This window comes from Pimephales promelas, chromosome 14, assembly GCF_988280905.1.
Source record: "Pimephales promelas chromosome 14, fPimPro1.hap1.1, whole genome shotgun sequence".
Taxonomy (NCBI): Eukaryota; Metazoa; Chordata; class Actinopteri; order Cypriniformes; family Leuciscidae; genus Pimephales; species Pimephales promelas.
In genome coordinates this window covers 35,938,418-36,050,917 of record NC_142782.1, presented here as the reverse complement: position 1 = coordinate 36,050,917, position 112,500 = coordinate 35,938,418, and the positions used below count along the sequence as shown (strand labels likewise).

General features: G+C 43.8%; 9 protein-coding genes across 15 annotated transcripts in view; 2 read left to right on the top strand and 7 right to left on the bottom strand.

The window, feature by feature from the left end:
* Window positions 1–11,584: 11,584 nt before the first annotated feature.
* On the bottom strand, window positions 11,585–13,982 carry LOC148973764 (uncharacterized). The gene is made up of 3 exons (XM_089119192.1): window positions 13,827–13,982; window positions 13,269–13,730; window positions 11,585–13,141 (listed from the first exon to the last, which is right to left on the bottom strand). Exon 2 carries the CDS (start codon window positions 13,678–13,680, stop codon window positions 13,369–13,371), a length of 312 nt encoding a protein of 103 aa, XP_088975318.1. The 5' UTR covers window positions 13,681–13,730; window positions 13,827–13,982; the 3' UTR covers window positions 11,585–13,141; window positions 13,269–13,368.
* Window positions 13,983–32,485: 18,503 nt separating this feature from the next.
* spats2 (spermatogenesis associated serine rich 2) lies at window positions 32,486–48,328 on the bottom strand. Of its 3 annotated transcripts, none has more exons than XM_039666237.2 (13): window positions 48,193–48,328; window positions 46,736–46,787; window positions 42,097–42,176; window positions 41,792–41,900; window positions 41,239–41,288; window positions 40,064–40,298; window positions 39,821–39,994; window positions 38,418–38,553; window positions 37,535–37,593; window positions 33,433–33,542; window positions 33,235–33,337; window positions 33,003–33,148; window positions 32,486–32,918 (listed from the first exon to the last, which is right to left on the bottom strand). In XM_039666237.2, the coding sequence occupies exons 2-13, from the start codon at window positions 46,758–46,760 to the stop codon at window positions 32,628–32,630; spliced, it is 1,518 nt and encodes a 505-aa protein (XP_039522171.2). In that variant the 5' UTR covers window positions 46,761–46,787; window positions 48,193–48,328; the 3' UTR covers window positions 32,486–32,627. The 3 variants fall into 3 exon arrangements, with proteins under 3 accessions (XP_039522171.2, XP_039522174.2, XP_039522173.2); XM_039666240.2 differs by lacking the exon at window positions 48,193–48,328 and adding an exon at window positions 47,471–47,603; XM_039666239.2 differs by lacking the exon at window positions 48,193–48,328 and adding an exon at window positions 47,243–47,367.
* A 1,568-nt stretch (window positions 48,329–49,896) lies between these two features.
* Window positions 49,897–51,684, top strand: pym1 (PYM homolog 1, exon junction complex associated factor). Its single transcript, XM_039666242.2, has 3 exons — window positions 49,897–50,002; window positions 50,573–50,666; window positions 50,769–51,684. The coding sequence occupies exons 1-3, from the start codon at window positions 49,972–49,974 to the stop codon at window positions 51,214–51,216; spliced, it is 573 nt and encodes a 190-aa protein (XP_039522176.2). The 5' UTR covers window positions 49,897–49,971; the 3' UTR covers window positions 51,217–51,684.
* A 2,278-nt stretch (window positions 51,685–53,962) lies between these two features.
* LOC120475519 (matrix metalloproteinase-19) lies at window positions 53,963–57,478 on the top strand. Its single transcript, XM_039666236.2, has 9 exons — window positions 53,963–54,106; window positions 54,192–54,280; window positions 54,635–54,759; window positions 55,595–55,807; window positions 55,957–56,202; window positions 56,275–56,352; window positions 56,435–56,599; window positions 56,775–56,899; window positions 56,976–57,478. The coding sequence occupies exons 1-9, from the start codon at window positions 54,029–54,031 to the stop codon at window positions 57,210–57,212; spliced, it is 1,356 nt and encodes a 451-aa protein (XP_039522170.2). The 5' UTR covers window positions 53,963–54,028; the 3' UTR covers window positions 57,213–57,478.
* A 3,606-nt stretch (window positions 57,479–61,084) lies between these two features.
* trim36 (tripartite motif containing 36) lies at window positions 61,085–80,697 on the bottom strand. 4 transcript variants are annotated; one of them, XM_089119952.1, is made up of 11 exons: window positions 80,503–80,681; window positions 79,344–79,584; window positions 78,474–78,503; window positions 73,927–74,270; window positions 72,535–72,681; window positions 71,635–71,730; window positions 71,183–71,436; window positions 70,037–70,158; window positions 65,467–65,769; window positions 64,344–64,641; window positions 61,085–62,931 (listed from the first exon to the last, which is right to left on the bottom strand). In XM_089119952.1, exons 1-11 carry the CDS (start codon window positions 80,560–80,562, stop codon window positions 62,589–62,591), a joined length of 2,238 nt encoding a protein of 745 aa, XP_088976078.1. In that variant the 5' UTR covers window positions 80,563–80,681; the 3' UTR covers window positions 61,085–62,588. The 4 variants fall into 4 exon arrangements, with proteins under 4 accessions (XP_088976078.1, XP_088976080.1, XP_088976079.1 ...); XM_089119954.1 differs by lacking the exon at window positions 80,503–80,681 and adding an exon at window positions 79,971–80,137; XM_089119953.1 differs by lacking the exon at window positions 78,474–78,503 and having other exon boundaries at window positions 80,503–80,697.
* Window positions 80,698–81,673: 976 nt separating this feature from the next.
* On the bottom strand, window positions 81,674–89,533 carry pggt1b (protein geranylgeranyltransferase type I, beta subunit). Its single transcript, XM_039666235.2, has 9 exons — window positions 89,399–89,533; window positions 87,944–88,062; window positions 87,769–87,836; window positions 87,335–87,486; window positions 86,620–86,752; window positions 86,180–86,225; window positions 84,804–84,988; window positions 84,414–84,522; window positions 81,674–82,330 (listed from the first exon to the last, which is right to left on the bottom strand). Exons 1-9 carry the CDS (start codon window positions 89,515–89,517, stop codon window positions 82,170–82,172), a joined length of 1,092 nt encoding a protein of 363 aa, XP_039522169.1. The 5' UTR covers window positions 89,518–89,533; the 3' UTR covers window positions 81,674–82,169.
* Window positions 89,534–89,639: 106 nt separating this feature from the next.
* On the bottom strand, window positions 89,640–97,705 carry ccdc112 (coiled-coil domain containing 112). 2 transcript variants are annotated; one of them, XM_039666233.2, is made up of 10 exons: window positions 97,507–97,705; window positions 97,326–97,432; window positions 95,654–95,743; window positions 95,039–95,114; window positions 94,764–94,910; window positions 93,836–94,070; window positions 91,642–92,052; window positions 91,387–91,482; window positions 90,667–90,785; window positions 89,640–89,755 (listed from the first exon to the last, which is right to left on the bottom strand). In XM_039666233.2, exons 1-10 carry the CDS (start codon window positions 97,551–97,553, stop codon window positions 89,725–89,727), a joined length of 1,359 nt encoding a protein of 452 aa, XP_039522167.2. In that variant the 5' UTR covers window positions 97,554–97,705; the 3' UTR covers window positions 89,640–89,724. The 2 variants fall into 2 exon arrangements, with proteins under 2 accessions (XP_039522167.2, XP_039522168.2); XM_039666234.2 differs by having other exon boundaries at window positions 93,836–94,067.
* A 3,530-nt stretch (window positions 97,706–101,235) lies between these two features.
* Window positions 101,236–108,559, bottom strand: fem1c (fem-1 homolog c). Its single transcript, XM_039666227.2, has 4 exons — window positions 107,969–108,559; window positions 105,773–106,337; window positions 103,556–104,529; window positions 101,236–102,542 (listed from the first exon to the last, which is right to left on the bottom strand). Exons 2-4 carry the CDS (start codon window positions 106,314–106,316, stop codon window positions 102,216–102,218), a joined length of 1,845 nt encoding a protein of 614 aa, XP_039522161.1. The 5' UTR covers window positions 106,317–106,337; window positions 107,969–108,559; the 3' UTR covers window positions 101,236–102,215.
* A 475-nt stretch (window positions 108,560–109,034) lies between these two features.
* Window positions 109,035–112,500, bottom strand: part of tmed7 (transmembrane p24 trafficking protein 7) — a 4,973-nt gene continuing 1,507 nt past the window's right edge. Inside the window, exon 4 of the mRNA XM_039666228.2 lies at window positions 109,035–109,615. Coding sequence (XP_039522162.2) covers window positions 109,379–109,615 — 237 coding nt within the window. The 3' untranslated portion in view covers window positions 109,035–109,378. The remainder of the gene's footprint in view (window positions 109,616–112,500) is intronic.

Below are 112,500 nucleotides of genomic sequence, written 5' to 3'. Positions count from 1 at the left end.
CATTTATTAACAATAAAAACAATGCTTTAAAAATAAAGAACACAATTCAACCCAGAACAAAATTCAAACAGGCTGAATGAAATAGCAGCATTGGGTACAAATAAAAATGAGCACAAGAACATAGAGATGAATCAAAGCAGAAAAAGGGCGTATAAGACAGCCACTAATGCTAACATACAGAAGACAGTCAGAATATAAACAGGTACATACATTTACAAAATACAGAAGGCAGTGAGATTATAAACAGGTACATACATTTACAAAATACACACAGTAAAGGCAAACCTTTTATAAAGTACATTTAAATACAAAATAAAACTGTTTCAGAAAAATAGGAATGGGCATAAAACAGCACAATGGCTTACAAGACAAGGAGCATAAATTAAAGATATACAGAAAACATTCAATCATAAAAGCCAATAAAACTAAAATAGGCTTATGGAAAATGCAAAGATGGGAAGAATGCACAAATACAAAAAGGGCCATTGAGACCACGATAAGGACATAAGTGCAGAGACAAAACTAAATTTGTAATACCCTTTATGCCTTAATGCTCCTTTAATCAAACACCACAATGTATAAATATGTAAAAAATCATCACTACAACAGGGCACTAAAAAGGGACTTAACTGGCAGAGGCATAAAAGGCAAACAGCAGAAATACAAACACTAAAGGGGAATATAGAAATGCAAAGGAAGAATAATCTGAGACGTGCAGCTTTTATGCTTGAGAACTTTATTTTGTTCTGTCTTAGAATAGGTTAGACAACACCATAAAGGGCACAGAACAAAAGCGAAAAAGACAGACCGATTGAAATATAGAGGGCATAAAAAATATCCTTTAAAAAAAAACTAAAATGAACTGAAAAAAAATAAAATAGAAAAACAAGGTTAAACAATACAAAGTAGCAAAAATAAGTCAAGTGGACAAAGCTGCTTTTAAATAAAAAGCATTAAAGCAGTTAAGCATGGCAGAGCAAAAAGTTGTCAATTGAATTTCATGTGTGACATTAACACGATTCAATCAACAGCATAAATACAAAATCATGCTCCTTTGAAACTTTTGTATAGATGTTAATGATGTTAAAAGTAAACTTAAACAGGAATACAAAACTGTACAAAGTGAAACCACAAAAAAAGTTGAAAGTATTATGAACAAAAAGGCAAAGGAGGATGTAGAGCCAAAACAAAATCGATAAAAGGATAGGGGGGACCTTTGGTGAATGAGCCAGTTACAACTCGGTGGACAACCAACTCAGATGGAGCCATTAGAGATGGGGACCTGGGCAGAGACAAGACCACTGCACTGCAGGGCAATAACTGCCCATGGAGGACCTGATAGAGCATTAACCTAACTTTCACTCTGTCAACCTGTCTTTGTGCCAAGCCCCAGACTTATGGCGGAGCTGGTAATCTGAGGCCAAAGGTGGACTCAAGGTGCAAAGGGTAAAATGAAGGATGAACCAAAGGGAGTAGCCAACAAAGTAGCCAACAAACACAGGCCACATTAACTAGATGAAATGGGTAGAGGAGGGGGGGCAGGAGCAGCATCAATGAGAGGCTGAGTGTGAAGCAGAGTATGTGAGCGGAGTGGAGTGGGAGCGGAGCGAGGAGTGGAGCGGCATGATTTTGAACTACCGCTCTATCACGAGGACAATTCATGCCAACGGCTCATTATAGAACTGCATTTTTAGTAAGGATTCACGTGTTAAACACATTACGCTAGCATGATACAGATGGATCACTCAAATCAGAAAAAAATGTGAGGGTTATGATGACGCCGATGGACATGAGTGGCTGCGGGAGGTTATAGTTATCAAGCCTGTACTGAATATGAGCGGGCACCACGATCTCATGAAAGTGCGAATCTATAGCACACATTTTATTTCTCGTGCCTATTATTATATGCCAAAAAATTGTTTGTGCGCGCAAATGACGCACACTAAACCCCTTGGTTAGGATGGGTGTGAAGTGCGTTCTTGCCATTAAGTGCGTATCGTAGGCTATGCCCACGAGAAATAAAATATACACTCATCGGCCACTTTATTAGGTACACCTGTCCAACTGCTCGTTAACACTTAATTTCTAAGCAGCCAATCACATGGCGGCAACTCAGTGCATTTAGGCATGTAGACATGGTCAAGACAATCTCCTGCAGTTCAAACCGAGCATCAGTATGGGGAAGAAAGGTGATTTGAGTGACTTTGAACGTGGCATGATTGTTGGTGCCAGAAGGGCTGGTCTGAGTATTTCAGAAACTGCTAATCTACTGGGATTTTCACGCACAACCATCTCTAGGGTTTACAGAGAATGGTCCGAAAAAGAAAAAACATCCAGTGAACGGCAGTTCTGTGGGCGGAAATGCCTTGTTGATGCCAGAGGTCAGAGGAGAATGGCCAGACTGGTTCGAGCTGATAGAAGGGAAACAGTGACTCAAATAACCACCCGTTACAACCAAGGTGGGCAGAAGAGCATCTCTGAACGCACAGTACGTCGAACTTTGAGGCAGGTGGGCTACAGCAGCAGAAGACCACACCGGGTGCCACTCCTTTCAGCTAAGAACAGGAAACTGAGGCTACAATTTGCACAAGCTCATCGAAATTGGACAATAGAAGATTGGAAAAACGTTGCCTGGTCTGATGAGTCTCGATTTCTGCTGCAACATTTGGATGGTAGGGTCAGAATTTGGCGTCTACAACATGAAAGCATGGATCCATCCTGCCTTGTATCAACGGTTCAGGCTGGTGGTTCAGTACCTTTTCAAAAAGTACCTTTTCAAAAAGTACCTTTTCAAAAAGTACCTTTTCAAAAAGTACATGAAAGCATGGATCCATCCTGCCATGTATCAACGGTTCAGGCTGGTGGTTCAGTAACTTTTCAAAAAGTAACTTTTCAAAAAGTAACTTTTCAAAAAGTAACTTTTCAAAAAGTAACTTTTCAAAAAGTAACTTTTCAAAAAGTAACTTTTCAAAAAGTAACTTTTCAAAAAGTAACTTTTCAAAAAGTAACTTTTCAAAAAGTAACTTTTCAAAAAGTAACTTTTCAAAAAGTAACTTTTCAAAAAGTAACTTTTCAAAAAGTAACTTTTCAAAAAGTAACTTTTCAAAAAGTAACTTTTCAAAAAGTAACTTTTCAAAAAGTAACTTTTCAAAAAGTAACTTTTCAAAAAGTAACTTTTCAAAAAGTAACTTTTCAAAAAGTAACTTTTCAAAAAGTAACTTTTCAAAAAGTAACTTTTCAAAAAGTAACTTTTCAAAAAGTAACTTTTCAAAAAGTAACTTTTCAAAAAGTAACTTTTCAAAAAGTAACTTTTCAAAAAGTAACTTTTCAAAAAGTAACTTTTCAAAAAGTAACTTTTCAAAAAGTAACTTTTCAAAAAGTAACTTTTCAAAAAGTAACTTTTCAAAAAGTAACTTTTCAAAAAGTAACTTTTCAAAAAGTAACTTTTCAAAAAGTAACTTTTCAAAAAGTAACTTTTCAAAAAGTAACTTTTCAAAAAGTAACTTTTCAAAAAGTAACTTTTCAAAAAGTAACTTTTCAAAAAGTAACTTTTCAAAAAGTAACTTTTCAAAAAGTAACTTTTCAAAAAGTAACTTTTCAAAAAGTAACTTTTCAAAAAGTAACTTTTCAAAAAGTAACTTTCCAAAAAGTAACTTTTCAAAAAGTAACTTTTCAAAAAGTAACTTTTCAAAAAGTAACTTTCCAAAAAGTAACTTTCCAAAAAGTAACTTTCCAAAAAGTAACTTTCCAAAAAGTAACTTTCCAAAAAGTAACTTTCCAAAAAGTAACTTTCCAAAAAGTAACTTTCCAAAAAGTAACTTTTCAAAAAGTAACTTTTCAAAAAGTAACTTTTCAAAAAGTAACTTTTCAAAAAGTAACTTTTCAAAAAGTAACTTTTCAAAAAGTAACTTTTCAAAAAGTAACTTTTCAAAAAGTAACTTTTCAAAAAGTAACTTTTCAAAAAGTAACTTTTCAAAAAGTAACTTTTCAAAAAGTAACTTTTCAAAAAGTAACTTTTCAAAAAGTAACTTTTCAAAAAGTAACTTTTCAAAAAGTAACTTTTCAAAAAGTAACTTTCCAAAAAGTAACTTTCCAAAAAGTAACTTTCCAAAAAGTAACTTTCCAAAAAGTAACTTTCCAAAAAGTAACTTTCCAAAAAGTAACTTTCCAAAAAGTAACTTTCCAAAAAGTAACTTTCCAAAAAGTAACTTTCCTAAAAAAAATACATTAAAAGTCAAATCAAAAGCATAAATACAAAATAAAATATAAAATAAACGCATTAAGTCAATCAACAGCATAAAAATAAAAAAGGAGCATTTAGTTACAACTAAACTTACAAAGGAAATAGAAATATACAAAGGAAACAGAAATATACAACAGTACTAGAAGAAATCAAAAGAAATTGAAACAGTATTAAATAAGAGACAGAGGATGATTGACATTTTGATATGGAGCTTGAGAGAGCTGTGACCAAGGGAGGTGCTGACAGAGGGAACCACCACAGAGGAGATAATGGAGGGAATAGGGAGGCAGAACATGGCAGGAAGCCCCAACAAGGTCACCAGGATGTAGGGCCGTAGCAGAGTCAATAAAAGGATAGGTGGACCTTTGGTAAATGGACCAAGCAGAACCCGGTGGACAACAAAATGAGATGGAGCCATTAGAGATGAGGATTTAGGCAGAGCTGAAGACCCAAGACAAACCACTGCACTGCAGGGCAGAGGCAGAACCACAGAGGTTGAAGGAATAAGGCAAGACCCCCGATACAGCTTGAGGGATAACTGCCCATGGTGGAACGGATAGGTCGACAGAGTGAAAGTTAAGTCCGGGGCTTGGCACAAAGACAGAGGATCAACACCTATGCGGAGCTGGTAATCTGGAATACAAAGGTTGACCCAAGGTGCAATGAAGGATGAGGCAAAAGGCTGCAAGGAGCCAGCAGACACAGGCCCCATTAAATAGAGAACATGGGTAGAGGAGGCGGGAGGAGCATCAATGAGAGGCTTCATGCTGAGTGAGAAGGACATCAGACTGGACTGTTTAAACAGCTGGAGGGACCGGCCAACACAGGATAATGGTTTACAAAAAAGTTAACCAGACAAGTACTTATTAGTTTTTAAAAATTTTCTAAATTACTTTAATGTAAACAAACAAAACAAAGTGCAACAAAATACAAGACAAGTTTACAACTTGCATACAAAGCCTTACAATATAAGAAGGGGCAAACAATGGCATAAAAGGTAACAGATAATGTAAGAAACAAGTTAAAACGTATTTATTAACAATAAAAACAATGCTTTAAAAATAAAGAACACCATTCAGCCTGTTTGAATTTTGTTCTGGGTTGAAATAAATAGCAGCATTGGGTACAAATAAAAATGAGCACAAGAACATAGAGATGAATCAAAGCAGAAAAAGGGCATATAAGACAGCCACTAATGCCAACATACAGAAGACAGTCAGAATATGAACGGGTACATACATTTACAAAATACAGAAGGCAGTGAGATTATAAACAGGTACATACATTTACAAAATACACACAGTAAAGGCAAACCTTTTATAAAGTAAATTTAAATACAAAATAAAACCGTTTCAGAAAAATAGGAATGGGCATAAAACAGCACAATGGCTTACAAGACAAGGAGCATAAATTAAAGATATATGGAAAACATTCAATCATAAAAGCCAATAAAACTAAAATAGGCTTAGGGAAAATGCAAAGACAAGAGCAGTGATCAATACAAATGCAAAGATGGGAAAAATGCACAAATACAAAAAGGGCCATTGAGACCACGATAAGGACATAAGTGCAGAGACAAAATTTAAGGAGCATTAAGGCATAAAGGGTATTACAAATTTAATCAAACGCCACAAGGAACAAATATGTAAAAATCATCACTACAACAGGGCACTAAAAAGGGACTTAACTGGCAGAGGCATAAAAGGCAAACAGCAGAAATACAAACACTAAAGGGGAATAGGAACGCAAAGGAAGAATAATCTGAGACGTGCAGCTTTTATGCTTGAGAACTTTATTTTGTTCTGTCTTGGAATAGGTTAGACAAGACCATAAAGGGCACAGAACAAAAAGTTTAAATAGAAGTTAATAAATAAAATACTGTACAAAAGCGAAAAAGACAGACCGATTGAAATATAGAGGGCATAAAAAAATCCTTTAAAAAAAACCTAAAATGAACTGAAAAAAAAAACGAATTGAAAAACAAGGTTAAACAATACAAAGTAGCAAAAAGTCAAGTGGACAAAGCTGCTTTTAAATAAAAAGCATTAAAGCGGTTAAGCATGGCAGAGCAAAAAATTGTCAATTGAATTTCATGTGTGACATTAATACAAGTCAATCAACAGCATAAATACAAAATTATGCTCCTTTTTTGACACTTTTGTATAGACGTTCATGTAAAAGTAAACTTACAGGAATACAAAATGTACAAAGTGAAACCACAAAAAAAAGTTGAAAGTATTATGAACAAAGAGGCAAAGGAGGATGTAGAGCCAAAATACAATCGATAAAAGGATAGGGGGGACCTTTGGTGAATGAGCCAGTTACAACTCGGTGGACAACCAACTCAGATGGAGCCATTAGAGATGGGGACCTGGGCAGAGACAAGACCACTGCACTGCAGGGCAATAACTGCCCATGGAGGACCTGATAGAGCATCAACCTAACTTTCACTCTGTCGACCTGTCTTTGGCCTCAGATTACCAGCTCCGCCATAAGTCTGGGGCTTGGCACAAAGGTGGACTCAAGGTGTAAAGGGTAAAATGAAGGATGAACCAAAGGGCTGAAAGTAGCCAACAAACACAGGCCACATTAACTAGATGACACTAGAGGAGGGGGGGGGGAGGAGCAGCATCAATGAGAGGCTGAGTGTGAAGGACATCAGACTGAATTGACTATCCTGTGTTGGACGGTCCCTCCAGCTGTTTTATGAGAACACAAAATAAACCAAAACAGATTATGAACCTCACAAAAACTGAAAGTAATATTGAAAATGCAAAAAAAAAAAAAAGGTTAGGATTCACAAATGGGGTGTTCCAAATTACACAATATGGGCAAAAGTAAAGTCATAAATGAGTAGAAACACGTGTTATGGTCCATATTTGTTTCCATGTTCTGTTTTTTTAAAGCCTTTTGTTAACCTAAGTAAAAAAAAAGAAATTAAAATGAAACAAACAAAGTCAAGTGCAACAAAATGCAAAAAAGTAAGTTTACAACTTCAATACAAAGCTTTACAATATAAGAAAGGCAAACAATAGCATAAAAAGCAGACAGAAAATGTTAAAAAACCAGTGAAAGATATATAATTTTAAAAAATGCATTTACGGTATATTTAGGTTTATTTTAATTTTTTTTGTAATGTTTAAGACAAAGACAGACAAAAGGGTCATAAAATAGAAAGGGATAATAAAAGAACAAAATTTATCTTAAATGGAACAAGAGGCAAAACCATAAATACAAATATTACATTTAGTACAATATAAATAAAAACAAAAAAAAAATGAAAAAAGAAATTGTCTTTGTGAGTGGGATACACCCCTATATATGTTTTAGCTCAAGTAACTTTGATTTGCACCTGCAGTTGATTGATGAGGTGAAGGGTTGAAATCAACCCTGGACAAGTCAGTCTAACACAAGTCAGGGTTGGGGTTAGGGTTAGTCCTTTGACGAGTCCCTTGTCTTTACAAGTCCCACCCACCCAATTCCAACGGTTGAACACTTAAAAAGAAAATTCATTTTCATTAACTTCTGTTAATGTGGAGAACCAAGTACCCCATGAACCCGATAGCCATACCATCAGGGGAAGAACAAAATTCAAACAGGCTGAATGAAAACGCAGCATGAAATACAAGTGACCACAACAACAGAGATGAACCAAAGCAGAAAATGGCCATGATAAGACCGCCACTAATGCTAACATACAAAAGACAGTAAGAGAATAAAAACAAGTGCATAATTATGCAAAAAGTACAGACAAACCATTTGACGCAGTTCCTTTCAATACAAAATAGAACAGGGTAAAGCTTTTTTTATGCCCATTCCCATTTTTCTAAAAGCGTTCAATGTCCCTGTCCCATTGACCAAGACCAGGAGCATTAATAAAAGATGGAAGACATTAAATCAAACAAAAAAAAATAGGCTTAGGAAAAAAGGGAAAGACAAGAAAAAGGAATGAAATTAATACAAAAGATGGGAAAAATGCACAAATACAAAAAGTGCCATTGTGACAATAAAAAAAATCTTAAATACATGAGGTGAAGGCATAAATACAACAGCAGGAGTTTCAGGACTGTGTTGTTTTATAAAGCTGTACAAGTAATTTGCTTTATACAAGTATAAATAATAAAAGGCATTAATGTAGTGAAGATTTGCAGTGACTGTACGTACAAGAATGCCATGTTCCTTCTCAGAAAGCCCACAGTCTCTCTCTGAACAGTAACATTTAAGAAGTTGGAGATTTAATTTCAGACCATAAAAATGCAAGACCTAAAACTACAATGCATTAAAATGACAGTACAGTTAATGCATATCTTTTTGTTTGTTTCAAACATTTATGTATAGAAGAAAATGACTGCCTGTTGTATTCCCTTACATTTGTCAATGTAATACATTCAATCAACAGCATAAATACAAAACATTAACATTTCTACAAAAGGGAAAAATATAGGGACTTTTTACAAAAGTGCAAAAATACAAAATTGTAAAGACTATCAAAAAAAACAAGAAATAATGAACAAAGGCCATCATTTGACAATCAAACTTAAATGAGGGATTCAAAGAGGATACTAGGACAAATCAATATAAATGATGAAAAGGAACACATAAGCTAAAATTAAGTGGCATAAAGACACTTTTAAACTATTTTGAGAAGCACTATACAGCTAAAATTGACTAAAACAAATAGGACAAGAGCATATTTACAAGTAGTTTAAAGGGAAAGGTAACAGAGGTATGGAAGTATTAAAAGATTAAATGAATGCAAAGAATAGCAAACCAAAAGCACAATATCATCAGTGCAAATAGACCAGACAAAAAAGGGTCAAAACACAAAATGAGTATTAAGAAGGGGGAAAGGGGCTTAAAAATGGTAGTGTCCAAGCCATGAATACAAAAGCAAATGTTGTCAAATCAATTTCATGACATTAATAAATTCTCTTTTTTTTTTATTCTCCTGTGCTACAGAGACAATAATAGAAGGCATTATCCACAAAAGTCAAGACCCACACAAGTGAAACACAAGTCAAGACCCACACAAGTCAAGATCCACTCAAGTCAAACACAAGTCAATACCCACACAACTCAAGATCAACACAAGTCAACACAAGTCAAACAAGTCAAGACCCACACAAGTCAAGATCAACACAATTCAAACACAAGTCAGGATCCACACAAGTGAAACACAAGTCAAGATCCACTCAAGTCAAACAAGTAAAGACCCACAAGTCAAGATCAACACAAGTCAAACACAAGTCAGGATCCACACAAGTGAAACACAAGTCAAGACCCACACAAGTCAAACAAGTCAAAATCCACTCAAGTCAAACACAAGTAAAGACCCACAAGTCAAGATCCACTCAAGTCAAACACAAGTCAAGACCCACAAGTCAAGATCAACACAAGTCAAACACAAGTCAAACACAAGTCAGGATCCACACAAGTCAAACACAAGTCAAGTCAAGATCCACTCAAGTCAAACACAACTCAAGATCAACACAAGTCAAACACAAGTCAGGATCCACAAGTCAAGATCCACACAAGTCAAACACAAGTCAAGATCCACACAAGTCAACGCAAGTCAGGATCCACACGTCAAGATCCACACAAGTCAAGACACACAAATTCAGGATCCACACAAGTCAAACACAAGTCAGGATCCACACAAGTCAAGACACACAAGTCAGGATCCACACAAGTCAAGACACACAAGTCAGGATCCACACAAGTCAAACACAAGTCAAGACACACAAGTCAGGATCCACACAAGTCAAACACAAGTCAGGATCCACACAAGTCAACACAAGTCAGGATCCACACAAGTCAAGACACACAAGTTCAGGATCCACACAAGTCAACACAAGTCAGGATCCACACAAGTCAAACACAAGTCAGGATCCACACAAGTCAAGACACACAAGTCAGGATCCACACAAGTCAAGACACACAAGTCAGGATCCACAAGTCAAGATCCACACAAGTCAAAAACAAGTCAGGATCCACACAAGTCAACACAAGTCAGGATCCACACAAGTCAAGACACACAAGTTCAGGATCCACACAAGTCAAGACACACAAGTCAGGATCCACAAGTCAAGACCCACACAAGTCAAACACAAGTCAGGATCCACACAAGTCAAGACACACAAGTTCAGGATCCACACAAGTCAAGACACACAAGTCAGGATCCACACAAGTCAAACACAAGTCAGGATCCACATAAGTCAAACAAGTCAAGATGCACACAAGTCAAACCCCATCAGCATAAAATAGTCAATTGGACAGGAACATAGAACAGCATAATTACTAACAATTAGAACAGCATAAATGAAAGACATTTAATCATAAACAAAAAACAACGGGCTTAGAAAAACAATTGGCTTAGAAAAAAAAATGCAAAGACGAGAGAACGAAATAAAATAAATGCAAACGATAGGAAAATGCACAAATATAAAATTGTAAATTTTGAAAAAGTACATGTCACAGGGTGACAAAATCCAACTTTGTCCCTAACAAAGCGGAACTAATGTTCGCCGTGATTGCCTCCCGCCGGACCCAAAAAAAGGAACACCGGGCTAGTTCCAGGGTAGTGCAAAAATCCCCGAAAATGGGGTGATGAGCCAAACGTCGCTGGCAGCTGTGCATGGGGAGTAAAACTTCGCAATTGGGACACGTTGCGATTAGAGGAGTATAAAAGGAGGAAGTACAGACCAAACGGGGCATTGTTTTGGGAGAAGTGCTCTCAGAGAAAGTGTGAGCCGTGGTGAAGAGGAAGTGGGGCCGGCGAACGGGCACGGTGCTGTGAGTTGGGAGAAAGAGCAGGCTGATTCAATGAGAAGGAGGTAACCATGGGACAGAAGATCATTTGTGAGAGATCATGAGTAGTCCAAATCAATTTCCATCCTCCTCTCGTGTCTGTGGGACCTCTTGATGTGAATGCCAGTTCAGAAGAAGGGCGACGGCCATATATATATATATATATATATATATATACACAGTATATGAGTATTTCCCACTGAGTGCTGAATTGTTGAGATGAAGGGATGTGATGCACTGTTTGCTGTGTGAAGCGTGAACCTAAACCCCTGGATGTCCACTTCTTACCGGAGTTTTCCATCACATTCTGACTGCATAAGAAGAGGCTAACATTGCTGTACTTCACAGACCATTGAGTGTATTCATCTGGCAGCCCACTGTGAAGAGAGAGACACATAGTGAACGCTTAACTGACTGCTTTGCAGTGAAACCTCCAGCCGCAAGTTCTCTGTGTGTCACTTAAAGAAGAGGATTACGTACCTGTCTGCTTTGCAGTGAAGCTCCCCCACTGTAAGCTCTGTGTCTGTTGGCCCTGCAAGTGAATTCAAGTTTGTTTGAATAGTCCTTTCACAATACTTGTTTCAAAGCAGCTTTACAGAAAGTGCATTACAGAAAAGTACATGGAAAATTACATTTAGATAATCATGTTATATTAAGGGCATAACATATTGCCAGCATTGAGTCGTCTCTCCACAGGCGTCGAGTCATCTTTCACAGGTGTTGAGTCGTCTCTTCATAGGCATTTAGTCTTCTCATCGCAGGTGTTGGGGCATCTGAAGTCTCCATGAGAGGCTGGATACAAACTGGAGCTGACGAACGCCATTTTTCTCGGGACAAGCGTCACAAACAGATCGGAAATAATTAGCATAGCTGATGTTCATAATGATTTCCATTACACAGGAGTAGATGTTAAAAAACACTCACAAACTCTCCACAACCCAACCATACGCGCCAACCCGTTTGACTAAGGCTATCGAGCCCCACTGTGGCAGTAATGCGTTTCATTGGCAACGGTTCCGTATGGCATACCACCTACCGCAATAACACAATATCTGCCCAACCACCCATCATTCACGCAATACACACAGGAAAAGTAATGACTGTAAATACTATGCAACCTATACAAGTAACCTACAGACTCTTCAAGTTTTAAAGTATTAAAAGCATTCGATCTGATTCAACAGAGGAATAAAAGGTAAGCAGTATGTGAATGCTTGGCTAAAGAGATGCGTCTTTAGTCTAGTTTTAAACTTTGACAGCGAGTCAGAGCGTCAAACCATATCAGGAAGGATATTCCAGAGTTTGAGCGTAAATAATTTAAGTTTGAGCCTAACTTTTATTTGTGGAATATTTACATTAATAAATAACTAATGTTAATTACAAGCAATTGTCTAGCAGTGTCGTTAATAATCCTTAAGCAAGAACTGACCACAGAGAAGTCATCTGAACAAATTGTAAGTACCATTCGAATGCTTATGATTTAGGGCAGATTTGACTTAGTCGACCTAACCTGAGGATAAAAAATAATAATGTTAAAGGTGTTAAAATTAAAGCGCGCACACATCATAAAACATGGCACCCAACGTGGGGCTTTAACTGTTCAATTCTGGCCAGTAATTGAGCAGTTAAGTGCCTTCTAAATAGCATGTGCGTGGATATGCATAAGGATTAAATTTTTTTCTTTTTTTGGAAATAAAAAGAAAAAGATACATCACCAAATAGAAGACGACTAGACCAACTTAGTCGAAAAAAAGATACTAATCTAGAAAAGATTATTGAACACCCAAAACGGGTTAGATGTGCACATAAGAAATAAGTTGAAGGGTGATTGAAAGTCTAATAAGTCTATTCCAAAGAGGCTAAGCTATGGCAGCAAAAGCCCAGGAAAAATCCAGCATGACTTTTATACAACCATATACATGGGGTGATTCTCGTATATTAGGATGGCAAAAGATGGCCTTACAGACAGAGACATCAGTCCAAGAGATGGAACCAGGAGAAACATTCCTTTCAAAGGAGCGACTTTGACTTACTAGTCATTAGGTGTGTAACGTCTTGGAGATGTTGTCCGACAGAACAGCCGCTCCGATTCTGCTGGGGTGAAGCATAATAGAGCCTAGGTCTCTCCCAGAACAGATTCCAATTATTTACAAAGAGCAGTTTCTGTTTATTACACAATGACATTAATAATTCAATTAGTGCAAATAATCTACTGAACCTTTCCTGTCCTTGTCTGTAAGAGGGAAGCGGTTCAGACACGATGATCGTTGCGTTAGGCGATGTGTTGCGTACAGTCTCGATCAGGCTCCTGTAGTCCTTCAGAACCTCAGCCTGATGTCGTTCGCTACCACGTTCAGCACAACAGCTCCGACGCACTCATCACCGTTCAGGATCTCAGGAACCTGTGCAGCGACATCAAGAACATGAGCACAAGGAAAGCAGTGAGTGCGCACCTTATCCTTACCTGAGGTAGCACGGACATGACGGATCATGGATGTGCCGATGATCACAGCGCCGTCACGTTCTGACTCACGAAGAGGGGAGAAGCGGTTCCGGGTCGAGATCTCGAAGAGAGGTTCAGAGAGGTTCTCGCTCTGGTCCTGGCTCGTGTCTTCCGGTGTGTGATCCATGGTGTTGTGTCGGTGTCGGAGTGAATGAAGCCAGAGATGATCGCTTCCTCCTGGGCAGAGAAACGCATGGAGTAGATGAAGTCAGAGTCAAAGAGTAACTAACCACTGACTTGTAAGCATTGGTGTGTGATATTTCAAGCGCTGACCGCCGATCCAGCAGCTCACAGGCGTCGAGTCGTCTCTCCACAGGCGTCGAGTCGTCTCTCCACAGGCGTCGAGTCGTCTCTCCACAGGCGTCGAGTCGTCTCTCCACAGGCGTCGAGTCGTCTCTCCACAGGCGTCGAGTCGTCTCTCCACAGGCGTCGAGTCGTCTCTCCACAGGCGTCGAGTCGTCTCTCCACAGGCGTCGAGTCGTCTCTCCACAGGCGTCGAGTCGTCTCTCCACAGGCGTCGAGTCGTCTCTCCACAGCCGTCGAGTCGTCTCTCCACAGCCGTCGAGTCGTCTCTCCACAGCCGTCGAGTCGTCTCTCCACAGCCGTCGAGTCGTCTCTCCACAGCCGTCGAGTCGTCTCTCCACAGCCGTCGAGTCGTCTCTCCACAGCCGTCGAGTCGTCTCTCCACAGCCGTCGCTAAACGAGGAACAGACACAGTTTCAATATAATGTTCCACACTAAGCATATCAATTAAGTTTGGACAACAAAGACTGTGATTTGGACTTTGACTTACTATTTATTAGGTGTGTGCAAATAATCTACTGAACCTGAACGTGGGAAGCGGCCCAGACAATGATCGTTGCTTCAGGAAAATGTGCTGCATACCGTCTCGATCAGGCTCCTGTAGAACCTCTTCAGAACCTCAGCCTGATGTCGTTCACTCCCACGTGCAGTACAGCAGCTCCGACAAACTGAAGTTGACGAATGCCATTTTTCTCAGGACAAGCGTCCCGAGATAACGGCAGAAAACAGATGGGAAATAATTAGCATAGCTGATGTCCATAATGATTTCCCTTACACAGGAGTAGATTCCAGAGTTTGAGCATAAAGAATTTACGTTTGAGCCTAATTTTTATTTCTGGAATATTTACATTAATAAATAACTAATGCTTATTACAAGTAATCGTCTAGCAGTGTTGTTAATAAACTTTAAGCAAGAACTGACCACAGAGAAGTCATCTAAACAATTGTAAATACCATTCAAATGCTTATGATTTAGGGCAGATTTGACTTAATCGACCTAACCGGAGGATAATAAATAAGGTTAAAAGGTGTGAAGTTTAAAGCGCACACCGTAAAACATGGCGCCCAGCGTGGGGCTTTAACTGTTCAATTCAGGCCAGTAATTGAACAGTTAAGCGCCTACTAAATAGCATGTGCGTGAATATGCTTAAGGATTAGAAATATATTTTCTTTTTTAAAGATAAATCAATTAGAAGACGACTAGTGAAACTTAGTCGGAAAAAAAAATCTAGAAAAGATTATTTAAAGAAGACACAGAAAGGGTTAGATGTGCAAGGCTCGTTGCTTCAGGCGATGTGTTGCATACCGTCTCGATCAGGCTCCTGTAGTCCTTCTTCAGAACCTCAGCCTGATGTCGTTCGCTCCCACGTTCAGCACAACAGCTCTGACGCGCTCATCACTGTTCAGGATCTCGGGAACCTGTGCAGCAACATCAAGAACATGAGCACCAGGAAAGCAGTGAGTGCGCACCTTATCCTTACCTGAGGTAGCACAGACATGGTGGACCATGGACGTGCCCATGATCACGGTGGCGGTGGATCGGTGGATCTCCAAGACCGGGAGGGGCGGCGGAGAGGTTCTTACTCTGGTCCTGGCTTGTGTCTTCCGCTGTGTGATCCATGGTGTTGTCGGTGCCGGAGTGAATAAAGCCAGAGATGATCGCTTCCTCCTGGGCAGAGAAACACATGGAGTAGATGAAGTCAGAGTCAAAGAGTAACTAACCACTGACTTGTGAGCATCGGCATGTGATGTTTCAAGTGCTGACCGCTGATCCACCAGCTCACAGCCCACAGGCGTCAAATCATCTCTCCACAGGCGTCACTAAACGAGGAACAGACACAGTTTCAATATAATGTTCCACACTAAGCATATCAATTAAGTTTGGACAACAAAAACTGTTATTTGGACTTTGACTTACTAGTCATGTCTGTAAGTGGGAAGCAGTGCAGACATGATCGTTGCTTCAGGCGATGTGTTGCGTCTCGATCAGGCTCCTGTAGTCCTTCTTTAGAACCTCAGCCTGACGTCGTTCGCTCCCACGTTCAGCACAACAGCTACGACGCGCTCATCACCGTTCAGGATCTCGGGAACCTCTGCAGCGACATCAAGAACATGAGCACCAGGAAAGCAGTGAGTGCGCACCTTACCCTTACCTGAGGTAGCACGGACATGACGGACCATGGACGCGTCGATGATCACGGTGATGTCGCGTTCCGACTCGCGAAGAGGGGCGAAGCGGTTCCGGGTCAAGATCTCCAAGACCGGGAGGGGCGGCGGAGAGGTTTTAGCTCTGGTCCTGGCTCGTGTCTTCCGCTGTATGATCCATGATGTTGTGTCGGTGCCGGAGTGAATGAAGCCAGAGATGATTGCGTCCTCCTGGGCAGAGAAACGCATGGAGTAGATGAAGTCAGTCAAAGAGTAACTAACCACTGACTTACGAGCATCGGCGTGTGATGTTTCAAGTGCTGACCGCCGATCCAGCAGCTCACAGGCAGAGTCGTCTCTCCACAGGCGTCACTAAACGAGGAATAGACACAGTTTCAATATAATGTTCCACACTAAGCATATCAATTAAGTTTGGACAACAAAAACTGTGATTTGGACTGACTTACTAGTCATGTCTGTAAGTGGGAAGCAGTGCAGACATGATCGTTGCTTCAGGCTATGTGTTGCGTACCGTCTCGATCAGGCTCCTGTAGTCCTTCAGAACCTCAGCCTGATGTTGTTCCCTCCCACGTTCAGCACAACAGCTACGACGCACTCATCACCGTTCAGGATCTCAGGAACCTGTGCAGCGACATCAAGAACATGAGCACCAAGATAGCAGTGAGTGCGCACCTTATCCTTACCTGAGGTAGCACAGACATGACGGACCATGGACGTGCCCATGATCACGATGGCGTCGCGTTCCGACTCACGAAGAGGGGAGAAGCGGTTCCGGGTTGAGATCTCGAAGACCGGGAGGGGCGGCAGAGAGGTTCTAGCTCTGGTCCTGACTCGTGTCTTCCGCTGTGTGATCCATGGCGTTGTCCATGCCGGAGTGAATGAAGCCAGAGATGATCGCTTCCTCCTGGGCAGAGAAACGCATGGAGTAGACGAAGTCAGAGTTAAAGAGTAACTAACCACTGACTTGTAAGCATCGGCTTGTGATGTTTCAAGCGCTGACCGCCGATCCAGCAGCTCACAGGCAGAGTAGTCTCTCCACAGCCGTCGCTAAACGAGGAACAGACACAGTTTCAATATAATGTTCCACACTAAGCATATCAATTAAGTTTGGACAACAAAAACTGTGATTTGGACTGACTTACTAGTCATGTCTGTAAGTGGGAAGCAGTGCAGACATGATCGTTGCTTCAGGCTATGTGTTGCGTACCGTCTCGATCAGGCTCCTGTAGTCCTTCAGAACCTCAGCCTGATGTTGTTCCCTCCCACGTTCAGCACAACAGCTACGACGCACTCATCACCGTTCAGGATCTCAGGAACCTGTGCAGCGACATCAAGAACATGAGCACCAAGATAGCAGTGAGTGCGCACCTTATCCTTACCTGAGGTAGCACAGACATGACGGACCATGGACGTGCCCATGATCACGATGGCGTCGCGTTCCGACTCACGAAGAGGGGAGAAGCGGTTCCGGGTTGAGATCTCGAAGACCGGGAGGGGCGGCAGAGAGGTTCTAGCTCTGGTCCTGACTCGTGTCTTCCGCTGTGTGATCCATGGCGTTGTCCATGCCGGAGTGAATGAAGCCAGAGATGATCGCTTCCTCCTGGGCAGAGAAACGCATGGAGTAGACGAAGTCAGAGTTAAAGAGTAACTAACCACTGACTTGTAAGCATCGGCTTGTGATGTTTCAAGCGCTGACCGCCGATCCAGCAGCTCACAGGCAGAGTAGTCTCTCCACAGCCGTCGCTAAACGAGGAACAGACACAGTTTCAATATAATGTTCCACACTAAGCATATCAATTAAGTTTGGACAACAAAGACTGTGATTTGGACTTTGACTTACTATTTATTAGGTGTGTGCAAATAATCTACTGAACCTGAACGTGGGAAGCGGCCCAGACAATGATCGTTGCTTCAGGAAAATGTGCTGCATACCGTCTCGATCAGGCTCCTGTAGAACCTCTTCAGAACCTCAGCCTGATGTCGTTCACTCCCACGTGCAGTACAGCAGCTCCGACAAACTGAAGTTGACGAACGCCATTTTTCTCAGGACAAGCGTCCCGAGATAACGGCAGAAAACAGATGGGAAATAATTAGCATAGCTGATGTCCATAATGATTTCCCTTACACAGGAGTAGATTCCAGAGTTTTGGAGCATAAAGAATTTACGTTTGAGCCTAATTTTTATTTCTGGAATATTTACATTAATAAATAACTAATGCTTATTACAAGTAATCGTCTAGCAGTGTTGTTAATAAACTTTAAGCAAGTACTGACCACAGAGAAGTCATCTAAACAATTGTAAATACCATTCAAATGCTTATGATTTAGGGCAGATTTGACTTAATCGACCTAACCGGAGGATAATAAATAAGGTTAAAAGGTGTGAAGTTTAAAGCGCACACCGTAAAACATGGCGCCCAGCGTGGGGCTTTAACTGTTCAATTCTGGCCAGTAATTGAACAGTTAAGCGCCTACTAAATAGCATGTGCGTGAATATGCTTAGGATTAGAAATATATTTTCTTTTTTAAAGATAAATCAATTAGAAGACGACTAGTGAAACTTAGTCGGAAAAAAAAATCTAGAAAAGATTATTTAAAGAAGACACAGAAAGGGTTAGATGTGCAAGGCTCGTTGCTTCAGGCGATGTGTTGCGTACCGTCTCGATCAGGCTCCTGTAGTCCTTCTTCAGAACCTCAGCCTGATGTCGTTCGCTCCCACGTTCAGCACAACAGCTCTGACGCGCTCATCACTGTTCAGGATCTCGGGAACCTGTGCAGCAACATCAAGAACATGAGCACCAGGAAAGCAGTGAGTGCGCACCTTATCCTTACCTGAGGTAGCACAGACATGGTGGACCATGGACGTGCCCATGATCACGGTGGCGGTGGATCGGTGGATCTCCAAGACCGGGAGGGGCGGCGGAGAGGTTCTTACTCTGGTCCTGGCTTGTGTCTTCCGCTGTGTGATCCATGGTGTTGTCGGTGCCGGAGTGAATAAAGCCAGAGATGATCGCTTCCTCCTGGGCAGAGAAACACATGGAGTAGATGAAGTCAGAGTCAAAGAGTAACTAACCACTGACTTGTGAGCATCGGCATGTGATGTTTCAAGTGCTGACCGCTGATCCACCAGCTCACAGCCCACAGGCGTCAAATCATCTCTCCACAGGCGTCACTAAACGAGGAACAGACACAGTTTCAATATAATGTTCCACACTAAGCATATCAATTAAGTTTGGACAACAAAAACTGTTATTTGGACTTTGACTTACTAGTCATGTCTGTAAGTGGGAAGCAGTCCAGACATGATCGTTGCTTCAGGCGATGTGTTGCGTCTCGATCAGGCTCCTGTAGTCCTTCTTTAGAACCTCAGCCTGACGTCGTTCGCTCCCACGTTCAGCACAACAGCTACGACGCGCTCATCACCGTTCAGGATCTCGGGAACCTCTGCAGCGACATCAAAAACATGAGCACCAGGAAAGCAGTGAGTGCACACCTTATCCTTACCTGAGGTAGCACGGACATGACGGACCATGGACGCGTCGATGATCACGGTGATGTCGCGTTCCGACTCGCGAAGAGGGGAGAAGCGGTTCCGGGTCAAGATCTCCAAGACCGGGAGGGGCGGCGGAGAGGTTTTAGCTCTGGTCCTGGCTCGTGTCTTCCGCTGTATGATCCATGATGTTGTGTCGGTGCCGGAGTGAATGAAGCCAGAGATGATTGCGTCCTCCTGGGCAGAGAAACGCATGGAGTAGATGAAGTCAGAGTCAAAGAGTAACTAACCACTGACTTACGAGCATCGGCGTGTGATGTTTCAAGTGCTGACCGCCGATCCAGCAGCTCACAGGCAGAGTCGTCTCTCCACAGGCGTCACTAAACGAGGAATAGACACAGTTTCAATATAATGTTCCACACTAAGCATATCAATTAAGTTTGGACAACAAAAACTGTGATTTGGACTGACTTACTAGTCATGTCTGTAAGTGGGAAGCAGTGCAGACATGATCGTTGCTTCAGGCTATGTGTTGCGTACCGTCTCGATCAGGCTCCTGTAGTCCTTCAGAACCTCAGCCTGATGTTGTTCCCTCCCACGTTCAGCACAACAGCTACGACGCGCTCATCACCGTTCAGGATCTCAGGAACCTGTGCAGCGACATCAAGAACATGAGCACCAAGATAGCAGTGAGTGCGCACCTTATCCTTACCTGAGGTAGCACAGACATGACGGACCATGGACGTGCCCATGATCACGATGGCGTCGCGTTCCGACTCACGAAGAGGGGAGAAGCGGCTCCGGGTCGAGCTCTCGAAGACCGGGAGGGACGGCAGAGAGGTTCTAGCTCTGGTCCTGACTCTTGTCTTCCGCTGTGTGATCCATGGTGTTGTCCATGCCGGAGTGAATGAAGCCAGAGATGATCGCTTCCTCCTGGGCAGAGAAACGCATGGAGTAGACGAAGTCAGAGTCAAAGAGTAACTAACCACTGACTTGTAAGCATCGGCTTGTGATGTTTCAAGCGCTGACCGCCGATCCAGCAGCTCACAGGCAGAGTCGTCTCTCCACAGGCGTCACTAAACGAGGAATAGACACAGTTTCAATATAATGTTCCACACTAAGCATATCAATTAAGTTTGGACAACAAAGATTGTGATTTGGACTTTGACTTACTATTTATTAGGTGTGTGCAAATAATCTACTGAACCTTTCCTGTCCTTGTCTGTACGTGGGAAGCGGCCCAGACAATGATCGTTGCTTCAGGCGATGTTTTGCATACCGTCTCGATCAAGCTCCTGTAGAACTTCTTCAGAACCTCAGCCTGATGTTGTTCACTCCCACGTGCAGTACAGCAGCTCCGACAAACTGAAGTTGACGAACGCCATTTTTCTCAGGACAAGCGTCCCGAGATAACAGCAGAAAACAGATGGGAAATAATTAGCATTGCTGATGTCCATAATGATTTCCCTTACACAGGAGTAGATTCCAGAGTTTGAGCATAAAGAATTTAAGTTTGAGCATAACTTTTTCTGGAATATTTACATTAATAAATAACTAATGCTAATTACAAGTAATTGTCTAACAGTGTTAATAAACCTTAAGCAAGAACGGACACAGAAAAGTCATCGGAACAATTGCAAGTACCATTCGAATGCTTATGATTTAGGGCAGATTTGACTTACTCGACCTAACCTGAGGATAATAAATAATAAGTTTAAAGCTGTTAAGATTAAAGCACACACACACCGTAAAACATGGCACCCAACGTGGGGCTTTAACTGTTCAATTCTGGCCAGTAATTGAACAGGTAAGCGCCGGCTAAATAGCGTGTGCATGGATATGCTTAAGGATTAGGGTTAGATTTAAAAAAAAAAAAAGAAAAGATATCAATTAGAAGACGACTAGTGAAACTTAGTCTTTTCTAGATTTTTTTCCGACTATTTAAAGAAGACCCATAAAGGGTTAGATGTGCACATAACAAATAAGTTAAAGAGTGAAGGAAAGACTAATAAGTCTATACAAAAGAGGCTAAGCTATGGCAGCAAAAGCCCAGGAAAAAAAAAAAAAAAAAAAAAAAAAAAAGCAAGACTTTTATACAAGCATATAAATGGGGCGATTCTCGTGTATTAGGATGGCAAAAGATAATCTTACAGGCAGAGACATCAGTCCAAGAGATGGAACCAGGAGAAACACTCCTTTCAAAGTAGCGATTTTGACTTACTAGTCATCTGGTGTGTAACGTCTTGGAGATGTTGTGCGACAGAACAGCCGCTCCGATTCTGCTGGGGTGAAGGCCATCAGCACGATGGAGGATAGGTCTCTCCTAGAACAGATTCCAATTATTGACAAATAGCAGTTTCTGGTCATTACAGAATCACATTAACCATTCATTTAGAGCAAATAATCTACTGAACCTTTCCTGTCCTTGTCTGTACATGGGAAGCGGTCCAGACACGATGATCGTTGCTTCAGGTGATGTGTTGCGTACCGTCTCGATCAGGCTCCTTTAGTCCTTCAGAACCTCAGCCTGATGTTCGCTCCCGCGTGCAGCACAACAGCTCAGGAACAGGATCTCGGGAACCTGTGCAGAGACATCAAGAACATGAGCACCAGGAAAGCAGCGAGTACGCACCTTACCCTTACCTGAGGTAGCACGGAGGGGCAGCGATGATGTTCTAGCTCTGGTCCTGGCTCGCGTCTTCCGCTGTTTGATCCATGGTGTTTCAGTGCCGGAGTGAATGAAGCCAGACATGATCACGTCCTCCTGGGCAGAGAAACGCATGGAGTAGATGAAGCCAGTCAAAGAGTAACTAACCACTGACTTGTGAGCATCGGCGCGTGATGTTTCAAGCGCTGACCGCCGATCCAGCAGCTCACAGGCGTCGAGTCGTCTCTCCACAAGCGTCGCTAAACGAGGAATGCACAGTTTCAATATAAATGTTCCACACTAAGCATATCAATTAAGTTTGGACAACAAAGACTGTGATTTGGAATTTGACTTACTAGTAATCTGGTGTGTAAATTCTTGGAGATGTCAGCACAACAGCTCCGACGCGGTCATCACCATTCAAGATCTCAGGAACCTGTACAGCGACATAAAGAACACTAGCACCAGGAAAGCAGTGAGTACGCACCTTACCCTTACCTGAGGTAGCACGTACATGGACCATGGACGTGCCGATGATCACGGCGTCGGCGCGTTCTGACTCGCAAAGAGGGGAGAAGCGGTTCCGGGTCGAGATCTCGAAGACAGGGAGGGGTGGCGGTGGCGGAGAGGTTCTAGCTCTGGTCCTGGCTCGTGTCTTCCGCTGTTTGATCCATGGTGTCGTGTCTGTGCCAGAGTGAATGAAGCCAGAGATGATCACGTCCTCCTGGGCAGAGACATGCATGGAGTAGATGAAGTCAGTCAAAGAGTAATTAACCACTGACTTGTGAGCATCGGCACGTGATGCTTCAAGCGCTGACCGCCGATCCAGCAGCTCACAGGCATCGAGTCGTCTCTCCACAGGCGTCGCTAAACGAGGTATGGACAGTTTCAATATAAATGTTCCACACTAAGCATATCAATTAGGTTTGGACAACAAACTGTGATTTGGACTTTGACTTACTAGTCATTAGGTGTGTAATGGCTTGGAGAGGTCCAAGAGAACAGCTGCTCCGATTCTGCTGGGGTGAAGGCCCTCATCAGGTCTCTCCTAGAACAGATTCCAATTATTTACAAAGAGCAGTTTGTCCATTACACAATAACATAAACCATTTATTTAGTGCAGATGGTCTACTGAACCTTTCCTGTCCTTGTCGGCACGTGGGAAGCGGTCCAGACACGATGATCGGTGTGTCAGGCGATGTGCTGTGTACCGTCTCGATCAGGCTCCAGTAGTCCTTCAAAACCTCTGTCTGCTGCAGCCTGACGTCGTTCGCTCCCACGTGCAGTACAGCAGCTCCAACAAACTGGTGTTGACGAACGCCATTTCTCAGGACAAGCGCACCGAGAAAACAGCAGAAAACAGATGGGAAATAATTAGCATAGCTGATGTCCATAATGATTTCCATTACACAGGAGCAGATTCCAGAGTTTGAGCATAAAGAATTTAAGTTTGAGCCTAACTTTTTTTCTGGAATATTTACATTAATAAATAACTAATGCTAATTACAAGTAATTGTCTAGCAGTGTTAATAAACCTTAAGCAAGAACTGACCACAGAGAAGTCATCTGAACAAATTGTAAGTACCATTCGAATGCTTACGATTTAGGGCAGATTTGACTTAGTCGACCTAACATGAGGATAATAAATAATAAGGTTAAAGGTGTTAAGATTAAAGCACACCGTAAAACATGGCGCCCAACATGGGGCTTTAACTATTCAATTCTGGCCAGTAACTGAACAGTTAAACGCCTGCTAAATAGCGTGTGCTTGGATATGCTTAAGGATTAGAAATGTATTTTCTTTTTTTTTGGAAAAAAAAAAAAAAAGATAAATCACCAAATAGAAGACGACTAGAGAAACTTAGTCTTTCCTTCACTCTTTGACTTATTTCTTATGTGCACATCTAACCCTTTCTGGGTCTTCTTTAAACAATCTTTTCTAGATTATTTTTTTTGACCAAGTTTATACCAAAGAGGCTAAGCTATGGCAGCAAAAGCCCAGGAAAAATCCAGCATGACTTTTATACAAGCATATACATGGGGTGATTCTCATATATTAGGATGGTAAAAGATAGCCTTACAGGCAGAGACAGTCCAAGAGATGGAACCAGGAGAAACATTCCTTTCAAAGGAGCGACTTTGACTTACTAGTCATCTGGTGTGTAATGTCTTGGAGATGTCCAACAGTCTCGATCAGGCTCCTGTAGTCCTTCAGAACCTCAGCCTGATGTCGTTCGCTCCCGCGTGCAGCACAACAGCTCCGACGCGCTCGTCACCGTTCAGGATCTCGGGAACCTGTGCAGCGACATCAAGAACATGAGCACCAGGAAAGCAGTGAGGTAAAGAAGAAAAATCAAGGATAGATGAATCAATTTGACGGAGCTACAAACACAAAGATAAATATTAAAAAATAAAAAGCACCTACCCGAGAAGAAGATAACCACAGGACAGAAGACCAGAACAGATTTCAATTATTTACAAAGAGCAGTTTATGTTCATTATACTAAATGAATGGTTAATGTCATTGTGTAAATAACTACTGAACCTTTCCTGTCCTTGTCTGTACGTGGGAAGCGGTCCAGACACGTTGATCGTTGCTTCAGGCGATGTGTTGCATACCGTCTCGATCAGGCTCCTGTAGAACTTCTTCAGAACCTCCATCTGCGCAGCCTGATGTCGTTCGCTCCCGCGTGCAGCACAACAGCTCTGACGCGCTCTTCTCCGTTCAGGATCTCGGGAACCTGTGCAGCGACATCAAGAACCAGGAAAGCAGTGAGTGCGCACCTTACCCTTACCTGAGGTAGCACGGACATGACGGATCATGGACGTGCCGATGATCATGGCGTCGTCGCGTTCCGACTCGCGAAGAGGGGAAAAGCGGTTCCGGGTCTAGATCTCGAAGACTGGGAGGGGCGGCGGAGAGGTTCTAGCTCTGGTCCTGGCTCGTGTCTTCCACTGTGCGATCCATGGTGTTGTGTCGGTGCTGGAGTGAATGAAGCCAGAGATGATTGCGTCCTCCTGGGCAGAGAAACGCATGGAGTAGATGAGGTCGGAATTAAAGAGTAACTAACCACTAACTTGTGAGCATCAGTGCATGATGTTTCAAGCGCTGACCACCGATCCAGCAGCTCGGCTTGCTTCAGCAGACCACGGATCTGTTTCTCCACGTATTCCAGCTCCTCGAATGTGTCTTCACCTGCACTCAGAGGTAACGTTAGACACGCATCTGATGTGTTCGCCATTATAACAGATGAACAGTAAATTAGTAGTGATAATACAACTATTACTACTAATTTAGGACTGAAATGTCGGGTATAACCCGTATCCTTTCAGTGAAACGGGTATAAAATGAGACGGCCGAAAGGCAAGACGCCACGCGTAAAATGTTAGTAGCCGAGATTCGGAAAATTGGATGCAAGTAGCGATGTCAAAGCAATCCAATTGTTTTTTATGAGGAATAGTATTGAGGATAAGTTCACATGTTATAAAAATAGAAAGTGCTTGTTTATAAATGAGTGATAAAGAAGAAAATCAAGGAGCAACTTTGACTTACTAGTCATCTGGTGTGTAACGTCTTGGAGATGTTGTCCGACAGATCAGCCGCTCCGATTCTGCTGGGGTTAAGTCTATCAGCACGATACAGCCTAGATCTCTCCCAAATCAGATTCCAACTATTTACAAAGAGCAGTTTCTGTTCATTACACAAGAACATTAACCATTCATTTAGTGCAGATGGTCTACTGAACCTTTCCTGTCCTTGTCTGTACGTGGGAAGCGGTCCAGATACGATGATCGTTGCTTCAGGCGATGTGCTGCGTACCTTCTCGATCAGGCTCCTGTAGTCCTTCAGAACCGCCGTCTGCCACAGCCTGATGTCGTTCGCTCCCGCGTGCAGCACAACAGCTCTGACGTGCTAGTCACCGTTCAGGATCTCGGGAACCTGTGCAGCAACATCAAGAACACGAGCACCAGGAAAGCAGTGAGGTAAAGAAGAAAATCAAGGATTGATGAATCAATTTGACGGAGCTACAAACACAAAGATAAATATAAAAAATAAAAAGCACCTACCCGAGAAGAAAGTAACCACAGGACAGAAGATCATTTGTGAGAGATTGTGAGTAGTCCAGCCTCCTCTCTTGCGTCTGTGGGACCTCTTGATGTGAAAGCCAGTTCAGAAGATGGGCGACGGCCATATATGTGTATTTCCCACTGAGTGCTGAATTGTTGAGATGAAGTGATGTGATGCACTGTTTTCTGTTTGAACCTAAACCCGCTGGATGTCCATTTCTTACCCGAGTTGATCACATTCTGACTGCATAAGAAGAGGCTAACACTGTTGTACCCCACAGACCGTTGAGTGTATTTATCTGGCAGCCCACTGTGAAGAGACACGCAGTGAACGCTTAACTGACTGCTTTGCAGTGAAACCTCCAGCCGTAAGTTCTGTCTCTTAAAGAGGAGAATTACGTACCTGTACACTCACCTGTCTGCTTTGCAGTGAAACCTCCAGCTGTAAGTTCTCGGTCTGTCACTTGAAGAGGATTACGTACCTGTACACTCACCTGACTGGTTTGCAGTGAAGCTCCCCTGCTGTGAGCTCTGTGTCTGCTAGCCCTTCGAGAGAAGAGGACTCTGTGATTGTAAACTCACCTGAATGGTTTGCAGTGAAGACCCCCAGCCTGGAACTCACGCCACAAAAAAAAGAAAAAAGTTTAAAGACAGTATGAAAAACCCAACTTAAAGAACTAATATATATATATAAAATAATGCAAATGAACATAAGTGCTATAAAAAAAGACAATCATAAATTTAAACAAATGGCACATTGAAAATGACACAAGTAGCTACATAAATACAAAATGAAGAAAATGAGCACAAAGGCTAAAATAAGGTGGCATAAAGACGCGTTGAAACCATTTTGAGAAGTACAACTAAAATTGACTAAAACTTTAAAGGGGAAAGAGAAGAATTTTGGAAGTACTACTAGATTAAATTAAGGCAAATAATAGCAAACTTGCAGATTACAATCCACATTCACACATCATAGCCTACACATCGACAAAAACAAGAACGAACTTCAAGACCGATTTAAAAAATAAATTAAAAAAATAAAAGATTAACACAGAGCTGCCAAATTTCACATTGACAATGGACTCACAACTAACACTTTTCACACGCACTCACGCCCATGTTCTCACACAGAGAAAAATCGAAGCTAAGAGGACACCGAACAGACTGGATAGAGAAGATTACTTTTGATAAGGAACAAATTCTCAGCTCTCGGATTCTGTTAATTTTATTATGAAATTCGAACAATAAACATTGCGTTTTTAAATGCGTCCGATCACTGTAGCAGTTCAAGCGGCACGTGAACAGATCAAGTCGCTTTAAAATCCTAGTTAATAGTAAAACAGAAATGATCAATAGGTGCGTGTTGAAAGATACAGTAACTTACTGAAATCTATGACTCATACACACTGTAATGTCGACCAATCAGTGTTTTTCAACCGCGGAAAAAAGATCAATAACAGCCGGAGGGACTACAGTCACATTAACCTCAAGAAAGACATTTAATGACCATAGCACGCAAGTATACCTGCTCTCCAGTGGCGTAGCAAGTCAGTCCCGGGCCCATATGCAAAATAAAATTGGGGAATTCCAGCGTTATGGATGTGCCATTTGCAGTCACAACTTGAAATATAAATTCTAAAAAAAAAAGCATTTAAAACCAATATATGGAAAAATCCGTTTATTCATGCTACTCCTTTAAAGGAGTCCAGACATTAGAAAAACAACCTGCGTTTTTATATTTAATATTGAGGAAATAGACATGCATGACAAAAAAAAAAATAATTAACTTTGGAGGCAAAATATATATTTTTGTAATTCTGTGAATTACACTGCGCAAATCGAATGAGGAAGGGTTGGCTCTCCACAGAACATTCATTTTAATGAAAATATTCATCTCATTTTATTTTTCGTGTTCGCATTTATGAGGAAATAATTGTTACAGACGCGACAGTTCTCCGTTATTCGGACGTGAGCGCTCTGAAGCGGCACTAAAATACAGACTAAAAACTTCCACAGACCTCAAACAGAAAAGCAAAGCCTTTGTTTAAAGTGAATTTCGTTTTCCTTTTAATTTTATCTTGATTTTAATCAATGTTTCATCAACAAATTGCCTAGATTTAATAAATAAGCAAGTAAATTAATACACAAGTAAAAGAAAACAATTATAGGTAATCACTAGGCTACACGCAGGCGCCGGTGCAGAGCGCGTCTCATAGGCTAAATATAAACTCAGCGTATAAGTATATCCTACTCCACAGACCTGAAACGTTTATCTATATTGAAATGTCAACTTTTAAACAGAACAATTCAAAACGAAACTAAACCAAAAAGACTGCTCTCTGCTTATGAAATGAAATGTGCATTTCTCACTGGCGCATCCACCTATAGCCTACTGCGAAGATCGCGAGTCAGCAACGTCAACTTCATCTTTATTAATAAACAATTAATTTCTCCTTGCTTCATTTTATTCTAAATAGTTTTAATTTACTGTATTTTATTTTTATCATAATTTTTATTTTTCATTATTTCTTTTTTTTTTCTAAACGGTTTTAATTATTCTGATTTCTTTTGATTAGGCTATTTTAATTTCTTCTATGTAAAGCACTTTGAATTGCCATTGTGTATGAAATGTGCTATATAAATAAACTTGCCTTGCCTTGCTATATTTGACATAGGCCTATTCATAATCATTGCTTTTGCCGGTTCTTTGTGACAGCATAGGTGCTTTAATTATCGCCATTGTTACGAGAGTCACCACCGCATCAAAAACATGATTTTAATACCACCTAGCTTAACTGTTTTAAAAGAAAACACAGAACGAATAGCCAAATGCGCATACTCCATCTCGCGAATGTAGTAAATGCCATATTCACCCATTAGCCGCTTACATGGCCAGCGCGAGCACAGAGGCCGAAATAATGACCCACCGCACTCGTGTAAAAAGAAAACGCTATATAAATATATCATGACATGCATTCAAAAATATATTTATTGTGACTAAACTTTAAAAAATAATTACCTTGTTTTAATAAAAAAAAAACTCCCCTATATGCACGTGCATGCCCAGACGCCACTGCTGCTCTCAAACCCCTCCAAGGTTTAGTGAAGTAGGTAGAGGGAGGTGATGTCACTTTGTTCTTTGATCAAATCCAGGTCTACATTTGATCCAATCGTCATACTTGGCTCATTTTGGGATTGACCAAGTCAGGTTCGGGACTTTGAGACATCAGACAGCTGTAAAACAATGAGGTGTGAGAAAGTGCATTAACAAGACATTTAAAATAAATGGGTGCTCAAAAAAAATCCCTCAAGTGCCTGACCTGCATCCTTGCTCAGACCGCCTCCACACACAGGACTCAAAGGACCGGCTGAAACTTCAGAGGTAGAGAACAGACGAGGGAACTAGGAGACAGCATCTTTGTGAAAGCTCAGAGGATAAATAACTCATGTTAGCAGACCGGTGCGTAATCCACATTAAACCAGACAAAGTGTCTGAGGTGTGTTTAAATACTGTGGTGATGAGTGTGCTGATCAGGTGCAGGTGAGGAGGATGGATGGGTAATTAAGTGCAGGTGATGAGCAGGAGGAATTCTGGGAATTGCAGTTTTGAGTGATATGTAAACTTGTCTTGCCTTTATATGGCTGGACCATGGCTTTATTCTAAACCACATACTCATTGGGTAGGTACTTATTTCCAATTAACTTGACGAGTGCTAAAAGTGTAGGTACTTTATAGCCTGATCACATTAAGTATAAATGATATCTGGACATCTGCCATGCTGACGTTTTCCCAAGAGCAACAACTTAAAAAAGATATGAGCGACAGGTTTAATTCATGTATCTAAATATCTTGATATTGATGAAACTTGCTCATGTGAAACTTTGTGGTTTTGTTGAAGAATCAAGTGTCCTTTTATTTTGTGATTGTACCATAACCAATACATTTATGGTTATTTTAAGTTCTTATATTTTTAACCCTACTAATGTGACACAGTTTTATCTTTAAAGATTTAGAGACAAAACCCTTTCAAATAAATTAAAATAATTATATATATATATATATATATATATATATATATAGGAAATACCATTAATATAAAACTTTGCACATTGTGTTATATATAGCTCTTGTCTGTAGTTTTCCTCCCATAGAACGTTTATTATTAATTAACCCCTTGAGTTCTCCTTGTCCGGACTCTGTTGAGTTCCTCCACACTCCTCAGCGTTGGACATGGCGGAGCGTCTGGTGCTCGGCCTATCACTCGTCAGCAGTGTGGATCCTGTGTTAGGCTGGGTCTATATGTTGCGATCCCTACGGTGATCCCATATGTGTATTCTTCCACGGTACAGCTCCCTATGGCGAGCCTGTGTCTTTCGCTGTCATTCTGCCATCACTGTTCAGTGTTCCCAGTGTTATCCAAGTCTAACTGAGTGGGTCTTGTGGAACAGCAGTGAATTCCTGGCCTAAGACTCTTCTGCTAAAAATGTCAGGAGGATCACGAGGCTTTTGTCTAGGCACTGGAAGGTGGCAGCTTTAGTGGCATCTACGTCCGTATTTAAGATGCATATCTCGCACGCCAATGTACATGGGCTTGTTTTAAAATACTCAAAGACAAAAGGCTGCCTAACGTGATCCCATTCCAGTCGATGTCTACTACGTCCTCTGTTCCTTCCTTATCAAGGGATACGCATACGCAACCAGGACGTTACATATGCCTATTTAAGTACAAACAGCGACTTTCGCTGTGACTAAAACTGTCAAATATTAGCCGTATGTTTTGGTTTGATATTTCTGTTAGAATTTCCTGTATACATTTTATTTGAATATTCTGTCTTTAATAGGGTGACCATATTTTGATTACCAAAAACCAGGACACTCGGCCCAGCAAACAGATGGGCCTACTCAAAGATACCTTATTAATTTCAAAACATTTCAAGTAGGTTATGCCTCCTCTGTATGGATAGAAAATTGTTAGATTGTTATAAGAAAACAGGACAGTTGGTCTCCCTAGTGTTTAAAGATTTTCTCATGAAAATACTGTGTAAAAAAAAGAGACGCTTGAAGTTACTTCAAAGATTCATGGCACAACCCGAACCCAGCATGGCTGTGGAAACCAGTTCAAACCATACAATATCAGCGTAAACATCAAGCAAGTGGTTTAATTTACACAAACCGCAGTGATCTTAATCATGAGTACTGGGAAAACAGAGTCTGCAAACAGTTTAAGCATTTGCTACCAATCCTTCTTTATTTAGAATAAAGGAAAAGCAAGTAGGTCAATTAGCCAGAAAGATGACGAGTGTTCGCTAGTGCAGTCGCACGACAGGAGCATCTGATGTCTTTGGTCCGAACCGGAGCAGAAGGAACGGGATGGTGAAAGCGAATGACTGAAGGCACTTGATCACAGCGGTCTCAGATCATTTGGAAAAACAAAAACGAGTCTCTTTCTCTATACATGAGGAAGAACAGAAGTTGCTTGAGAACAGAGTCCAATCAGAGAACTAATAAATCCCACTACATACATGGCCGGAGGCTACAAAATCATTATACATATAGTTTACATATATACAGGATTGAGCTGAAAAGATGCAGATCATCATCAAGCAACCAAAGAAAAGAGAGACAGATCTGAATTCACATGAGCAAAACTATCCAGATCTCCTGACAGACAGAACAGAACTTCTCTACATCCTGAACACACACACACACACACGTGTGAATCTGATATCCCACAATTCAAAGCAAGCGCAGATTCTTTCCAACAAGAGTCTTTCAGGAAGAGAAAAGGAAGCGGACATTGCGAGTGGAAGAAGAGCATGTGAGTGTGTGTGTGTGTGTGTGAGAGGAGGAGGAGCAGATGTGTGTGTGTGTGTGTGTGTGTGTGTGTGTGTGTGTGTGTGTGAGAGGAGGAGGAGCAGATGTGTGTGTGTGAGAGGAGGAGGAGCAGATGTTTGTGTGTGTGTGTGCGCGTGTGTGTGTGTGCGTGTGTGCGTGTGTGTGTGAGGTGTATCGTGAGAGCGTCATTGTGGACTAACATCTCTAACTCTAACTGGCCCAATCTACGCTCAGCCCACTAAACGAGCTTCGGGACAAACTCAGCCTGCCATCTTAGTGTTGATCATCTGGTGTGTGAATAACAAACGTGCCGAAAACTCTTTCCTCGACACGGACGACATGAACGAGGAAGCCCACGAGAAACACTCACAGGAACTACTGAGACGAACACGGACTCGAGTGTGAGCAGCTCAGACAGACAGGAGGAGAAGAGGAGCGAGAGAAGCATGAAGAGCAGGAGTCGGCCGCAGCTCAACTCAGATGTAAACTTGATATTTCTCTTCATCAGACCGATGTGTGTGTGTGTGTGTGTGTGTGTGTGTGTGTGTGTGTGTGCGCGCATCATGGGCAGGGCGTCCGCGGTTGCCTCTGTGGTAGCCCGTTGTGGGCGGGGCGATCAGAGCGATAGCCTGAGGAGTGGGCGGAGCCTCGCACACTATTGGCTGGCTGGGATCTGAGGTCACTCTGGGGTCTCGCCCTATTGGCCGGCTGGGATGTGATGTCACTCTGGTAACTGCGCTCTCCCTGGTTACGGTAGTTGCTTCGGCCAGGGTTTCGCTCAGGATGGGTGTTTCCATTATAACGCTGGTTTCCCTGGTAACCGTGAATGTAGCGCCTGTTGCCCTGGAAAATCTGCACAGCAGAGAGAGAGAGACATGTGCCAGATCAGAAAGAGCACATGACAGCGGGAATAAATGAGCATGTGCGGCGCCTCACCTGTTTGTGGGGTCCACCGGGGCGGCCCGTGTACGAGGGGGCCTGAGGCTCAGAGGGGGGCGGAGCTTGGACAGGAACTGAGCTTGTGACGGAAGAGGAGGAGCTACAGCGAGAACGGCTGGAGTAGCTCGTCTGAGGATGATACACTGCACAAACATCAACACACGTCAACACACGCCAACTCTTCACATGTTCATTTATATGGAGAACACAGTCCCGTTCCCGCCCGCACCTGATCCGAACGCCATGATGCTGCACTTCAGAGGCTCCAGATCATGGGAAAATTTCACAGCTTTCCCAAGATCCTCGTCATACTTGCGCTCACTGACAAAGTGCTGGAGAGAGAGAGAGAGAGAGAGAGAGACTTGAGGCAAGTGCTAAGAAAAGAGATGTTTGTAATGTTTTAAACTTTAACAGTGTGTGTGTTGACCTTAATGTCAGCTCGTAGTTCAGTCAACTGTTCTTCAGTCAGTGATGCTGATTGGTCAGCCAGTCTCTTCAGCGCCTCTGCTCTCTTCTGACGCCCGTCCAGAATCGCCACTGTCACACACACACACACACACACACGTGATCATCCTCACTGAACACACAGGGATCTCGCACAAACACTGCTGCTGACTCAAACTACGGGAACATCGAGAACACGCGTGTGTGTTTGAGCCAATCGCAGGATTGTGTTCTTGTGATCAATTAAAGTCAACGGGTCTTTGAGCATTTCGGTGTTAGAAATAAAATGCATTATTATTATTATAATCCCTAACTGACATCACATTTCAATGCTATATATGAAGAGTTTGGTTCCAAAACACGATAAACACCATTTTTAAAAAAAATTTAGTTACTCCAAAAATCTGTATAGTATCTGGTCAGTATTGAAAAGTCAATGTTTAATTTTACATAAAATGCGATATCCATCCTGTTATTATGTTATATTTTCTCCCTTTCTTTACAAACCGCGACAAACGCCAGTCTACCTTCTTTGCAAAATGCGATACATCCGCTCAAAGAATCACAACGCACCGTTCCACGCAAAGTAAACAGTAACGGCAGCGCTTTAAATCCACCCGGCTTCCTACGTTTTCTTATCTGTTTTGTATTTTTAGTAGGGGTGTAACAATATTTGAACTGAACCAAAAAACCGCGATACTGAACTCACGATTCGAATCGTAATAATGTCATTGCGAACCGAACACGCCCCGCCCCGCCCCGCCCCTTGCTACCCCGGCCTCGCCCAGCCCGGCTCAATGGACCTCATGTCTTACTGTAGGTGTACAGTACACAACAAATTCAGTTTTGTAGCCCAACCACCATTAACACCAAATAACAAGCTCCGTGTTTTGTTACTTTCAATAATAAGCAAGGTGTAAGCGTTCCAATTCTATTTGATCACGAAATTAAAACAATAAACGGCGTTTTGGCGCTCTTTGATGTGGCGTGACGGATCGCTGTAAGCCTATAGGCTCCTCATGTCAAGCGGCAGCGCGGCGCGCGCGATCATCTCTTCCTCAGTCACAGAATGGACACCTGAAGGCGTGTGGAAAGATACAGTATACTCACTGAAAGACTTCATAACTCGTATAATCGCTCAGTGTTTCAGCAGCGGAAAGACGTCAATAAAACCGCATAGCTTTAGCTTGTCACTAGCATTATATTTACCTCAGTCAGCAGCCAAGTGATTCAATGTCCACAACTTTGGTTCCTATAATGAACTCTTGCACTAAATAAATGCACTATGTTAGCCTATATATTATACTTTAACCTGTTAATGATATCTAATGATTATTTAATGTAGGCCCTATGTTTAAAATATCTTTCATGAAAATGAAAACTGTGTAAATTATTATATTTCAATAACATATTAGAGTAAAAACAAGTTAATGCAAAAACTGCCTTATGTTCAGTTTACATGTTTTCATACAATGTGTTGATTATTACATCTAAAAAATAAATAGCATCTGAATTTAGGTTAAAAGTCTAGGCTACAACCTTTAATGTCATAGTAATGTGCGGCTCCCTACATAGTTTACAGCATTAGCAGATTTTTTTTTTATCCTTGTGAAACATTTTATTGTAATTGAATTAATTTAAAGACAGAGACATTTTTTTTCATTAAACCACTATAAAAATAAAAATAAAAAAAATTTAGCTTTCTAAACCGAACTGAACCGAGACGTCAAAACTGTGGGAAAACCGAAACGTTGTGTATCGTTACAACCCCAATTTTTAGATCAACAAACAAACAAAAAAAAGAATAATTTTGACGGCATTGATGAACCTGCGATGGTTCCTGTGGCGGGTAAGAAACGCAAGGCATCGAAATCGAATCATTTACGTGAGGAGATTAAGAAGACGAGGCACTCGGGAGGAGGAGGATAAATGCCGGCTGTTGCTTGTTCTCACACGACAGCACCACACTTCCGTCACGCTGACCCCAGGGGATCTTTTGAAAAACTTTCAATTGTTTTATTCAAAGTCAACGAACCGAGCAGGACCAAGCCATTTTACAGCTGATCGCCGTCAAAAAAGTTCAGCCGCGAGTCGGCCACGTCCCAAGACAACAGATATGCAGATGTAAAGATCATGCGTAAATCATAATTCATGATGATGTACTCATCTTAGTTAATGTTTTAATTAAGGTGTTCATCCATGAAGTCATGAATGAAAAACGTTGAACGTGTGTTAGTTCCTCATGATTCATGAGATATTAATGCATGAATGAATAATAATAAACTTTATTTTATATAGCGCCTTTAAAAAGTATCTCGAAGCGCATCACAAATATAGAAACATAATAAGACATACAATTAAACAAGCAATGCAATAAAATACAAAATAAAAACATTACGAAAAATAGGATTATTTAATAAAAATAATACAATTATCAACAATAATTGTGAACATAATTCATGCATTAATTTATATATTAATTTATGTACCCTTACCAAATATTGTTTTATTAATACAATGGATTTATAGTAAGCACAAGACAACAAATTCAATGTATATAAAAATAATTTTATTTTGAATTTATTTTGGTTAATTGCATTTTGAAAAAAAAATTAATAAATCTTTGAAAATCAAAACTGGATTGAATTTTTTATTGTTATTATAACCTACAAATTCTGTGTGAAACTTTGAAAAAAAAAATTCACACAAATTCATCAAAATGGATTTATTGCGTCAGTGGCGGTTTTAGGCACGGGCGACTCGGCAGTAGTCCAGGGCGGCATTTCTTCATGTCACATGGGGGGGGCGGCACGAGCAGTTAAACAAAATCCTCTGTGCCGCGAAGGTTTTCTATTTTTCATCATTACGATTCAATTATTGGCAATGGCGCCCCTGCTTGCTGAGAAGAAGCCGTTCACAGAAGCGATGTCAAGGGGGTCTCCTGATTAGTTAATGGACGATCGAGGTCGTTATTTCAAATAGGCGCACGGGAAGCGCGCTCATAAACTTTTCAGCATGGGAGTGCACGTGCACCCTAACACTTGGGTGTTTTTCTCTTCTCCGTAAATAAATCTTTTAGCAGAGCTACAGCAAGCGTTTTTCTGGTGGAAATACATTCGCTACTAAACCTTCTCTGTCGTTGTGGAGGAGAGCGCAGTGCATGGTTGAATAGCAACGACAGCCATGGGAAAATCGGGCCGAGTTTAACTATTAATAATAAAAGATAAGCTACTGTTCATTATAAATGTCAGCAATGTATCTTTTTTGACTCATTATTATTATAGAGATTATTTAAATGCTGAAATATGAGGTTTATCTTTTTTTAAAACCTTTTTTGTGTTAAAGCGGAAGTTTAGTAGGTAACATAAAAGACACTCCTTTAAAACAAATCTTTAATGTTATTAACTTGGTCAATTGATTTCATTGTGTATTAGGCTTTTTGAACAAGATTCATTTGTCACTATATTCATGAAATGAAAATAATTTTCCTAATGATCAACTAAAATCAACTTTAATTATGTGTTTTTACAGTAGCCTATATGCAAAGTACAATTTTCTAAATAATCTCTTGTTCGGTCCTTTTCTCTGACATTTTAAGAGTGACATAGGGCTACAAAAGCTATTTTAGGTCTATAACAGTTTGTATAGTTGTTAATATGAGAGCTGTTTCAAACTATTTAAGAGATAGCCTAAGTATTGTGTTACTAAATAAGTATCTCTCTGACCCTTTAAAAAGTCCATTTCGTGACAAAGTATAGTTTTACAAATCATAACTAAAAGTGTGCCATGCATATAATTCAAGGCAGTAACCAATGCGCTAATAGTTCCTCCCTAATTTAGATTAATCAAGCAAAATAACTGGATTCTATTAAGTGTGTTTTTCAAATGACGGCATGTGATTTTATTGTTGGGTTGTTGTTTTGGGTTTTTTGCTCGAAAGGGGTCTCGCCCTGGGTGTAATTCAAAGTAGAACCGCCACTGTATTGCATTTAGGAACCACACACACACCCATCATGCAGCCCTACCTAACAGTTATTAACACACACACACACACACACAGTTATCAGTGCGGTCACTCTACTCACTGGCTTCTGCTTTGACTTTGTCCATCTCGCCGAGAAGCGCCACCTCTCGATCCATGAGACTGAAATGAGAACAGGAACATTAGAGACAAACAGATCCCATGCTGATTAAACACTTGAATTGATTTTGAACTGCTGGTTCGCATCCGCTGCTCAGAAGCGTATCCTGAGATCATTCGCACATCTAAATGCTGAGTCTGTTTGCTAAAGCTTGACATAAACCTGCTGGTCACGGGGGGGCAGTGTAACATACAGGGGTTAATGGCATCTGTCCTTTAAGAGTTTAAGACATTAGCAGAACTCGTATAGGCCTACTTCATTACATGACTCCAAGTCAAATATAAATAAATGATATGTTCAAGGTGCATTCAGTAGTTTGATATAATGTTTGATGATGGGCGAAGAGTGAAAACAGGAGCATAAGTGCCTATACAGATGAAGACGAGCGTGTTAGTGTGTGTTGGTGCATGTGTGTGTGTTGGTGCATGCGTGAGCTTCTTAGTACCATTACTTGTAAATGTAAGTACACATTGATGGCCTAAAAACGATATAAATACTGTTGGTTTTCTCACACAAATCGCTCGTTTCGTGTCTTAGGCCATCAGTGTGTACTTACATGCACGAGTCGTTAAATCATGTTTAATTTGGAGTTCTCTATGCTGCTCTTTGAGGTGAACCGAGGGTGGACCCCTTTAGCCTCCAGTGTATGACTGATAGACAACAAGGGTTTGACCGAAAAATATCAAAATTGAAAATACTGTGGAAACAAAGACACCTACATCTTGGATGCCGTTGAGGTAAGATAAAACATATCAAAAGTTAATTTCAAAGTGAACTATCCCTTTAAGAGCATGTGTGAGCGTGTTACGGTGTGTGTGTGTGATACCAGCTCTGCAGCTCAGCAAACGTCTGCTTCATTCTCTTGATGGAGAAGTCCATTTCGTCCTTCACCACGACTCTGTAGCGAGACAGTGACGCCGCGCATCTCTGCAGGTCCTTCACGGAGCGATCCACGTTCGGCCCTGACGAAACACCAAACGTTTACTAAGAGAGCACGACACATGAGGGATCGCTACGGTCACTCCGAGCATGAAGAGTGTACGGTGTTCACTCGAGTGTCTGTGTGTGTGTGTGTGTGTGTGCTTGTGACACATGAGCCACAAAACTACCAGCTATTGGCCATCGTCAAGAATTAAACATTTTGTACCAGTCTAAACAAACGTTTGGATACTTTGCACTACTGTATGTCTCTTAAAAGAAGTTTTAAAAGCCTCATTTTCATGATGATGAACATGAAAAAAAAAGTGTGTCACATGACTGATGACATCATTATTCCATTTTTGTAATTTCAGCAATGATCACTGCACTATTGTTCTAACGTGGACTGAATAAAGAACGAGTAGATGCGACAAACCCTTAAATGCTAGTTCCCAATGCTAACCCGAACAGAGGATCATTAACCTGTACGTCTGCCCTCCAAACACACGTCTGTTAGGACTGCAATTAATTACTTTGATAATCAACTAATCTTACGATCACTGGAACGATCAGTTGACTATTCTGGCGATTTTTGCAATGATCGATCATTAGCTCTTAAAACCAAAACAAAAGGCCTTTGTGTCCATTTATAAGTCATATATACAAACCAGAAATTGGTCTTTTTCCATAGTAAGGCTTGTGTAGCAGAGGCATCATTTCACTACAGAACAGAGATATGAAACACACACTTTCCCTGCAACAATTCATGAAATAAAAATGAGACCTAACTAAAGCTGTTGTTCGTGAGAACTATCCCTTTAGAGTTAATATAAAACTTCAATCTCTTGTGAAAGTGTTCGAATCGTAAATGAGGTAAAACTTACTCGTTTGAACACTTCTAATAGCTTATGAAATGATAAATGCTTTAACATTACCTCAATGCTTCAGCTGCACAACAGTCACATTTCGCCACTGCTCACGTCTCTCACGCCCCTTTTCATTTTACATGCACGTTGGGCTCCATTTTAATGTCACATGACAGGATTATTTGTTTGTAATTTTGCCAAACTTCCACACTTGATCAGTAGAGGTTGTGGTTTATGTGTTGCCTGTGGACTGATGTGGAGCTGTGCTACTCTTCCTTAGGGTTAGCCTCCGCCTATACCTACGACTTAAACCGCCAGTGAAACGGCCGGAAGAACTTGACCTCAGCATCCCACAGGTTTTCATTCGCCGATTATTTTGAGAGCAGACAGGGAGACAAACGACAGCAAATCAGTCACGTAAAAGTTAAAATAACAAACAGATTACCAGCGATCTTCTTGGTAGCTGATCCTCGCCAAGCGTCTTCGAAAGGAACGGGCATCGAGGGATTCTGGGAGCTGGAAACCGGCTTGGACTGAGACTTGTTACTACGGAAAGCGTGATGGTTGTGCCGCGGGCCGTCAGTGGTGCCAGGGCTTGAAGAGGACGTGACCTCTCCACCTGCAGAGATGAACCCCCGTCAGCACCAGCAGGAGACAGAAGAGCATCACATGACCTCAGCGAACGCACCTGTGGCCTCTGAACCCTCCGGGACGGCAGGCTCCGGGTCGAGCTCCGCTGCGTCCAGAGAAACGCAGTCCAGCTGCTCACTCAGAGAGTCCAGGGACTCGCACTCGGCTGCTGGAGAACCGTTGGCGTGGAAGCCGTTCACAGCCTCCGGACACTCGGCGTCTGGGGGAGATTCGGCTGGGGTCGCGTCTGCGGGAACGTCGCTCTGGGCTTTCGGCTTCTTCTTCTTCTTGGGCTGTGAATCAGAGCAAACGCATGTGACACTCAAGAACAGCAGGATTAAACTTTATCCTACCTTGCATCACAAACACATTTAACCCTTTTGTGTCCATTTTTTAAGTTACTCTGAGGTTTAGAGAGGACAAAAACACCCATGACAGATTATTGATGAAAAAAAAAAGGTCTTAGTTTATGACTTTTGATATATATATATATATAAAAATATATATAAAGCGTTTTAAACTCAAAAACTTCCAGAAATCCAAAGCCAAAAAATTGTGTTCCAAAAAATAAATAGTTTGGTCACAGAAACAAATATTGACTTTTTTCATTAGATGCCAGTAAAGCTGCAGATGACAGATAGCAGTATAAATTCTCTGTCTGACACACACATTCTCAAACTGACTCAGGACAAAAGTGAGTATTTGCTTTATAGGCCTACCTGATAATAATTAAGAAAAAAAATACAAAAACAGGCTAAAATGTTTAGCAATGTAAATGTTTAGCAATGATTCAAAAAAAATTAACAATTACTATTGTTATTTTGATCTTTGTATTACTTACTGTATTATTTTGTTGATATACATGTGAAAACTAAATAAAAATGAAAGTTGTAAAAAAAGCCTATTAACAAAGACTGAATTATTTTATAGTTAACCCTAGATTGAAGATTTTGTTTGCAGTTTTAATGGATTTCAATGGGGACATTTTTGTCCTTAAGATCCAACAGTGCAAATATTTTGTGTACCTACTGAAAAACAGATTTATGAAATGAGGGTGAAATATTGTAAATTCCAATAAAAATACATACTTCTGACAATATTTATGCTTTTGGAATTAACAGGGAAAATAAGGAAAAATAAAAACAGACAACCATCCTTAAGGACACACAGGGGTTAAACTGCAGTTTGTTTACAGGTTAATTTCATGATCATGATACATTATGATTTCCTCACCTTCTTTTTCCCAGTGGTATTCCACTCCTTCAGGATCTCCACGGCACTACCTGACAGCGGCCACACACACACACACACACACACACACAGCAGTGAGAGCAGTCATACGAGTCTCAGATCACACTAAATGGAATTTTTTTCACAGACTTATGATGTGTTTAACCATTTAGTGTATTTTTTTTATATGCATGTCCATTAATAAAACTATACTTTGAAGTATACTACCTCTGTATTATATTACCTCTGCATCAAATCACAAAAATTGCACAAAACTAAACTAGCTAACGCTGCTGGGAGTGTGTTTCTAATGCAGCGGCTGTGGGGGTGACGGTAAAACTCTACATCTTTTTCCCCTCTTCTGAAAGTTGTGAAAACACATTTAGTTTTTCTATTGCTATTTGAACAAATGGGAACAGTATTCACTAAGTGGTAATGCAATCTCTCAGTCATCAGTATAGAAGTTTACCCAACTATGACGACTTCTGCCTCTGAGAAACCCGGAAATGTGAAAAGGGCCAACGGAGCAACATTAGCATTGAGTGTGTGTTTGTACCTTCAACAAACGCCTGCACCGCTCGATCCACGCAGTTCTCGAAGTGCTGCAGCACCAGAGCGATCTCATTATTGCTCTTATTGGGAACCACAGCTCGCACAGCGTTTATCTGACAAGAGCAAAAACGTTCAGCCGGACGGGTTCGTTGGAAAGAGAGAAAAACAAGGACACGAAGAACATCATAAATGACAGCCAACAAATCTCACATTCATTTTCAGGCTGGCAGGGGCCGCTCACTCAGAACCATTAGTGCCTCTCGTTCTGAGAAAACGGTCCCCAACACAAACACAAGAAGCCATCAGTACCTTCTCTTTCATCTTCTCAAAAGATCCTCCTTGAGACATCACCATTTTTGAGTGCGTGTCGAACACGACTCCTGACACATCTGGAGGAAGAAGAGGGGAGGAAACATTCTTAGAGATTTCCACGTGTTCAGCTGGAGTCGCAGCTTGACTTCATCAGTGGAGAGTCTTGGCAGAGGATCTCGGTTAAAGCTTCCCCCAAAAATATGTAGGTCAGGAGAACAGCCAGCGAGGGACGTCCCGAATCCGTCCGAGTCAGAATCATTTAATGTGAAGTATCTGCTGAAATCACATCCAATCCCATTCTTCCATTTCTGCCAAGTTCACACGAGTACATGAAGGCACCCGATATACTCACAGCGAAGTTCTTTTAGGTTCTTTGTTTAGGAGTAAATACAGGAGCAGCCCTACACTGCTGAGAGCGCCGGCATGATGAACATGAGCTGCACGCTTTCCTCTCAATCAAATACAACACAATTTAGAAAACTGCAAGCGTTCGATTATAGTAAAGCAGTCTTGTTTGCAGAAGCTCTACGGGACTCAAGTGAAGTTACGTTTATTTCTATATCACTTTATAGAGTAGATCAGAGGCGCTCAACCTTTCAGAACTAAAGCCTCCCCAATCATGTGGCAGAAAGAACAAGAGATTCACGAGTGCACAGCACAACGTTTGAGCACACACACACACACACACACACACCTGAGCGGGAGCCATGAGACCACTGTATATTTGCGATCGCACGTCCGGATTTGTGCGCGAGTGAACAACCCTTCTGCGAGTGGAGATTCATTACATGGATGCCCTCTCGCGTTACAATAGTGCGCTCTCGACATTTGTCATTAAAATAACGCCATAGAAACGACCTCAAATTAACTATAAAAATAAGAAGAAAGTCTTGTTTGAAAGCTGCAATCATTTCTTATTTTTATTGGTTAAAAATGAATGGAGAATATCTGGTGTTTTTCCTCAGCGCCTCGGTCTCTGACCCAAATCATCAAACCCTAATCCTCACTGACGTAACGGACGAATTGCTTCAGTCCTTCTACATGTTGATCAAAGGAGAGATATTTATCAGTCTCCTGCACATCACAGCGAAGTTGGGAAACATGCAACACTTTTATTAATCAGCCAATCACACCAAAGATCCAACGAATGCACAACCCTAACCCTAACCCTAACTTTGTCAGAAAGCGGCAAATGTTGACATCTCTCCCTTACATCGTTCAACAAACCCAACCTGTTGAATATCTTTACATGGTAGGACAACTGCGCTGACCACAGGGGTCGTCCAGGTCGGACTTCATGCGTTCGTGACATCAAGGCTAGATGACTGTACTGCTCTACTGGGTGTTTGTCCTGCACACTTAATAAAGAAACTACAGCTAGTCCAAAACGCAGCCGCTCCAGTTCATATCAGAACCAGGAAGATTGACCATATTAGCCCGGTTCTGTCAACCCTGCATTGGCTGCCTATTAACTAAATGGTTTATCTCCAGTACTTGAGCGAGCTCTTAACGCATTATAGTCCTTCACGTCTACTGCGATCTCCAAACTCCGGCCCGTTGATAATACCTAGAATATCGAAATCGACTGCAGGCGGGAGATCCTTTTCCTATTCAGCACCAAAAACTTTAGATTTTTTTAACTCACACACTAACTCTCCCAGCCAATCTGCAAGATAACCAACCTGATAAATGACTGCAGTTTCACTGGTACAGTAACTATTACAGTGCAGATTTTCAAGTTAATTACAAAAAGGCAGACCTACAATTTACACAAAGAATCTTTAAAGCTGCAGTGTGTGGATTTCCCTTTAAGCAATAATTCCCAAGCCCTTGAACGGTGAAACTGATAAGACATACAGCTGGTTAGAAAACGCAGCCATAAAGCAGCCGGACTGCAGTGACGTGCGTTTTAACCGGGTCAAAGGCTGTTCAAAAGATGCTGCGGCTTACAGTTTACAGTGTGTTTCACTCCATTTAGCCACGCCACACACACACACACGCACACACACACACCAGGAATTTGCAAAGTCATTGAAACGAAAAGTTTCCATTTGCAAAACAAAACTGGAGACAGCACACAGAGCATCTAAACTGCACAGAAAGTAGTAAAGAAATGTTTCGTTGAGTGCAAAGGTAGTCTAGTCTTTGACACGAGTTGTGTTTCTACCAAAGACTCCAAACATCCTCATCTGAAGGGCATCCGGCAGTCCCGAATCAGCGGGTCACATGACCACTTTCTCCCGCATCTGCTCGAACTCTGAATGCAGGCAACGAAACCGCACTAGCCATGATAAAAGCCATAAACAAAAGGCACAAATTATGTTATCAGCCTTTAATGTTCTCAGGTCTCGAACAACAGAAAGTCAAAAGTAAGATAAAGCTAATAAAAGCACTGAGACAGAAACATGCTTCAGATCATCGGCGAGTAGGACGACGGCCATGATGGAGACATCTAGATCTATAAAGAAGTAAAGCTGCAAAGTACAGACTTCATTTTTATGTAAACATTCAAATATAATAATGTGAAAACCTATAGACCTTATGCACCAGAGAAACCTGGGCGCCGTCATCTTCAGAATATTGTCTTTGACCTTCCGTATATTTCTATGGCATCGCTGAGGAGTAATTAGTGGATTTACTTATTGTAGAGTTAACAAAAGTTATCATGAGCATTGTAAGCAGATCTCAACCTGCTAAACCAACTGGAAAATTTTTACGAGCAGTTCATTCGTACCTATGCCAGATCACTGTGGAAATACAGACCGGAAGTCAGAAGACAACGAGCGCAGCGCTGAAAAGGGGCGGTCTATAGAAAAGTGCAATGTTCCTACACAAAGACACACAAAGCGAGTTCGAACCGTAATCGCCATCGGGCCGAACGGCTCCAGTTACACTTCCACTTGAGCCTGGTTCAGCACGATGACCAACCGTTCTCGGCCCAGAATCCTCAGCAGGGTTAGCAACTAGGGGTGGGGAACATTTATTCTCAGATTCTGAATCGAACCACAAATATCAAAAAAATCAATATTATTCTCAATTGTTAATTGATAATGTAATGTTGAGGGAAGGCAAAAGGCGCTTGGAGAGTCTGTGGCGTGCAGATGTGCGCACACACACGCATGACCCGACCGGCACCCTCTGCATTAAGGGCCAATCTCATTTCTCTGTCTTACCCCCAACCCTTCATCTGCGTCTTCCCCTTGCCCCTCGATACCGGGATGAGAACGTTCCTCTGAGAAATGAGACACCACTCGATCACTGTTAGCGTCATCTTCCCTTGTCGCTATAGCCGTCAACAGAGACGTTGACATACCGGTAAACAAACGAAGATGCGTCGTCTCATGTTGTGTTATTAATTGCCTGGGCTCTCTCTTTGCACGCTTGGCTGCCACCCGTCAAAGACATAACAGAAGAAAGTTGTTTCTCAGACGCATACGACTGCTTACGGATCAAATGGTACGCATGTTTCATTGTATTTAATGGCGGCGCAAAGTTAATAAAATAATATGAAGTGTCATATCAAGGATTATCAGATAGCTCTGCTCAGCAAATAGCACATAGCTGCTAGCGGTTTACTACCGATTCAAAACAAAAACATAACAATTAAAACCGCTTCAACAACATTTTATTAAAAGTATCATAAAACACGAGTGTCATAATACTTAACTGCTTAACAGTTCGACGTTCAGCCATAATAATAAAACTTGATGCGGCACTTTTGTTACCCCTCTCTTTCAATTGTGGTCCTCCGCAAACTTCGTTTCAAGGGCTATGTAGCCCTACGCCTTGGCCCTAGCCCGTGATTAGCACGTGATCGTTGGTCGCGGCTGTATTTAATAGTACCTGCTTTAAAAGTACCAAGTAGTCACACAGTGAGGAAAAAGAAACTGTATAGAGAAAGATGAATCATTAATCGTTTTATCATCGCAGGCCTCTGAACCCGAATCGAGTCGAGTCGTGAGGACCCTAGAGATTCCCACCCCGATTAGCAACCGTTCTGAAGCGCGCGGTACACGCGTGTAGTGATGTCACCGCTCAGGGTAGGTCACTTGTCTGTTGCCAGGCTAACATGGCAAAGCAGGCTATAGACCTTATTCAGAGCAGCGCCATGACAGGTATGAAAGTGAGGCTGTGAGGGATAGTCTTACCGTGTTTCCAATGGCATCCGCTGTAAAACGCTGAATAAAGCGGCTAGATTACTTACAATTTTCCACAGCTTACAGATCGGGAGTTTTTTGTCAACTGACATTTCTTGGAAAGATATTTTTCCAGTGTTTCATGAGCAGAACAATCCGAAAACATATTAAATAACAGTACAGCCCATTGAAGAGATGCAAGTCTATCCCTCACAGCCTCGCTTTCATTCTCATTAAAAATCAAAGATGGCGCTGCCGTGAATAAGGCGTATTAGAGTGCCGTAAAAAATGAATAAGGATGCTCCGATACCATCTTTTTCAGAACCGATCCGATACCAAAAATTGAGAATCGACCGATACCAGTGCAGTTTTTTTTAAATAGAGTAGAATTTCTATAACTCTGTGTGTTGAACTGAAAGCAGCTGCAAAACTTTGTCTTCAGAACCACCGCAATAATATCTCTCTTCTGTAACGTTAAACCAGTAATCATATAACCTCACCTTTATAACTGCTCTTCCTCGCCATCCTCCTGTTCCTCAGTCAGCTGCAATTCTACAGGGAGAGAAAATCTGCAGTTAAACAAGTGACATTGTGTTTAAAGTTTCCACTTGAAATCTCGTATTAGCATTTGCTAGAATCTCAGAAGTGAAGCGATGAAAAGAGAAACCGTGATCCGTCAGAGAACCTGTCGCCTAACCCTTAGTAACAAAAAACTACATTTGTACATAAATGCACATTTTACACTTATAAAAATATTACCCAATAATGTGATCCAGTTGTTAGAGTCTAGAAAGTGAAGACACCGGAAGGAAGAACCATTTCATATCACCAACATAAAATTTTGCATGTATTCCAAACAACAAACAACATCTTACAACAATACATGCGAATATTACAGAATAATGGAAATAATCCTGATGACTCTGATTTGAGTTGCTTTCTATATCTCTGAATCAAAGAAAGATAAACTCCTCATCCTCATCTCTAACCCTTCATCTCTAACTTACTGTCATTGTAAAAGCGCGAGACCTTTAACCTCGAGTGGATTGTGGTCAGCGGTCAGTGTTTTATCTTTCGACAGCAGTGAAGCAGTGAAGACTCTCTCTGAAAGCGCAAGACCCATAAGAATCCCTTTCTCAGGAAAAAGAAACTTAAACTATGCAAACACGCACACACTCTCCGTCTCTGCGTCACACACACACACACACCCGACTGTGCGTCACACACACACACACCTGTGCGCCGTCGAACAGGTGAGGCCGCATTCAGCGCTATATTTACACCCAGAGGAACACGAACACTGTTTACTAAAGAGGTGAAGCCCAGCATCAGAATCTGTGACGCAACCAGTCTCCCAGCCGGGAGCGGGAATTATTCCGGATCCGGTTCCGCGGAACAGGGGAAACCGAGTCAGAAGATTCGCACTCTCTGATCCCTGAGGCGGGAAGCGCGGTGACGTGGCACTGCACACGCCACATCTACAGCTGAGACCGATGATTGACAGGTGTCAAAACAATCACTGCACGCGGATCCTTCAGTGAAGCTTCTGAAACTCAGTTTATGTTCAAGTTCCCTCATCACGGATGGCCTTTAATCACACATCTGGATGTAGTCATGCTAAAACTAATATTCTCCCTCTATTTAAATGTCAATCTTCAGTAGATCGAACGGGTTTATAATAACGCGCGGGATTCGAGGAGCGCATTCATATAATCAACACCATCGCGGCTCGCGCGACGCATATGTGGCAGTATCTTAGCAACGCCTCCGCTAGCCGCTGAGCTACCGTATGCTAACCGAGAGAAACATCAATGACGAGCAGATGAAAACACAAGATTTAATGATCCGTTTCGCTGCTATTTACATTCTAAACGTGTGAAAGCTGGTGTTCGCGTTCGCTTTGCGTGACGGGCGACAGACGCGTCCGATCGCGAGACTGATGAGGAGAAACCCTTACCTGAACGACCTGCAGGAGTCTGTGGCGCACACACATGCAGTGTGTGTTCCTTTATTGGACTTTTCTGCGATCGCTTATGTGCGAACGTCTGTCTTTTCTTCCAGCCGGCTCATGCGTCACTTCCGCTCAGCCAGCGCGCGCCCCTCGGTCACTTCCGGCCTGGTTTATATCCGTGCGCGCGGCCGAGCTACTAATGCCATCGAGGTTCATTAAAACTAAAAGTTCAATATTGATCAAACAGGAGGTTCATGTTGACAATGAACCCTGTAGAGTAAACGAGAATGAGCTGAAGAGCCTTTAGGAGAAGACTCTTACAAACATCATGACGAGTAATCTGTAAACTGTAATCTATATTATAGAACAAACTGCACTCGTACTTCTTACAGGAGACTGAGGAAATGTTTTTCTTTATTGAACACCAAGAATAAAAACAAAATGTACATTAATGGCATTGATAAATACAGATAAACAAGGATTAAACTTGGAATATATCAAAATATAAAGAAAATTACATGTATGATGTATTAGTATACAGATTATAAGGAAAAATAAGCAAAGAAGGGGTTATTATTCCAACAAAATCCTGGGCCTTTTTATTTTCATTACAATGATGTGAAGTCATTACAAACAAAGGCTCTTTTGGATTCAGAAAATTATCGTTTCTTCTTTATTTACGTATGAATCATCCGCGGCATGTTGGCAGAAGGTATAATAAGAAGTTATTATAACGGTGAATAACTTCTGTATCTTTTTTAAAACTTATTGGAATGGCATTTAAAACACGCTCAAAATTGCAAATCATATTTAGTACAGAAGTCTCTTCCACCCATAAATTAAGAAGTTGAATATTAAATATGAATATTAAAGTGAGGAGCGCCTCCAGCCGATCGGGGTTTTATAGTTCCCATTATAACTAAATCTGCTGGGTAAAGGAAGATCGTTGGATTGGCTGGAAACAGTAGGAAATCAATTCCACCCAATTTTTTTTTTTTTTAAGTTTCATTTGTTAAGAAAATGTCAAACCATTTGACAAACCTTTACTTCCAGTCACACGGTTAAACCTAAGGCTTGTAAACACCATTTTCATAATCTTGTACTTAACTTGATCTCTCTTTATAGTGCACACGTTTTCTCCATAAAATTGTAATTCATTTGATTAATGGTCTTAATTAGAAATAAAGAGACAAAATGCAGGATATAAAGAAAGACGTTAGGCTATATTTTAGTTAAATAAATCCTTCCAAACAATACAAATCCCTTTGCATTCCTTCCATCTATTCCAGACATTTCGTTTTCCATCATCAACTCGTCCTTAGAAATGTTTATGCCTAAATATTTGACGCTCGATCGGAATATTAGCTATATGCCGTTATTATAGGACATTCATGTGGTAGCTAATAATTTCACATTTGCCAACGTTGAGCTTTAAACTTGAGAATTTGGGAAACTTTAAGAATCAGGTTAAGACCTTTTAAAAACAATGTTTTTGTGTAAAAGTATTGTACTATAACATATTACATTTATAAGTGGCTAGATATCATGTTGTTCATTAAATGTGCGTTTCTTACAAACAAACGAATGCTTATTGCTTATTAACGAATGCGAATTATGTCTGTCTGTGTAATGTTTAATATTTGTATTTGTACAAAATGTATGTTGCTTAAATAAAAAATAGAAAATGCTTTTCTTATTGTCAATGGTCTTCACCTCTAGGATCATTAGCGCCACCTCCCGGATGTTGTGATCTATATCGGAAACGGAAGTCAGTCTTTGTTAAAGATGGCGACCCCCTATGTGACAGATGAATCTGGTAAAGCATTTCACAAACACACATTTCTCAGTAGATAGTCATATATTCCCATCGCCATGCAAGCTACTGACAATGCGCGGTGTCGCCCGTGTGTGTGAGAGTGTGTGTGTGTGTGTGTGTGTGTGTGTGTGTGTGTGTCTCGCGCTGATCGCCGCACGAATGAAGCGTCCGAATCTTCTGCTGTATTTCTACATTCCGCGGCGATGCTCACAATAACAATACAGAGAATATCTAGAATAAATGACGATGATCATTTATATTATTTAGTGTAGTGTTTAAAAGCATTATTTGTTATAATTATTGAATACTTTATGGAGGTAATTTCAGTAAAAAGTAAACAGTGCACGTCATAATGTCTTTAGATTCAGAGAAATCAAAGAGCTTTCAAATACTGAGTCTCGGCGTGTGTGTTTCTCTCTCTGTGTGTGTGTGCATGTGTCTGTTATTGTCTGTGTGTTGTGTGTGCGAATGTGTGTGTGTGTGTGCATGTGTCTGTTATTGTCTGTGTGTTGTGTCTGACTGTGTATGTATTATTGTGTTTGTGTGTGTGTGTGTGTGTGTGTGTTCCAGGTAAGTATATCGCCGCTACGCAGCGTCCTGACGGCTCCTGGAGGAAACCGCGGCGAGTGAAGGACGGCTACGTCCCGCAGGAGGAGGTGCCGGTGTAAGCGCTCGACCCACAATCCCTTGCGTCGAACACACAGTAGTGATGCAAGCGCTGACATCACGAACCGCCAGTCGCTCACGAGTCTCTCTGTTTCCTCAGATACGAGAACAAGTACGTGAAGTTCTTCAAGAGTAAACCGGACCTTCCGCCGGGCATGAACCCGGAGCCGGCGCTCGAGAAGCACAGCGACGGACTCTCCAGAACCGCCAAACGCAACATGAAGCGCAAGGAGAAGCGCAAGCAGCAGATCCAGACCCGGCCCGAGGAGGAGGAGGAGGAGGAGGAGGAGCGGGCCGTGAGCGAGGAGATGCAGGCGATGAAGATCACGGAGGAGGAGGAGCGGGTGAAACCAGAACCCGAAGCCTCGGACCCCACGGAGAGAGCCAAGAAGATCAAGAGCCTGCGTAAGAAGCTGCGTCAGGTGGAGGAGCTCCAGCTCAAGATCCGGTCCGGGGAACTGAGCAGTCCGACCCGCGAGCAGCTCGACAAACTGGGGCGGAGCCAGGCCTTACGGGCGGAGCTACAGCTGCTGGGGGCGGACTTATGAGGCTGTCAATCAACTGTGTGTGTGTGTGTGTCAGTCAGAGCTGTAACCGCTTCATTCTTGTGTTTTATACATCATGGAGACTCTCCGGACTCTCTCCGCAGATCCTGCAGGAGCGCTAATGGTTTCATCCGGAGCCGCGGGAGCTAACGCTAGTTACCAATGAGCCTCACTGACTGATGGACTGAATCTCATCATGATGTCAATTTTTTTACCACTGTAGTGCATAACTGCATGAAATAACAATGTGTAGAATTGTGTTATATTAAACATAGCATAACAAACTTCCTGTTCCGTGTCCCTGTCTGCGATAATATGGGGATCGTGAAGCGGACGTAAACGCTTTTACTGCGGGAACGAAGATGGGTTTGTGTGTGAAATCACACGAGCAAGCCTGCTGTTTTTACAGATTATCAAATGTGATATTTTATACAACAGTTCAATAAACAAGTTAATGTGAGTTCAATTTTAGACAGTAGTCAATATTGTCTGTTTTTGCAAAAATAGATTAAATCCAACCTGCAACAGAACTGGAGATTCTCTGAGCGACTCAGTGTTTCCTCATGACTGAACGATTCACTGATTCATGAGCACAGGCTGTGTCTGAAACCACAGCCTTCCCCATTATATAGTTGGCCAAAACAGTATGAGACAGAAGAAGAGTCCCCGTTTGAGCTTCTGCTTCCCGCAGGATTCAGTGTGTCCGAGGGGCTCGTTGCTGTCCCATGAGGCCACAGGAGAGCGTTCGCGACGCAACTGATGTGCAGGTCACATGATCATGACCACATGGGGAATGTAGTACATCCAGATACACTCATACTGAATGGAACATACGTGTTTAGCAGTCGTGAAGTCATTACGTATATCTGAGATTTGGGACAGACAATAAATCCCCCTTGAAGGAATTGGTCAGATGAACGACTGACCGTGACCCATCACCTACTAGACAATTTTTTGTATTACAAGTATTATTTAGATGAAGATTGTGCAGTGCTGATGTGTTTGATGAAGGAGGAGCAGAACTGATCGAGTGATCTCGAATGTTCAGCGCTGGTTAAAGCTGAAGTGTTTCAGCTCACGAGCGCTGAAAATAATGACCACTTTAAAGACGTCTCCTGTCTGCCGTTAGTCAGCTGACACACAACAGAGAAAACTCAGAGCGAACTGCATGACGAGGTCGGATCCAGGGCACTGTTCTTAAAGCTGCAGTGTGGCGTTTCCGTCAGACACTGAACAGGTGATTCTAACAGGTTTACCCAAACACTCCATCTGTCATTGGTCAGTCAAACAGGAAGCCCCGCCCCTAACCCACGTGATTGGCTGAGACAGAAGTTGACCTGACCCTGCTCAAACAAACAAAACATGTGGTGAAATGCCAGTGTCTAATGACTGACTTACACTGACTCTGAACATCAAACTCACACAAACATGTTTCAAGAATGTAACAAAATACACAAGAGAATTACTGGAGTGTTTTGGAAAAAGAGACGCATCGGGAGGCTTGTTATGAGCAGAATGTTTTACGACTCAAAAACACACATCAATCCTCCAGCGGACCCGTGTCTGCGGAGCTCGTGGTAATTATAAACTTGTCTTCATGTCACTCCCTGTTGCTCAAGCCCAACTCTCACGAGGATCGGCTTGTTTGTGCCGTTTATAGACATCATAACAGACTCGGATCTGCTCATGAATATATTCCTACAGATTTTAGCACAAAATGAGGCGTCATTTGTACTCGTGATCTGTTTGCTAACGTGACGAGACACTGACGGCTGCACCAGATGTAGAGGCAGGTGAATGGAAACATTCAGACCGCAGAGCATTCTGGGAATGTGAAACAAGCTGGTTTGTTCTGCACAGCATCACATCATTCTAGAAGACCGTAAATATTTTAGACCAAACCTCCACACTCACACACACTCACACACACACTCACCCTCTCACACACTAAAGACACTCACTAGGCTGCATAGATTAGGTCAGCCAGAACCGGGAACACCTGATGTACTCGTGACATCATAAGAAGACCGGTGTCGACGCTAACGTTAGTCGCTAATGGAGGACCTGCGCCTAGACACGACCACAACGCATGATAGTGTTTTTTCTTTGGCTTATAATTGTAGTTGATACATGCTGTATCTGGTCTGGTCTGTCTTTTTGTTTTTTGTAATCAATGTTGTACTTGGTGTTAAATGCTAACGATCAAATGCTTGGTCAAATACTGTTGTTTTTTAGTGGTGCAATATAAATAAAGTTGAGTTGAGGTGAGAGTTAAATAATAATCTGTTCGCTCGTGTCCAGGGGGTTCTGGTTTCTCTCCATTCTGTCCCTGATGGAGTTTCGGTTCCTTCACTGTCGCCATTGGCTGTTTAGTTGAGAACATTTAATATTCAACACTAATATTGATCTCCTGCATCGACACTATTACATGAGAACTGAACTGAGCTGGACGATGACATCACAATTACTCCAGAGCAGGTATAAATGAACTAAATTAATAACTTTTTTACAACAGAAATGAACATCACTGAACTGACTAAAGCTGGACTGTGAAGCCGTTTCCTACTGGAACTGGTGCATTATTCTCCTTATCTCTATAAAGCTGCTCTGTGTTGTAAAAAGCGCTCACACACACACACACACTCCCTCTCTCTCTCTCACACACACACACACACACACACACACACTCCCTCTCTCTCACACACACACACACACTCCCTCTCTCTCTCTCTACACTCCCTCTCTCTCACACACACACACACACGCCCAGAGCAGTCGAGAGTCGCAGACAGCAGACGAACACACGGTAGCAGAGATGCGAGTCCTTGTGTTGCTGCTGTCTCTCGGGTCGGTGTGTGTCGCTCTGGGTCCAGCGCCGCTGACGGAGGCGACGGTAAGAAGGAACTCGTCTGTCTTTGCATTACAGTTCTGTAATTATTCTGAAGAGTTGTACAAGAGCTTGTTTTCCTGTCTGTCAGGTCTATCTGAAGCGATACGGTTATTTATCTTCCTCATCCAGCGCAGCTCATCAGGGGCTTCAAACACAGCAAATGAATGAGGCTCTTAGGTATCACACACACACACACACACACGCACGTGAGAGGGGTAAGCTGTGCCACTTTTACCTATGTTGTCCTCCAGGGAAGAAGAAATTAGATGAGGTAAAACCCAAACTCCTAAATCCGTGTCAGGATGTGTGCTATATCCACTGAAACGAGAAGACAGTGTCTGTGACATCATCAGCCTGTAGACCGTTTACATTTCAAACAAAAAGATGAACGTAAATGATGAAGCGAACCGCTCCAAAGTCTTGTTCTGCCACATGAAAAACATTCTGCAGTTTCCACGAGGAACAGGCTGACACAGCTTACCCCGCTCTCCTCCTCATCTGACCGACACATAAACACTAACCCTGTTCCAGACTCTTCCAGACGGTGACGGGGTTGCGGGCGACGGGTCGGCTGGACGGGCCGACGCTGGCCATGATGAGAGTGGCGCGCTGCGGGCTGACAGACGGCTTCACCGCGCTGGAGTATCGGCTCCTGGGTGCGTCTCGGTCTTTTGATTGGTTCTGTTGTTCCTATTTGCATCGCAACACGTCTGCCAATTACATCGACCCACATTACCACTGAAAGCATTCGACTACAACCTGTCCGAGATTTGCCACCATGGCGAGTGATGAAAATGTGTTTCAGTGCTGGAACATAAAAATAATTCCATCCAGAAGTCTGTATTTACCCTCAGATTGATCTCCAAGAAAACAGGATCTGGAGACTGTTAGCGCTGCGGTACGGCTACAGCTAACCCTAACCCTAACCCTGGATTAGATGTTGTTGAAAATGATTAACAGTTGAAAACGTTTCAACGAAATTTAGAAAAGTAATCAAATGTAAATGCATTACTTTAATAAAGTAACTGAAATAGTTACACTACGTTTAAAATAGGGTAACTTGTAATATAACCTATTGCATTTCCAAAGTCAAATCTTTATTAATTTAGCGCTTTTAACAACAGAGTGTTTCACAGCAGCTTTACAGAGATAACAGGAAAATAATGCAACAAAGATTGTTTTGGCTTTACAGCAGATCTAGAAGGAAAATCACTGTCCAGTTAAAGCGAGTTTCTGATTGATTCATTTCTGTTGTAAAGATCCTCAGTTATTAATTTAGGAGCCGCTTACACAACAGCGTTTACACTGACACCAGGACACCTTTAATGCGTTCATGTACACGACCACAGTGTTTCGGTGGCCTGAGAACGCAAACTTACAGAGTTCTCAGAGCACGTTTTTGAAAACAACCGTCACCTTGCCAACACTGTGTGTAAACGTGACTAAAAGAAGAAGGAAAAGGTGCCCGCTGTAAGCCTAGTGTGTTCACAGGTCACTGGCGTAAGAAGAGACTGACATATCGCATCTACAACCATCCTCTTCCTCTGGGCCGGCCTCGGACTCGAGCAGCGCTTCGGTCCGCCTTCAACTACTGGAGCGCCGTCTCTCAGCTGCACTTCCGAGAGGTCAACAGAGGTCACGCGGACATCCAGCTCTCCTTCCACAGAAGAGGCCAGGGATGCCCCGTTCCCTTTGACGGACCAGGTGACACTCTTTTACACATTTACAGTAAACGTTAGATGTTAGGGTTTGAAATGACAATCAGAAAAATCTTGTCTAATGGATGGATGATGTGGAAACGTGTCTGTTCGTTGAGCGTGTGCGGATGCGCATCTGTTGCTCTGGGGGTTCAGGGCAGGTTTTGGGTCACGCCGAGGGCCCGGAGTCTGGCGCGGTTCACTTCGATGCCGATGAGGTGTGGACGGAGGGGCGGAGTTACGGAACAAACTTGCGCATCGTCGCCGCCCATGAGATAGGCCACGCCCTCGGACTGGGCCACTCCCAGTTCCACAGCGCACTCATGAGTCCGGTGTACACGGGCTATCGGGACGGCTTCAGACTGCACCATGACGACATCCGTGGAATCCAGACTCTGTACGGTAAGAACACGGACTCGTGTTTCCACTGAAGCTTAACCACAGACGAAAGCGTATTTATATCACCTGTGACAGGAAAACCTGTGGAAAGACCATCCGCTGCTCCGTCTGTGCCGGACCCCTGCTCCGCGCCGCTGGACGCCCTCATGCTGGGTAACAGAACATCTCTGACCCGTCCAACACCCGAGGCGGGCCGTTCGACCTCACGTCCCTGTGCTCTCTCTCCTCTCTGAAGGACCTCTCCACAAGACGTCTGCTTTCAGAGGTCAGTACGTGTGGACCGTCTCGGACTCCGGCTACGGCACTCCCGTTCGGATCAGTGCCCTGTGGAAAGAGCTGCCCGCCAACATCAACGCAGCCGCTCACTCACAAAGAACCAACAAGTCCTATTTCCTTAAAGGTGACGTGTAAACCAACACAGTGTTGAATTCAATGAGATCTGCTGAGACAGAAATACATTTGGAAATATAAAGTAGAAATAAAAACATGTACTTTCAATATAGAACAGTTCTGAGGTGTCTATGTTGCATTTACTATTAATAATAATAACAACCAGTTGTACCTGATTGCCACAGGAGATAAAGTGTGGAGATACTCTGGCTTTAAACTGGACCACGGATACCCGAAACGACTCCGCATTCCCGCCGACATACACGCGGCGTTCTTCCTCAGCAGCCGGCGAGCGCTCGTCTTCATCAAGGTGACGGAGAGCCTGTTCTGGCAGTCCGAGTCGTTCTGTGAACAAGCCTAATTAGTGCTCGTCTGTTGATCTTTAGGGGTCGGATTACTGGCTGTGGGATGAACTGCGGTCCGGCAAACTCCTGCTCCGGCCCAGACCCGTGTCGCAGCTCGTCGCCGGCCTGCCCTGGGGTCCGGACGCGGCCGTGGCCCGCAGCGATGGAGGCCTGCTCGTGTTCAGAGGCGGGCGGTGCTGGAGCGCGAGTCCTGACCCTGACGCGCTGACGCTGGACGAGGGTTATTCGTGCCGCGCCACAGAGCCGTGTGACGACTAGCCCCGCAGAGTCCTGGTCACTTTACTTTACTCAAGAATTATTTTCATGGACATTATCTTCATGTCATAAATCAGACATATCAATTCATTGTCATTAGTAATCTCTCTTCTTTTTTTTTACATGAGCACACATTTATGCATGACTCAGGAGTATTAGAGGCTCATGGACTAATCTGTTAATCATTCGACTTAGTATTAATAAAGAGGACTGAAACTAAGTGTAAATGTTTTAATGGGTGTAAATGTCTGAGAGTGCTGAGATGAACACGTCTAATTTCACGTTTAAAGGAATTGAGGAAATATTGCCAAGCTGCTTTTTCTTACGCTCCTCAGGCTTGGAATGAAATTGCAAAATGCACTTAATCTAGATGCATTTTTAAACGTTTCTTACACAACGTTTCAAAGGACACTTGTTTTGATTCTTGATTTGCTACTATATATTTAGTTCTTGAATGTGTGAATTGTGATACTGTCATTTTGTGATTCTTTCGAGTGAAACTCTGCGGCCGCCTTGACCTGGTCTCTCTGCGAGAAGAGAGAGTGATTTCTCAACGAGATTCTCCTGGTTCAAAAATAAAGGTAATAAAGATACAGTGGATGATCATCATCTGCTGAACATCTCCTTCCACAGAAGGACGAAAGTCATACGGGTTTGGATCAACATGAGGATTAATTTAACTTTCACTAAAGCAGTCTCATCATAAACTATAGTACGAGTTAAACACAACCTCATATATAACCACATATTTGCCATGCCAGAAATTATGATTTCAAATTTCACAGAAGCAGCTTCAAATTCACCATGAACTAAACCAGTAACAGCACAGGAGTCTTTGGCACAGCTTGGGACAGAATAACACACAGCACACACATGAGCCTTTAGCGCACGAAGCAAAAGAGCATGGGAATGATAAGCACCAGGACATTGTGCCTGTTCTGCCAATAAGTGGCGCCACAAAAACACCACAACTTCACATCTGCTTAAAAATCATAACATGCATCTTCTGTGGAGCATACATATCAGACCAATCAAACATGCAGCCTACACCTGTCAATCAAACATGCAGCCTACACCTGTCAATCAAACATGCAGCCTACACCTGTCAATCAAACATGCAGCCTATACCTGTCAATCAAACATGCAGCCTATACCTGTCAATCAAACATGCAGCCTACACCTGTCAATCAAACATGCAGTGATGTTCAGTGATGTGTGTGATTCAGTGATGTGGTGTAAACCAGGGGCGATTCTAGGATTTTCCTTTTAGGGGGGCTAAGCCCCCAATGAGGGTATGATTAAAATAAAATAGGTCAAAGTTTAATTTAGGGTCTAATGCTCACTTTCATACCATGCAATTGAAGGGTTTTATAATCACTGTAGTCCTGACCTGAATTTGAGTTGTGTTAGTTAGGGGGGTTCGGGGTTTCCCAGAGAAAATTTTTAATTCTCTGAACTAATATGTGCATTTTAAGATGTTTTGAAGGCAATTTTTTTTTTTTTTTTTGATAAAACCATGTCATTGGGCAGCTGATTATTTTTCTCTCTTAATCTGCATCACACTCTTTTTCTCTTTGTTTTTCTCTTGCCCTCCTAAAGTTGAGCTTTGACTGATAATAGGCTTTTCGTTTTTATCTGACAATGAAGTAAGAAAACATGGGGGCCAACTGGTTGATTTTGCCTATGAATCATTTTCTCTGACGTGTTCATTTACTGAAAACTACTAGGAAAGGTAACTAAGTTTATAAAATTAATTCACATTAAAGGCTACACATTCATTATTGATCTCATGCCTTATCACACATTTGTATATGTGCACTGGAAACATTAGCACCAAAACAAATTCCTTCTGTGTGCAAGCACACTTGAGATAAAGATCTTTCTGATTCTGATGCCTTGTAGACAGGGCTTTATAATCAAAGAGGACCTACATTTGAGGTGGAGGTTTGGGGGTTACATTTTTTAATCTCTGATAAGTGCATTTCAAAACGTTTGAAGACCAAAAAAAAAGGATAAGAAATAGCTTTAAAACTATGTCAGTAGACTCTCTCCTCATCTCCATCATCCTTTCTTTTTTCAGTCTCCTCGTGCCCTTAAAGGCTACAATTTGTATTACTGATACAATTAATACATTAATACATCAATTAATCCTGTACCTACCCAGATAGCAAACTGACATTAAATCAACGTGGAAACGACGTTTCTCATGACATCGAAACAACGTTGATCTGGCATTGGTTTGCTCATCGAATAAACGTTGAACCAACGTCGCGCCATTCTTCAAAACTAACGGAAAATCGACGCAATTGGTTTGCTTTCCTAACGTTGAAACGATGTTGATTTCAAGTTGATTTTCCGTTAGTTTTGAAGAATGGCGCGTCTGACGTTGGTTCAACGTTAATTCGATGAGCAAAACAATGTCAGATCAACGTTGTTTCGATGTCATGTTTCCACGTTGATTCAATCTCAGTTTGCTAACATGATGAAAACGGCTTTGTTAATGTTTTTGTCCCCTCACAATGACAGTAATAAACGAATGATTACATTAGGCTGACGTTACATGCCTAATTTCAGTTCAAAAGGGCGAAATTAGACAAAACTAAATTAGTTTTCCTGATTATTTTTGTCATTCGTTTAACATTTATGACCTAAAAAATGTCAAATATATAACGTTATAAGTTTAGCAACTTACATCTTATCTCGCACTCGCCCGTGCACTGAATCAAGCGTCGAGTCGTGCTGCTAAAATCAGCGCCTGTGAATGTAAAGCCCGCCTACTTTGATTTGATTGGTCATCTCAAATATTCTGACATTGACGAGCAGTGACAGACAGACCAATGGGCTCAGATGAACACACACAATTTCCTCTCTCTTTTTGACGCTCTCTCTGCTCGGGAGCCGCCGACCGCATTTTTCGCTTGATATTTGCATTAAGTCAAGAACTGGCCAACCTTTTAGACGCTTTCGGTCGCTCTCAACGCTTTCTCCTAACCGCTGTCAATCCCATAATGCAATGCTCGAGCGTGAAGCTCGAGTTCCATAGGAATGAATTGAAAACGCGCTCTCCGCTCCGCGCCAGTGGACACGCACCGGTTGAGCGGCCGCAGAAACTCGCGCTTGTGCTCCCGCTAAACGCTCCGGCGCCGGCGTCGCTAAACCGTGTGGCGCAGGTAAACAGGCGCTCCATCTGTAATACACTGTCTTCAGTAAACATAAGTCCAGTATATATAGTTACACAGTATGTAATAGTAAGTTACAGTATATAGTAAATGGGATGCTATCGTCAAGGTTGTCCAGTAGAGGGCGGAAGGGGTTTGCATATCTGGCCTGGGATGCACAGAGATGGAGAGCAGGGGGTGTGTTAGTTCGTCAGCTGCTGCATTCTGTTAGTAAAGATCTCCATTGAATTATCTACATGTCTCCTCATGTATGATACACCCAAATGATATCATAATCTATAAATATAAATAATATGTAATAGTTGCAGAGGGGAACAGTGATCCCGCAGAGGAATGAAGAACTGATTCAGCTGATTCCTCCCTCATGTAAAGAATGCGACTTGTCTTGCCATCTTTTACATTACCCAAGATTTTTAGCTTAACTTAGCAGATACTATTATGCGATGCTAGCTTTGCGAGACAAAATGAACCCAACTGAAAACTCTTTCATTCTCATCCTATTCGCACTTCAAACCGTCTCTTCAAACCTTCAACAGCCTCGGCCACTGTAGACTTTCATCTATTTATTTTTTCATCATCATACTATATTCATTCATCAGCCATAGTGATATACATGTTGTTCACTCACAGCATTCCTTAATTCTGATATTTAAATATCTCTTTGGGGTGAAGGAAACAACAGGACTGATACAGATCTTAAAAGGACATTCATTTATTTAATACAAAAGCCCATAGTACATTAAAATAAGAGCACGCAGATGCAGGTGACAGAGACAGACGTACAGCGCCACCTTGCTGCTCCACATGATATTGCATCGCGCTCAGTGGCTGACATGCTTTAAAGTGCTAACTGGAGAACTCAAGCTCAGTACCGCAACAATCACAGACCCTGTTTAACATGTACAAGAAACTAGCAAAACATTTGGTTACAGGCTTCCAAAACACACACACACATGTTCTGCGACTCGACACACACCTGCAGCAAGTGTACATGTGCATAAACTCCTCACCAACATAATAAACCATTCCGATGGTGAGCGTGAAAGCATGAGAATGAAATTATATAGATTTAATAACAACAACAACAACAACAAAGGGAAATGGTGGAACTCATAAAAAACTAACCACACACACGGCACACACACACCCTTCTCGAAAACCACTGATTTAATACATACACTTTTTAAAATGATCACAAACATGTAAAAGCTCAATCTAACCATCTAAAGTGTTCACTTTCCGTATATGCGCTCATTGATTAATTGATTAGCATGAGAGGGAAGTGATCCATATATATAATACACTAATCGAGTAGTACGACGTCCCTAAAACTCCCCAACATGTTTTCCTCTATAACAGTCAGGAGAATACGAGACTGGTGCAGCACAACTACATAAACTAGCAGAACAAACTCCAGTCAGAGGTAGAAGAGCCTGCAGAATCACTCGCCTATCCCAGCAGGAGTCGGTCCGATCCCTTCAGAGCCCGTAATCTGCTTAATGAAGCCTTTATAGCCAGTAATCTGCCTAATGAAGCCACGAGCCGCGATTAACAATAAGGCCATATTAGTCCAGTCAAGACAGTTGCCTTGGCATTATAGTGCATACAGTAAGTACATGTGAGGTGTTCAAGTCTGTCTCGTAGAATCACATTTGGGTTCGCTTGATCAGCACCGGTTTGATTCACAGGCTACATTTATATAAAGGCGATCACGCGTTTCACTCCTGATTACAGAAACACGAGCGCACAATCATATCTACATGATGTTCTAGGACAGACTGATGTGTTTATTTACTCTTAAACATTTCTCTAAGTTAGCAGGTGCTGCTACAATAAAAACTAATAGTGCACAATCATGTGTTCAGTAGTGAATTCTTGTGTTCAAATCATATCGCTTGACCGAAAGCTCCCCTAAGTGTGTGTAAACGACGGTCAGTGATCAACAGTGTTCAGAAAGTGACATTGTGAGTCTTTGCATTATATTGGGTGTATTAATTAAGGTGTGCTGCGTGAAACCTGATGGTGTGTGTGTGAAACGTCCGCTCGGCTGATGTCACTGAAGGCACTCGAGATCGGATTGGCTCTTTGATCAGATTCACTTGTATAATTGCACAGCGACCCACGGTGTACGGCTACTGAGGGACGAGGAGCACATCACAGGACTAACAGACACCAGCCCGCCGGCTCCCGGGCCGGACCCTCACATGTAGGACAGGCGCTTGGCCGTGAGGAACTCCTCCAGGTGGACCGAGCCGCCGCCCAGGAGCCCGAACGCAGGGAACATGGTGCCGGAGCAGTCCACCGCCCTCTCGTACAGGCAGCGCATGCTGTCGGCGTCGTAGAAGAACACGCGGCCGGCGTCGTAGTCCAGGAGGACCCCGATCCGCTGCGGTGCGGGCAGAACCCGGCCCATGTCCCCGGCGCCGAGCGAGGCCTTCGGGACGAAGAGTCGACCCATGCCCACCGTCAGCAGCGTGAAGGGCTGAGACGCCTCGAAGCACGCGTCCTCGCTGCCGCTGTCGTGCCCGCTGTCCTGGTCATACCTGCGGGAGACACTCAAACTGAGACTGAAATCTTCATCAGAAACAGCTTTGGGTGTTCAAACACTACACTAATGTAAAACTGATGGTGTGTGAAGGCCTGCGTGCACCAAGAACTACATCAGCGGCACACCGGGGACACGTTCTGTCGTCGCTTTACTCGCAGGATGATTCTGATTGGCTGTCAATGTTTTTATCGTTCATCAGCTGGAAAAACGAGCTATTCTCAGAGAAGGAGAACGAGTATCTAAACCTGATGGTCTTTACAGTGATCGTGTGGCGTCGCACCGCACACTCATGATACAGCCAAACCCTGATCTTAGCCAATGAGAATCACCCATCCTGAAGCAGGGACGGCCTACGAACTCCCGTGAGTCTCAAAGCTGAACCTCTGCTGATGAAACTGCTAACTATCTGCAGTTAAAGATTTCTCTATTTTATTATAATTCTGACTCTTGTATTAATTCATCATTTCTGGTGTTTGACTGTAAATCCCCTTACGTCTTTTAGTTTGTCAAGATATTTAAAGCGTAGTTTTTGAAGTGCGCGTGTGTGGACGAGCTCTAGTGTGTGTGAACGAGCCTGTGATCCAATCTGGAAATAAAGCAAAATAACTGAGAAAAAAGAGAGAAATAGTCCTCAAATGCCATGTGCATAATTATAGCAAAACATCTAGCGTTCATTCGATCTGACCGTCGTGTTTGAGACGGGTTGGGGTTAGCAGTGAGTTAAGCCTAGTTCACACGACATGAGTTTAAGGCCGATTTGCAAATCGTTGAGCTCGCCGACAGGTCAGGGTGTATCGTGGGGGATTAGCGGGCGATGAATGCTCACCAATCTGTTAGTATGAAAGAGCAAACAAGAGCTGTCGCACGACTCAACCTCATGTGATGTCATGAGCTACAGCCAATCAGAGCAAGGCATGGGTTGAGTTCACCGGGTAAATCTTATTTTTTTCTTTTTTTTTTTGCGTATTTTCTCAGATCAAATTATCGTGCAAACAGTTTGCAGCACTAGTTTCTGTCTGACGTCTATATTCGCGTGTTGTGTGCTTCGTCTTCTTCGCTGGGTACTGGCGCGCGCTGTTTCGCGTCATTTCCGCCTCGTTTTATCGTGATTTTTTGTGACAAAGTGGTTTGTAGAAAAGATAGACGTTGGCTGACAGTTGTTGTCAGCTCCTGTACTGCGTTGCCCCCTGTAGCGGGTCAGTCACGTTGTGTCGTGTGGTGTGTGTGAACAGCTCAACAACACTCCTGATTTCACAGAGAGCAGGTCATGTAGAGTGAACCGCACAGTTCAGCCCGACGTTTTAAAATCATGTAGTGCTAACGAGGCTGTACGGCGCTACACGGGAAAAGCAGCCCAGGCGTGTGGGACGGGTGATCTGGAAGTCTCGCTGGACAGGAGTGTCTCACCTCGGGCTGCTGGAGTCTCGAGGGTTGTGGAACCACTCGGAGAGCTTGCAGTCGGACGCCACTCCCACCTTCACCATGTAGGAGTTGGGATCCACACGGAAGGCCCAGTAATGGCGTCCGTGAGAGATGCCCGTGTCCCCGATGATGTAGTCCAGGCATATATAACTCCCGGTCTGGACCCGCTCCGCACACAAGAGGAAGCTCAGGCCCGCCACGCTCTCCACCGAGTCCCGCCGCTTGCTCAGCGTGAGCCGCTCCGCACTGAAGCCACACTTCTCGTTAAACAGGAACCCAAACACTGAACACACATACACACCTCATTAAACACTGAGCACACACACACACTTATTAAACAGGAACCCAAACACTGAACACACACACACACACACACACCTCAATCAATGGCTATTTGACTAATTTAGCCTTTCATACAGATTTAATCAACATCAGCAGGGTGAAGGAATCATATGGTGGCATTATAATGTCAATAAATCGCGAGAAGATTTGAGATCCTGGCGAGAGGAAATGAGATCCGTGCGCGCACAAGCGAAAGCCGCACGCAGGCATATTACTTTAGGGCCCAGAATTACTCTGCTCACGAAAGCAGGATTGTAACCCGTGAGGAGAAACTGTGCTTTGAGCATGTGCCGAATCCCACGGATCCAGTCGGCATCATTTCACTACACATGATTGGTTACAGTTCCTGTCCTCTGTGATTGGCTGTACCATTTCACTGTGTGCCAAATTATTAAAACATGGAAAACTTTATATTACTCTTCAACTGTGACTTTATAATTTCCAGTAATAAAACATGAATTTATTTCACTTCTTAAGTTCATGTAGCAGAGATTAAAGGCTCTTCGCTGGTTGATATTTCTGTATTATACATTCTTTATTCTGATTTTCTGAGATATAGAGTTTTGATTTCCATGAGCTGTAATCATTGGCAGAACTATTCAGATAATTTAATAATTAATTTAGTAAAAGTAATAACACAGCCAATAATCGTGTTGACTTATCGCGATTATTTACATTATAAGTCAATAATCGCGATAATGTTTTATTGATATAATAATGCCGCCATAGAATCATGAATGTGTGTGTGTGTGTGTGTGTGTGTCACCTGGAGCCGGGGGCGTGTGGAAGGTCACGGCAGGACTGTAGGGACTGCACACACTGTTACGGAAGCTCTTCACCCTGAAGGAGTAACGGGAGTCGAGGGCCAGATCCGACACCACAGTGCTACTGCCGTACACACACTCCGTGGCCCTCCAGCGCGACTCTTCATCATCCTCCTCCTCACACACCCTCCTGAACTCAAGCACGTGGCGATCCGTGGGCAGGGAGTCCTCAGCCAGACGCCAGTGGATCAGGCCCTCGTTGTACACGCGGCAGCGGGAGAGATCGATCACGGGAGGGTCCGGGACTGTGGAAACACACACCAGCATCTCAGATCAACGTCTCACACGTGATTTACTCAAACGTTCAGGAGAAACTGCTGGAACAAACACACGAGAACAAGCCGTATGAACCGGGGAGAGTGCCTCGGGTTCGGGCACACACAAATCCCCCGGCCTGACGGAGCAACGACAGTCCACAATCGGACCCTCGGGGTGTTGACGAAGGGGGAAAGGTAACGGAAAACAGACGGCACTGGAGGAAGGTGGAGTCCGAAGCCCTGGAGCTCTGGGCCACGCCCGTCGAGACCCTACTATGACCCGAGTTAGGGGTTTCTAGGCGGCGGGGTCCCGGAGTTATAGCTGTTCAAATTTGGGGCACTTTTTCTAGTTTTGAAAATTTCTCCAAGTCCTAAACCTGCAGTGGATCAGGACTTCCAGGATCCCAGAGGCTCTGAACACAAGCCAGGGAAAGTTAACCTTTCTCAGGCACGGCCAGATCGCCCTGCGGTCCTGGAAGTCCTCTCGGAGACATGGGTCTCCACCACAACGAATGGATGGGATTTGGGTTTTACGCAAATATCTCAAATTTCACAGCGCCCCCGAGGCCCGGTACGCTCGTGTTTGGCCAAGGGTCCCCATGGAGAATTCAGGACGATCTGGAATAAACAAGCCGCATGAACACGTGTTTCTGTCATGTCTACCAGAGTCGAGGCGGCATCTATGAAAGCAGCTTAAAAAAACAAAACACAGCAAGCATTTGTTAGTTGTTTTTTTTAGAGGACAGCAGAATAGAAAGTTGTGTTGGCAGGAAAAATAATATACAGACAATAAACAGCCTGTCTCCCTCTAAACACACACAGCTCATAAATACATTTTTCAGAGACTAGCAAGCAATTGACCTTACGATGATTATATTTATTCACAAAACATGCAACAGAAGAAGTGGAGTGACACGGGTGAATGGTTCAGGGCTCCAGACTGCGAACATTTTTCCTGCCGGTACGACCAAATATTTATTTAGGTTAGTGAGCGACCACAACGTTGCTGAGCAGTGAATGCAAAAAAAAAAAAGACAGGGAAATAAAAATGCGCTACTCATTTATGCTTCACAGACCGTTTATTAGTACGGGCCAATAATAGACAGCGCTCCGATCTCGCCAGTCGCAGGCCGATCTCGAAACTCTTACTAGGAGGTCCAGTGAAGAAATCAATTGAATTCGCCTCAGAAATAGTAACGCCATCACTGCGAGATCTAGAGAGAAACACGCAGATTCGGCACAGCGTTCTCGGTTAGAAACCAGATATCAGATCAAACAGCGCTGATGTGGAAACCAGGAGAAACACTTATAGAAGGCCTTCAGTCCACAGATCAGCAACATTCACCATGGGTTTACTTTTTTTTTTACATTTTTTTTTTTTACATTTTTATGCATTTGGCAGACGCTTTTATCCAAAGCGACTTACATTGCATTGCAAGCTACACATTTTACATTCTCATCAGTTCTTGCTTGCTTGGGAATCAAACCCATGACCTTGGCGTTGCAAGCGCCAACGCTCTACTATTTGGCTACAGGAAAGCTTTACAGGTTTAGGCTAATGTAGGAACTCTAGCCATAACTACAGTGTTGAAACACAAGTACTACACCTTTTTCCAGAACTTCAAAACTATAATAATACAATTGTTATTTTTAAAGGCGGGGTATGTGATTCTTTTTTGACAATTTTTTTTCAAAAATTGGGAAATTTGAATAATTGCATTGAAAGGTGATTTAAGGTGTGCCCCTAAATTTTCTCCTATGTTCCTAACCCTAACCCCTATGTTCAGTCGAGGGCCACAGCGCTCCTAGCAAACACAGCTAGTCTGAATGCTTGCATGCACAGTTTGAGCGAATGAACATCCAGAACACATTAAAGTTTCTGTGTTCAGTAGACCAGTGTCGTGTTAACGGCCCATAAGATAACAACTAATGATCTTTACAACAGAAGTGAATCAAAACTAACTTTATCTGGACGATAACTTTATTGTAGATCTGCTGTAAAGCCTGAACACTCTGTGTGACTGTAATCTGCTGTTATCACTGTAACGCTGCTGTGAAACTCTGTATTGTTAAAGCGCTGTATAGATGAAGGTGACGTCACATTACAAAAGCTGCTGCTGGGAAAGGGTTTAAAGCGTCACACAGTCCTATTACTGTTCCTCTGAGAAAGACCTTCACCTTCCCAGAGCGAGACACACGTGACCCGAGGCCCGTCTGCCAAGAGCCCGGGCTCAGCGCCCGCTTCTCCTGAACAACAAGCTATTGATCCGCACGGGAGACGCATGAAGCCGGACGGAGGAGAACAGGAGAGAGAGAGAGAGAGACGTTAGAGTTCAGCAGAATTTAAAAGCATCACTGCGTTTTGCCTCGTCAGCGATTCATCACATTAGACGACTGACATGATGAAGATTACAGGCATCCGGAGCATCAGGGCGGATCAATACGCTTCCAGAAGAGCCTCAGTTTCTGCGGTCGGCAAGAGAGCACTTCTTCACTCAGCGAAGCCCTGAACAGACACGCTGGTAAACAGGCCTGGGTGTGTTCCAATCCTCCAGCCGGTGGAACGAGACGCACAGTGGGAAACGGGATAAAACCACCGATTCTCCATCCGATCCCGGAGAGCCTTTGCAGGAATGACCTGAGCTCAAGGAGAGCGTGTATCCGTACACAATTACACAATCATTCACCTTTACGGCTTCTGCTAACAGCGCTAGCGGCTCAGGGCGACGGCTTCTGCTAACGGCGCTAGCGGCTCAGGGCGACGGCTTCTGCTAACGGCGCTAGCGGCTCAGGGCGACGGCTTCTGCTAACAGCGCTAGCGGCTCAGGGCGACGGCTTCTGCTAACAGCGCTAGCGGCTCAGGGCGACGGCTTCTGCTAACAGCGCTAGCGGCTCAGGGCGACGGCTTCTGCTAACAGCGCTAGCGGCTCAGGGCGACGGCTTCTGCTAACGGCGCTAGCGGCTCAGGGCGACGGCTTCTGCTAACAGCGCTAGCGGCTCAGGGCGACGGCTTCTGCTAACAGCGCTAACGGCTCAGGGTGACGGCTTCTGCTAACGGCGCTAGCGGCTCAGGGCGACGGCTTCTGCTAACGGCGCTAGCGGCTCAGGGCGCGACGGCTTCTGCTAACGGCGCTAGCGGCTCAGGCCGATGGCTTCTGCTAACGGCGCTAGTGGCTCAGGGCGCGACGGCTTCTGCTAACGGCGCTAGCGGCTCAGGGTGCGACGGCTTCTGCTAACAGCGCTAGCGGCTCAGGGTGCGACGGCTTCTGCTAACAGCGCTAGCGGCTCAGGGCGACGGCTTCCGCTAACAGCGCTAGCGGCTCAGGGCGCGACGGCTTCTGCTAACAGCGCTAGCGGCTCAGGGCGACGGCTTCTGCTAACAGCGCTAGCGGCTCAGGGCGACGGCTTCTGCTAACAGCGCTAGCGGCTCAGGGCGCGACGGCTTCTGCTAACAGCGCTAGCGGCTCAGGGCGACGGCTTCTGCTAACAGCGCTAGCGGCTCAGGGCGACGGCTTCTGCTAACAGCGCTAGCGGCTCAGGGCGCGACGGCTTCTGCTAACAGCGCTAGCGGCTCAGGGCGACGGCTTCTGCTAACAGCGCTAGCGGCTCAGGGTGACTGCTTCTGCTAACAGCGCTAGCGGCTCAGGGTGACGGCTTCTGCTAACAGCGCTAGCGGCTCAGGGCGCGACGGCTTCTGCTAACAGCGCTAGCGGCTCAGGGCGACGGCTTCTGCTAACAGCGCTAGCGGCTCAGGGCGCGACGGCTTCTGCTAACGACGCTAACGGCTCAGGGTGCGACGGCTTCTGCTAACAGCGCTAGCGGCTCAGGGCGCGACGGCTTCTGCTAACAGCGCTAGCGGCTCAGGGTGACGGCTTCCGCTAACAGCGCTAGCGGCTCAGGGTGACGGCTTCTGCTAACAGCGCTAGCGGCTCAGGGCGCGACGGCTTCTGCTAACAGCGCTAGCGGCTCAGGGCGACGGCTTCTGCTAACGGCGCTAGTGGCTCAGGGCGACGGCTTCTGCTAACGACGCTAATGGCTCAGGGCGATGGCTTCTGCTAACGCCGCTAGTGGCTCAGGGCAACGGCTTCTGCTAACGCCGCTAATGGCTCAGGGCGATGGCTTCTGCTAACGACGCTAATGGCTCAGGGCAACGGCTTCTGCTAACAGCGCTAGCGGCTCAGGGCAACGGCTTCTGCTAACGCCGCTAGTGGCTCAGGGCGACGGCCTCTACAAACAGCGCTAGCGGCTCAGTTACCTCCACCGAAGCTGAGCTCCTTCAGCAAGATCTCCTCCTTCGACGTGTCCAACACAAACTCCTCAAACGACGGGGTCGCCGAAGCCTGGAAGGTCTTCAGGGACTCGGTGGCTTTCTGGATCCTGTCAAAAACAAACACAATCAAGGCCATTCACATCCAATTATCATTACAATGGCATCAACAGTTTCAAAGAGTTTCCAACAGCAGAATTGATTTCATGACTCTTCTTTACTTACGAGATTGATGTACCAGAGAGAAAACTATAACCCTGTGTAAATGAGTCTCAGAGGAACAATGCTGCCCGTTCTCTGCTCTGGGAGAATCATGCAAATCAACAGCAGGATTTATTACTGTCAGGCTGCTTGGAAACAATTGGTTTTGCATAAAGCCATACAGAAATAACCGAAAACGACATGGAGTCCATCGGGACCAGCCACTGTGGATATCAGGAACAGCGCTGACGACAACACCAGCGGAAACATTGCGCTATGAATGAACAAGTTAAAAGAGTCCACAAATCAGCAAACATTCACCATGAGCATTTTCTGTTCATCCGTCAAAGATCGCCCACATTTATAAAGCTAAAAGTTTCAAGATGTAGGAAAACTCACACCAATCAAAAAAATAAAAAATATACATTGTTAGTCTGGGGCTCTGTGAGCTTAACATACAGAAATTACAATGTGCAGTTTCATTTTAAGTCTATTTATTACCAAAGCATCTGTCCGTAATAGTCAAAATGGGGGTAAATGTGAATAACCGCAGTACAGGTTAATGAAAGGAGCGCCCCTAAAGCTTCTGCCGTGCTCCTAATAATGTTCAGTCAGGGGCCACAGCGCTCCTAGCAAACAGAGCTAGTCTGGCGCCCTGCGCTGCATTATAAAGCTAGAAATAATGACTAAGGGTTTGTAGAAAGGGAAAGCCAAAGCGGCTTAGTGGACTAATAGAGATCAGTTATCAGGATTACAGTGAACGCACAATGAACCTTGTGGTTTAAATCTAGAAACAAGCCAGTGGACAAAGATGGGGGATTACAGGCACGTGCGGAGGGCAAGAACAGACCCGAGGCCCGTCGCGTCACCAGCAGAGAACGAGCAGCACGACCCTGAGACGAGTGTGTGAACACAGGAGTCCTGCACACACACCTGACGTGCAGCAGTTTGGCCGTCTGGACGAAGCAGGACTGATCGGTCTCCTTCAGCACCTCCTGAGCGTATCCCACAAGCCCACTGTTCTCCAGCATGCCCTGGTACTCCTCCACCTGGGCCCGGAGCCGGTCCACTCGCAGGGTTCTGGCCTGCTCCACGCACCGCAGCATCTCAGTCCTGCGCTCCTGCAGCGTCTCGAAGAGCCGCTCGAAGTGTTCGTTAGCCCGCCGCTCCGCCAGCTGCCCGTTCTCCTGCGGTCACGAGAACACCGTCACACACCCCCCGGAGACGCCAGCGTGCAAACACACACACATACGCCACTCACAGAGGGGCGTGTGCTAAATCAATAATGAGTAAGTCACATGAATGAGGGATCATAAATCAGCTCGGCTAAACGAGACGTTTCCGGAAGCTCGACCAATCAGGATCGAGCAGAAGCGGCTTCTTACCTCTGTGCGATTGATCATCGTTTCCAGTTCAGAAATCTGAGTCCTCACTTGGTCTTCTTTGCTAATTAAGTAATGGATACTCTTCGACAGCTTCTCCTGTTGTTGACAGAGTAAAGCCCATTACAACACAGTGGAAAACTGGATTTCCGGCCAGTGTGAGAAACATAATTCCACTTCTGTGAGACGCTGGACAGAACATCATAAGATGGAAATGATCACATTAAACATGCATGAGTTACGGCTCGTTTACAGTCGCCTGATATTTCTGACCTCTTAATCGCAGGCACACCTATTCACCAGAAACACGAGCGCTTGCCTCAGCTCAGGCAGACACATCAATACTTTAGGGGTCGGGAATTGTGTTATAAAAACACACTGTACCTTTCAGAACTGAAAACCTCTGCTAGTCCAGCTTAAGCTGAAACCAAACTCCCAAAATTACCAGTTTATCTATAATGATAATCACTTTTCAACAGCTGGAAGAGTAAAAACATGGTACAAGTTTGTAAAAAAGAGTTCCACATGTAGAGATGTTAGCCAATCACAGCAGTGGGCGTTTCCATTGGAGTCTCACAGCCAATCACAGCAGTGGGCGTTTCCACTGGAGTCTCACAGCCAATCACAGCAGTGGGCATTTCCACTGGAGTCCTAAATCAGACCTGCTAATTTATTTAATTCAAAATGCATTTGTTCAAATGAGAGGATTAAAATCAGGATGGAAAATGGGCATTTATTTGTAAATTATGTCAAGTACAAGTAAGAATAAGTGGCAGCTCTAGAAACATTTACCCATATAAACATAAAAGCCCCTGAAGGCCGTTTTTAATGTAAAACGTGCATCTCAGGAAACAAGGAAGCAAGGACCCGCTGTTGCTTCGATGGATGTTTAACGGGACGTACCTTGAGGATCTTGTAGGCGCTGCTCATGGAAGTGACTCTGTGATTAGCGTGAGATCCTCCGAGTTTGCAGAGATGACACACGGGACGCCGGCACACCTCACAGTACATGTTGACCTTCTCCATCTCGTGCTCGGGACACATCAGCACCTGCGAGGAGAGGCAGAGATCGCGATGGACTAATACTCTGTAATGCTGCCCGAATCACACGGTTCCTTCATTGGCCAGAGGAGAACCGGCCCCGACTGAGTCTGGGTTCCCCTGAGGTGTTTCTCCATTCTGTCCCTGATGGAGTTTGGGTTCCTTGCCACTGTTGCCTTGCTTTTGGCTTGCTCAGTTGGGGACATTTAATATTCAACAATAATATTGATCTGTATTCTATTATTTTCATGTCATCACTGTGAAGCTGCTTTGATACCTGGATTGTAAAAAGCACTATAGAAATAAATGTGACTTGACCGCGAGGCAGTGATGGACTAGATCACTAGATATAATCATTATATGGTTATATCCTTATATTTGCATTTCTTCATTTAGCTGACGCTTTTATACAAAGCGACTTACAATTGCTCTATAAGTCAGAGGTCACACGCCTCTGGAGCAACTAGGGGTTAAGTGTCTCGCTCAGGGACACATTGGTCTCTCACACCAAAGGCATGTGTCTTACCCACTGCGCCATCACCACCCCTAAGACCACCCACAGTTTCCACCCAGATTCGAACTGGGGACCTTTCACATGTGAGGCGAACGTGATAACCACTACACTACGGACAGTGTGGTTCCCTAACCCTAACCCTAACCCCGACTCACTGACTTCCAAACTGAGGAAGACCATTAATGTTCATCGCAAAAATATGAACTGAGCTGAAATATATTTGTTGGACGTTAAATTTAGGTTTAAATGTCAACATTTAAGTTTTCATAATTTAAGTATTTTATGAGAGCGGTAACTGTAAAGGAATAACTGCATGTAATTGAACATAAATGTAAGACATTTCTAACATTTACAGCATAAAGAAAAGACAGAAAGGAGTCACTGTTTGCAGAGCGAATGCGTGTTTCCTGCAGAACAGTCCTCTTACCTGTTAACACCAAGTTTGTGTTTTTATTTTGATTTATTAATCTTTACTATTATTATTATCTTAATTTTTAATGAAATGGATTAAACGGTCCTTTTGCTTTATAGCTTTTGTCCATCCCATAGATATAGAATTATTCATGTTTTCATTGCATTCAATGTTTGTTTGACGGACAGCTTTGGCCGGGACGTGGAATAGTGTGTTTAGTCAATGAAAAAAGAACAGAAAATTGGGCTTTTTAAAATGGAGTATTGGATTAATGTAAGAAATGATAGCCGTCAGTTGCGGCCCTGAATGAGTGCGTGGAGGCGGGCACCTTGGGCCTGAAGTTGGTGGTGGGTCCCACGTACTCGTGCTGGGCTTTGGGCGTCCCCCAGGGGTGGTTGAGCTTGAAGCACTCGTTGCAGTAGCTGGTCCGGCAGTCCATGCAGCTCTTGGTGGCCTCGTGGAGCGGCGGCTTACACACACTGCACATGATGGCCACGGCCGCGCGGGCCGCCTGACGGTAGCGCTCCACGATACTCTCCAGCGTGAAGTTCCTGAAGAGCATGCTGATCCCGCGCTCCCCGAGGTCAATGTCGTGCTGACAGCCGGGACACGGGAACGTGGTGATGCGCGGCGTGACGGAGGAGCGCCTCCACCCGGGAGAGGAGATGGAGCCTGAGCGACACGAGAGACCAGTCAGAGGAGCGGGGGACAAGTGGACGGGGCGCACACACACACACACGCGCACGCACACACACACACACACACACTCACACGCACACACACACACACACACACACACACTCACACGCACACACACACACACACACATACACACACACACATAGGGATGTAACGATTCACTCGCAACCGTTTGAAAATCGATAAAAACGTGTGACGATTCAAGTCGGTTGAAATGTTAAACGAATCGCGATTCACGTTTTAAAAACAGCAGGACGTTCACTGAATAGCCTGTGAAGCTGTGAACCTCGCTTTACAGACACAATATCAGCGGGCACACACTAATATCAGCGGGCACACACTAATATCAGCGGGCACACACTAATATCAGCGGGCACACACTAATATCAGCGGGCACACACTAATATCAGCGGGCACACACTGGCACGAACCTAGCGAGTGTTTTCACTTCATTCCTAAGGACCTTGAGCTTGTGTGAGCACTCATAGTAATGAACTGAAAACGCTTGTTTTGGTCCGCTCGCGCCGCGCCAGTGTGTGCCATAGACTGTGTGCCCGCGCTGTCAAACACATGGCGACGGCAAGCGTAGATATTGACTCGGTTGATCAGAGCTGTGGCGGCATTGACTATTCGTAGACTAATAATAATCACCACCGTGAGAAGCACATCACCTCCGCTTTCACGTAATAGTCATTAATACGACAAGTGTGTGAGAGCTACGGAGATCACAAGCTGCGTCAGTGTTTCCATGGCAACAATGTGTCGGATTTATTTTACTATCTCTTTATCTAAATGTGTACATGGATTTATTTATTTTTTATAGAATTTGTTGATGGTTATGGCATATTTTGCTAAATGTGTTCTGCTTTTTTTAATGCTTTCTAGATTAATGATACAACTTATGACAAAATTAAAATCTTTCCTTAATTGCAATGTAAAACGCCTGTCAATGTGGTAGGCCTTCTAATTTTACAAACTTTTATTTAGTGTGCAAAGGTGACCAGTGTCCAGCCTCTGGACCAGACAGACAGAAACAACCTTGAAGGGAATATTTTTTTCAATGTAGTTTTATTATTTGACAAATATATTTCAAAATGAAACAGAAATGTGCAGCATTTCGTCTGAGAATTGGTCTTAAATCTCATTTGTTAAAAAAATCGTGAGAAAATCATATCGTGAAACCGGTATCGTGAATCGTATCGCATCGTGAGTTGAGTGAATCGTTACATCCCTTCACACACACACACACACACACACACACTGAAACGCGCACACACACTCAAACAGACACAAAATAAAGCAGTATGAATAAGGTCAGACACAGATGGAGAGACTCAGAGACAGTGGAAACAGCAGACAGTGATCTGGACAAGCGAGATGTCAAAAATGGAAATTAACCACTTTGGAAAAAAACAAAACTGAATGACAGACTGATGACGAGGTATTGCAGTGATGAGGTCGAGGGCACTGTTCTTAAAGCTGCAGTGTGTCATTTCTGTTAGACACTGAAGGTGATTCAAAGATCGTTTTCTAACAGGACGGCGTTCAGCCTCGACAAAACGCTGCACACCGGTTTTAAACAGAAACCGTGACGCGAGGAACACGCCGTTCTGATGACGCAAGAGCTGCAACTACGGCAGCTGAGAAGGGCATTCTTTGTGAAGAATTTTCAGAGCCTGATGAAGTCGGTATAAATGTGTTTAATAATACAAAATATGCCCCGTGTCCCAGTCTGTGCACTTGAGCACCGCCCAGAACATCCCGATCGAGTGAAGGGGTTTGGGGAAGCACATATTTACCTCATTCAGACTAAAACACATCTATTTAGCCTCACATACTGACTTTATATTTCATACTGTTTTAATACCCTGTATTTTCTTTCTCACTTTTAGAAAAAGCACTATTTCCCTTTATTTTCTATTCCAAATGTCATACACTTGCAAGGAATCCAAAAACATAAACTACATTACTATGTCGAAATCCTATATTTTTACAATGAATCGTACGACAAACGTCTCCTAATATCCTCAGTTGTTGTTGCGTATAGCGAGCCGCATCGAACACGTTTGTAAATGACTTTCCTTGAGCCCACTGGGCGAGGTCACTTTAATAGCGCGTGCTTTATATACATGTTGCTGCTGATTGGACTGCAGTTCTGACACACCCACCAAACGCATCTCAACCCCCGGAGCACGCCGGTTACAGGAAACATGGCGTTCGCCACGGAAACCGTAGCAAAACATTGCGCGACGTTTTGAACTTAAATGTGCCCCAGGTTTACCCAAACACTCCATCTGTCATTGGTCAGTCAAACAGGAAGCCCCGCCCCTAACCCACGTGATTGGCGGAGACAGTAGTTGACCTGACCCTGCTCAAACAGAACAATGTCATGAAAGAGTCAGTGTTTTGCTTGTCAGGAGCCAATTAGTGATGCATCGTAATTAAAAATATTGTGGCGGAACCAAAACCAGAAATTCTGGACAGCCTGGGCTGAAAGCTGAAACTGAACAATTATTTTAAATTCTTTTTTTGTGTGTGTGTGTGTGATTACTTGGTCTTGTGTCAGGTGGTGTTTCTAACTTAACATCTAGACTCGAACAACAACTTTGAAATATTCAATTAATATTAATAAATATTTATACTATTACTCACAAAATGAATACAGAAGAATAAATAACATCTTGAGATGTTGTGCTAAACAGACTCTGCAGGTAAACGTGCTTTATTAAAGGAGTAGTTCACTTTAAAAAAACTTTTGCTGATAATTTACTCACCCCCGTCCCGTGTCATCCAAGATGTCCATACAGGCGAGTAGATTACCAGCAAAAGTTTTCTTAAAGTGAACTACTCCGTTAATGAGAGACCTTTCTGTGCATTTGTAAGCGTGATTAACCCAACACAGATCAGATCAACACACACTGCAGCTTTAAAGCCTCTCTCTCCTGTTTGTCCAGGTCAGTGTCGTGGGATTTTGCCACTTCACAAGCAGGAAAATCATTTTAGGGTGAAAGAAATCACATCTCCAGCAGGCATTTGAAACAGAACATCTGAAGAGATATGCAAACAAACAGTAAATGAAGAGATCACGGTACGATGCAGCAGACACACGTGCAGCACAGATGATGAAGCCACGCATGCGGACGATGATGATGATGATGATGCAGACGAGCGAGGACGAGGCCAACATCTGAACGAGCGGCGGGTTCAGATCAGACATGGAGTGTGTATGAGGAAGTAAAGCGTGTACTTATGCCGTGAGTGTGCTGTGCCGCTCGGCATGCTGGGAACTGATGGAGAACAACAAACGCTCATCAGGCCCGTCAGCACAAGCTCATTCCCTACAGAACCACATCAGCGCACGGCTAACGATGGCGAGAGCAGTGTGTTAAAGTGTGTTCCTCGTTAGTCGTGAGGGAAGCGTTTGACACGGAAGGGTAGAGCGGGTTCTGGATTAATAACTACGTCTCCTCGAGCTCAGCGGTCACAGCAAGAGTATTGCCATGCTGTTACCACTTGGTTTCTGCTGCCTGCCTCAGTGTTATGTCCAGTATGTGCCTTAATGTGGCCTCTGTATGATTATTGTTTGTGTCGTGTTGCATTGTCTTACTGCATGAATTGTTATTGTGCCTTTGCAATCTGTGTCTGTTTGCTTATTTGTTTGAATTGCGTGTCACATGTTTAGTATGTCTGTCCCCTGTGGATAAGTCCTGCTGTAAGTATAATTGTAATGTATTGTATTGATGTATGCCCATTCACAACTGGCGGGGGACTAGAGCTGGAGATTAGCCGCAGAGGCTAAAGGGACTGTCCACGTCATTAAAAAACTAATAAACTAAACCTGACAAGACGTTATTTAATAATTCAACCTAGTTCAGTGCTATTTATTTGGTTGCTGCTGTCTAGAGGAAAAATGTCTCAATATCCTCTCTGTGTGAGTGTGTGTGTGTGTGTGTGTGTGAAGCGGAGGATTCCTGAGCCGCTCCAGGGCAACGTCTGCCGTCCTGCAAACACACGGCTCTCACGCTCAGTGCGTCTGTCAAACGCTCACGGGTGTGTGTGTGTGTGTGTGAGTGTGTGTGTTACGCAGCTGCCGCATCTACTCTGATCGAGAAGAGAAATGAGCACACACTTCTAGAGACACACTACAGCTAATGAGATTACGTGACCCACATCTACCTCTCCCTCCAAACGCCCTCCTCAGTGAGGCTGCAGGCGACAGAGAGAAGAGGACAACACTGACAGTGGTTAGACGGCAACAGAAGTGGAGTGAAACCTGATTCACAACCAATGACTGAACATGAAAACAACAGCATCACATTTCTTGGGGGAAAACTGCAATGAAAGCCAACTGTATAAAAGAAGAGATGAAGAAAGGCACTAAAACTCATCATTCCTGCAGTAAAACTGACCCAAAACAAATGAGTTCATGTAATTTAATCTGCTTTGGGTCTCACACCCAGATTCTAAGAGGATAACAACAAATAAACAATGTTGGCCTAAACAAAACACATCAACTTAACAAATTATAATAGCAAGTTCTTATGAGATGCATGAATCTTGTATTTAAATTAAAATAAAATGTAACCATATTACTTCCATCCATTTCAAAAGCAAAGTAGACTTTTAACCCTCTGGGGTCGGCAATCGCACCGGCGTGACCCCTTCATCCGAGAGACTCAAAATACTGATTTTGAAGTGTTACACATCATTCGATCCTGTTAAGAGTATATTTTTTTGTATACAAAGTGTTCGATTTTAATTTTTAGTTTTTTCAATAACCATGCATAAACAATATTCTCTTAGATATGATGTTAGGCCTGTTTGTGCTAAATAGAGTGTAATTTCATCTGTGCCATTAATATGTTTATAAGCAACTGAAAAAAGCACTGGCGATGTCAAGCACCCTCAAGGACCCCTAAACCCCTCCGAACCCAGAGGGTTAATCAAACTGCCTGTCTTTTGGATGGAAGAAGGTGCCTCAAACCAAGTAATGCGAGTGATTTATAGGTTTCTGAGTGTTGTTTATCCGGAGTCAAGTCGGATTACCTGATCGCACCAGCCGGTCCAGTCTCTCCGTGCTCGGGGACGGGACTCTGGAGCGAGGGCTGCCCGGGTTCGAGCTCTCTGAGCCCGCGTCGGTGCTGAAGGAGTCCTCATGGTTCGGGAGGAGCACGTCTTTAACACACCGGTGACACACACTGTGCTGACAGGGCAAGATGAGCGGCTGAGTGAACAACTCTTTACAGATCGGACAGATCAGCTCCCTCTCGATGCTCTTCATCGGCACCTGTCGACACACACACACACACACACACACACACAACTGTGAAAACGTTCAGAATTCGGCATCAAAACTCCGACGAGAAGAGTTTCACCGCAGTTAGAGAAGCGCGAGATGATTCAGAGGAGTCAGATGATTGATTCAGATGATTGATTCAGACGCGACTCACGCGCGCTTGGGGAAGTAACGAACTTCCACTGTTCACTTTCGCATTTCTATTCTAAGCCTAAAAGTACGACTGTCTAGTTGAGAAAAACCTGCGACGAGGATGAAGGTCTACAATGCCTTTATTTTCCTCGTTTACAAACTACACTCAAAACAATCGCTTCAACTTTCTCTCAGCAAACAATAGCAGCTTCATTGTCGAGGATGAAGAGCTGAGGCGGACTCACCAGGATCGAGCTTCGCCGGGACATCGCGAGCAGAAGAAAGACAAACTCCGCGTTCCTGTTCCAACTTCGCAAATGAGAGATTGGCACAATTAGAGGATGAATCGCACAACGTGACGCGCGTTAATGCGCGAGCGGCGCGACACCGTGGACAACAAGCCGAAATGTGGGCGGAGTCACTGCCCGTCACTATAGCAACCCTGCAGCGAAACCATTTAGTATTTAAATAAGGGGCGGGGTCCGCAACAGAACAGCACATCATTGATTTATACATTATACGAATCATCATTCATATCCCAGTCGACGCCAAATTCTTCGAGTTCTTAAGCTCACAATATTATAAACTAATTATTTTTCTTCTTTTATATAATAAATGATTTAAAACAACGAAGTGACGTCATTTGCACGGGATATTGATGCGGATGAATGAGCGAATATTATTTCTCCATGACAGAGAAAGAGCAGCATGAAGCATCAGCATAATACAGTGATTAATAATCGCATGATTGCAGCCTCGAGTGTTTTATCATCTCACCTCGCCTCTCTCGATGCGCTCCACTATACTCGCGAACTCGGACATCTCCGAGTCCGACATCCTGATGAGCGATGACCGAGCCCGAGACGAGGTGATGGTTATGAGTTCTCCTCGATATCCTCCTCATCACAGCACAGCCTGTCGCGAGCACGGGAACCTCACTCACTCAGCCGAGGGTGACGCGCACACGGGACTCCGCCCCTCGCCCGGTCTGTGGGCGTGGCCTCGCGGGACTGACAGCTCTTTGTGTGGCTCTGCCATCTAATAAAACTTTTATGATGTCACAGATAATCAGACACCAGATCAACAGCTCTGACTCCAGGAACAGTCAGTGGGACATAAACAGTGTTTATTACAATAAATACTGTATTACAGGCGAAGACCATGGGCATGTGTGTATTCACATGATCTTCGCATCCATGATTTTCCTCATTGGACATGTCATATATGCTTTCATGACATATGTGGCTCATTTATTGTTTTAACTATAACAGATGTAGTATATTGTGTGGCATGTGTGTGTAGATCTCAGTACAAGCAGGACTTTGAAACGGAGTAAAAAAGAAATTGCACAGCTCTTTCATATTGTGCTTTCATATAGTATTTGTTCCTCAGATGTTTATTAAGTCCTCAGTCCTCATTTTTTTGGACTTTACATCCAACCTTTGACCCATAATTTGACACAATCGTCCTCTTTACACACAGTTGTGTTTATATTTATAACACATTCAAAAGCCTTACTCTGGACGACATTTACAGTCACAGAATATCTCTGAGACTCATGCATGCAGAAATAATTAAGACCTTTGGACCTTTGTGTGTGTGTGTGTGGTCACAACACTGATGTATCCGTCATGTTTTCTGATTAAGGACATTTAATTGCCCTCTTATTTTCAAAGTCCATCAGATTCTAAGTTAATGGTTTAACAGGGAATGTTTGCTTACGAACACACACACACACACACACACACACACACACACACACACACACGCCTTAATGAAGATATGACTCATCATAAGCACATCATTAAGAGTAGATCTAATATAAGGTGTAGAAGGTCCAGAAGCGAGGAGGAGCTGATGAATAAAGTGTGTGCTGGGCTGACCGAGGGCATCTCTGCTCATCAGACTCGTGCGTCTCACGTCAGAAAGGCTCGTTTCTCACTCATGATAAAGGCTGTTCGTTTATTGACACTTGCAAGTGCGTAACTTTACATCATAAAACATGAGCAGTTCCACTTCTACACTTGATATTACAGCATAGAAAAAATAACTTCATTTTTTGATCCTTGAAACACATTCAAGTGTCCGAATGCCATATGTATAACACACACACACACACACACACACACACAGTAGAGATATCTGAGGCACATTCATGAGAGGACACTGAAGGAACATGATTTCACATGAAGAGTAACAGAAACATTAGGCTGACGTTGCTAGTGTAAATCAGAGAGTGTGTGACCCCAGGACTCCTGTTGGCCTCCTCCGTGTTCATAAGGCAGAAACAGATCAGAATAAACAGCTTGAAGGAGGGGTGGGTCTGGCCGGAGCGCAGGGGTCTTGTGGCCTACGACTACAGAGCGAGCTTTACCTTTAATAATTGATTACACTATCTGCTGATTTATTCATCAGTCACGTGGGGATTATGCTGAGGTCAGAGGTCACGAGCGGGTCTGGTTCTGGTTCTGCCTCCAGGAGCCGTGCAGCTGCTGCAGAGTCTCGAACGCCCGCACGCTGATGTTCAGAGCCGGATGAACCTTACGCAGGTCCGCTTCCCCGAGCAGAGACAGGCCGCAGATGCCGAAGTACGTGTGCAGGGGGTCTGAGACACAGGAGACACAGAACCATCAGGAGGAGCAGAGGAGGAGAGGAGGAGCAGAGGAACAGGAGGAGCAGAGGAACAGAAGTAGGAGCAGAGGAACAGGAGGAGCAGAGGAACAGGAGGAGACACAGGAGAAACAGGACCATCAGGAGGAGCAGAGGAGGAGAAGGAGGAGAGGAGAGGAGGAGAAGAAGGAGGAGAGGAGGAGCAGAGGAACAGGAGGAGACACAGGAGAAACAGGACCATCAGGAGGAGCAGAGGAGAGGAGGAGAAGAAGGAGAAGAAGGAGGAGAGGAGGAGGAGGAGAGGAGGAGAAGGAGGAGGAGCAGAGGAACAGAAGGAGCAGAGGAGAAACAGAAGAATAGGAGGAGACACAGGAGAATCGGGAGGAGACACAGGAGAAACAGGACCATCAGGAGGAGCAGAGGAGGAGGAGCAGAGAAGAGGAGGAGAAGAAGGAGGAGGAGGAGGAGAGGAGGAGAAGAGGAACAGAAGGAGCAGAGGAGAAACAGAAGAATAGGAGGAGACACAGGAGAATCGGGAGGAGACACAGGAGAAACAGGACCATCAGGAGGAGCAGAGGAGGAGGAGCAGAGAAGAGGAGGAGAAGAAGGAGGAGCAGAAGGAGGAGAGGAGGAGGAGAGGAGGAGAAGAAGAAGGAGGAGCAGAGGAACAGAAGGAGCAGAGGAGAAACAGAAGAATAGGAGGAGACACAGGAGAATCGGGAGGAGACACAGGAGAAACAGGACCATCAGGAGGAGCAGAGGAGGAGGAGCAGAGGAGGAGGAGCAGAGAAGAGGAGGAGAAGAAGGAGGAGCAGAAGGAGGAGAGGAGGAGAAGAAGGAGGAGCAGAGGAACAGAAGGAGCAGAGGAGAAACAGAAGAATAGGAGGAGACACAGGAGAATCGGGAGGAGACACAGGAGAAACAGGACCATCAGGAGGAGCAGAGGAGGAGGAGCAGAGAAGAGGAGGAGAAGAAGGAGGAGCAGAAGGAGGAGAGGAGGAGGAGAGGAGGAGAAGAAGGAGGAGCAGAGGAACAGAAGGAGCAGAGGAGAAACAGAAGAATAGGAGGAGACACAGGAGAATCGGGAGGAGACACAGGAGAAACAGGACCATCAGGAGGAGCAGAGGAGGAGGAGCAGAGAAGAGGAGGAGAAGAAGGAGGAGCAGAGGAACAGAAGGAGCAGAGGAGAAACAGAAGAATAGGAGGAGACACAGGAGAATCGGGAGGAGACACAGGAGAAACAGGACCATCAGGAGGAGCAGAGGAGGAGGAGCAGAGAAGAGGAGGAGAAGAAGGAGGAGCAGAAGGAGGAGAGGAGGAGGAGAGGAGGAGAAGAAGGAGGAGCAGAGGAACAGAAGGAGCAGAGGAGAAACAGAAGAATAGGAGGAGACACAGGAGAATCGGGAGGAGACACAGGAGAAACAGGACCATCAGGAGGAGCAGAGGAGGAGGAGCAGAGAAGAGGAGGAGAAGAAGGAGGAGCAGAGGAACAGAAGGAGCAGAGGAGAAACAGAAGAATAGGAGGAGACAGGAGAATCGGGAGGAGACACAGGAGAAACAGGACCATCAGGAGGAGCAGAGGAGCAGAAGGAGGAGCAGAGGAGCAGGAGGAGGAGGAGAAGAAGTAGGAGCAGAAGAAACAGAGGAAACAGGAGGAGCATGCGTGTTCAGTTTTTATGCTTGCATTCATGTGTGTGTGTGTGTGTGTGTGTGTGTTTATGCATGTTCATGCATCTGTGTGTTCAGAGTGTGTTCATGTGTTTATGCGTGTATTCATGCTTGTGTGTTCAGTAAGTGTGTGTGTGTGTGTGTTCAGTAAGTGTGTGTGTGTGTGTGTGTGTGTGTTCAGTAAGTGTGTGTGTGTGTGTGTTCAGTAAGTGTGTTCTTCTGCAGTTTGATGATAATAAAGCACATTTCACAGGTCAGTGATTATTGGAGCAACAGTGAAGCTCATCTCCCGTCGCTCGAGTCTCCTCGGTCACATGTTCACAGCTCCTGTATTGAGTTACACTGGTTTCGACTGACGGCACACAAAAGCTCCTCCGCGCAGTGAGCGCAGCTGTGACCTGTAACCTCACCTGGGTGACTGTCCGGCCATTTAGCGAAGCCGCCCACCAGACGGTCCTGCGTCGACAGGATGTAGTTCCGGTTCTTCTCGAAGTTGGTGAGCTGGAAAATATCTAAAAGCTGTGGGACACAAGAGGAGCATGTTAGGACTGCTCACACACACACCCCCGACAGACCCTTCATTAGTTTCCAGTTTCTCTCGAACGAACACATCACAATATTCCTCATTATAATAATTCATGCGCAGAATAAAGGGGCGGGTAAACACGACTTCAGGACATGTTACATACGACCACTGCAGGTTATTTAACACGTATATAACAACCACATGATAAGTTTAAAACTACAGCAGTCCTTCTGATTGGATGAGCCTCATCGCCGTGGTAACGAGGCACACGCACCTCCAGCGTCGCTCCCACCCAGAAGGAGTAGCAGGTGTCCACAGGTTTGTTGGGCCGGCCGTGGAAGCCGTTCTGCTGTCGGAGGATACACCAGCGCCGGATCCGGTTCAGCTCGCGCTCACTGAACACCTCCTGCAGCTTTCCCATCATGCAAAGGGACGCCACGGCACAGAAGGTGGAGCCACCTGAGGAAGAGAGACGGATTCGGTCGGGTGAAGTGTTGAGTCCCAGCTGAGGACCTCGGTGGTACGCCTGATCTAATGCTGCGTTCCTTTATTTATTTGTGCCGGAGTTCCGACTACAGACGTTGCCTAGCAACACGCACCAACGCGCCCCTCTCGTCGGATTTCCCCACTCGGAAGTCGGACACCCGCGAGGACACCGAGCAAGAACGCCGGAATCCAAGAATTACAAGCATGTCATAACTATTTCTTAAACGGAATTATGCTTGCATCATATTTGTTATCAAAGTTTTTTTATCGAAAAATATCGTAGATAAAAACGTCATCTCTAACCATGTGGGATAGCTGTGTGCTATGCTACTATCCAAGCTAACTAAAAAACACTACGAACGAGCAATGTTTACTTTCACAGTCTACAGCTTCGGTTAATTACGAGTCCATGAAACATAAGTTAAAAGACATTACCGGTAATGGTCATTATAACGTAGTTCAAGCGACTTACAAAATAAAGTTATATCTGATTTGTTACCAGGCACTAAAGCGATTACCCATAAACGTGCTTCGAGCCAATGGGATCGCTCGAACTCTGAGCTGGGACTCAACACTTCACCACACCGCCACTGAATCACTGAATCACTGAATCAACTCCGACTCACTCACTGAACTGATGCCCGGCTCCAAATGTTCTGTGAACTAAAACTTATGCAAGTTACATTCAGTATATATATATTTAAAATGCCATATGAGTGTAAAGGCTATATTCATGGCAAACTAAATTATATTTGATCGAAATTCTAAAATGCTCAACCACTTTAGAAACATCTATTACTGAAACGTCTGAATAAAAGCAGGACGGTCCAGTAAAACGTGTTCAACAGTCTGATCCTTCGGTCAATATTAAACAGTCGGATCTCATTTGCAAGATTAACGTTCATCCCACTTCATTTGCCTTGTGAAAGTTTTTTTCAGTAATAATGATGCAGTTTTACAAATTTAACCAAACTGCAAACACTGGACATCAGCACACTTTCCGAATCTGCCAGAATCACATCAGTAAAATATTTCACACACTCCGTCCAAACAGTGAATGTTGATGCTGAAAGCACTTCCTACATGAGATCCTGGGAAGGTGTTCACCGAGCGATCAGGTTTTTATCAGCAGTGTTCAGTGTGTGTAAAACAGAGGAAACGCACCATGTGACTCCAGTCCGGCTCCTTGACCAATCCCACTGTCATACGACTGCAGGAGGAAGAAGAGGAAGAGCGGATCAGTGAAACTGCGGTTCATTAGAGATCAACAGAGTTTAGCCTGACCTGCACGACTCTTGCTTCTGTCAAACACAAGATTGCATACAGTGAGTCTGTTCACACTCTTCAAAACATCTTCTCTAGTGACGTGTGTGTGTGTGTGTGTGTGTGTGTGTGTGTGTGCTGAAACATGTCACATGTTTCTGATGACCTGCACTGACTGCACTAACTCTGTCCCGCCTGTCCTGAACCTGCCGGGGTCGGGAAGCGGATTTGCTGGATTACATCACGCTTCCCTCAGCTCGACCTTTGACCCCGACTGACCCTGTCCGCTGAAGGTCAGGGCGCGACGGCCAGTGTGAGGAGGAGGGGATTGTGGGACTCACTGTGCTCCTCCGGATGTAGTCGATGGCTCTCTGGCAGTCCATCCCAGTCCAGTCGTCCAGCATGTAGCAGATGCAGGCGGCACAGTACACGAACCTCATGTCGTTCTCACTGCCTTCTGGGACGGCGTAGAAGCTGCAGGAACAAACACACACATTCAGAGCCCGTGTAAGGAGAAGGAGGTAGGCCAGGTGTGTGTGAGGTGTGTGTGAGGGTCAGGTGTGTGTGTTAGGGTCAGGTGTGTGTGTGAGGTGTGTGTGTGAGGGTCAGGTGTGTGTGAAGGTCAGGTGTGTGTGAAGGTCAGGTGTGTGTGAGGGTCAGGTGTGTGTGTTAGGGTCAGGTGTGTGTGTGAGGGTCAGGTGTGTGTGTGAGGTGTGTGTGTTAGGGTCAGGTGTGTGTGTGAGGGTCAGGTGTGTGTGTGAGGTGTGTGTGAGGGTCAGGTGTGTGTGTGAGGTGTGTGTGTGAGGGTCAGGTGTGTGTGTGTGAGGGTCAGGTGTGTGTGTGAGGTGTGTGTGAGGGTCAGGTGTGTGTGTGAGGTGTGTGTGTGAGGGTCAGGTGTGTGTGTGAGGTGTGTGTGAGGGTCAGGTGTGTGTGTGAGGGTCAGGTGTGTGTGTGAGGTGTGTGTGTGAGGGTCAGGTGTGTGTGTTAGGGTCAGGTGTGTGTGTGAGGTGTGTGTGAGGGTCAGGTGTGTGTGTGAGGTGTGTGTGTGGCGTTGACCTGCCGTCCTCCAGCTGCAGAGCTCTCAGGCCCTCCAGACAGGCCTCTCTGCGGACGCGGCTCAGGTCGTCCCCCAGGATCACGAGGCAGGCAAGGCCGGTGTAGGTCATGGCCAGGTGTCCGCTGTCGTACGGGTGAGCCGGACCCGAACCCTGCAGGTCATACATCGATCAGGAACAGGCACGGGTTATAGATCAGCAGCTTAACAACATATACAAGCTTTATAATGTTTGCTTTAGATAAAATACTTTGACTGAAGTTTTGAACAATCAACTAAAGTGTTTGTGGAGTAACAATCTCAGATTTTAATAAAACATGTTGAAGTTCATCATCTGTGGTCCATTCTCTGCTCAGTTCTGCCCCCTGCTGTCTGTGTGTGCGATGCGTAGGTTCAGGGGTCGGGTTAGTGTGTGTGTGTGTGTGTGTGTGTGTACCTTTGAAGTGTTGTAGGGAACTCCGATGTGTGAGGAACCGCGGAAGCCACAGCGTCTGAGATTAGACTCTGGAGAGAAAACACACGTGACTACAAATAATACACACAACTCACTGATACTGTTTTAAACAGGAAACAGTGTGTGTGTGTGTGTGTGTGTGAGATCTAGATCTTACTGTCATCGGTGGGAAGAACCTGCAGAGAATAAATCCACTCGATCAGTCCGGGTTTATCCACGACATCCAAGGCATCGAGAACATCGAGACCCGACAGGGCGAAGAACACTATAGTCAACCTGTGCAGAAACACACACACACACACACACACACACACACACACACACACACTATAAACACTGCGGGAGGAAGAGTGTGTTCAGCCCTTCTGTCAATCATCAGCGCTGTAAATGAACACAGACTCATGATAATAAGAGCAAACACTGACCGAAGAAAAGTTGGGAAAAAATATACAAATAAATAATATTGAAGATTTAATTAATATCTTTAAAAATTGGACTAAATATTTCTAAAATATAAATAAGTACATTTTGATTAAAATAAAGCACACAGTCCTAGAGAGAATAGATAAAAACACAACGTAACAACATAATCAGTACTGATCGTCTACATGAACTTCTATGAGTATTAAACACTCCAGTAACAGTGTGGAAGAACACCAGTAACCAGTAACAGTGTGGAAGAACACCAGTAACCAGTAACAGTGTGGAAGAACACCAGTAACCAGTAACAGTGTGGAAGAACACCAGTAACCAGTAACAGTGTGGAAGAACACCAGTAACCAGTAACAGTGTGGAAGAATGGAGTTTATTGCGTGACAGTGGAGCTGAAGTCCAGGCTATCTGAGGTCAAACACAGGTCATACACCACATCACAGTAAACAGCCGCTGGCAGAACAATAATCATATTAATATACAATTACTGCATAATCATCATTGGGTTCACCCCAAAATTAAAATGTTGTCATCATTTCATCATGTTGTTCCAAACCTGTGTGTGTGTGACTTTATTCTATTTAACACAAAAGATATTTTGAAGAGTGTTTGAGACAAACAGCGCTGACTTGTATGATGAAGGACGACATCATCTTCATCTTTGGGTGAACTTTCCCTTTCACAAAAGAGGCTCCATTTAAAAACATACACAATAATAATTTGTATTCACATGGCATAAGAACCAGCACTTTTTATTTGAAATTGTTTATTATCACTGAACTATTATTATTAATATTATCATTAAGCCAAATGGTAAAAATAATACAGAGATATTATTGCCTTTCTCTTTAAGGACAGTGAGCCCACGTCATGACATCCAGTGTTTATTATGTGGCTTCAGTGTTTAATCACAGTATAATCGTGGCTGTACACCATAAACTACATCTATAATGATCAGCCATTGATCGATGAAAATGAAATGAAGAACACAAACATTAGATTGTGACAGTAAACACTTTTATATTTGCTCTCATTGCGGCAGTTTACAACTCAACGCAAACACACACGGATACAGTTTCATCACAGTCAGAGGAGTGTGTGTGTGAGAGAGAGAGTGAAGCGCTGTCAGTGTCTCTCTCCCTCTGGTGTGTGTGTGTGTGTGTGTGTGTGTGTGTGTTACCTGCTGGTCTCGTACGGCGCGTATCTCTCGGGCAACACGTGCATGCAGCGCTGGAAGAACCGCACGTGCCGCTCGCGCAGAAAATCTACCTGATCAAAATCCGCCATCATCATCATCATCACCACAGCAGCAGCATCAGGGAAACACTCCTGTCGGCGAGACACTTCCGCTTCCGGTGCGCAAACACGCGCCAAAATAAGAGTCTCTGCTGCTGCTCACGGAAACTCTGCAAGACTGCAAACAAACCTCCATTATCCTGAAGAAAAACTTCCCTAAACTCCGAACATTTGAGTTCATTCGCTGCGGGAAGAAGTGCAGAGGCTCTTTCACGAGTCCTGTCTCCATGCTGGAACAGCCCTAAGTGGAGAAAACACACACACACACACACATCATCATCATCATCAGCTCAGGATCACCAGAGAAACAGAACACACTCGCAGAATAAGCAGTGTGTGTACACACATAACGAGTTTGCAATATTGTCAATAACCCACAGTTGAATCTGATTCTGTAGGCACAAACCTCTGCTTTCAGCAATAATTTATTAGAAGCCATTGTTTCAATAGTTGTCAATAAAAAAAAAAAAACATATAAGTCATTGTTATCAACAGGAATTAGAACAGGTTGAAAGAAGAGGAACAGATGTGTTTATATGGTGGATCTCCAGAACCGGACTGCAATAATCACACAATATCATGAGCCTGTTTCACATTAAATGAGTTTTAGAGGCACTTTAGTCCTTGAAAAGCTGGTGGGAAACGATATGAATGATGAAGGCGATGATGACACAGTCCAGCGCAGACGCTCTTCATCTCAATATCAGAAGATCCAGTTCGTTAAAAGAGTTAAACTCGTCTAATTCTGTCTCAACGTTGTATTTTGTTGCATTTAGCCTAAAAGGTTTGTGTTTTAATGAGGGATTTGTGGACTAAAAATATTGTTTTTATTTTAAAAGGAAACAATAAAATTGGACCTTTGGGATAAGATGGGCCACCAGAATTGAGCAGAATAATTGCATGAGTTAGGGTTAGATGTTCATTCAGACATCATCGTTATTAAGTGTAATCCTACAGTGTGAATTTATAAAATATGTCAATGTTCATAGAAATCATTGAATAAATGTAACTTTACAGAAGAATCTGTTTTACTGGGACTCTGCTTTATCTGCCATTGGTTAATCAATTGTTCATCTAAATCGTTGCAGTGATACCCTAACGAGCTCATTATGATCTCCAGATCAGCAGTGATACCCTAACGATCTCCTGTACCTGTGAAAGGTGTGCAGCAGCGGAGCGGGTCCTGATCCCGACGGGCCGATGTTCCTCATGCGCTGCTCCCAGACTTCCGTGCGCCTCCACAGTCTGGCGGGATCGCGGCTCACCTCAACCTGACACACATGCAGGAGTTTGTTTGTTTTGAATGGCTCTTCATATCCAGTCGGGTTATTGTTCTGACTGCACTGACGAGAACAAAACTGAGCTGAGTCGATCTGAATAATGGGTAACACTTTATTTCAATAGTCCTAATGTGTTCTACTCCTAACCCGAACCCTAACCCTAACCCTACCCTAACCCTAACCCGAACCCTAACCCTAACCCACCCTAACCCACCCTAACCTAACCCTAACCCTAACCCTAACCTAACCCTAACCTAACCCTAACCCACCCTAACCCACCCTAACCTAACCCTAACCCTAACCCAACCCGAACCTAACAGTCTACTAATACTCTAATGAGAGTTAGTTGACATGTAGTTGCAAAGTTATTTATAGTTAGTAGGATGTCTAAAGTGGACTCCGAAATGAAGTGGAACCGAATAAGGACTCTATTGTGTTTTTAGAACAGTAGAATCAGAATTCTCTCATATTTAATGAAGTTTGGTCTTTGATTCTGTTTATCATTGTGAAGCTGCTGTGAAACAATATCTCGAACAATATCTAGCGCTGTGTGTGTAAAATAAGTCCATATGATCAGCTTGACTCATCAAACCTTCTCCTTGAGCTTCTCCAGCATCCTCTGCCGCTCCCAGCGCTCCTGCTCTTTACTCTGTTTCTCCTGAAGCTTTTCCTCCAGACAAACTGAATCCTGAGGAGAGAAACAACAGGGAATGGTGTCTCAGTGTCACAGATCTCAATATGATCAGATCTCAGGATGATCACACAGATCTCAGGATGATCAGATCTCAGGATGATCACACAGATCTCAGGGTTCTCAGATCTCAGGATGATGATCACACAAACTCACTCTGTCCTGGAAGCGTCTGATGGCCTCGTTCGCCCCGCGCTGTCTCTCCTCTCTCTCCACTCTCCTCTTCTCCTCCTCCTCCATCAGACGTCGGTCCTCCTCCTCCTTCTTCTGCTGAAGGAGAGCCTCGAGCCGCATCTTCAGCTCCAGCCGGCGCCGCTGCTCTTCTTTAGCTCTTCTTCTCTGCAGGATCTGGTTCCTCAGCCGCTGCTCCTGCTCTTGCTCGCGCTCCTGTGTTCTCCGGCTCCTCCAGTTCTCCAGTCTCTCAGACGCCTCCCTGCGTCTCTGCTCCTGCTCCTGCTTCAGCCGCTCCTGCTCCTGCTCCGGGTCCGGCTCGGCTCCGGCTCGCTCCTGCTGATCTCTCTGCTGATCTCTCTCTCTCTGCTTCGCTTCCCTCCATCTCTGGATGGCCTGGAGGACGCACAAGGTTAAGGCTACACAATGCTTGCCTTTTTCCCCAAACACATATTTCAGTAATCATCATAAACTAGGATCGACGACGACGCCAACTCCTGCAAAGACTTCAGGTAACGCATCTCTGAATCAACATGCACCAATACAGCATCGTTCTAAATGTCATCAAGTATTCGTTACTTCATGAGCTCATTGTTTCTGCCTTAAATTATTATTACAGTTTAAATTAACCCATTTTTAGCTAACTGTGATTTCTGCAGTTACCTTTGATAACAGATCACTCTAAATTGTAATGTGGACTTTCTGTAAAGCTGCTTTGAAACAATGTGTAAAGTGAAAAGGTGCTATACAATTAAATGTAAATTGAATTGAATTGAATAGGATCATTGGAAAGTTTAAACACTCAAAATTCATCCTGTGGAAAATGTTTTGAAATTGGACAAACAGGAATGCGTTAACATGGGAACGGAACTTTAAATCTTGTTTGCTGGCTCCTCCCCCTAGTGGGCGGAGACATCTTTCATATTTTATCAATTTTATTTCAATTTTTATCAGTGGATCTCTGAGCTGAGTGAGTGAGTAAGGGGAGATGGGCTCATTTGCATATTCATAAAACCGTGCATACTAAATGAGGTAAGGGTGTCGAGTTACATTCAAGATATTTTAAGGCATGAGAATTTTTTTTAAGCAAAAAACTTTGAAATATGTTATTTTGGTGATTAAAGATGAGTATTAAGGAAAAAAATAGACCAAAGGGGACTTTTTCTAAACTTGACAAAACACCTATCATTGAAAAACTCAAGGTTTCAGATATGGTGACTGTTTTATAATATAGTTTTGTGATATCAACTTTAAATTTGGACCACAACTACTAAGTTGGACAAATGGGTTAGATTTTATAACAATTTTAGATTCAGAAAATAGATAATTTGTAGAAAATAAAAAATGTTTTGCTTTTTAGTAAACTTCTTTATGTGTTATCACGACACCAATAATCTGTTGAGTGTCTTTTTAAAAACTGTTCATTCATCAGTTCAACCCTGAGAGCCCTGGCCATCTAAGCTGATGGTCTAAAGCGCACTCAGGAGGTCTCCGGATACACTTTTGCTAGTTTAATGGCGGGAAAAATGGTCGGCCCTCCCGCCACTGGTCTAAATGGGTCGTCTCTATTCTCTTAATGAGTAATGGGTGTGTTTTGGGCGTAACGTGAAATAAACCAATCAGAGTCTCATCTCACATTCCCTTTAAAAGCTTAAAAGCCAGTTGCGCTCGCATCATGGCGGATTCGCTATTCATATGGAGGAATTTACAAGCGGAAAAACTGAACGCTTCTCTAGCGAGCAAATGATGTGCTTGTGCGCGAGATTAAAGCTGTGTGTGTGTGTGTGTGTGTGTGTGTGTGTGAGGTTAAAGTGCAAGCCGACCATGTACAGGACAAGCTGGATTCCATCATATCTCTATGCACACAATATAATATTTTACATTGTAATCCTTTTATGTGTAATATTTGCCATGTTTGTGTGCTGCTGCGTGTGTGTAATAAGCAGAGTGTGCACGCCTACATGCTCATACGCCGCTCTTTAAATAAAAATTAATAAATATCGCACCGTTGACTTCAGAGCAGGTTCAGTTGGTCAACAGATGAGCGCTAATGCATTTGCTAATTAAACAAGGACAGGAAAATGAAAACTGCGTCGGGCTGAAACTAGCGAAACACACTTGCGTCGCGCCTGGCGCTACATTGCTCCAAGTGTTAGGGCCCCTAGAGGTCAGAGGTCACCTCTCTCTTCTTCTGCTGCAGGCGCCGCAGCTCCAGGAACCACAGCTCGTGCTGCTTCAGCTCCTCCTCGCTCTTCCCAGGCAGATAAAGGCCTGCCTCCCGAATGAAGGAGTGTTTCCCCCTGTGCTTCGTCCACACGCTGAGGAAGCTCCGGTGGTCCAGCTCGTCCCAGCCGCCCCGTGGCCCGGTCCGCTGGAGGAACGAGTCGAGCGCCGCCAGCTCCGCCGGGACACTGCTGACACACACACACACACACACACCTTTACTGGAGGACTTCAGTACCCTCTTTGAGTATCTGTACTCTCCTTGAGTATTTTTTCTGGACACGTTTTACTTTTACTCCCCTACACCTCTGTCGAGGCCCTCGAGTAGACGGTAGTGATGTTAGTTACAGTAGTTACTGCTCAAGGCATCTCTAAAGCGTGATTGGATCGTTTGCAGGTGACAGACAGCCGTCAGTAATCACCCGAGGGGGCACGCGTCGTCAAGTTCAGCGATTTACCATCATTTTCTTCGAACACTAATCATCAACTGCTGGGAAATAAAGGAAGACGGATCCACTCACACAGACGGGGATTTTTACACTTGATTCGGTCTGCATGAGCGGACACACACAGATGTGCACTTCTTTTGTGAGGTGAGCGTTAAATTAAGGTGATTATGGCAGTCAGTTTTTGTCAATTCAGTTGTTTAATTGCTATAGGATTGATATAATATTCTGAAAGCTCTATTGCACAGATACTACACACGGGCCAGTGTATTCTGCTTCTGTAAGGGTTACACACAACAATAATAAAACAATACCGTCATTTTAAAAACAAGTACTTCTGTAGAAATCAGTCTTTACAACTTTTACTTGTAATGGAGTGATGTTCGACCAGTAGTATCTGAACTTCACTCGGGTGAGGGAGTTGTGTGTGTTGTGCACCTGTGTGTGTCGGCACTCCTGCGGTCCGGGCCGGCGCCGGGAACACGGACCTCGACTCTCACGGGCACACGCCACGCCTCCATCTTCCTCTCCAACACACTGATCTCCTGCCAGACCACCCGCTCGTCCTTCAGCAGCTGCTCGAAACTACAGAGAGAGGTGTGTGTGTGTGAGTGTGTGTGTGTGTGTGTGTGTGAGTGTGTGTGTGTGTGTGTGAGTGTGAGTGTGAGAGAGCGAATCTACGGCACTAAACACATCTCCAATGTGCCTCGTACCTTTGATGCTGTGTGTCTTTGAACATGTTGATGGACGTCTCAATGTCTGTCATAGTGTCTCTCAATCTGTCCACCACTGAAATCCAAACACACACGAGCTGCATTACACACACACACACCAGAAATCCAAACACACATGAGCTGCATTACACACACACACACCAGAAATCCAAACACACACGAGCTGCATTACACACACACACACCAGAAATCCAAACACACATGAGCTGCATTACACACACACACACCAGAAATCCAAACACACATCTGCATTACACACACACCTGAAATCCAAACACACATCTGCATTACACACACACCTGAAATCCAAACACACACGAGCTGCATTACACACACACCAGTTCTGAGGCAATTCACCTTTATTTACAGCACTGAGTGTTTCAGAGAACAGGAGAATAATGCAACAAATTTGTTTCCAGAAGTTCAGTGATGCTTCATTTGTATTATAAAAGTTCTTAATTTAGTTAATTTGTTTATGGAGTAAACCGTGATGTCATCGTCCAGCTCAGCTCAGGTCTGGTATAATGCTGTGAGTGCAGGAGATCAGTAATACTGCTGAATATTGAATGAATTGAATCTGGTGGTCAGTCTCACCCTCTGGAGACGGTTTGGTGTCCATGAGCTGCTGCTGGAATCTGAAGACGCCGTTCTTGAGTTTCTGGAGCTGCTGCTGGACCTTCATGACTGACGGACACACACTGATATTAATACTCCATCCGAGCTGAACAGATCAACACACACACATGACTACGGAAGCCCATTACTGCCATAAGAAAAAAGAATCCAGCGTTACAAAACAAGTGTGTCGAGTCACATGACGTCCAGCTCCTCCTCTCTAGACCTCTAATGGGTGGAGGGATGGAGTTTGGATATTCTAGCTCCACCCATTAGGCCATAATTACATGCGCTGGATGTCTAGAGGAGGAGGAGCAAGAAAGAAGCTCCACCCATTTGATCTGCAGTGAGCTGCCTCTCTTGGTAAATCATAATTACTCTAAGTTTTGAGATAAATGTTGAAATTAGGGTTAGGGTTATGATGTTTATGATTATGATTATGAGATTAAAAAAAAACTTCTTTCATTTCAACCCCAGACAGCAACACGTCTGCCCAGACCCGGCACACATGAGGTGTTTTGGACATCGGCTGCGGATGGACGTGTGATCGGTGAGGGCTGCGTGTTCAGGTGGGAGGAGCTGCGAACGGAGACGGGAAGTCGGACACTTCCTGTTCCCGCAGTGACCGCTCACGTGGTGTTCACACACTTTATCACAGCTGAAGTGAAATAAATGCAATATTTGCCAAATACACTGCTTCATACAGCATCTGTTTGAACAAGAATACAGTTCAACATAACCCTATATCAATGAAGTGGAGTCGACGTTGTTTAATCAGTTTTATTTTGATAAACATGACACATGTAACATTGTGACTACATGAATAGAGTGTCAGCAGTGTCGTCATCAGAGCTCGTGAATCGGCCAAATCCAGCGAACGCCTGTGACAGTGGACTGTGTAGTTGTAGAGAATATCCACATGTGTATCAGTAAATTTGAAGAGAAATGTTTTAAGAGTTGCAAACTTATAGACTGTTTTTTCTCTTCCACAAACACAACAGTTACACCTTCTCTAATTCTTCTAATTCAGTTGCACTGTAGCAAAATGTGAGCGTACGAGTTAATGTGTGTTTTGTAGAATAGGATTTGTGCGACTGGCCCTGAAATGAAGAATTAGAGAAGGTGTAACTGTTGTGTTGTGTTTGTGAAAGAGAAAAAAAACAGTCTATAAGTTTGCAACATTTCTCTTCAAATTTACTGATACACATGTGGATATTCTCTACAACTACACACTCCACTGTCACTGGCGTTCGCTGGATTTGCACCAAAAAAACCTTCACAGAGTTCGCCGTCACAGTATAACCGCCGTGCACTGCTTCGGGTCAGCCGGCGATCGGTCTGCGCGGCGCTGCATGAAGTCGAACAGGCCTTTCCACACGGCCCAGACGTGGGCCAGATCTGGGCCAACACTATGTTGCTGTCTGGGACATTACATCTCATAATAATACTCAGTATGTCATAATTTCGACTTAATAGGTCATTATTATCCTAAACATGTCATATCAACTTTTCATTTCATAAATATGACTTTAATTCATGTCCTTTGCAAAATCATGTTTTTGTTTATTATTATTTATTATTGGCAGAAATGGCGTAACTGTACATAAACCCGTCAGTGAAGCGGGAAGCAGGAGGTCACGTGTGTGCTTACTGTCGGCGCGCAGGCGCAGATGCAGCTGATCGTTGAGCTCGTGAAACTCGCTGAAAGTCTCTCTGAGATCCTGTCGTCTGATCGCCTCTCGCTCCTCTTTACTCAGCCTGTGTGTATGAAGAGAGCAATGAACAATAAAGGCACGAGAGTATCTCTGTTATACAGAAATAAATTAACTCACAATCTTCTGAGACTTTCCGCTTCCCGTAGAAAATCCGAGGCAGACATTCGGCCAAATGAACAACGCGCGCGATCAAAGATCAATGTGAACAGCCAAATCCAATACTAATTAAGCTCAAGCACCTCATATAATCATAATCATGTAGAGATATCGCGCTAAATCATGTCAGTCAGCAGGGAATGAATGATGATCAGCGGCGGCTTTGTTTGAATTGTTGCCATGGCAACATCTGCCCAAACTGCCTTAAAGGGACAGTTGACCCTTATTACACGAAACCGGTCATCATTTACTCGCCCTCGTGTTGTTACAAACCTGTGTGAGTTCTTTCTTCTGTAGAACAAAAAAGAAGATATTTTGAAGAATGTTGGTGACCAAACATCTGATTGACTTCAAGTCAAGTCACATTTATTTAGCAGCATTTATTTAGAGATAACAGGAAAATAATGGCTACAGCAGATCTGGAAGAAAATAGTGTCATAGTCCAGCTTAAGTCATTTCACTGATGATTTCTGTTGTAAAAAAACGAATTAATTTATTTCATTTATATATATATATATATAGCCGCTCTGGAGAAAACCATCCATGTCATCATCATCATCCAGCTCAGTTCAGTTCTCATGTAATAGTGTCGATGCAGGAGATCAATATTAGTGTTGAGTATTAAATGCCCCCAACTAAACAGCCAAAACCCAAAAGCCATCGGCAACAGTGAAGGAACCGAAACTCCATCAGTGACAGAATGGAGAGAAACCCTTGAGAGAAACCAGACTCAGTCGCTCGGTTCTCCTCTGGACATGAGTGAACAGTGTGTGATTATGATTCAGGAGCATTACAGGTCAGAGGTCACATTGGATCAGAACATTCAGAATTATTCAGTTCCCTCTAGTTAAAGATTGGAGTCACGCCGCAATGGAGACGAGCCTGTTGAGGACCAGTGGCGATTGTGTCGATGAGGCCTTACAGGGGAGAGTCTAGTGGACACAAGCTCTGCAGACACTACAGGGATGCATTGTGGCCGTGTTTAGGCGCAGGTCCTCCATCTGATCTGGATACGGCCCGGATACGCCTGACTACATCATGCGTTGTGGCCGTGTCTAGGCGCAGGTCCTCCATCTGATCTGGATACGGCCCGGATACGGCTGACTACATCATGCGTTGTGGCCGTGTCTAGGCGCAGGTCCTCCATCTGATCTGGTCTGGATCCGGCTGACTACGGTAAACCTCGGATAAACAGAGAGACTAATATTAACCTTTAATATTAAAATTAATTATTTTTATGATGTAACCACTACATCAAAAATTTCATGACGTGTTCTCGGTTCCGGCTGATCTAAACTATGCAGCCTAACATTGAATTAAGGAAGTCTATAGACCTTATTCAGAGCAGCGCCATGAAAGTGAGGGTGTGAGGGATAGACTTACCGTGTTTCCAATGGCATCCGCTGTAAAAAGCTAAATAAAGCTCCTAGATTACTTACAATTTTCCACAGCTTACATTGTCGGGAGTTTTTAATCAACTGACATTTCTTGGAAAGATATTTTTCCAGTGTTTCATGAGCAGAACAATCCGAAAACACATTAAATAACAGTACAGCCCATTGAAGAGATGCAAGTCTATCCCTCACAGCCTCGCTTTCATTCTCATTAAAAATCAAAGATGGCGCTGCCGTGAATAAGGCGTATGGTGTGTTGTGTGTGCTAGGCCAGAGAGATGTGTGTTTAGTCTAGATTTGAACTGCCAGAGTGTGTCTGCTTCCCGGACAATGTTAGGAAGATTGTTCCAGAGTTTTGGTGCTGAATAGGAACAGGATCTCCCGCCTGCAGTCGATTTCGATATTCTCGGTATTATCAACTGGCCGGAGTTTCGAGATCGCAATAGACGTGAAGGACTATAATGCGTTAAGAGCTCGCTCAAGTACTGGAGATAAACCATTCAGTGCTTTATAAGTAATCAGCAATATTTCAAAATGTATCCGATGTTTAATAGGCAGCCAGTGCAGGGTTGACAGAACCGGGCTAATATGGTCAATCTTCCTGGTTCTGGTAAGAACTGGAGCGGCTGCGTTTTGGACGAGCTGGAGTTTGTTTATTAAGTGCGCAGGACAACCACCCAGTAGAGCATTACAGTCATCTAGCCTTGATGTCATGAACGCATGAACTAACTGTCCCGCATTCGTCAGTGAGAGCATACGGCGTAATTTAGATGGAAAAATGCTGTTCTATAGATGCTAGACACGTGACTTTCAAATGAAACATTGGTCTCTCAGAGCACACACACACACACAGGTTCCTAACCAACGACTAAGACTTGACAGAGCAGCCATCAGTTGTTAGACAGTATTTTAGGTTATTACGTGAGGAAATTATTTGTCCAATAATTAGAATCTCTGTTTTTTCTGAATTTAGTAGTTGGAAGTTACTAGTCATCCAGTTTTCCCAGCACACGTCAATAACACGGATCCCAGCACACGGATCCCAGCACATGTCAATAACACGGATCCCAGCACACGGATCCCAGCACACGTCAATAACACGGATCCCAGCACACGGATCCCAGCACACGGAAGAGGCTCGTCTGCACCTGTGGAAACTGACGTGGGCCTTTATGTAGGACAGATTCTGAGCGGGACATTATTCAAGGTTATTTAAAGACATGACAAAAGTAGGCTAAGTGTCACGTGTCGACTCCCGAAAGAAAAACACAAAGTCAAGCGGCGTGATCTTCAAGATTAATAAAAGACCGTAATATTGAAGATAATTGTCCATAAATTCAGCATTAGAGATGGTGAGGTTTAGCGGTTAGAGATCCGCATTAAAGCCCTTTCATATGTAAAACACTATATTTGCCTGATATACGTGTCCGTATAACCCCAACCCTGCTCAACGTTCAGTATAAACACCTTTATGTCCCTCCAACCTGAAGCATGGTAATTGCCTATTATCACTGTAAAGCTGCTTTGAAGCAATCTGTAGTGTTCAATGCACTATATAAAGGAAGGGGACGGAGAGTAAAATACTGTTTTGAAGCACTATAACTGTTTTACAGCAGACTAATGACTGTCGGGTTGCTTATAAACCAAAAACACAAACATGCAGAACAACACAGACCGGTCTGAACACATCTGACTGGTTCTGGGATATAACTGGGATCAGTTTGTGTGTTCGGGTTAGTGTTAGCAAGCCTTGCATCATGATTAAACTCTAGACTGTAAATGGCTTTGCAACATAAAGCTTTTTGTGGTTTCCACTGAGGCAAGGTAAACGACTATAAACAAGTAAATGAATAAAGGCTTGTGGAAAATGAGTCCATCACAGGAGGACATTATGATTAAAGATTATACATGCACAGATGAACCATGTACAACAAGACCAGAAACTAAGAAAACAAGTTTCATTCTGACTTTAAGGATATTACAATCGAGAAAGTGTGCAGACGATCCGGATGAAACGCGGATCACAGAGTCATCGCAAAACACTGAGCTCTGGCCAATCACTCTTCAGAGATAACAAGGAAAACAAGCGCATATATAAACCCGTCATTCACTCACACATTGACACGATATAAAAGCATTTAAATGAGTAAAGCACTAGTTTAGGTCATTAGCTGTGATGTTACGGTCCTTCAGCAGGTATCGGTGAATGTAGAAGATTAAATCATCATCTAATGATTCGAAGTCATTGTAATACAGCACTTATAAAGTGTTGAAAAAAGGGAAAACGGGCCGACACTCGAGTGCAACAGAGGTTTATTATCAATTATGCTCTAAGGACATCAACAAGCTTTATGCTATAGTAATATGAATATCAAATTTCACTGCAATAAAGTGCAAGTCCTTTTGACTGTACATTTGTTTCATTTACTAGTGTATTGTGCCTGTAAAAGAATCAGAAGCCCTTGAGTTCAAACTGCACAAATGTAAAGTTGAACTTAAACTACACAGAGCTGAAGATTCATCATCATCATCATCATCATGACCACCACAAAATACACTCGACTTCAAGCTAACGTCGGTATAATATTTCTGTCTGATCGGCTCAGACGGGTAAACCGTTAAACTTCAGCTCATGCGGTGCAATAACTATAGGGCCAATGGTTTGGTTTTTACAGCTCGTCCGGGTTCAAAGATCAAAGATTCAAAAGAGACACACTTCCACGGTCCTGACGGCTAAACAGGCGATTTAACCAGTTCATGATCGAGATTAGGAGACGGTGAAGAAATAGATTAATGTATAGTAACAAAAAACAGGCATCGACATGAACACGTGGCACGATCCAGTAACACAGAACGGTCCCGATATACAGCCTGTGCATAGGAAGAATAAAAGCACTTATGGTATCTGCAAACATTAAGCACACATCATCATTGTAATGCTCGTTTATGCTGGAGGGGAGCGATGACAGCATTCCAGTCCACTGGAGAAACGGAACCGGCGCAGGGAACCGGCGGGTCGAGGACGGGTCTGGCGGGTCCTACCGTCTTTGCATAGAGACAGAAAGAGAAAGCAAACCTGTCGACGAGTGGCAAGAAACACAGAACAAATTCAACAGAAGTCCGAGCAAAGATGGTAGGACTCTTGTTGGAAGCGTTGCATGCCAATCAGCAGAGCCGGAGCCCAGCCGAAACCCAGCCAGAGCCCAGCCGAAACCCAGCCAGAGCCCAGCCGAAACCCAGCCGAAACCCAGCCGGAGCCCAGCCGAAACCCAGCCACTATCTGTGCAGCAGCACGAAGGCCTCGAGCCGCTCGGGGATGTTTCCGCGGTACGCCAGGCCGTGTTTGACGATGGCGCGCGCGGCCAGACACTGCAGGGTGGTGTGGTTGATGGGCTGGATCAGGTTCTTGGCCATCTCCTTCTCGTCCAGCAGATCGCAGGCCGTCTGCTTGAAGGAGTTGGTGCTGTCGAAGTGTGTGCCGCAGGAGATCAGCAGGTTCATGATGTCGGGGTGGTTGTTGGATGCCGCCACGTGGAGCGGGCTGTTGTCGTCCTGATCCCGAGAGTTCACGTCCGCGCCGCACTCCAGCAGGATCGACGTCACCTGGGGGGAGGGGGGGCACTTTCAGAAACACTGTATTCCAAATATTCTATTTTTATTTTTCTATTTTATTCAATATTCAAATATTAATTTATTTACACATCAACTTTACAATTAGACAATTTACAAAACAAGCTTATATGTTATATCTTAAGTTTTTTTTTTAATTTACACATTAAATAATATCTTTTAAACAAAAAATATACAACAAAAGTATCTAAGCTCAAGCAGCACGATTGGAATAAAGCGCTAATAAAGCCGACTGTGCAGTTATCGTACAGGACGTGCAAATACACTCGAGTCCGCATATGGTTATCGTGTGTATATTTATTTATCGTTGGCATAGGGTTATCGCGTTTATATTTATTTATCGTTGGCATATGGTTATCGTGTGTATATTTATTTATCGTTGGCATAGGGTTATCGTGTGTATATTTATTTATCGTTGGCATAGGGTTATCGCGTTTATATTTATTTATCGTTGGCATATGGTTATGGCGTGTATATTTATTTATCGTTGGCATATGTTTATGGTGTTTATATTTATTTATCGTTGGCATATGGTTATCGTGTTTATATTTATTTATCGTTGGCATATGTTTATGGTGTTTATATTTATTTATCGTTGGCATATGTTTATGGTGTTTATATTTATTTATCGTTGGCATATGGTTATCGCGTTTATATTTATTTATCGTTGGCATATGGTTATCGTGTTTATATTTATTTATCATTGGCATACGTTTATGGTGTTTATATTTATTTATCGTTGGCATATGGTTATCGCGTTTATATTTATTTATCGTTGGCATATCGTGCGAGGCAGACGACAACTACGTTATGAGATCTAATACAATCAACGCTCTACAAACGCCACAGTGCATTTAATCATGAGTTTCAGCGCCTGGGGTTCATCTGGGATTGTAAAAGTAAAAGTCTGTAAACTGTAAAAGTCGAAAAGTTTTTTTTTTTTTTCGAATAATAATTACAGATCGATTGAGCATGCACTGCCCTACCTGGAAGGAGGGGAACTTGCAGACGGGGTATCGGCCCACACAGGTGGTGTTGCGGTCCACGGCCAGGTGAAGCGGGCTGAACCCGTTCTTCCCACACGCCTGCAGCTTCAGGAACTTGTAGATGGTCTCCTTCTTGAAGTGGTCCTGCTCCACGGCACACGGCACCTTCTCCAGCAGGCAGATGAGGTGCAGGATGATGGACAGAACCTTGCCGAGCTGGGCCGGGTCCGGGCCGGGCCTCTTCACGGCCCGCTCGATCTCCAGCACGCTCTTGCTGAGGATCTCCATGAGCTCGTCGAAGGACACGGAGGTTCCCAGCAGGCCCTTGGCCCGGTCCTGCAGCATGAAGGAGAAGAGTTCAGCGAAGGAGAGGAGGCTGCTGGCCGTCATCGGGCTCAGCGGGTCCAGGTTGTTCTGCTGCATGTCTAACGCGTACTTCCACAGCTTGATGCATCTCTCGAAGTTCCCCGAGTCTGCGTACACGGCTCCCCGGTAGCGTATGTAGTAGGAGGTGTCGGGGTGCGCCGGGCCGAGGATGCGCTCTCGGATCAGCAGCGCCTGCATGCGCATGTCGTCCGGGTCCGCGATCAGCGCCTCCAGCTCCTCTAAACTGTTGACTTCTCTGGTGTAATCGTACGCCGGCACCGGCTTGGGCTCGCTCTTCGAGAGCACGTGAGTCGAGTCGCTGTGCCGCGAGTCCATGGCCCTCTTCCAGTACTTCAGCGCTCCCAGCAGATCCCGCTTCTTGTCCACGAAGGTGGCGCCCAGCAGCTCCAGGGCGTTGATGCGCTCGGCCCGGCCCGTGTGCGGGTGCGTGGTGAGGAAGTCCACGATGTTGGTGTGGCCCGTCACGCTGGCGGACAGCAGCGGAGTCATCCCGTAGCCGTCCTTCTCCATGCTGGCGCCGTACTTCAGGAGCATCTTCATGATCTCCAGGCTCCCGGACTCGGCGCAGTCGTGCAGAGCCGTGTTCCCTGCGGGACAGACGAGATTAACGTTAAAATGAGCTTAATTCAGACAGAAACAAGATTATCTTTTTGACCCTACCGGCGGATAATTTTGCTTTAAGCAAGAACTCTCTTCATTTTGATTCTTTTCCCTAGAAAACAAGACAGCATATCTTATGGCATGTTACTGATACTGTAAATGCATCTTGATTTAAGATTTTTTTTTGTTATATTTGGACTGGAAACAAGACAAAGTTAGGCCTAAATACTAAAAATACACACAGTGGGGGAATCTCAGAGTAAAACTGTGAAAAGTATGATACGCCGGTGTTTTGCCAGATGAGAAGTTTATCATCTTTTACGCTTCAGTTTATTTTAGAACTGTTTTGAGTTTCCTTGCTTTTAGTTTGTGATTATTTTAATTCCTTTCTGTGTAAAACTCTCTGAATTGCCATAGTGTGTGAAATGTGCAATATGAATAAAAGTTAAGAAAAGCAGTTTCTGCAGTGTAGATTTAAATGTGCAGCACAACCAGAACCAAACGGACTCGCTTCCAGTCATCGGCATGAACTGATCACGAGTTCACAAGCGCACGTCTCTCGGCACGCGGAGTACGAAATCTTCACACGTTAAAAATAAATACGACCTCGGGTTATGTCAATCACGCTACACACTCCCACTGAAACTGAAACTACGTTTCACTGCCAAAAAAAGCGTATCAGGTTCGATTTTCTGCGTTTGCATCCGTAGCTCAAGCGGTTTGAACGGTGTTTTGACGGCTCAGAGCCACCGGATCACCAACACCAAAAAACGCATGGTGCCAATTTATTATCGTCATCCTCATTATTATATATAATTCCAAGAAAACACATAACGCATCATGCTGACATGAACAAAACACAATTAAATATACATTACATTATTATTCTTAATGAAAAGCAATACAGTACAATGACAAATTCGCTTAAATGGGCGCTTTCATATTTCGCTTTTACACCAGATATCCCGCCATCATCTGGTCAGTCAGCTCCTCGCCCTCGTGATTAACGAGATCCGACGCAGATAAACATCTGTGTGGCGACTCGCGATTTATTAAGCAGACGCGTTCAGTTTAGCAGTGTCTGTTCTCCAAGTGAAGATCGCATCGCCGGTGCCGCGGTGGGCAAGTGATGCAACGGGTGTTGCTTCTGAACACCGTCAACACGACTACCGAAGCAAGCTTAACTTAATCGTGGCACGAGGGTATCGCTACAGAGCTAGCGCCTGCTACCTTTGACGCTCTTGCGGTTGACGTCGGCTCCTCTCTCCAGCAGGAACTGCGCGATCTCGCGATGGCCTTTATAGCAGGAGATCATCAGGCACGTGTGTCCGTGTCGGTTGGCCACCTCCAGGTCCGCCCTGTGCTCCACCAGGTAGCGCACAATGTCCAGGTGCCCGTCGAAGCAGGCGGCGCGCAGCGGGGTGGAGTTGGTGAGGGTGGTGTTGTTGACGGAGGCTCCGTGGCCCAGTAAAGACTGCACCACCTTCAGGTGTCCGGCGGCCGAGGCGGCCCACAGCGGCGGCGCGCCCTCGATGATCTCGCCGTCGAAGTTCACGGAGCCGCCGAGCTCCACCGGCGCGCAGCAGCGCTCCATCAGGAACTCCACCAGCTCCAGGTGCCCGTAGCGGCTCGCCATCAGCAGCGGCGTCGCTCCGCTCGTCTTCTCCGCCATGAGCGTCAGCACCTCGTGATCGCTCTTGTTCTCCAGGAGCTTCTGGAGGAGTCGCAGTTTGCCGTCTCGGGCCGCGTTGAAAACAGCCGTTTTTAGATCCATGGCATAGAGTTGCTCTCCGTCCTGCAGGCAAAACCACACGCACGTTAATAGAGTTGTCAAAAGAACCGACTTCGGTGCACGATACTCAATAGATATCACAATACGATATTATCAGAATACTGACCTCACGATAGGATATTATCACGATACTGACCTCACGATACACATCACGATACTGACCTCACGATACACATCACGATAATGACCTCATGACATAATACAATATACATCACGATAGGATATTATCACGATACTGACCTCACGATGCGATATTATCATGATACTGACCTCACGATACAATACACATTACAATACTGACCTCACGATACACATCACGATACTGACCTCACGATACACATCACGATACTGACCTCACGATATGATATACATCACGATACGGACCTCACAATTCAATACACATCACAATACTGACCTCATGATACAATATTATTGCGAAATTGACCTCACGATGCGATATTATCATGATACGGACCTCACAATACGATACACATCACTATACTGACCTCATGATGCTATATTATCATGATAATGACCTCACGATAAGATATTATTGCGATACTGACCTCAGAATGCTATATTATCATGATACTGACCTGACGATGCGATATTATTGTGAAATTGACCTCACGATACAATATTATTGCGATACTGACCTCAAGATGTGATACATATCACAATACTGACCTCACGATACGATATTATCTGAAAATACAGAATTATGGCTTGTTTCCACTGAGCGGTATGGTACGGTACGGTACAGTAGCGTTCCCACCGCCAACAGTACCCTTACTTGATAGGCGTGGTGTTTGCCGGAAAGAAGCGATCGACATCATTATACATACTGTAGCATTTTTGTATTGCGATATATTGTGACGCCTCTAGTTTTTGGGAATATTCTGAGTGCTCGTGTTAAACTAAAGTCTTCACTGAGAAACACAGTCGTACAGTAAATGATGACACAAGGGTTTGTGTATGAGGTGTTAATGTGCAATCGGAACCATGAAGCTTCAGGACTGTAATATTATGACAGTCTTTTCCATAATCATGTAATGTGATTTAAAAGACACCTGACAGAATCTAATACATTTTATTATTGATAAACTACAGTTATTGATCTGAACTGAATCAACAAGTCAAGTCAAATCAGCTTTCAAATTCAGATCAAAAACAGCGTCAATCAATGTTGCAAAATTCGTCAATTATGAAACAAATCTGATTCAGCTATAAAACTATAAACTGAGTTGAATGATCTCATGAATTAGTCTCATGTTTGATGAAGTTTGCATCATTGATTCTATTTCCTGTTTATTACTGAGAATCTGTACTGAAATAAACTGACTTGACCAATACTTAGTAAATAAATATGAAATGTTTTGTCACGTGACCATGACACATCTACGTATATAATCACATACTATACAACGACAATTATACAGTTTAGTGTCAATAAACACCAATATCTGACCAACAGAGAGGGTCATTATTTTCATCATTGTTTCTGTCATATTGCCTGTATGTCTGCCATGATCAGCAGTGTTTATCTGCAGTTTTAAACCTCATTAAACCGTGTTTACGTCGGGTTTTCCCTCATTAAACCGTGTTTTCCGCGGTTCCGAGGCCGCAGCTCTTACCGCTCGCGCTGATCGATCGTGTCCGTTACCGGGCCGCTGGTTCGGGGTTTCACACACACAGACCCTCACGGTTCTTTAGCTCATGCCGAGTCCAAATAATACAAAAAGATAAAAATAGAGTCGCTGCGGCTCTTCCTCCCCCGCTTCCTGAAACATCGAGCGAGATCCTCTTCATCAAACACACGCGATGGTCACTGAGGCACAATCAGCTTCACTAAATAAACATAATTCTGGCTTTATGTCCATTTCTCCCAGTAATCTTAATTCTATGTTTCAGCCCGTCGAATCTGTTGCTCTACTGCTGGTTTTCCCCGTCGGTAACAGAAGGCTCCGCCCCCTGCGAGTGATTGACAGCCGGCCGGTCCAATCACGCTCTCGTTCAATCCTTCTCCATTTAAAGGTAAACGATAACAGTCACGACGCGAGACCAGTGCGCGAGACCGAGCGCTTTTAAGAACACGCACGCGTACATCGCGTTTCTGAAGGATTTATCACACAGTCTTTTATTTAATTCATTTAAAAATGAGCCTTGAGAGACTAAATCACAGAAATGAACGAGGGATTTGAAGTGTTCCTCGAGATGTGCCTGTGGCTGCAGTGAGTGTCTCCTCACAGCGTCCGCTAGAGGCCGCGCGAGGAACTGCAGCACTGAATGGCGAGCAGAGATTACTGTACATTTCCTTTACATGCATTGTGTATAATGATTTGGCAATATTGTATGCAAACACAATAATGCTCAGCAAAACCCTTTAAATCGATGAGTTTGACTGATTCTTGCAAATGAACGTCCAGAACACATTAGAGTTTCTGTGTTCTGGAGAGCGGTGTTGTGTAAGCGGCCCCTGAGTTAATAACCAATGATCAACGAAAGTGAATCAATCAAAACTAACTTTATGTGGACAATAACTTTATTCTAGATCTGCTGTAAAACCTAAACACTGTCTGTGACTGTAATCTCCTGCTATCACTGTTTACACACATGATCTGAGTGAGACACACACACACACTCATGCTAACACTCAGCGTTAGCATGACAGGAGCGGCGGGTTCAGGAAGAGACGAGACGTTCCTCCACACGTTTATTAGCCCATTCAAACAGGGAACACAAATCAATACACCACTATTAAAAAAGAAACAGCTAACATAAAACACATTACACCGATGTCCTGAAAGGAAAACATTGACTAAGAAACATTAACGAGGATGCCTGTTTTATACAAGATAAAGCAAATAGTGGCTGTTAGAAACTAACGCTTGAAGCCTCATATGATGATGATGATGAGGAGGAAGAGGAGCAGGTCTACAGCGACTCACATCCGCTAATGCTCACACACACACACAGGTCACGTGTAAAGTCAACACACAATAAATTAACGGCCAGCAGAGCTCCTGGATGCGGAGGCGGGCGACCTACGACCCCAGGCGGGTGGTGGTGGTCTTGCGGTCCGAGAAGAAGCTCCGCAGCAGCAGCACCTGACTGATGCTCACCACCAGCAGGATGAAGGCCTCGCCCACGGACCAGAAGGCCACGCGGGTGTTGAGGTCCTCGGCCCGGCTGCGGCCCTGAGCCTCGCGCAGCCGGAAGTGCGTCTGGTAGTCGATCACAGACTTCAGGGCCTCGTGGATCGAGACGCAGGCCGACTCCATCTGAAACACAGCAGCAGTCACATGATCACCTCGGGTCACGTGATCGCCTCGGGTTAAGAATATATCGCTCATAACTTCAGTAGAGGCGTCACTATATATCTCAACACTAAACGGCATCAGTCGTATCGTGGACAGTTCGCCCAAAATGAAGATTACTGTGCGAGTATTAGTGTCAGTACTACATTACACTGCTATATATAATGTTGAATATAATGTATAATAGTGTAACGGGGAATATTTGTGGCTACTGATCCTGTAAGGCCAGATGTCTAAAGTTACCGGTGAAAAGAGGCCGACATTATTTTAAATAAATCTAGTCAGAGATCAATAATACTCGTCTGAAATCATTCAGTATTTTCAGCTTCAGAATCATGAATATTGTTGTTCTGGTGTCTCTGTTGGGTTTCCAGCTCCAAGTGCAAGAATATTCATTTACACACACACACACACACACACACACACACACACACACACACACACACACACACACACAGTGTAATATCAAATTTAGCATTTTAATCAACAGTTCAATTCTGTTAGCCTTATATCATTGTTACGTCTCGTTACACCAGGCCCGGTTCTAGAACCAAATCACTAGCCGCGTTTCCACTGCCGGGCTAGGGCTGGGCCAGAGCTAACAGCGAGCCGGGCCGAGCTAGTGGCCTCGGGCCTCAAGCACCGGGCTTGCGTTTCCACTGCCGGGCCAGTAGCCCCACAGCGGTGCCCCAGACCCCACCCCTAACACGCCTTTCAGGATCAAACGTCATAAAACCCAACCCATTTCAGCGGGTATTATGAATTAATTTATTTTTTAAATTAGGAAGATAGCATGTATATTAACTCAACTGCCGTAGTGGCTGCAATAGTGTCACGAGACCAGTACAGGCGATTCTCCATTTCAAGCAGCGATTTTTTGCGCGATATAACAAGTAGGGCTGCGGGCACGTTTTCAAGTTATTCATTAATCGTTAACCGAGGCCCATCGGTTAATACTCGGTGCATATAGTGTGCGCGCCGCAACCTCGAGATACGGAGTTAATTTTTTAACACCTTTAATAACTGATTGGACCCCATTTGAAACGAAATTAATTTATAGAAATAAAACGCAGCAAGTACGGAGCAGTTAAAGCCCCATTTCCATCACCCTTCAAACTGAAATTGCCAATTGAAAATAAGCAAAACAAATAATAATAATAATAATAACCATCATCATCATTATTGTAACATTTTATTAGGCTGCATATGTAGAAGACGCCTTTATCCAAAAAAGGAATAGAGCACAAATAAACACAATATTTTTGACAAATATCAGCGCATATCCAGTGTGTGTGGAGCACGCACTGATGGCTGCGAGACGCCCATGTGAACAGTTTCATTGCATTTCTTTCAGTGGAAACAACTTAAAATACTCTTTCATTTCTGGTCATACAGAAAATAATAATACATTATTCGCAAATAAATTTATTTATAACAAGAAAACGTTGTGCTTTAACAATTAATCAAGGCGCGCTTCATGATCTCCGTGAACTGAAGCGCGAGACCTGAAACAGCCACCGCATTCGAATTTGTTCGTTTTATATTGGACAGTTAAAGCTTTAGTCTACAGGGGTTATATCATTTGTAGATTAAAGCTTTAAATGTCCAATTTAAAACGAACAAATTCGAATCAAAAGCCAATATCTTCTATGTTTATGTAGCTTAATTTCTCTCTAAATGTGCATCCGGAGATGGAGATATGTTTTTAGCCGAAAATCATTTAGAAAACAATAGTTTATTAATAAACAATTAATGCCTCGTTATTTTATATTATTTTATTATCAGACACATTTATTATAGCCTATAAATCACCCATAAATCCCCTTTCTGTAGGCTGTGGTTACGGCTCTTCTCATTCAGCACTGCGGGGAAAATATCATTTCCAGGTTCTAATTTGGCCTCAGAAAACCAGTAAAATATATATTTTTTTTCATATTAATTTGTCAAATATTTTAAATGTTTAAGGGGCAAAAAAATCAAACAAATATCTGAAAATTCGTCGATGTAGCTATATATAGCCTATATATTGTTGCGCAGCATTTGGCATAGGCCTACAGTTCAAATTAAAATGTTATGCAATTTTAAACGGTTAATCGGTTAAACATGGACACCCCTATGTGCATCTTGCTTCAGATCATAACCTTCCATAACACCGATAAACTCCGCCTTTTACCTTGAGCACGCCTCTAGCCCGAGCTGGCCCCCTCTGGCCCAAGGTATTCGACGGGCCAGAAATCCTGGCCGTTGGCCCTGAGGAAGCCCCGATCAAGCCCCGGAAGTGACAGTGGAAACGCGACTGGCCCTGGCACGCACTAGCACGGCCCATCCCTGGCCCGGCAGTGGAAACGCGGCTACTGAGGGTGCTTTTGAAAATAGTGAGGGTGCTCAAACGTTAAACAATATTCGATATGATCGAGTAGCATATGTCCCTGTATGAGTTTTTGTCGTTTACATATCATTTCATTTAAGAAATGTTACTTTCCCCCCAAAAAACAGCAGTAGCCTATATGCAAATGTGTGAAGTATTTATTCTGCAGTTGAATAAATAAGTTAATAGCCTATAAGTAACGTAGGCCTACATTTTAGACATTTAGTTTCTGACGACAATGAATCAGTCCTTTTAAACGAAACAGCTCGTCACTCGATGTCGATCCCCACCAGATTTCGTCATTAGTAATTTTGTACCCACCACTTTTGGAAATATTGAGGAACAGATTTACCTACTACAGATAAAACATCTCCAGTTAACTAGCAGAGCATTCATTTAGTTCGCTCTTAATTAAGACATGTAGGTACTGGTTAAATTTGATGTTTTTGAAATCAAGCTGAGCACTATTTGACACTGCTGT

Bases quoted from the DNA above. Each gene is read 5' to 3' on its own strand.
- LOC148973764 (XM_089119192.1), bottom strand. From the start codon at position 13,680: ATGGATCACACACCGGAAGACACGAGCCAGGACCAGAGCGAGAACCTC.
- spats2 (XM_039666237.2), bottom strand. From the start codon at position 46,760: ATGGCGAGGAAGAGCAGTTATAAAG. The intron at 39,995-40,063 runs GTGCGTTCGCTG...TCATCTCTGCAG, and splicing joins GGAGGGTTCAGAGGCCACAG to GTGGAGAGGTCACGTCCTCT. The intron at 38,554-39,820 runs GTAATCTGTTTG...GTGTTTCGTCAG, and splicing joins AGCTACCAAGAAGATCGCTG to GGCCGAACGTGGATCGCTCC.
- pym1 (XM_039666242.2), top strand. From the start codon at position 49,972: ATGGCGACCCCCTATGTGACAGATGAATCTG. The intron at 50,003-50,572 runs GTAAAGCATTTC...TGTGTGTTCCAG, and splicing joins CTATGTGACAGATGAATCTG to GTAAGTATATCGCCGCTACG. The intron at 50,667-50,768 runs GTAAGCGCTCGA...CTGTTTCCTCAG, and splicing joins CCGCAGGAGGAGGTGCCGGT to ATACGAGAACAAGTACGTGA.
- LOC120475519 (XM_039666236.2), top strand. From the start codon at position 54,029: ATGCGAGTCCTTGTGTTGCTGCTGTCTCTCGGGTCGGTGTGTGTCGCT. The intron at 54,760-55,594 runs GTGCGTCTCGGT...GTGTGTTCACAG, and splicing joins GCTGGAGTATCGGCTCCTGG to GTCACTGGCGTAAGAAGAGA. The intron at 56,900-56,975 runs GTGACGGAGAGC...GTTGATCTTTAG, and splicing joins GAGCGCTCGTCTTCATCAAG to GGGTCGGATTACTGGCTGTG.
- trim36 (XM_089119952.1), bottom strand. From the start codon at position 80,562: ATGTCGGACTCGGAGATGTCCGAGTTCGCGAGTATAGTGGAGCGCATC. The intron at 72,682-73,926 runs GTGCCCGCCTCC...CTCTCCTCGCAG, and splicing joins CCACCAACTTCAGGCCCAAG to GTGCTGATGTGTCCCGAGCA. The intron at 71,731-72,534 runs GTACGTCCCGTT...TGTCAACAACAG, and splicing joins GCGCCTACAAGATCCTCAAG to GAGAAGCTGTCGAAGAGTAT.
- pggt1b (XM_039666235.2), bottom strand. From the start codon at position 89,517: ATGATGATGATGATGGCGGATTTTGATCAGGTAGATTTTCTGCGCGAG. The intron at 86,753-87,334 runs GTCAACGCCACA...TTGTTCCTGCAG, and splicing joins CTGCAGCTGGAGGACGGCAG to CTTCTACGCCGTCCCAGAAG. The intron at 84,523-84,803 runs GTGCGTGTGCCT...TGTGTCCCACAG, and splicing joins GGGTGGGAGCGACGCTGGAG to CTTTTAGATATTTTCCAGCT.
- ccdc112 (XM_039666233.2), bottom strand. From the start codon at position 97,553: ATGTCTGCCTCGGATTTTCTACGGGAAGCGGAAAGTCTCAGAAGATT. The intron at 97,433-97,506 runs GTGAGTTAATTT...TCATACACACAG, and splicing joins GCGGAAAGTCTCAGAAGATT to GCTGAGTAAAGAGGAGCGAG. The intron at 94,911-95,038 runs GTACGAGGCACA...CTCTCTCTGTAG, and splicing joins AAAGACACACAGCATCAAAG to TTTCGAGCAGCTGCTGAAGG.
- fem1c (XM_039666227.2), bottom strand. From the start codon at position 106,316: ATGGATCTAAAAACGGCTGTTTTCAACGCGGCCCGAGACGGCAAACTG. The intron at 104,530-105,772 runs GTAGCAGGCGCT...TCTGTCCCGCAG, and splicing joins CAACCGCAAGAGCGTCAAAG to GGAACACGGCTCTGCACGAC. The intron at 102,543-103,555 runs GTAGGGCAGTGC...CCCTCCCCCCAG, and splicing joins GCAAGTTCCCCTCCTTCCAG to GTGACGTCGATCCTGCTGGA.